The 144,179-nt window shown below is 36.7% G+C and overlaps 2 protein-coding genes and 1 pseudogene across 4 annotated transcripts in view; all 3 read left to right on the top strand.

Moving 5' to 3' along the window:
• The first annotated feature begins 37,507 nt into the window (after positions 1-37,507).
• Positions 37,508-46,609, top strand: LOC306869437 (protein CutA homolog). The gene is made up of 6 exons (XM_079416216.1): positions 37,508-37,786; positions 39,684-39,832; positions 44,546-44,605; positions 44,876-44,921; positions 45,086-45,135; positions 45,789-46,609. The coding sequence occupies exons 1-6, from the start codon at positions 37,694-37,696 to the stop codon at positions 45,889-45,891; spliced, it is 501 nt and encodes a 166-aa protein (XP_079272342.1). The 5' UTR covers positions 37,508-37,693; the 3' UTR covers positions 45,892-46,609.
• Positions 46,610-55,485: 8,876 nt separating this feature from the next.
• LOC306869527 (ras/Rap GTPase-activating protein SynGAP-like) lies at positions 55,486-86,030 on the top strand (annotated as a pseudogene). The gene is made up of 4 exons: positions 55,486-55,567; positions 70,013-70,134; positions 74,632-74,758; positions 85,643-86,030. The product of its transcript is annotated as a ras/Rap GTPase-activating protein SynGAP-like (transcript).
• A 28,481-nt stretch (positions 86,031-114,511) lies between these two features.
• The window catches only part of LOC306870537 (disabled homolog 2-interacting protein-like), a 77,093-nt gene continuing 47,425 nt past the window's right edge, over positions 114,512-144,179 (top strand). Inside the window, exons 1-3 of one of the 2 annotated variants that reach the window (XM_079417849.1) lie at positions 114,512-114,857; positions 129,060-129,172; positions 133,130-133,248. In XM_079417849.1, the coding sequence (XP_079273975.1) occupies positions 114,734-114,857; positions 129,060-129,172; positions 133,130-133,248 (356 nt within the window). In that variant the 5' untranslated portion in view covers positions 114,512-114,733. Of the gene's footprint in view, positions 114,858-129,059; positions 129,173-133,129; positions 133,249-140,377; positions 140,545-144,179 lie in introns of those variants that run through there. The other variant, XM_079417850.1, reaches the window with a different exon arrangement.

The following is a 144,179-nucleotide window of genomic DNA, read 5'->3' as shown; positions in this document are numbered from 1 at the left end:
ATTTATTTTCCTGCAATATTTTGGCAGTAGTTCTGATTTCCTGACTCACCTGTAATTTTTAAGGTATATTTGGGGGCTTTTATACTTTTATTTTGGCAGGCCAGTATGAGACGGACAGGACAGGAAGCAATGCAAGAGGAAAGAGGGAAATTGGATAATGAAAGGATCTCGAGCTGGGGCTTGGACGGAGGTTATCTGAGGCACTGACACACCGTATGTCAGAGCTCTGCCCACAAGACTATGGCTCTGACAGTTTACTGCTATTTTTCATTTATTTGTTTAAATCTTTACTTGGCTTTTCATTACAGAGAACCATTAATAACAATGAACGCAAGTACGTGTGTCAAAAATGAGTCATCAATCCAACCTCCTTAAGAATATCAAAAGTGCAAAAGTCATACAGTGGGGGGGATTATTTGATAACCTGCTGATTTTGTACGTTTGCAAAGAAATGTATAATTTTAATGGTAACTTTATTTGAACAGTTAGAGACAGAATAACAACAACAAAATCCAGAAATATGCATTTCAAAAAAGTTATAAATTGATTTGCATATTAATGAGTCAAAGAAGTATTTGATCCCCTAACAATCAGCAAGATTTCTGGCTCCCAGGTGTGTTTTATACAGGTAACGAGCTGAGATTAGGAGCAGTCACTTAAAGGGAGTTCTCCTAATCTCAGTTTGTTAGCTGTATAAAAGACACCTGTCCACAGAAGCAATAAATCAATCAGATTCCAAACTCTCCACCATGGTCAAGACCAAAGAGCTGTCCTAGGATATCAGGGACAAGATTGTAGACCTACACAAGGCTGGAATGGTCTACAAGACCATCGCCAAGCAGCTTGGTGAGAAGGTGACAACAGGTGTGATTATTCGCAAATGGAAGAAACACTAAATAACTGTCAATCTTCCTTGGTCTTGGGCTCCATGCAAGATCTCACCTCGTGGAGTTTCAGTGATCATGAGAACGGTGAGGAATCAGCCTAGAACTACACGGGAGGACCTTGTTGTGGTCAGATGAGACCAAAATCGAGCTCTTTGGCATCAACTCAACTCGCCGTGTTTGGAGGAGGAACAATGCTGCCGATGACCCCAAGAACACCATCCCCACCGTCAAACATGGAGGTGGAAACATTATGCTTTGGGGTTGTTTTTCTGCTAAGGGGACAGGACAAGTGCACCGCATCAAAGGAACGATGGAGGGAGCCATGTACCGCCAGGGCATTAAAAATGGGTCGTGGATTGGTATTCCAGCATGAACATTACCCAAAACACACAGCCAAGGTAACAAAAGAGTGGCTCAAGAAGAAGCACATTAAGGTCCTGGAGTAGCCTAGCCAGTCTCCAGACCTTAATCCCATAGAAAATCTGTGGAGGGAGCTGAAGGTTCGAGTTGCCAAATGTCAGCCTCGAAACTTTAATGACTTGGAGAGGATCTGCAAAGAGGAGTGGGACAAAATCCCTCCTGAGATGTGTGCAAACCTGGTGGCCAACTACAAGAAACGTCTGACCTCTGTGATTGCCAACAAGGATATTGCCATCAAGTACTAAGTCATGTTTTGCAAAGGGGTTAAATACATATTTGCAAATCAATTTATAACTTTTTTTAAATGCGTTTTTCTGGATTTTTTGTTGTTATTCTGTCTCTCACTGTTTAAATAAACCTACCATTAAAATTATAGACTGATCATTTCTTTGTCAGTGGGCAAACGTACAAAATCAGCAGGGTGTCAAATAATTTTCATTTTTTCCCCACTGTATGCTTTACATGAGAAATACATCCATAAGAGCATAATTAAAAATGAATAGCATTACACTAATAATAAAGTAGATCAGCTAGACATTGACTTAAAATTCATAAATAAATACAAAGTAAAAACATAAATGACAGCTATTTTCTAGGCTAACATTCATATTCCAGTTTTCCTCTATTTTTAAGAAATGTATAGTTTTGATCAAGTATTTTAAAATATTTGTATTCTATAAATATGCAACTCTACTCCAGATTTTCCACTTTTCAAGCAAATTCAAATTAATTGAAAGATATAAAACTGTGAGGGTTTCCGGTCATACAAGTGTGATCCTAATTAGATTTGAATATATTGTGTCCAAAATAATCCCTAAGGCTCTCAATAGGGTACGCAACTACAAAACTACAGCTACAAAAGCATTGGTCCTACCAATTCAAGGACTTGCCCTTAAACCATGCGTCAAAGTGTGGCAGATTAAATTGCCCAAATCAAACCTGAAATATTTTTGAATAATTTCTCTGAACACAAAGGCCACGGTTAGGCACATGTAGTGTTCAGTGAAGTCCTGAATCTGTCTGGCCGTGTGAGTGGAGATAAGAGGACACACCAGCCCTCTCCTTCATTTTAATGCTGCACTGGTTGCTAATTGATTGTGCCCAAAACGTTTGTGCTCTAGTTAAAAATGCAGCTCACGCAAACACATTCACACACACGTACATGTTGTTTATCCTCATCATCATTAGCATCATCTACCTTTTTCTTCATTTGACCCCTGCGGTGACCACAAGGCAGAGCAAACACACCACACGCTGCTAAGAAATGAAAACATTACTCCTTTTTCACATGCAAACACATGCACACAGTGTATATAACAGAAGGTTTACTTTAGCTCGAGAGGAGAATGTGTGGCGATCGTGTGACTTAGCTGAGGGTTTTTAATAAAGCTTGTCAGCCGGCAATACGCCACCGGAATTAAGAAAATGGGATTTGGGGTTTTCAGCCGCTTGACGCACCCTCGCACACACACCTCTCTTCACTAAGAGTGGGAAGCATTTGCCGGTCTGTTATTTGTAGTCCCCAAGCAGCATTTTGGAGGATAAAACTGGCATCCAGTGAGATTATTTAAACACAGATATACATGTTTTTTGCAGTGAAGTACATTTTTATTTACATGCAAGGAGACTTTGGAAATGAATTATTGCACTGAGAAAGAAAGACAACATCCATCAAAAGAGAAAGAAATGTGCAAAAAATAAAAAAGGAAGGCGATAAGAGGACAAAAGTGTGTGTTTGGTGTGCCTCTATGCTGTGCTTTAAACCTCCCACGACTCTCAATGAATCCATCAGCAAAGTCATTAACAATCATTACCGCAGTAATTAAATATACCAGTCGGAGATTTGATTGAGTCCCACATCTCATAATTACTTTTCAGCTTCAGAACTGTACTCATGCAGGAGCAGCTGAGATGTATGGAGACACAGCTAATTGAACTAATTATGCAATTATGCAAGGAGACTGAACTTCCACTGGAACTGGACTGTAGTGTTGAGAGGGAGAGGAGAAGTGAGGACACTTACTAAGACAGTGGACAGAGATTGGCAGGAACAAGATTGAGTGAAGAATGTGCTCAGTTTTTCTTCCTCAACGTTCATGTAGCTTTATACTGTTCTAAACAGGCACATATGCCTTCAGTTTGGGGATAATGATCTACAAATTTGGCATTTTAAAAGAATAGTTCACCTAAAAAAGAAAATGTGCTTACTCTCAGGACATCTGAGGTATAAATGAATTTGTTTCTTCATCAGAACAGATTTTGAGAAATTTGTAATAATCCACAAGTCATCCACACAAATCCAGTCCATCAGTTGTGAAGTGAAAAGCAGTTTTTGTCATAAACAAATACATCATGTTAAGTTTTAACTTAACTTTAACCATTGCTTCTAGTCAAAATATTCCATAATCCATAATAATGCTTTCCCCACTGTCAAAGCTCACCAAAGGGATCCGTGGTGAGCAAATTATGTTATGCTCTCCAAATCTGTTCTGATGAAGAAACAAACTCATTTACATCTTGTAGCATGAGGGTGAGTTCATTTTCAGCTAATTTTAATTTCAGGGGCTATTTCTTTAATTACAAAAATGTGATTCCAGCGTTAAAACATAGTATGGTAAAGCCTATGACCACACTGATACTAAAATATGTTTTAAATACATTTATTTAATTCTAAGTATACTATAAATACATTTACATATTTATGTACTTTATAAAAAATTATAGAAACACATGGCAATTGTACTTTTATTACTGTACTGGAATATTAAATTGCACTCAAAGTCTGCTGAATTGGAACAACTAATTTTGTATTTAATGCACTTTAATTGTGATGTGATGTGTGATGTGAAGTGACATACGGCCAAGTATGGTGACCCATACTCGGAATTCGTGCTCTGCATTTAACCCATCCAATGTGCACACACACAGCAGTGAACACACACACACCGTGAACACACACCCGGAGCAGTGGGCAGCCATTTATGCTGCAGCGCCCGGGGAGCAGTTGGGGGTTCGGTGTCTTGCTCAAGGGCACCTCAGTCGTGGTATTGAGGGTGGAGAGAGCGTGGGACATTCACTCCCCCCACCTACAATCCCTGCCGGCCGGGGACTCGAACCCGCAACCTTTGGATTACGAGTCCGACTCTCTAACCATTAGGCCACGACTTCCCCACAATTGTGCATTAGTAATGCTGAAGTCCAACTAAAAATATACTGAATTATATTTTATTGTGCTACAGTGGAACTATTGCAAGTGTACTTCAGGTACACTTTTTAAATAACTCGCATTTAAAAACTGATATTATTCAAAGATCATACAATCCTCATCAATAGTGACATTAAAACACATTTTAGGCATAATATTAATAAATGTGCATTGTGCACAAGTAGTACCACAAATAAAGTTTAATTATAATATTTATATCAGTAAGTCTTAAGCAATAGGAAATATGTTAATAGATTTGAACTATACTTAGTATGACATAAATGTATTTTAAATATATTACTTTTTTTACTAGGGGATCAACACTATATGTATTTATTTATTTAAAAATTATTTAAATTGTAGTTATGGAGAAAATGTAAAATAAGATTCTATATTCTTTGTAGGCCACTAAAATTAATAAATAAAACTAAAATGATTGCATATATCCGTAACTATTCTAATGCAACTTATTGATATTAACACCGTTATGTAGCACATTCTGATTAAAAGCAGCATTTCACAACACTGCTGAAATAAAGATTCAGGAATGCAAATAAAGGTATAAAATCTATGCCAGCAGCTAAAAGAAAATGTAGAGAAGGAAACAAACAGCACTAAAACAAATTAAACCAAAAATAAAGAAGCAGAAAATGGGGAAGAGAAAATCAATATTACCCTTCCTCACCAGAAACGGTTGTGGTCTTGATCCAATTTGTCCAGTGCTGAGCTTAACCAGCTGATGTGTGTTTGCTTCCGTCCCCTTTCACAAACAAACAGCTGTTTTAGCTCTGTATCTCTTATTGATCAGTTTTCTCTGGATAAATATCCTTGAACAAAGCAGCTCCTTAAGTTGCATAAAGAGTTTAGGACATGTGACCTCACCGATTTTTATTTATTTATTTATTGCATATGAGTTTTGTTGTGTACTAACAAGATAATGTAAGAGAATTATAATCATCATGTTTTGGATTAGATCTATTTGAAATCATTTAGATATGTGGGCGTGTTATATGCATGCATTTTATAGATTCTCTGTTCTTTTCAGGAATGTGATTAAGATTATATTGTAACATTTTCACACTAACTGACTCGATAACGGTAGGGAATGTCAAACCAGCTGAAATCTTGCCCTCCTCTCTCTGTGGATCTGTCACACTCTCCGATTAAGCATTGAAGAAGGGTGACAAATTAAACGACTGCCTCTGAAATTTCCCTGTCAAGTATTGCACCACCCGATTTTGGCAGCAAATCAACTTGAAGATCGCTGAAATAAGAGCAGGAGCACTGTGTAAACGAAAACAGTTGTCATAGACTGAATTAGGACAGTTTGTGGAATGATTTTGCCCTGTGAATGTGTGTGATGTGTATTTGTCCCTTCAGGGCTTGCCGTAGAAAATATATGTACATGTCAGCTTCTATGAGAAAAAACATACTTTCAGTAAACACAGTCTGTTATTTTTTTATTATTTTTATTAGTCATTAAGTTTAGGTAAACTCTTGGTTTCATAATCGCAGTGCATTGCGTCATGACTTGCTGTTGTGATTGCAGTATGTGCCTTTGGGCTTGCAGAAGAAAAATGGCTTGTCAGTGCTTCAGTGCAAATCAGAGGTGAGAAGGAGCTCACTGGTCAGTGCTAAAAGGGTGTGAGAGCATGGACCACCGACTGCCACTAATAAATTCCAGCCTGTGGGATGTTCTAAGAGGCCATGAAGACAGTCAGTAGGAGACTATTAACAGTTATAGAGTCGCTGCTATTAACCTTTATCTGTTCTTTTTCCTCATACAGTAGAACAGTTTTATTTAGTATGATATCAATTAGAAAAAAATTTGAATAATACATAAAAAAAAATATACCGGTTTATATAGTTATGCCAGTAGGTGGCAGTAAGTGATTGTCTTTTTATTAGTGAGTCAGTGAATAATTTGTTCAACTGATTCATTCAGAACCACTGATTTATTCAAGAAAGAACCAAGTTGTCTTTATGGCTGCAACCTGAGTTGCTACTTCTTTTGAATAAGCAATTACATTGTGACTGTTAAAGAAGTGCATTCTATGCATTAATGTGTTCCAGACATGCTAGATTTGTCATGTGACGTATACCAGCATTAGATTTCACTGGCATTCACTCCCGTGGCCTGATGGGATAGTAAAGTGTCCATTAGTTGCATACTGAGATCAGAATCTCACAGGGAATAATAAGTCATCCAAGTGCTTTTCATCTACTGTTTTATGAATACTACTCTTTTCACATACAGTTTTTTACCAAGTATACAATAGGCAGAAATGAGACTTTGGATGCAGCCTATAAGCCTTTTCATTCAAAAATAGGAATGAAACTTCTCTATCTGTGTTATTATATCCCTTGTGAAAAAGACGTGTGCTTAATTGGAGTAAAAGTGCACTTTTTGTGCACTTCAATTATTAAAAGTATACTTTTTAAAAAGTGCACTTGCAGATAACATAATATAATCTAAATTAAAGGCCACTTAAGTGTACTTCAAGTGAGTACACTTTAATGACAATAGGCCTTAACATACTTAAGTGCACTTTTTAAAAATGCACTTTATAATAATGTCTAATTAAGTATTACTTAAACATACATTTTACATAATTATGATTTTATTGTGTTTTAAATAAGTACACTTATTTTGATATGTTTATCAATATATTAAAGCACATGTAAAATAATTAATTTTAATTTCAACTTTAGTGTGTTTTTCAAAACTACATTTGTTAAATGTATTTAGTCTATAATATATACTATGTGCATTAATGCATTTTAAATGCATTTTTCTTCTAAACTTAAATACACTTTCTTATACAGTATACTCTAATAAAACGTATTGTTGAATTTTTTATCACCAGCTCTTGCGCTATGAACTCTATGAAGTTTAATTTTTGACACAACATTTGATACAGTGTCGTTTATGAGAGTACTGTATTTGTATGTAATAGTACTGTACTTTACATCTTTGTACAGAATACTTTCAATATCATTATGTTGTTCTCACTTAAACAAACATTTAATTGCATTAATTGCAAGCAAATGTTCAACAGATCTAAACAAAATAAAAAAAAAATGATTTTAATTAGACTAGGCTACACTGCACTGTAAAAAAAAAAAACTTTTAGTTAGGTGAATGAGTCATGAATGAGTCTAACAATAGTCTTTGGTCTAACTATACAATGAATTAGAACAACTTGAACTTGAACAGAAATGAAAAGCCTGAAATAACATGTAACCACGCCAAAAATACTACGTCATGATAGGTGCGCTACTTCAGCAGAGTTTGAAAAATGCATTCGATAAAAAGAAAAAAAGAAAAAAGAAAAAAAAAGTTTGAAAAATGCACTGTGCGCCCTGTTCATTCACACCCGGCAGTTCTTGCTATATGGACTCGGGAGGGGAATTAATCGTGTCATAATTTATCTATGAATGCATTCTGATATCGGTACAGATTATCGCGTGTGTGGACCAAGAAATTTGACTGCTGAAAATACAATATTGCATTTTTAACTAAACTATTTAAAATTCAATGTAAGGCTACAAAACAAAATTCAAAGATCTGGTCTTGTTATATTTAATATATATAATCGATATTAACCACCAGTAATATTCAATATATGAGCCACCTCTAGAAAGAATGTTGTTGTGTTTATTTTTGCATTTGAAGAGCAAGATGTTCCATTACTGGTTGTAATATGTAATATTTTTGTACTTATCTGGAGTGATTCATTTTGCAGGATCAGTGCAGATTTGTTACTGGAGATACAGTATGGAAACACGTGATGTTAGAAGTACGTCAGCTCACCCTGATCACGCATGACAAGATAAAAGTGCTATATTAAGTCACTATCCCTATGGATTTTAAATGCTTTGAATGTGTTCCATTTGCAAGTAATATATTCCCACCTGTGCATTTACAGATCCCCTCTAATCATCATATATTTTACAGGTAACAAACCAAAGGAAGAGGACAGCACCTTTGCTGTGTCAGTCGTGGTAAATACAGGAACATTCGTCATGAAGATGTGCGAGAGAAGCTTGCAAGGCAAGATGAGGGAAAACTATTTAAGGTACCTTTCTTCATGTTCATAGATTTTGGGATATTTATCTATATTTGGGTAATTGATAAAGTTATGTTTTATTCCCTGTAAAGTAGGAATAAAATGTTTTATTTATTTTTAAAGCCCAGTGTCAGTGAAGATGGTGTGGTCTGGAAATCTGGTGTTTGTAGGAAATCTGAAGGAACATCTCCCAGCATTCTATTACGATGTTGCCCAGATGATTGAGGTAATTCACCTCTTAGGTGATGCAGATGTGGTCAAAAGTTTGCATACACCTTGCAGAATAAACTGCTTCATCAGAGCAGAAATTGCCATTTTTTAATGATTCTAACCCTCTACCCTTTTACTGCTTAAATAATTAACATTTTGCATATACTGCAAGGTGTATATAAACTTTGGACCTCAACTGTCTATTGCTTTCACTCAACTGAACCATTTATAATGACTGGATATGTTTTATAACAATTGTTCTTCTTTCTTTCCTCAAGGAATGTTTTTCTGACTTTCCTGCCTCTTTGGAACATTTCCAGTCACAGAGACCTTGGAGAGATTGTGTGCAGCTTCATGACATTTGAAATTTACTGCCGATGAAGAGCTTCTGGGACACTGACAAACAGCACTTCCCAGCAAGTTCATTTGGAACTTTATTTATTTAGTCAAACTTGCATTCACTAATGCTGGAGTAAGATTTTAGAAGAAACATTTTGGTCCTGTTTAATGTTAGTGCTAGTAAAGGTTTGAGAATTTATGGCCTGGTTTCACAGACAGGGCTTAGACTAAACCAAGATTAGGCCATAGTTCAATTAGGACACTTAATTCATTTTCATTAACATGCCTTAGAAAAAACATTGAGCGTAGCGTTAGTTCTGGCAGGTCATGTTAGTCAAGCTCGCATCAGCTGACTCTCAGCTGATCCCCATTTACCTATAGGAATACGACAAATATCTAAGCATCCATATATAAGGTCGTCAGTATTATCAGCAGTTTTCGCATTGCTCAATAGCAAATTACCCTCCTCCATCCCCAACTCCTCCTCTGTCAGTCAGGATCCAGCCTTCTGATTCTCTTTTGAATCAGGCAAATTCAAAAATGTGTACATAAAATGGCTGAACATTTTAACAAATCTGCAATACTTTTGTTGGTTCTGTTCTGTTTACCCTGGGGGGTTATCGCTGCTCTCCCTGCTCTCATCCATGCTAGGCTGCATGGATGCGCAGGGAGTTCTTGCCCAGAACAGAACCATTCCGCCAATCCAAACTATATGCTAACTGTCAATCATCTTTGACGATAGTGGTCCTGACAGAAATTAGACAAAACAAAGGCACTGATATTTTTAAAGATCAGTCAGTGCAAGTTTCTTCCAGTTGAAACAGCTCAGAATTACACTTTAGTCTGGGGCTGGTCTGTGAAACGGGTACCATTAACACAGTTTGGTAATGTTTTACATTAAGGTCTCATTTGTTGTACGAATGATGATTTTCTTGATTTTTTATTTTTTTTGTATTAAGTGTGTGTGTTTGTGTGTTAGTAATCCTATACGTTATGGAGACCAAATGACTCTACAAGGATAGTAATACCAGTAAATTTTGACCTTGTGGACATTTTTAGGTCCCCAATGAGGAAACAGACTTATACATCATACAGATTGATGTTTTCTATGATGGCGAGATTAGGTACTTTTGTATGCATGTATGTGATTTTGCATTGTTCTCCAGACTCTTTCTAATAAGTGAGTTAAAGTGTTGCAGCTGTGTGTATAGCGTTGGGTTTTTCTTGTGCATAAGCAAAAATAATTTTTGTGTATTTGTTTTAGAGATTGTTTTGTCAATAAATGTAGTGTGTTTTCATTTTGTGTTTGTGTTGATTGTAACTAGGTAATTAAGAGATTATTTTAAATAGCCTATGCTAAATTTCAACTTCATTTCCATATGTAACGGGGCGAACGAGACGTGAGACGTGCGGATCCAAGTGCAAGCTTTTATTTATGAACATAGTCAATAAACAGGCAGGGTCAAACAATGGCAAAAGATATGGTACGGGCAAGACACAGAGCAATCCTAGGGCTAGCGAGAGTCGACGATCGGCGAACAATATCCAACAGGGCAAGGCAGAGAGATAGTCCAGGTATACGAGCAGTAGTCCAAGAGAGGTGCAAACAGAGTCTAAACGGCAAGGCAAAGGGGTAAATCCAGGAAACGCGGGCAAGAATCAAAACACTAGAAAAACACACAAGGCAAGACTATGACAAGAAAGTGGGTTCCGTATCGCAGCTAAAACTAGGAGAGTTATAAATGCAGAACAATACTGGAACTAAACAGAAAAACACAGAATGGCTCAGTAAAGCAGCTAACACTAGGGGAGCGATAAACGCAATACAATACTCGGCAGAGAGGAAGAGGAAGTCCATGGTTTATGTAGGGTGTGTGATCAGTGCAATCAGCTGTGTGTCGGCCCAATGGATGATGGGAATTGTAGTCTGAGGTGGCGTGCAACAGTTAGTGTGGTGCAAGAGTCCATGTGGTGTGCGAGTGACCTCTGGTGGTGAGTTAACGGAAGTTCATAGATCAGATTCATGACAATATATAACATTGAAGTACATTGAAATGACATTGAAGTATATTTCAGTTCACATTAATTGCTTAGAAGTTCAGAAGTACATATTTACCATATTTCAAAGTACATATAAAATACACTAAAGTCCACTAAAAAGTGGTTCAAAAATATCACTCAAAAGTTAAACTAATTGCATTTAATGTCATTTTAAACTTTAATATATTTGCAATCAATTACAAATAACATGAATTTAGGTGGTCGAATATATTACATTTAATTCATGCTTAAGTGCATTATTAACTGACATTAAAGTATATTTTAGTTAACATTAATTGCTTGTTAGTACATTAGTAGTACACTTTAACCATATTTTAAAGACACTAGAAACAATTATGAAAGTACATATAAAGATATACTAAAAAGTCCCACTTAAGTGGTTTAAAAAAATTACTCAAAAGTTCAACTTATTGCATTTAATATCACTTTAAAATGTGATGCATTTGAAGTTAATTACAATAACAATGGATTTAAGCGTCGAAAATAACATATTTAATTTGCACTTATGTGTGTTCTTTTAAAGTATATTATTTCTGCAACAAGTACACTTTATAAAAGTACACTTAAGTGCACTTATTTTTCACAAGGGATTTGCTGCTGCAGTGGTTCTGCTGTGGTTAATTTGGAACAATTTTCGATGACAGATCTAAAAATGAACTGGCAATATTGTGTCTAAAGTGTAATGTCAACTGCTGCATAAAAGCATCCTCAAAATAAGGCATCCTAATCCAATTACTTCTCAGAAATATCTCCCAGACACATCTTTTGAACTTGCAACAGAAGATCCAGACTTTGCCTTTTATATACATTTATATTGTCTTTCCCTCTATCTGTGGAATGAGCATCCATCTTTCACATATCACTTTATTCTAAAAATTTCTATAGAAACATTTTTTAAACACTTGGAGCTGATAAACATCACTAACATACACAAACATATGAACTCTTGGAACTGTGTATAGAGGCACTGCTTTTATTCAAAGCCCATTTTTATACAATAACTTGATATTAGTAAAAGAGTGGTTTTATAGTCCATCTACAGAGGTGAGGCAGGTTGCAGTTGTGTTTGAGTGAAATAAGGTAGATTAATTACAACAGTTAACAGAGGCAGTAATTAAGGAAACAGCAGGATGTGTGTTCGTTGATTTATGACCTATGCATGAGGGGTTGCTCTCCAGTGACAGCAGGCATGCGTGTGTGTGTGTGTGTGTGTGTGTGTGTGTTTCTGTTTCTATGTGTGTCACTATATCAGGTTTATGACTCATACATCAGATTCTATCCTTCCTTTTGTTGGTGTCATAAAACAGCTTATATTGTCAGAGTGAGGTTGATCCATAACTCACTGCTCCTCCTCTGTGGATATCTGGGTCTAGAGAGAGACGAGTGTATACTGTTGCTGTTTTTAGTTTTGTGTGTGTGTTGTGTGTGTGTGTGTGTGTGTGTGTGTGTGTGCATCTGAGAGCCAGAAATAAAGTTTTCCAAGAGAAGTTTACATTTATCACTGCATGGTAAAATTGTTATTTGCATGGGTCTTCCACAGAGGATGTGACCTGACAGGTGTGTTTTACTCTAGTTTACGCTAGTTCTAGAGTTGTTATACTCTGTGTGCCAACAAAAGAAGACAATAATGGCTGTATAAAGCATCTGGTTTCTGGTCTAATTAAAGTGATGAATATTTTTAAATATTGGTTGATTTGCTTGTATTTGTTGCTTTATAAGCTTCTCTCAGTACCCAACGTTTATGTATTATGAATAATTCCTCACTCTTGCTTTCTCTCCCTCATTAGCTCAGCAACATCTGTGTGTTTTTAGAACACAGAGGATCTCTTGAGAAAAACTCTGAGGAGGACACACCAGGCTAATCGGCCCACAGATGCCATCGTATTTCTGTACATCACAAAGACCACAGCAGGGCTCCAGACAACGACTAAAATATGCAACAAAAATAACAATGTATGCCAAAAATTTTAAATCAGGAGAGATTTGAGTGCGTCCGTATGCAGTTTTGTCTCGTTGTCTGGTAAGCACTCGCAGCGTAGAACAACAAACGAGTGCGATCCATTTCTGATTCGCAAAAAAATGACTCTATTTGTTTTTAACAGATCAGTCAAAAGATATCCAAAGAACAGTCAAACTCATGAGTTAGTGATTTCAGTGTCAGTGAATCATCTACAGTATATTGGATTTTTGACTCACATGAGATACATGAATAATTCACAATACAGTTTTGTTGTGATAAATAAATAATGTTTTTTAAATATACAAAAAAGTTACAAAAAAATATTTAGTTTATTATAGTTTTATATGTGAGAAATTCTGTAATTTGTCAGCTAAAAAAATTGTATGCATCTGATTCCTTTTAATAACTTAGTGTTAACCATGTACACCATGAATGTTTGTGTGCAGAACTTACCTCTCTCTCTAAAGTGTCACTTCATTAATGTGGAGGAGTGAGACAAATTCACAGTGCATGACTGTGTCTGTATTACCTTCATTAATGAATGCTCACAAAGCATTATTGTGCCTAATTGTGTTTTCTGACACATCCATCCTCAGCATGTTCTTACAGGTACCCTTACGAAAATGAAGTTTATTCAAGTGTGCTATTAGTATACTCCTTTTAAACTACAACCCGAATTGCGGAAATGTTTTTATTTGAATAAAATGAAAACTAAAAGACTTTCAAATCACATGAGCCAAGATTTTATTCACAATAGAACATAGATAACACAACAAATGTTTAAACTGAGAAATTAAAATATTTTTGAATGAATGAATGAATGAATGATACATTTATATAGCGCTTTATTTTATGCACAAAATGAGCTACAGGTCTAAAAATAGTTAGGGCGGGGGCATGTTTACCATGGTGTAGCATCTCCTCTTCTGTTCAAAACAGTTTGAAGACATCTGGGCATCGAGGTTATACGTTTCTGGAGTTTAGGTGTTGGAATTTGGTCCCATTCTTGCCTGATATATGTTATATTATCCCTTTAAGGTGTTTAATCCATCCACTGATCTGATGTACACTACTGTAAAGAAGATAAAGAAAACTCATTCACACTTTTAAACAAATCACTGTTTGTTTGTGTAAGAATGTACAGGGAAACTTCAGATATAAAATCCTAACTTGTTAGGTAATGTTAATTCATGGAAATAAGATCCAGTCTGTTCTTCCATCCCCATAGTGAGAGGTGTTGATGTAGTGTCTTTCCTACATGGGAATGGATCTTAATGGTATCACAAGAACAGCATCTGATGGTGAGCAAACCAGACACTGCTGGTCGGAAACTGCTGTCACATATGGCTCCATGGCTCTGCAGATAAACATATATCAGTCTGTTTACATTACAATTTTATTGCTAGAGATCGCCAGGTCACTTTACTGTGTCGTTGCTGGATGCCCCAACAATGGTAGGCTGCAGAACTTAGCATAGCTTTGGAAAATCTAATCACAAATTAGATATATTGTCGTCAAAAATAAGACATCGTTATATCTTGACAAAATGAATCATTTTTATTGCTGCTAAAGTCTGATATTCTGCAGGGGAAAGCCGTTGTATATAAGTTTCAGTAGTGCATGATACATCATATCATGAACAACATTAGCGATTACAAATGCATGAATCAAACTCACTCAGAAGTTCTGACACTGTTTTCCATGCATAATTTTTTTAATTGCTCTATGTAGGCTGAGGCACATCACAGAGATCATTGAAATTACTCATAGTAACATTACCTTATCTTCCATCTTGCCCACACTTTAGTGTGTGTAGGCTCCTTAATGCACCACAGAGAGTCAATGAAAAGGCACACACATCTGCAGCATTTTTAACACATTTGATATTAGATATAATGAGACACTATTAGCAGGAAATTGACTCTCCAGCCCACCTTTACTTACCACCGATTGAGCTATTACAGTCCATAATCACCTCAGTTTCAATAAATGTTGAACATGAGCAGCATTTGTTCTTATCAGCATTTGTAATGTTTAGTAGTGAATGTTACATTCTAAGCTACCATCCAATTCTTCATTTCTGAAATTGAAATTTAAATACTATTATAGGCTATGTCAGTCTTATAAGGAAGTATATATGAAACGTGATGCTTCAGCTATATGTCAACTCAGAAGATTTCTTGATCAATGCCTGGACTAAACACAAACAAGAATATTTGAGAAGAAATGGCCAGTGATTATGCACAAGGCAGGCAAAAGCATGTGAGGTACAGTATTGTGAAAAAGTATTCACTCCCCCCAACCAGCATTATTTCATATTTGCTACACTACATGCTTTTTGAGCTTGACATTAAGGAGACTTGTGTACTGAGTAATAAGAACTCTGAAGTTATTCATTCTCGCAGGTGATATTCTCAGGTCAAATTTAAATTCCCTTGTTAAATCAACCTTATTGAAAGGACAATTAAAGCCATCTGACTGAACACTGCAATGTTTGATTAGAACTAGTCATGCAAAATATAGACCTCAGTCACCAATCTGTCTGTCATTCCAAATAACCTTTTCTGCTAATGATTAAGGACAAGGAGAAACAATCCTTATGACTGGACTAATTGACAATACAAGACTTCTGAAGTCGAGATTTAGATACCAGATATTTTATGTTCCAACACCAAAGGTGTTTAGTTGCTATCTCTAGTGTCTAATAAATGCAGAATACTTTGAAGCAGTTACAGCCCTTTGCAGTTTGCACTTTCTCCTTTCCTATACAAATGACAATCACATTTCTTTTATCTGAAATGTTGATTAAACTTGGCTTTTCACCAAATGGAAAATCCTAGGAAAAGCCCGCTAGTTGGCAAACATGGGCATATTTAGGTCACCAACTAATCCAAGAAAAGATTTTGTCAGATTTCACAGCTAATCCTGTTGCAATGAAAGGTGCACCTTTATCTGGCTTTACAGGCAATAATGAATGACATGAATTATATATAACCTTTGGCATGAAATTATATCTCTGGGGCTCCTAATACACCCAGAAAAGCGGCTAAATTTGCCATTTTCAATTTTCACTTGATCACTAATTCTGATAGCAGCTCAGTTATCTCACATAAAAATTTAATTAGAGCCTATTTGAGTTAAGCTTCGACTATATTGCAGAACAAGATGTGGATAGATGTGCTTTTAAGGACAGTTTGAGTAAGTTCTCCAAGAATCACAGTACAGCAGTTCTAATGGCAAAATAAAAAAAAATAGCAAAACTCACACTAAAATGTGTAAATTACATTCAAATGTGTTTATTTTATTTTCAGAAATCTCAGCAGATTTTCCTTGATATGAATATGATATGTGAGATTCTTTGGCTAATGACCAGGATGATGCACCCCCCCCCCCCCCCCCCCAAACCCCCTATAATCTATTTACTTGCATCATATTGCACTCAATTACATTAGCTGCTTTTTTACGTTTTCAATCTATACAGAAGATAAGACAGTTATTTCATAATTTTTCCATCACTAAGCTGTGAATGCTAATACATGCTCTTCTAAATAGTCAGTTGTTCTCTTGATATGATTCTACGGTGGCCGAGAGAGCTCAATGAGCTGCAAATAGAAAAAAGCACCAGCAAATCAAGAAAACATCATCAATTTGAAAGCAGGTGGTGCAAATGCTCACAACACAACCAAATAAAGAAACACACTGCAAATACTCACAACACAACCAAATAAAGAATCGTATTTGTAGCGTGTTTCTTTGTTTGGTTGTGTTTGACAACACACAGCTACAAATGCTCACAACACAACCAAATAAAGAAACGCACTGCAAATACTCACAACACAACCAAATAAAGAAACACACTGCAAATACTCACAACACAACCAAATAAAGAAACGCACTGCAAATACTCACAACACAACCAAATAAAGAATTGTATTTGTAGCGTGTTTCTTTATTTGGTTGAGTTGTGAGTTTTTGCAGTGTGTTTCTTTATTTGGTTGTGTTGTGAGCATTTGTAGCTGTGTGTTGTCAAATTGAGAAGTTGTTTTCTTAATTTGCAGGTATTTGCAGCATGTTGAGCTCTCTCGGCCACCGTATGATTCAAACTTCTTGGTCTGTGATCAGAAAGAGTTTGTTTTCCATTGCTATGTTTTGTAAAATGTGCTATAGTAATACAACCTGCTCATTTTGTATAGTTATTAATAGAGATTGTGTGAATATGTGTGAGCATATGTGGTTAGAACTGTTTGACAGATGTCATGAAATTGTGTAATTTCTCACTGCAGATGTGGAGACCTTGCAAATGGCATATTAAGGCTTTCTGTGTACATAGACATACTCACGTACAGAAAATATGGTCAGGTTTTTTTTTTTTTGTGCATAATAAAAATAATACAAGGTCACCTGAGGCTAATTGTGAGTCTACCTCACATTTCTCTCACCTTCATGTTAGCTAAAAGTGGTGACGTCTGAAGGAGAGAGAAAAGAGAGAAAAAGAGTGTTTGATAGCATGAAAGCAGTGCTACAGATGGAGCCTAAATAAAGCCCTATTAGTCTAAATTAGTCCATCACACATCTGCACAACAGGGAGGCTGTTTTTTTTTTGTTTTTTTTGACAGTGCTGGGTTTCTCTCAGTGTCAAGCTGATGCTGACTGTACGTTTATTAGATGATAACCTTTATCTAACCAGGAGGTATGTTAGCCCGAGTTGAAAACCCGTTTTTAAAAAGATGGCTGGATATGACAGACGGATCAAATGACTGATCAAATTTTACACCGCCATCATTGAGACTATTCTCACCTAATCAATCACTGTCTGGTTTGGGGCCACCTCTGCCCACACCAAGGACAAGCCACAGCACATGATTAAATCCGTAGAGCGCATTATGAGTTCACCTGCCTTCTCTCAACAACCTCGGGGCAAGGAAGAGTGTGAGGAGGTCCAAAGCCCACCCGTCCTCCCCCAGACCAACCGTCTCCTTTTCCAACCCATTCCCTCAGGTCAGTCAGAAAAAAGGCAAGAAAAACTGCTGCTTTCACACGAACAGTGACTCATATGTACTCCTTTGCTGTTGACATTACCTACCCTTACATACGTGAAGCTAATGTGTTCAAATGAATATTCTTATATAACTTTGAATGAGTGTTTTATTAATGGAAGAATGTTTTTCAGGTTGAGAAGCTTACCAAAGGTTCTGAGAATGTTCCCTGTTAGCTGGGTTGTGTGTTTGTTTCACCACCATCACAACTAATTCCTGCAGGTAAACATAGCTGATATTAAGATTGAGATTACTGTGAAGTGGAATGATGGATGGATGAAGGTCAGAGAGTCCTCCAATCAGCCAGACAACCGAGATGATCAAAGAGATGAAAAGACCAAATAGTTTATGGGACATTACAGCACAGGGAAGGTGCATTAGTTTCACCAGTGCTGCAGCACAGCTGCTTCAGCTTTTATGTGGCTTTTTCGTAGTACTTTGATCAAATTTAGTGTTATTTATTTCTATTACTTACCTGTTTTCCTGCTCCATCTAGTGGTGGCCTCTGTTTATTTGGATCAAGGAGATCTATAATAGCCTATCAGGAGACAGCTATCTGTTAACCTTCACACACATCTCCATGGCCGGAAATATGCAACCTGCCTTTCCATTTTTGCTCTTGGACAGTTTTTTGTTTTAAGCTAATTTTCCTTAGCCCTAAATGCAACTAATAACTCTAGAGATGCAGGGGAACTATGCAACCACTACACTGATTGGATGACAGCACCACAATTATGTGCACAGTCTCAAACCTTTCACTAGCGACTTTTCTGACCATGAGTAACGTCAAAACGTCAAAACAGAAAGGCAAAAAATCTTAAAGTACATGTCACGGTTTTAAGAGCTCTCCAAAACTGCCCACAGGTAAAGTATCTACTATAATGTTGAAAAATGAAATTTAATATTTAAATGTTGTGTGCAAAAAGATGTTACTTTTGAATACCCATAATTCAAGAAAGTCTTTTTAATGCATTTATGATGCTAAAAATATCTACATTTTAATTTGTCATTTTCAGATATTTGTAATTTTACTAGGCCTGTTGAATGAATTACATGATATGTTTATAACTGAAATTAATTGCATGAATAAATATTTACTGAGGAAATTGCAGTGTAATCATGGTGAGAAGATTGCAGTAGATAGTCTGGGGCATGAATACAGTACTCTCATGCTACTCTCATTTTCTATGACTTTTCAATTCAGACTATAAATGGCAATTAGAAAATTGAATCAGACCTGGTTTTTATTTCTGAGAATTTAATAAACCACTGTGCTAAATATGCAGATGAAGGAGAATACAACTAGACAACATAAAAACCATTTAATGCTTGTGTCCAGCTGTAGAATATTACATCCTTTGCCAAAATGCTTTGCAATTTGCAGACTACTCATATGTAGGTATAATCCTGATGTATTTAAACACTATGGTTGTATTTGATTTGAAGATCAATGAGGTTTCAAAAAGCCTGTTAAACTGTGAAATGCCTTTATTTTAGCTTCTCTGGTCTTGCTTCTGCTGTTTGGTAGGCCTAAATGAAAGTGAACCGAGAGGACATGCTCAATAAGTGGCCACATAAATCACAATTAACCTACATGTGCTGTGTTCACATACCAGCACTCTCATACTCTCCATTAAGACCCAGTTAGCACAGTCCATCAGATTTGCCATCACTGTGCTTTTCACTTAAACTTGTGATAAGAGAATATGCCAAAAGATCCATCAGTATAACATAATTCACATGATCTACCATCATTTTTTTTTTTGCTTTTTTTACAGGAGAAACAAACATTAAGGACACATACTATAAATTTAAAAGAACATTCTGTCAATGCTATATACTGCCCATGTCAAATAACTTACTGGTGTATTTAATGGCTACCCTGGACTCATCCTTTTCTTCTTAAATACCTAAAAAATGTATTCAAACTCTACACAGTAAATAATAAGCAAGCAGGGGAGGTGGTTCGTGTTATACAGGCGCATGTTGAGACAAGCATTCATGCCCTCTCCTACTGTCTCCACAGTGAATTTTGGGTAACTCCCACGATGAGTCTATATGAGAGGGCAGCTGCTTCTAGTAGTTGGGAGCAAGCAGATGGTTGCGATTGTCTCTGTCAGTTATGCTCGGGTGGAAAAGTTAAAGCAGACGCTCAGTGAGTGAACAACAATGTGCTGAACTTTTGTTCGAATACACACTTTACGCCTCCACATATTTACTCCCTACTGTTCACTAGACTCATGCAGAGAGTCTTCTATGTTTTGCAAACATGTCAAACAAAAACTTCCCGTTTTTCTGTTGTTGATCACATCACAAGGACCTGATGGTCCTCTCAGAGTGATACCACACATGCTGTTCCAGTATATTACCATATTAGCAGTCTACAACATTCTTCATTGTGCTAATCTAGTTGGACTGTGATACACAGAATGTATATGGTCTGGACCAACATCAAAGGAATCCGATTTATTCTCATTTATTCAAAATTTCTATTTGCATTTTATCCAACACTTATTTCCGGTTCTTTGATTGGCTGAGTGGCATTTCAGGAGTTCTGGAGTGTGCATTGCATCTCTGACATTTATATTATTAAAATGTATGTGTACTTGAAACCCAAATTTATAATTCACTTTCACATATAAAAGCTGTTAAATTACAGTAAAATTGCCAGATTACCTTTCCCGGGAAATGACACAAAGTGACAGTAGGCTTGTTTATATGGAGCATTGTAATCGGTTTAAAAGTCCAATCCGAACGAAAATGCTCCATATAAACACCTCAATCGGAATAAAAATGTCCAAACCGAATGAAATTGCAATCGGTTTGAGAGTGGTGGGATAAACCTTTCTATAAACCGAACAAAATTAAAATTCTACCAAATGCGTTAAACTGATTACTTTGCTTCTGTGTCATCACGTCAAGAGGTCGGGTCGGCAGAACTTGGACATGATGTCGGCGACGCAGTACATTCTGTGATCTAGGGACACCGACACTACCGTAGAGACTGAGTAATAGTGAAGGTATAAAGTTAAATTTTGAATTATACAGTTAAAAACACATTAGAATGGAGACCGCTTGCTGTGTTATGGACTATCTGCTCTCATGTCTGGAGTGAAAAACGGATCAGAAATTAAGCTGAAAAGCAGAAAATTGCGCTTCGAGACAACACAATGATGATAGTGAAAGTATACCTCAATGAAAATAAACAACTTGACCAAAAGTCGCCTTTGTCATTTGTATTAAATATATTACAGATTCATAATTTCCGATCTGCTTGAATTTATACGTGCTCACGCCATGAATATTGTACAAGAATACATTTGTTATGTGTGATATAGCTCATTGCGATCACTCCCTGTGTTCATAAAGCAACGCTCCTTTGATTCATTGTTCAGCAACTCTTGGTAAGAAATCGTGTATTTGTTCCATTTAAGTACAGTAAAACTTTGTTGTATCAGAGTACTACGGTGGCCGAGAAGTGCAAAACAAATCACGATTCTGAAAACAAAATAACAAATTACAAACGCAAATGCAAATCTAAAAAACAAAATAACAATTCAGAAAACATTATAACAAGTCAGAAAACACAATGACAAATCCGAAAACAAATTAACAAATCAGAAAACAAATCCGAAAACAAATTAACAAATCAGAAAACAAATCCGAAAACAAATTAACAAATCAGAAAACAAATCAGAAAACAAATTAACAAATCAGAAAACAAATCCGAAAACAAATGAACAAATCAGAAAACAAATCAGAAAACAAATGAACAAATCAGAAAACAAATCCGAAAACAAATGAACAAATCAGAAAACAAATTCGAAAACAAATTAACAAGTCAGAAAACACAACGACAATGATACGCTCTATCATTTGCACCACTGGAGCTGACACTTTCAGTATTTGACTCTGCTGTTCTTCTTTTGGTCAAAGACTATAGAATACCCAAGACATGTCACTCGTATTGTTTTGAATGGGGAAAAATGCAACGCTCAATATGGCCGCTCAATCGCAGGAAGCCCCGCCTTCTGAATGAAAGAACCAATCGTTAATCAGTAAAGTCAGCGCGTCACTGCAGCTGCCGTTAGAAGTCTCGGTTGCTATAGAAACAGTCAGCGATCTGAGACGCGCGCTCAGGACTGCGCATGCGCACTGGCTGATCTAGCCTGAGAAATACGCTTTTTATAACGCTATTTGAGCAAAAGAAACAACATTTATGACACATTTGTTGTCGGATTTCATTGGTGATTTCAAATATTAAATTTAATCGTAAGCTTAGTGAACGGTTTTGGAGAATTTGATGGTTCCCCATACAAAGAGATAGGAGCTGCACTTGGATGCCCGAGAGGCATTTCAAAGATGGCCGCCGAGTGACAGGACTTGTCTTAAAGAGACTTTGTTTTGGTTCTTCCTGTACACCTTGATTGACAGATGTCTCGTCCAATCAGCGATGAGTACTCTATTCCCAAACCAATGGCGCTGTCTCAAACTATACCTACCTCTTCCGGTTTGTCTGATTTGTCGTTGTGTTTTCTGACCTGTTAATTTGTTTTCGGATTTGTTAATTTCAGAGGTGGAAAGTAATGAATTACATTTACTCGCGTTACTGTAATTGAGTAGCTTTTTTGTGTACTTCTATTTTTTAAAGTAATTTTTAAAATATGTAATTTTACTTTTACTTAAGTACATTTTGTTTGAAGTATTGTACTTCGCTACATTTTAAAACGCATTAATTACTGAGAAAAAATAAAAAATAAAAAATCGCTCCCTGGAAACTGCTGCAGTAAATAATGGGCAGGAGAACAAACTGGTGCTAAAATCAGAAGAAAGATGCAGACGGACAGGACAGGCGTTAATGATGCAGACCCATCTGAAAACCAAACCCCATCGTATTCTGCTGAAGTTGAACTCGAAGGAAATGAAGGGAACCCTTGGCCATATTTATGCTCTATTATTCAGTCTAAGCTGTGTTTGTCTAGGGTTTGTCTAAAAAGGTTTTACACAAATTAGCCAAAAAGACAGTGGTGCACGGTGTGCGATATATATCGTCTGCGATAATATCGTAATTGTTGTTTTAACAATGTGCGATTTGACATTATCAGTATTTAGCCAAAAACCAAACAAAACACTCCTACAGAGTGCCGTGAAGTCTAGATTAGACTAGTGTGCGCGCGCATTTAAAGTGTGTTCTTTCGTGATTCAGTCTGTTAAAATGCATTCAAAATGATCACAAAACTGAAGATATAGGGGCAGAAAATGTATATTTATATAATTTCATATAGTAAATCAATATCACACGAAAAGTGTAGTTTTTCTCCTAAAATCAGCATGATTACACACATATATATATATATATATATATATATATATATATATATATATATATATATATATATATATATATTTAACAACAGTTCAATAAACAAGGAGTTAATTAAGAGACTTGCCTGTTTCACCATATTGCCTGTTTTTGCTCTATTTCGACAACAAAATTAATCCCAAACACAGCCACTGCACTATTTTGCGTCTCTGAGCAGCCTCATGGGTGTTTCATTCTTGAATTAATCAACTGTTTAAATGATTCGGTTCAGTCGCAATGACTCACTTATTAACAGTGACTTGATGCCACCTACTGGCGGTTTTAATTTCACATTTAAAGTATATTTAGATTTTTATATATATATATATATATATATATATATTATACATTTTTTTTTTTTTTTTAAATGAGTATTCAACATTTTATATCTTATATATCAAAACATTATTTCTGCATTTGTTACTGCAGGTTAAATGCATTCATGTCCTGTATTGAACAGTGTGTATCTACATCTAAATGCCACTTCAGATGAAGCTTCTGTGTTTCCTCTGCATTGCAAAGATGAATTTTGTTGATATTGATTTAATTTGCCTGGTAACAGCCCAAATGTCTTATTATTCCAAATAACTGATTCCTTTAATTAAAAACAACTAGTCTGAGATTTATAGGCCTATCCCAGGGGTGTCAAACTCAGTTCCTGGAGAGCTGCAGCCCTGCAGAGTTTAGTTCCAACCCTGCTCCAACACACATACCATGTAGTTTTCAAATAAGCCTAAATGATTAGATTAGTATAGATATAAACCTAATTAAACACAGCTGATATCTATACTGTGTAGGGCTGTGGCCCTCCAGGAACTGAGTTTGCCACCCTTGGCTTATCCCATTTTTGCGTCCCTCCCACTGTTAAAAAGTAAAGTAATTTTTACTCTGAGTAAAATTGAAATTAGCTACTTTTTACTTTTACTTGAGTAGATTTTTAGACTGGTACTTTTACTTGTACTTAAGCAAAATTTCATTAAGGTAATGGTACTTTTACTTGAGTAGAATATTTTCGTACTCTTTCCACCTCTGGTTAATTTGTTTTCTGACTTGTTATAATGTTTTCGGATTTGTCGTTGTGTTTTCTGACTTATTGTGTTTTTTAGATTTGCATTTGCGTTTGTAATTTGTTATTTTGTTTTCAGAATCGTGATTTGTTTTGCACTTCTCGGCCACCGTAGCGTACATATCATTTCAGAGCTGCATTACAGAGGGGCATATGATTTCTATGATCGCGTTCTGGCCATATGACTGAGCGCTCGAATGAACGCAAGGAATTCAAGTATTAACTGTTTATTCTAAGCAAGTGCATGCAGCTATTAGAAATATTCACATAAATATGGGCGTTTTTTTCCTCTGGTGACTTGGTTTTGTTGTCACTGTAGGCTATTAGCGTATCCTAAAATCGAAAGGCACATGTAAACACCATATCGGATTAGATACCGTCTCATGTAAACAGTCCACCGAATCTTTCAATCGGAATGAGAAAAAAGTGTAGGCTACATGTAAATGTGGCTAGTGTATATCAGGTTTCCTCAAATCTTACCCTGGAGGGCCAATCCACTGCAGAGTTTAGCTCCAACCCTGATCAAACTCACCTGTCTGTGATTTTCTAATGATCCTGAAGACATTGATTAGCATGTTCAGGTGTGTTTGATTAGGGTTACAGCTAAACTCTTCAGGAAAGTGGATCTCGTGGGCCAGATTTGAGGATCCCTGGTGTATATCTTCTGTTCACACATGCAACTGCTTTTTCTCTCTCTCAAATACAGAGGAGCTTTTTCATCTAATTTGACAACATTTGTCTCCACAATGTAGAAAATCCTGATTTTCAATTCCCGTGTCACAGGTTTACAGCTACTAAATGGCATCAGTAATTGCATCAGCTCTTCAGAACTTGATTGGCTCAATCTCTTTGACAGTAGAACTCTTACGTCAAAGCATCCAATCATACGTGCTCAAAATGTAAATCTTTGATCACACATAGCAACAATACAGAACAATACAATTAATATTCATTTACTTAACTATTAGAATTGCGATGGTATGTTAAAGTGCCCTCATTAAGCCAATTTTTTGAGGTTCCTCATATCATTTTGGGAGTCTTCTACAATAGGTTTACATGTATGCAAGATCAAGCAATGCTTTCGTTTTCTCAAAATATGCTATTCATTTCCAACAATTCTCAAATGATTCATTCAAAGCAGTTCTAAAATTTAGTCTCTCTAAACCCCTCCTTTCCATGAGCCTACTCTGCTCTGATTGGTCAGATAGCCCAGTCTGTTGTGATTTGTCTACCGTGTACAACACGTGTTGAAAGCATACGGCCATTGCCATAGTTCCATATTTTCAACGCTCGATAGAAATAAACATCTATTATTTATCATTGTTGTGATTCAGTGGAGCCAGCTGGTCCAAATAAACTGGGTACTGAGCAATCTTTCAAGAGCAAGCGTTTTATGAATCCTGCCATGAACTCCCCAAGATTAGAGAAGCAGTCGTTAGTAAAATGACGAGTTTGACAGCGTTCGCAGCCGGCCAACAAACATTTGTGAGCATTATACAAATGTATTTCCACGTGATGTGTAGCTGTCACTGAAGTGGGATTCATATTACTAATGGCTCATGTATACTGTTCAGAGTCAATTAGGGGGGCAATAACTTTATTTTTCGAGCACTTTCAGCTTTGCAACTTTCCAGACCGTTTGCATTTACATACAGCTATGTTACACAGTGCATGAAAGGCACTATTCAAAATGGCATACTAGAGGAGCTTTTTACATACTGAGTTTATGCCTTGCAATTCTGACTCTATTGTTTCTCAAGTCCAAATTTTGAGATAAAAGTCACAATTGCCTTATTTTAAACTTCCATATTTATTCTTTGGAGAACACCAAAATTAGATATTTAAACTGTTTCTCTGTTTTTGTCTATAGTGAATGCAGTTTTGGATGCCACTGACTTTCATTGTATGGACAAAAAAGCGGTTGAAACAGTCTTCAAAATACCTTGTGTGTGTGTGTGTGTGTGTGTGTGTAGTTCATAGATGAAAGAAAGTCCTACAGGTTTTTTATGACACGAGTAAATTACAATTCAAATGATTCATTTGTGGGTGAACTATCCCTTTAAGGAAAATGCTGTATGTGTGAAAGCATTTTGTTTGTCAAGGTTTAAAATCTACCAACTCCAAAACTCGCCTGCGGTGCTACCTGTTATAGCTGTTTGTACTTTGTTTGGACATGAGAATGTCTCAAAGGGAATTATTTATTACCTTCTGCACTGTTTTTTGGATTACTTCGCTGTTTTTGTCTTTCATTTAGAGCCTAGAGGCTAACGGCTGCCTTGCTGTAATGTAATTTGTCCCTGAGGCATTTTAACCCCACAAAAAGATTGTTCTGGAAGTCCATCAGGGGAGAAAGACACTGGAGACATACAGCTCCATTGCCCCCATTTTGCCCATCAGTAGAGCAAAGACACCCTCCTGGGAGAAAGTGTGGGAAATGAAGGCTTTGATGTAGAAGGTGTATTTGTGTCTGAGAGAATGTGAGGGTTTGTTTTAATAGAAAAGTAAAAAGAGGAGTGCACATTTAGGAAATAATATACAATCATTTTGTGAACATTTCTCGGTCTGCTGGTAGACTAAACAGTTTATGGCAAATATATTGGTGTGCAACCATTCGTTTAAAATTACATGAAGAGACGAGTATTTGATATAAACATATGGATATTTCACACATGTATGGCATATAAGAATATGAATATCACACCTGTAGGTGCCATAAAAAAAACATTGTCCTAATGCATTCACATTTGTCCAAAAGAAAAAAAAGGAAACGCCAAACTAAACTCCCTTCCTATACGTAGTTGAGCTCATCAGCTCTCTCTAGATAGTTGTGTGTGTGTGTGTGTGTGTAAGGGTGTTGAAGATTTTAGTACTGGATAAATATTTAACATGATGGGGAAAGGAGGTAAAGATAGTGAGAGAGAGACAGAGAGCAATGAGGAGAAAAGAAACCTGTGATACAGCAGCAGTGAATACACACTTGTTTGATCTGCTTCTCTCCTTTTATTTCCCTGTATTCTCTTTGTTTCATTCTGTTTGTCTTTTTTCAGAAGTGAGAGAGGAAACTCAAAGCAAGACTGAAGAAAACGAGCAAGGGATGTGAGATGGGTAGATGGAACTGCACACAAATATTAGCATGAGCAAACAGACAATCTCAGACTTGCTTTGAGACCAGGCACGAGACGTGGAGTGCTAACAGGGTCTAAACATACACTCATTCAGTATGAACCACTACAGTGCTAATACTCTGAGGGCATTTTTCATTTTTAAAGTACTTTCTCAAAATGTGTTTGTAGAAACAACTTTGAAGGAGTTTTGATATTGACTTCTCTCATGTCAGTCGTCTTATGACAGCTGTTTGGCTCATATGAGTCAATTAAACATGCCTGGCTAATAAAAATGGACACATTTACAATGAATATCCAAAGTCATTACACACTGAATTCCATTAAAATATCTTAATTGTGAAAGCAAAACCAGTCATAAGTAGCATGAGTATATTTGAAGTGAAGTGACATTCAGCCAAGTATGGTGACCCATACTCGGAATTCGTGCTCCGCATTTAACCCATCCAACGTGCACACACACAGCAGTGAACACACACACACACCGTGAACACACACCCGGAGCAGTGGGCAGCCATTTATGCTGCGGCGCCCGGGGAGCAGTTGGGGGTTCGGTGCCTTGCTCAAGGGCACCTCAGTCGTGGTATTGAGGGTGGACAGAGCGCTGGACATTCACTCCCCCCACCTACAATTCCTGCCGGCCGGGGACTCGAACCCGCAACCTTTGGATTACAAGGCCGACTCTCTAACCATTAGGCCACGACTTCCCCCACAAATATTACATATTTGTAGCAATAGCCAACAATTGAATGGGTCAAAATTATTGATTTTTCTTTTATGCCAAAAATTCATTAGGATATTAAGATCATGTTCCATGAAGATATTTTGTAAATTTCCTACCATAAATATATCAAAACTAATTTTGTTATCAGTAATATGTATTGCTAAGGACTTCATTTGGACAACTTTAAAGGCAATTTACTCAATATTTAGATTTTTTTGCACCCTCAGATTCCAGATTTTCAAATAGTTGTATCTCCTATGCTAACAAACCATATATCAATGGACAGCTTATTTTTAGCTTTCAGCTGAAGTATAAATCTAAATTTCAAAAAAATTGACTCTTATGACTGGTTTTATTGTCCAGGGTCACAATTTGTTATCTGAATTTCCAGCATACTTGCGTTGTCCTCTGCGTTTGTGTGACTATGTGCATTCATGAAACATCTCTGGAAGCCATGCAAGACTTCACTCTCTCATCACTGATGTTCTCGAATCCAATTTTCTATGGTCCTTTGCACCCCGCTATTTTATCAAACTCCTCTTCAGGAGTGTGGTTACCTGGGCCTGTCATTATTCCATTAACCATTAACCGCTTTCGTGTTATCAGCTTCCACTGCCATGCTTGTCTCCCTCATTAACATTGATTTCTCTCCGAAACACGGAAGGAGCGAGGTCCGGCTCACAACACCGCACATCCATCTCTTTCTCACAAACACACTCTCATTTGTCATTTATCTCCTGCTCTTTTTCGCCTGTGTGTCTCTTATGATGCAAATATGCAAATATGTGCCTTGACGCAAACCTGGCCACCATTTACCTTGAATTTCTTCACTCACACACATCGCTGGATTCCAATGTGTGTAAACACACGCACACACACACAGCTTTCTTTAATCACCCGTCTCATTCTCGCCCCTGTTCATGTTGAGATCCATACGCTCTGCACATACTAATAATGTCTCTTTGTTCATTTCAACCCTTGCAGAATTCTTGCGGCTTCCTAATTTTTGGATTCGACCCTTCTGTTGTTTTCTTCTCCCTCTGTATTCGTTCATTCATTTATTCCTCCTTCTGCTTTGGCTCTCTCTCTTTCTTCCTTCTCTCTGTACTGATGTAAAGGTTATCAGTTCCTGGCAAAACCTCTCTGCATTATAAATGAACAGCTGAAAACCCACTCCAGGGACAATTAAACCTGAGGCTGTTTAGCATGCAGAAAGAAAAAGAGGGAGGGATTGACGAGGCCGAGGCTGGGTGAAGAAGAGAAGGCTGGCACTTGAGCAGAGGATTTAGTTTGTTTGTTAGCCCTGAGTCTGCTTTGAGCACAGACACCTACATTCCCCTGAACTCACCATCCATGTGAATCATGCCGCCTTTCAGTATGTTTACTGGAGTATTTGTGCACTGTGATGTGCAACAATGCCAATAGTAATGATTGCATCAGTCTTGATTATATTCATTCTACGTCTCCATCACACCATCCTCCTCTCTGCTCCAGCACCCTAATTTTTCTTTCTCTTGTTCTTCTCCTTAGTGCTTCTCCTACTCTATCCACAGTACATTCTGGGTAACTCCCACAATGCACCTATCTACGTCTAGTAGTTTGAAAGCACCAGATGGTTGTGATTGTCTCTGTCAGTTATGCTCAGGAGGAAAAGATAAACCTGACTTCACCCTTCTCCAAAGTTTTGTATTTGTATTTGTAAATTTTGAGCTCTCGGAAGTGATGATAGCCATGGAGGCTGTAAGAGACTATGTAATATTATTCATTATTTTTCATTGTTGTTTTCTTGGGATTATGACTTAATGTTCTTGTGATCTCAACATAAAAGCTTTCGTCCAGGTGAATAAAGCACTTATTTTTATTTTTTTCTTCATATTACTTTAAGACATGATAGTCTAGTAGCATCATTTTTGTTTAGTATACAATGGGACAAGATAGACCAATATAGTTAATCGCAGCAACTGAAATTGTCATTGCATTTCAAATGTATAATGCTTATTTCATATAAAAAAAGATGTTACCCAATCACAGCATTTTCATTTCCATTTTAAATCAGAGGGCATTTTATTTCTAAATTATGACCGTTTTGCTATACGAGCTGCACATTGACTACTCTAAAATATATCCAAGTTTCATTTCTATAGTATTGTCCCTTGAGGAGATATAATAAAATGGTTGCTGAAATGTGAGGGGTGTACTCACTTTTGTGAGATAGTGTATACAACACATAACACGTCATGTCATGAAGGATGTTGTAATGGTACACTGGTATGCATGTATGCAAACATCAGACATTATGTTTGTATGATAATGCATCAGTAAGTTGTGTGCAGAGTTTGGAGTTTTGTACTGCATTCATAGTTTTTCTGGTAACACAGCAATGTAATGTTACATTTTTAAATTTATGTAATTTGATTACCGTTACTAATGTCAATAAAATTATGTTACTTAAGTTACAAACGCAATATATTGTTGTTTGACTTGTTTATAATAGCTCACTTTTTCCACAAGGTGTACAGAATTGTCTGGTCACTGTAATTTTGGCCATTTAGTTGGATCCTTGACCTACAGACACGACAGTGTGTATGGGTCAGTAAACCTCAACCAATTGCTAAGGGTTAGCTTATTAGTGTAAGACAACCTGTCTTTTCTGCAGGCAAATCATTAAAATAACTGCAGATGGTTATTTGCAAAATCATTGAGAGATGGCTGCAGAAAACACACACAAAAATGACATAAAGTGCATATTTTGAATTATAAATAGCAAATATAAATTCCTTTTGTTGTTTTTTGAAAGGTCAAAATAAGTCAAGATCATGATAAAGTTAAGTGGATCACGCCACAACAAGACAGAAAAATGAATAATGCATTTCCTTTTCTATAGATAGCATTATTCGCTTGGCATAATTAAAACCATAATGTCCAGCTCCACTCAATTCTGTTGGATAAGCTCATTTGGCTAGACGTGCAGGTTTGTGTTTGTGAGTGGAATCAACAAGAAGAACCAAGAAAAGCTGCACTGGCTGCCAGGTGGAGAGAGTGTGGATTGGACTTCAAAGCCCAGGAGTGAGCTGGGATTGCTTCAGTTGGAAAAAGATGGAAATGAGAAGATCAGCTCTGAATGAGATGGACATTTCTGTTTTCTTTTTTTCATTTGACAGATGCAGCCCACACTGTGTGTCATGTTCCTGAGGTTATGCAGCATGAAAATACCCAGCGCAATCACTTTTAGTCAAACAATTAATAACTGACTGTGATGATATTTTCATCTTCTCATTCCATTGGCTGTAGTATATCTGACCGATCTACACCGTCGTATTCTCTCTTTTTTTTTCACCTCTCTCTGGTCTGTCTTCCAGTACTCAACTATCCTGTAAATGGGTAAAGATGTGGGCACTTTGATCTGGAATTCCCAGCATGGATTCCCACTGAACCGCAGGACTGTCTGCCACTGTATGCATCCAGGGAACAGTGCACTCAACTGGGGCTGGAGATGATGGATGTGGCCCTCGCACCACTGGAGGAAGCCTCCATGTGTTTCAAGCTCCATAACACACCTACTCATTCATCTCTCTCCCTCCCATCCAGCACAACATTCCCATATGCTCTCAGTAATTACGGCCTGTATGTTCTCTCTGATGCACAGTGGAGGGAGGAACACTCTGTGGATGCATCTGTGAAGGTGCGTATAAACGGTCTCCTCAAGCTCCTCTTCCTCTTGAGCGAATAGCAGCAGTGCTCTTCCCTCTCATTTCTTTTCTTTATCTGTCTTATTTTAGACCTGCGATCTCATTACAAGGCTGTTGGTGAATTTTAAAGGCTCGATTAGACGAGTTTAAAAAGGAATGACTAAAACTGAAAGTCAAACCATTTTTCTTCTTCGTATTCCTCCCCGCAAACACGCCTCAGGAGTGGCCACGGAGCCCGGTTAAGTCTCTTAGCATCTCACCCTCCTGCTGAGAGACAAGACAGATCAAAAAACCTTCTCTCTGCGCTCTCCTTCCCTCATCCCCTCCCTTTATCCATGTCTTTTTCTTTCTCATGTCATTTCTTTTCCACTCATTCCAATTCTTTCTTTTAATTTTTTCCCATCCCTCTTCAGTCCTATCCTATTTTGGTCATCTGCTTTCATGTGGCAATTTGAGAGACTGACTCGAAGAGTCTTTTTTGGGGTGTGTGGAGGGAGGGAAGGTGTAAACGAAAAAAGGATGATGGATTGGTTTGTTTTGCAAACCCAAGCATGCTGCATCCCTCCACCCTAGATATGCAGTGTTCCTTTCTGCAGTTTCTTGAGTAGACTAATTATTGAAAAAATATGCAAAACCATTAAAATTTAGATATAGTGTTTGTGTAATTAATTTAACCCTTTCTTCTGTGATTTCTCCTTTTTCAATTTAGTGTAAATCCATTTGCTGCCATCAAGCTTGTTTTCCAGAGTAAGTCCACTTTTTTGTGGACCCATTGTGCCATCTAGTGGTTGAGACATAGTAGGCCTACCAGTCTACAAAATAATATTGATTTATTGTTTTTAAGTCATATATATTCCAGTTAAATCCTGTATATTAGACACGTTGTTAAACAATTAATGTACAGCATTACATTCACTTATTTAGACAATTCTTTGAAAAAAACTTTTCAAGAAAAGAAAATGAAGGGTATTATTAGATTTAGGTATTATTAGATTCAAACGCTATCATGCTAGTATGGAATTTTCCAATATTATTTACACGAGTAAATGCTGGTTATTTAAAGAAACACAGCACAGTTACACCAAGTCAGGGGGATAGAAATATCACATCTAATAAATTTACTAGTTCTTATTCAGGAGTTGAGGAATTAAAGGCAGTCAAAATATTAGCATATATCTATGCATATTGTTGAGCAATAAGGACAACAGAAGAGCTGGAAAACAATTCAGGTTTAAGATGCAGCTCATACAGAGGATCTTTATCTGGTCGGTACATTTACGTTTATCATCTTACTAAATGAGCTAGTATGAATTAATCTTTATATTTAATATGTGTTAATATAGAAAATATCCATGTCCACTATAGTTAAGAAGACTAAATGAATCTTTGGTGGTGTTATAGGATGGAAAGTAGGATTTTGAGTCAGATTATGGATGATAAAACCTTCTATAACTGAGATTTACATTCATTCATTCTTTGTTGTGTGTTTGTTCTTTATTGTGTCTGTTCTTTCAGATAATATATTTGAATGTAATGAACTTTGGATATAAAATACTGTAATTATCTTGAAGATGTTTCATTATATATAGAATTGTTTTGTCACAAAACTGCTTCTACATTCATTGACCCCTCAACAGCATTTGAATGGAAACATCTGATGAAGGAAGTCAGCAGTTGAAATGGGGTCAGTGAAGTGGGATCTGAAAGTCACCGCACGCATCTGAGGTTCCATTTGTAAAACAAATGTGACATTTTTTCCACTTTATTTCCCATGTAATGCACAGAAGAAAACAAATCGAATTAACAAATCAATTACAAAACGAAACACTTGACTTGTGTATAACTGAAATACTGTTTTCAAAAGCACTTCTGAAAAATATGAAAAGTCAAATAACTGTTTAAATTACAATATTTAATAAAAAAATGCCTTGGGACTGAAGTTAGCTGTGTGTTTGAGATATTCTAACACAGATGCCAGTCACCAGATCATATATTATGTATAAACAAAATTTGTATTTATGCATAAACGTTGTCTTTTTAATTTGAACCCCAGTTTATATACAACAAATAAAGTGATAGATAGATATATACACACTCAGTGCAGAGGGTTTGCTGTCACAGAATGACCTCCATTTGCCATTCTAGCTTCAAGCAATCAACGTATATTTGTGACTGACATGTTGGATGGGTGAGTAAGGTGGAGGGGGTTGAAAAAACAATATTTCTAAAACGGAGAGTGCTATTTAGACAGGTAAAAATGATTTTAAAAGTATGAATAAATAAAGAAACATGGATTTATGTTCATCTCTGTAACTGTTGCACTATGAATTGCTATGTTATATATTGCTTGTCACAGTAAATGCTAATAAAAATGTCTTAAATGATCACACAAAACCTTGATGTGTTATGCTTATGGATATTTCAGTTTTTCTAGTGATAAATTAGTTATATGAGCTGTTTAAGCCTTAAAATTGAATTAAAACAAAACTAAAATTAAATCCAAAGAATGATCCCATGATGGGAACCCCTAAAGGATTCTATATAGAAACTTTTTCCTGGTTACGAAGAACCCTAACTGGTTCTTTTGATTGAACCCTTAAAAGGGGTTCTATATAGAACCTTTTAGGGGTTCCAAATATGTAGTGCCTGATAGAACCTTTTCTTCTAAGAGTGTATTTACGTGCATATAACTGTGTGCACCTTTTATATATTAGTATTTACCACAGTCCTTATATTGAGTGATTAAGAAATGCACATCTACAGTTATTCAGAAAACCATATTTACACTACAGATGAAATATACATATTTAAAACAGAAATATGAGAAGAAATCACTTACTGAGTGAAGTGATAGAAACCTTCATGCTGGCCACAGCTGAATATGTGGTGGTGCTTGTGGGTGAGGCATATGTAACTGTCAATGTGATTTACGCCCTTTGAATTGTTGTGCATAGATAAAACCTCAGTTTAATTTTAGCAATTTTAAAGTATTCAAATTCTTTTTTATTATCACACACTTATACACGCCACGCAAACATATACTATATGTGACCTTGGACCACAAAATCGGTCTTAAGTCGCTGGGGTATACTGTATTTGTAGCAATAGCCAAAAATACATTGTATGGGTCAAAATTATCCATTTTTCTTTTATGCCAAAAATCATTAGGACATTAAGTAAAGATCATGTTCCATGAAGATATTTTGTAAATTACCTACTGTAAATATATTAAAACTTAATTTTTGATTAGTAATATGCATTGCTTAAGACTTCGTTTGGACAAATTTAAGGCGATTTTCTCAATTCCAGATTTTCAAATAGTTGTATCTCAACCAAATATTGTCTTATCATACATCAATGGAAAGCTTATTTATTCAGCTTTCAGATGGTGTATAAATCAAATTTTCAAAAAATTGACACACATGACTGGTTTTGTGGTCCAGGGTCATATATGTTTGTGTATGCGTATCTCTTAAAGCTAATTGCACAACAAATATAAAATAATAATAATAATAATCTTTCAATGTTTGTATTGAACACCATGTTTTTTTACGTTTTTTTTTTTTTAAGGATAACCCTTTTGTCCTCAACATCCATCAGATTTCGATGTAAATTTGTTTCTTATTTAATTGAGTAATTAGTTTAATTAGTTGATTGTTGTATCTAATACAATGGTGTGAAAAGACAATAAGGCAAAACTATTACAACATTCTACCTCTAAGGGTTTTAATGTATGTACATGAGGCCGTAAACCTAGTTAATTTGAAGATGGAGAGAGACCGAGGCTGAATTTGGGTCAGTGGTTTGAGTGGCATGCAAGCATATGTGGACCTCAAAGACCACTCAGCAGATACACAGGCGTCAAATATTTTCCATGTTTGTGTCTGACGTACAAAGAAACCTAACTGCTGATATGAAGAATTATAAAATAAAGCAGGCATCAGCAATTGAAAGGGAGAAATTAAACATTGACACATAAAGGTGTTACATTTTTAAATCATTATATTTTAGTCCATGAGGTCCATTCGTTTCAGTTAAAGTTTCTTGAAATAAAACAGTTGCACTTTATTTGTGCTGTACCTGTACTGTATATTATTTTATAGCAACAGGCTGTTATGCTTGATTTATATGTCTGAAAATGTAACAAGGTTTGACTGGCTTAGTATAATAGCCCTAGCCTATAAATGACCTAATTTGAAAAGAGAGAACTGGATTTATATTTCCCACCTTTCTGCTTAATATGCTGAATAAAATACTTTTAACCACTAACAGTTGATCAATTCATTGGTAATTGTTTTGTGAATAATTAAGTAAAATAGATAACTAATAAAAAACAAAAGTAGGTAATTTAACAGTACTTCACTACACGTTCCTCCCGTATAGAGATGGTCCTCACTGCAGAACACACGATCCAGGGGGTGTGGTTGGATCTAGATCCAACTCCTCCCACCTTACATTTACCTAAACCTACCCGTCTCCACCCCCTGATCCCTAAACCCACCCATCTTCACCCCTAAACCTACCCGTCTCCACCCCCTGATCCCTAAACCTACCAATCTCCACCCCCTATATGTAGATCCAACCCCGCCCCCTGGATCTTTGTTCTGCAGTGAGCGGCTACTGCCCGTATAGGCTATATAAAACGCATAACATAGCGACCAGCGACATCTAGAGGTAGTTGAAGGAAGTTCACCGTCAGATAATTAGTGTTACATTTTTTCCCCAAACGTATCCGTATGACTTCCGCCACCCATGATTATGATTTTTATATATGTGACCCTAAAAAAGCAGTCATAAGTAGCATGGGTTTATTTGAAGCAATAGCCAACAATAGGCTACATTGTAGGTTATGGGTTAAAATTACTGATTTTGTTTTATGCCAAAAAGAAGTAAAGATCATGTTCCAAAAATAAATTTTGTAAATTGGAAATTTTGACAACTTGAAAGGCAATTTTCTTAATATTTAGATTTTTTTTTTTTTTTTTACACTCTCAGATTGCAGATTTTCAGGGTTTCTTTTTTTCATATTTTACCTCTTTAAGGCTATTTTTGAGTTACTTATTTTTAAAAAAATGAAAGTGTTGTTTTATATTTCTTGGAAAAGGCTTAAATTACTGAGTGCATTACAGGTTTTAGCCTACATGCAGGACGGTTTCGAGGTTTATGATTTTTTTAATTCTTTCGTAGATGAATTTAAACAATCGAAAAAACCACCGTCATATTTTCTTGTATGTCTGTAGTCCATAACAAACTACCAACAGCCAGGAGCAGTACTTAAAGTAGGTTTCCAATCCTCTTATGATGAGACCGGTTGACCGCTCTTGATTGGAAGCCCCGGTATCCGGATATCAGCGTCACTCAATCAGCTTCAAGCGCAACACGCAGCCGCTTTGGGAAATGGCCAGATTATCCAAACTGTCCGGCAGACTTTGATGCGAGTGAGATGAACCTGCTGGAAACCTGACGAGATGATCCTCCTATAAAACGCGTACAGTAACCCGCACTTCACCGGTCATGTAACTTCTAGTGTTGTGAAGTAATTATGCAAGAGAACAAACCGGATTGCTTGTACCAGCGGTATCCCAAGGACATGACTTCGGCTGTTCCTCGATCGGGATTTGTTGTCTTTTGCGTGGTAAACCCAGTTTTATTCCTCTCGATACGTGACATTTATACTGAGAGACTTAAACGGCACGTGCCTAGCAAGTTGAACACTACACCGTTGACATGCTTAAACTTGCTGTTACTGCGCAAACTTGTTGAACTGTTTTGGAACACCAAAATTTTGTTAATAATTAGCTGACAAGCTATTAAAATATCAGTAAGAAAAAAGCTCTTAAAAGAAAAACCCATGATGTGAACTAGTAGGCTTCTATTTAAACGCAATTGCAGCTTCTGAACTAAATGGCAAACCTTGTGTCTCAAAGAGCTGAACAAGCACACTGCATTCTTGTGCTATACGGGGAGGCTGCAGACCTGGAGCAGGCAGTTTTACGCCCCTGTTGTTCCTGATGCGTCCAGTAGGGGAAGGAGGACATACAGCAACATTATTAAACCACGACGCTCGAAATGTCATTAACCGTCCTGTCCATAAACATTGTCTGCAGCCTCCCCCTACTCTTCTTGTGGCAAATGCAATCAGGTTATCAGGTCATTGCAGGTTAATCCCTCACTGTTCTTTTCACATCGAGCACAATAATGCATGTTTAAGTCCCTCTGTGATTCTGAAAGATGTGGTTGTGCATTAAGCAGTAATTCATCCTCAAGATCAGCTGCTGAGTTTCAGGCAGTACTTGTATCAAAAGGAAAGTTAACTCAAATTCTGTCAGCCGCAAATTGTTCCAAACATGTATGAGTTTCTGTTAAGCAAAGATATTTTTAAGACTGTTTGTAACCAAACAGTTGAAGGTAGCCATTGACTTCCACAGTATGGGAATAAAATAACATGCTGCAATGTGTACCATTACTGTGATCTGACTCTTTAATCACTGAAGTTGAGGATTGTGTCTGGTGCAAGGATTCAAAAATCACTGACCACGTTTATTTTCATGTAATTTTCATATTCAGATCTATGTTTTGGTTAAGCATTTATTCTGAAAAAGACATTTACATGATCAATGGCTATTTGCATATTCATATGATAGGAATAAACAAAGACATGAACGTTATTTACCTTACATTTCTAATGAAAGTACCAAAAATTATCACTCCTGCCAGTTATTAGGGTGCATTTTAGTAATAATGGACAGTAATTTAATTTTTGCATTATTTATCATTCATGTCCATAATTTAGATGTATTTTAATTTTACTTTACCCCCCATCCCCCAAATAAAAATAATTAAATAAATATATTTCTGTCATTTACACACCCAGATGTAATTTAAAACCTGGATCAATGTCATTCTTCTGCTAAACACAAACACAGTTATTTTGATCTTCCAAATATCTTTGTGTTCCACAGAAGAAAGTTAGTCATGCAGGTCTGAGGTATGACTGAAATGGCATAAATAATGACTGAATTTCCATTTCGGGGGAAACTATCCATATTTAGTTAAGAAAGAAAAATAAAGTTTTAGTCTCTTCCACACTTAAAAAAAATGTTTCTTTAATAGCTGGGCATTTCACAAATATCTGTATGTAACATAAAAATGTGATAATTAATGTCAGTGGATGTTCTGAATAGGGTATATGCGTGACCTAAAAATCTCCTTAATACTGTACATGCATGAATGGGAATTAAATTAAATTACTATCCAGAAATGACTAAAAAGCATACTATTGGCAGATGTGTCTCCAGTATTTACATCAGTTCATTGCAGTTACACTAATTACAGGTATTCAGGAAAATTTTACAGTATATTCATATATTTATCCTCACTTGGAAAATATCCTGAAAAGAAACATACATTCTAGGAATTCAGGTATTTTAGTGCATCATACTTCACTGTATTAATGTTCTCTCTTTTGTCCCCCTATTTTGTGTGTGTGTGTGTGTGTGTCTTTGTCTCTGTCTCTGTCTGTTCATGTGTAGATTTTAGTTCTGACTTGTGCCCTCTATCCTGTGCTGAAGACGCTGTGTGTTCAGATTCACTCTGCTTTCACAGGAAGCTATGTGGCCGGATATCACTCTGTGCTGCTTGTCAACTGTCCCACAGAACAAACTGCTAGAGACATTGGCAGGTATTGTACACACAAATTCACACAAGGAAATAAATATAGAGGATTAGAAATAAGAATAAGTAAAGTTCATTGTAGCTAATAAGTGACATACTTTGCCTTCAGCCAACAGGTGACAAGGGTGTTTAATGTTTAAAGGTGCTGTATGTAGGATTTTGACTCTACTAAAGCATAAAAATACCATAATATGTTTGCAGATATTTAAGAAACATGCTAAGTTAACATACTTGTTTAACTGAAAAACAATGCTACAGTCAGTTATTCTCCTTTGAAAATGTACATTGTCTGTGTTTGTCATGGTTTGTGAAACCCACCCACTGCCAGTTTACCCAAATGTATTTCGGCACCCCGGGTTGCCAGTTGGTGGAAAACACAGCGTTCCTGGTGGTGTCGTTAATCTGGCAACCTGCTGTGTGCTTCAAGGCTGAGGAGGAGTGGCCGGGTGAAAAAAAAACTCACTCCAATATTTTAAATTGGGACTGCAATACCTAGTTCAACTGTCAATCCTACATACAGCACCTTTAATAAATGTAATAAAGGCCTAAGTATACTTCGTTTTTTGTAGGCTACACAAACTTATGTGTACATTTGAACGCGTAGCCTTTCAAAGTAACTTATAATCCATTTGATGTTGTGTGCGAATACGGGCGATCGACACCTGTACTCTAGAAAGCTTTATCCTTGTTCAGTGTCTGCTTTATTTTTCCCATTAAGTCATGACTGATAACAAATATTTTTGAACTCTTTTAAACCAAAACTGAGCTGTCTCATGTCCTGTCGCTCACAGGCGCTTGTCAATGTGATCATCTGTTGCAGTCTCCACTATTTTGTTGTCGTTGTCCGTCTTTAATTTCGTTTTCTACTGTGAAACAATGGACCGTGTTGCTACCATGTGGAAAAAACTGATTACTGCAAAATAACTATAGTGTGCATGTGCGACCTGAGCATACAAAGTATGCGCGGTTACAAAAACCGGGTGGTGCGCGTACTGTTCTGATGATACAATTAGCGTCAGGTGCACTGTACGCTGTCCCTCGTGTATGTGTACAAAAAGGGAAGTATACTTTGGGCTTAAGGGTATTCTGTTACATGTAAATATTATTTTATTTTGAACTAAAGTTGATTTACAATGGCAAAAAAAAAAAACCCCAGGACAGAACCTGAGAACGCAAACCTATAAATATAGGTTTTTTCATTTCCTGCTTCTGAATGTGGGAAGCATCTAGACCACAAAATGTGAAAAAAACAGATGTGCTTCCTAGTAATAAAGTAAGCAAATACTTCACTGTTTATGATTGTTACACATAGTATAGTGGTGTCTTAAACTATTTAGCGATCAACTGGAACTTTTTCTTAATCATAAAAAAATGCATTAACAAACAAGGGTTAAACAAACGAGGCATCTCTTCTTTTATTGGATGCCTGGATGTGTAAGACAAAACTTGTGCACAAATGGGTCATGAACTGAGAAATCAAAATTCCCTTGATATTTTGATATATAAGAGGTCATTGTCGTATAAAACATTCTGTAAGTTTCAGAACTCAAAACTCTCATATTAATCTAAAAACAGCTTGTATTGAAGCCAATCTGTCAAAACGTCAAAATGCCCCACTTTATGATGTAATAGTGTGGCAAAGCCCCGCCTCTCCAGAAGATGATCAATGCCTGCTTCTACAGCACTGCCTGTTTAGCCACACCCACTGATTAGCGCACATAGTAGGTAAAGGACAAGAGCGGCCGGCAAACACAGGTCTAGGCAGAAACCAAACGATTAACTTAATGTTTAATTAATTGTTAACTTTTATTTTTAATGAAGTGCCAGCCTTTGTCAGTAAGAAATTGGTCCTTTTGTTCACTTCATTTACTGCGGATTTGTTTACAAACAAAGCACAATTTGAAGCAGGATTTTCGGAAAGATTGAATCTAAAAGACGATGCTGTGCTGACTATATGTGACCCTGGACAACAAAACCAGTCTTAAGTGTCAATTTTTATGCATCAATGGAAAGTTTATTTATTCATCTTTCAGATGATGTATGGTTTGTTAGGATAGGACAATATTTGGCCGAGATGCATCTATTTGAAAATCTGGAATCTAAAAATCTAAATATTGAGCAAATCGCCTTTAAAGTTGTCCAAATGAAGTTCTTAGCAATGCATATTGCTAATCAAAAATTAAGTTTTGATATATTTACAAAAGGAAATTTATAAAATATCTTCATGGAACATGATCTTTACTTAATATCCTAATGATTTTTGGCATAAAAGAAAAATCTATAATTAATTTTGACCCATACAATGTATTTTTGGCTATTGCTACAAATATACCCCAGCGACTTAAGACTGGTTTTGTGGTGCAGGGTCACATATTGGAAATGACAGTAATGTCACAACACATAAGTGTGAGTACCTTTTCATTATCTGATCACTATTGTTGTGATAATTAGCTCTGTCCTCAATGACATAAAGAGAACTAGACCTACTGCAGTTCTGTGGACTATAATTGGTTCACATGTAAAACTATCAGAACTCAAAATTTTGTGAGATGTTGTACATCTTGGCATGTTTAGTGACAACTGCACATAGTTGCAGAAACATTACTGGAATTGAGTAACGCATTTCTTACTGTAAATAGCTTTTCCATTTTGATAGCTTCCTTTAAATGGCCAGCAGCAGGAAAAAAAATAGTCAACAGCACATATTTTTTCCATTGAAGCACAGTGTTTGTTTTTGTGGACACCATGTGGTTTGTGTCAACAGACAAATAATTGCAATATTAAGACAAATATCAGATGCAAAGTTTCTATGTCCCCGCTGGTTGTTTTTATTACCAAAATAAAACTGTATGTAGTTATAAAATATAGTACTCTGCAATATTAAATACTGTTCAGCCTTGTTTCCATGGGCTCATAAATTATTACAGCAAGCTGTTTATTGCATTGACGTTAATATTTTCTTTAATTGCTATGCTGTCCATAACATTTCACAATATTTTTTTATAGAACTTGCAAAACCTCACAATGATTCATATAATAGAGCATCTCTACCTGAGCTTCAGATTCCCTCAGTTGCATTAGGATTAATTCTCCCATTATACTCTCGTTAAAGAGCACTTTACAGTGGTAAAGTCATTAGAGTGCTCTCCAGACTAGTAAGCTTATCAAAGTGCAGCGGTTCATAAGGTTCAGAAACACAAGTGTGAGGGTGCATTTGCGTATTTCTGATCCAGGAGTAATAATCCATACAGTTTTTTTAATAAAGCATGAATCGGGAACGTAGGAAAACAATAATGAGATCTTTTGAGCGTGCACTCTTTAGGTCTTGAGTATAATAATATCTTGCCAAGGTCAGAAGAATCCTGCATACAGTAGGTCTGTTGATTGAGTGAGAAAATATAAAGGGAAGGGAGGATAATCAGCACGGTGTAGTATGGTAAGTAGTACAGTATGAGGTAATGGCAGCAGGTACATTTTCAGTTGACTAGGCCATGGCAGCACAACTAAGGGATGTAGCCAAAGTGCTGCAAGCCAAACAATGAGCTGGAAAACACAAATCAACCATAGTCCACACAATTTAGTCCGCATTCCTGAGCCAACCACCATACCATCTGTAGATACAGTTACTGTATCTTATGGAAAATATAATTAGTTTTTGGCTCAAGGGTATGGAATCTTATTTCTGCCACAGAATAGATAATTGTGACACTTCTTGTGACACTTCTCTCACTTTTCTGAGTTTATCTCTCACAATTCTGACTTTTTTCTCTCACTTTTCTGAGTTTATCTCTCACAATTCTGACTTTTTTCTCTCACTTTTCTGAGTTTATCTCTCACAATTTTGTTTCTCACAATTCTGAGAATTGAGATATAAACGCAGGACTGCAAGATATAAACTCAGCATGGTGAAATACTGTATAAGCTCAGAATTCAGACTTTTCTCACAGTTTATATATGGCCATTTTTCCCCCCTCAGAATTTATCTATTTTTTTTCGCTATGGAATAAAAAGAAAAAAAGATAACTGCAACTTTTTGTCCCACAATTGTTTTTTTTGTTTTTTTTTTTCACAAATTGCTATAGTTTATATTTCACTAGTCAGGCTTTTCTTAATACTATTATAAATGCAATATAATTGTTAGCAAGTTTATATCTCACAACAATTCAAACTTTTTTTGAGCCGTTTCTAAATGAGACAAAACTCCAAGTCCAGGTAAGCTCAGAATTGTGACGAAAAAAGTCATATATATATATATATATATATATATAATTTTTATTTTTTTTTTCTTCCCCTATTTCTTGTGGCGGAAACAAGCTTCCATTCAAAGGTGTGTGTGTTGTTATTATGCAAGTCTGATTACATTCTAAGTGAGATATCAAAATCTGGTAATCAGCCTGTCAGTAATGGATGCAGGGAATGAGGCAAATGTATATTGCTGCATAGGATCCTGTTCAGCAAATTTAAAGTTGAGTAGATAGTATTTAATTTTTTTTAAATGTATTATTTGGTATATGCTGCATTTCTGATGAATTGAATTGAAATCCACTGTTAAAATTATATTTTGCCTCTAGGGTATTGCACTTGCATTCAGATGAGCTGTGTGTGTGTGTGTGTGTGTGTGTATACATTTGAAAGAGCACAGAGTGCCTTTGACTTGTGATGCAGTCATATGCAAATACAGAGAAGCTAAATTCTCTCTTTCTCTTTCTCTTTCTGTTAGGAGCATCATGGAGAAAAGGCTGGCAGCATGCGTGAATATATTTCCTCGCACTACCACCATGTAAGACCAGCGAGTTTAACCTTTCACCCATTATGAGCTCTGAATCCAAAACACTGCAGCCTGAAGTGTGACTTTAGCAACAACATAAAGATAACCTGTAGAACTGGAGTGTTGTGTCAGGACAGCATGTACAGCTGAACAACCTTAACCGTCTTTTAATTTTCTGGAAAATGTAAAAAAAAAAAAAAAAATGTTGCAATAAGGATTAAATGCATGTATGCATTTACAAAATGTAATTTACCTAAAATGTCAATTGTGTATTGATTTCAGGTACTACTGGAAAGGAGAAATACGGGATACCTCAGAAATACTGTTGGTGTGTTGATATTTATTCAAACCTCAGCTTTCCCATTCAAATCATATGTTCTTATTTTTAAAGATGTTTATAATGCTTTAATGAGAAGTTATAAATTGTCTTATTGTATATAACGTCTTATTGCGCTTATGCTACGTACACTAAATTAACGATTTCCTTAACAGCTTGTGAGGACAAGAACATCTCTGGTGCAAAGACTTGTGACTTATATAAAGTAAGTGCATTTCTTATCATAATTGCTTGCTACATATTCACCATGCACAGTTATTATTAACATTCCTACATATTTATGCTTAAATATTTCATTATAGACCATGCATAGTGCATGTAGTGTTATTCACAGCATACTGATGCATTACTAATCCAGGGTTCAAAATCAAATTGGCTCTTACAAGAAACTAATTTAGTAATGTTGTATAAGACTTTCTTGACTGGTATAATAGTTTCCATGACGACAAAGCATTCCAGTCTAAAGCAAATTGTGTGGATCTAACAAAATGCTCCCTTTGTGGCACCTGTAACATGGTCAACAAGTATGTACCACTTACCTCACATACTTTGAGAGACACGTTCTTTTATTTCCTGGATTGTCTCACCCTGGCTGCATTTATTTGAACAAAAATGCAGTTAAAACATGAATATTATGAAATATCAATATACAGAGAATAGAAGGTTCAAAAACAGCATTGATTTGAAAAAAAAAGCTTTGTTTAAAAAAAAAAAAAAAAAAAAAATCCTACTGACCCCATACTTTTGAATGATAGCTTACATTCCAGATCACTATAGGTGTTTCATTTGCATTTATTTCCTTATTGTTATAATGTTCAAATCCGTTATTTTAATTGGGACTTATTTGTGTTCCCTCAGAGCTGTGCATCCATATGACATTCCAGAAATCATCAGTTTTCCTATTGACGACGGAAGTCAGCATTACTTGAAGTGGATGGAAGATGCCGTCACTGATATTTGACGCATCATTCTGCAATCCAGTGGAAAAGCTCTCTTGTTGGAAGCTCACTATACAGAAACATTGATGGATATGGGAACATGAACACAAATTCTCAGGTTAATGGGAACCCTGGCCCACACAATGAGTGTCTGTTAATATAAAGATCAGTGTATACATTTACCGGATGGATGTGTGGAAAGAGATTTGTCTGATGCGTTTTTACCAGTCCTATTATTTTTATGCATTTAGCAGATGCTTTTATGCAAAGTAACCTACAATAGAAAAACAAAAGCAATTTGTCACCGAGCCAACAATACTTATAGTATGCCAGGGTTATTAGACAGCTAGATTTGGAAGCAAGCAGAGGAGAAATGCAGAGAAGAAAAAGATTTATTTTAGTTTTTAAAGCTAAAAATGCATTTTCAAGATGCCTTTCATACTTAACCGGATGAGACCGTTATTGTGGTCCGTTTCAGTGACCCGAGGCATTGTTGTATAAACTGTTATACTACATACTGAAGAGCCTCTGTTCGAGCATATTTATTGAATTTATTATTATAATGAAGATTATAACTTAAACCTAATATAAATTCATTTTGTGAAAACATGCTCATTTGTGCAACTTATTTATCATGGGTGGTTTAGTGTGAATGTAGTGTTTGAGCATAATTTGAGTGTTTGTTCCTCCAAATAATGCATTAATTTCAAAATAAATGGGATCTCTTAAATTTTTGACTTCAACAACATCACTTTTTTATTATTAAATGTAGTACAATATGACACCTTAAGTTCATTATTTTGCAATATTGGAATAGAATGTAAATTTGAATGTTCCTGACACTGCATAAGAGCAAACAAAACATAAATATAAAAGGTCAGTTACTATGTTCAAACATCTTATTAGACTCCTGAAGGTGTATTCAGGCTTACACACACACACCTAAACAAAAACAACAATATAAGGAAGTTTAAGTATTTAGCTCTGGGAGCAATTGTAATATGTCAACACATTTGTTGTAAATATCATAAAAAAACATAACTGAGATTTTTAGCTGTTGCTAAACCTCTTTCAAGCCTCTTAATTAAACGGTTCTTAAATGGATTATAAATATTACAGTTTACATTACATGAGCAAATGGGTGTGATAAACATCAAACAAGATTTTAAAAAAAGGGTTTTACAGTAGATGCTGTAAATGTATTTTTAAATATAAACATGCTTTCTAAATAGTTTAGATTTGGTTGTATGGCCCGTGTATATCTTAGACAACAGACTTTTTATTCTACACATCTACACAAAATAATATTTTGTCCAGTTGGTTTTGCAATCATGAGCAAAATCTGAATCTTTCTGTTCCCTCAAAGAATTGAACACTCAGAATTGTCAAACTTTCTCTTTGTGTAGCTGAATGAGAAATGTAGTTTTGCTGAATAGGTTTATGTCCGCACTCGTCTGGATTTTGAAGTGGTATTTCCGGAACTGTGAAAGTGCAGATGTGAGGAAGTGCTTTTGTGTGTCATGATGAAGTCATTAATCTCATCTAGTAATCTACAATGACACACTGATTTTAAAGTACAGACAGCTTCTTTTCTTTAATAACGTGTGCAGTATGTTTCATAAATGTCATTAAATTCAGCACATATTACTTCTGTTTTAAAAGATCTTCATGTCTGTAATCTCAAGGATAGATATCGATATTGTTTTTAAAGCTGCTTATGTCTTTATAACATTTTACATTTTTATATATTGCTTGATCGTCAAACCATTCATCAAAGACAACATCCATTACAGTACCTGTGCTCAAACATATGCTGACAGAGAGTATCTCTGTACAAGGTCACTCGTTATTTATACATACTCGACTTGAAGATCAACATTACCATATTTTAGCACCAGCTAAATCCATAACATGTGAGGCTCGGCACAAATAGCTTGTAATTTAACTTCACCGGTACGTAAACAATAAAATTATTTAATCATTGAGGATGCTCCATAAACATCTAAATAAGAAGCTGGTTGTCCAGGAAACAAAAAAGGGATTATAATAACACCACTTTAAGTATAAAGCTCTGCCAGTTATAAATACATTTGCAAGCTCTGCTTTGAGATGGAAGACACTGATTTATTACTTCAGCAGTGTAACACTCCCAGGAAAACTATTCTGCCTTTAAACCTCTTTTCTAACGTAACCTTGAAAGCCTGTGATGAAATTTAATTTAATGTGATATTTTTATATTTCTAGATAAATTTGGGAGAGGACATAAAATTATATTTGAAATACATGAATGTTTCTGCAGGCTCTGTTGGTTAAGTTTTAGAATGTGGAAGCAAGAAGAAGCTTTTACCCAGAAGAATGATGTGCAGATTGTTAAAACAGAAGGCATAATCTGAAGAGACTAATAATGACTGATGACTCCAAATAACAGTCCAAGTGGCAGGCTGCATGCATTCAGAGGCCAGTTTCTCAAAGGAAAATCGGACAGGATGTTCCCAAAAGTGCTGTTGATGAACAGGGTGTGAATGCAAAAGTACCATGCACTGTCCATGCCATTACCATCTGTGTCAACAACACCACTGAGACCTCTAGACAGTAATTCAATAGCAGTGATCAGTTATTGTTCAATGCATTTATTCCCATGCAACAGCAAAATGAAGCATGAAACCGTGTGTGACCATGGATCATGCATAATAACAAATAATAATATTCTCTACAGAAAAAAAAAAATGAGTTGCATGGTACAAGGTGAATATTTTAACTCAGGTTACCATAAGCTGCGTAATGCAGCTCCGTCTACTTGAGGCTGTTCCATGTCCTCGGACTCAGAAGTAGGGCCTAAATCAGCGGTTGGGAACCTATGGCTTGGAAGCCACACCTGGATATCATGAGGCTCGCCAGTTCTCTCATCCTTTACCAAGAAATGATGATTTAAAAGAAAAAGACATCACCACACACATTCAGCTTTCTGCAGAAAGAAAAAAAGTTTAAACTAATAATTTTACAGTAGTATTTATAACCTGTGCAGCTTTCAGTGGGCGGAACAGTTTTTAATAAAGGAACATGGAAGAATGAGAATGTAAAAAGCAGGATGTGTTTGATATGAAGTCTCATCAGTTGACTTTTTTCTCAAGCTCAGTCTGTAACTGCAGGAGGGAAAGGTGAGCTCAATACAGAGTAAAGTTTCTTCTTGAAACTTCATGCTTAGGACTTAAGCCAAAGGGTTCTGTTCAGAACTACAAACACAAATAAAATTGTTTTAAAAAACTACAAATATGGCGGATGTGTGCGAACAACGGCTAAGTAGAGAGGTTCCCATAAAAGGGTTGAAGTTATTAATAATCAACATTTAACCTGGTTACAAATATTTATTTAATATTATCCGTGTTATGTTTCAACTGCAACAACAATGCGAACTTTTAAATGTGTCATCAAGCATAAAATATTAATTATTTCTCCTCATGAACGACCCACAGCTGGCAAATCAACGTGCTACGTCTCAGTTCGGTAAAGTTGGCAAGATATTGACAGATTCGACTTTTCCGGAACAATAACTCGCGAGCAAATCGTTTTTAATACACAAATGACGCCTCGTTTCTTTTTTAGTGATGTAGAAAACGAGCTACAAGCGAGGTTTCCTCAAAACAAGGTTTCCTCCGCTCTGTATAAAATACATTGATCTAAATGCGCTGGCGTCTGCCTAAGGGACCGTCTGCAAAGTGCCAAACACGATTTTTTTTTACTAAAAACATACTCAATAACTTTACACTAACGCACTGTAGTGTCACCAAATTCAATTTACACATAACTGCTCTCCTGCTGGTTATACTAAAACACTCATTTGGAAAATAATTGTTTTTGCACATTTTTTATTAATATTTATTATGAACATAGTTAATAACTTTACTGTAACACACTGTACTTCCACAAAACTCAGTCCACACATCACTGCTCTCCTGCTAGTTATACTACAACACTCATTTGGGAAGTAATGGCTTTGGCACATTTTTTTTATAATTTTGATTATGAAATGTTTGCAATAACTTTACTGTAGCACACTGTACTTTCACCAAATTCAGTCCACACATCACTGCTCTCCTGCTGGTTATACTACAACACTCATTTTGAAATAAATTGCTATGACACAATTTTTATGAATTTTCATTATGAAAAATTGTTGATAACTTTACTGTAACACACTGTACTTTCACCATATTCAGTCCACACATCACTGCCTTCCTGCTGGTTATACTACAAGATTTATTTAGAAAAGAAATGTTTTTGCATATTTTCTATAATTGTTCATTAAGAAAAAATGGTAATAACTGTAGGATGTAATAGCACATAATGAAAATAAGAATTGTTTACCCAAATGATGTTCTTACCCACCTAACATATTAGAAAATGTCACAGTGTCATTAAGCTTGGACTTTGTCTTGTGTTTGCACCTTTCCCTGCCTGTGCTCATTGCCATGGTCACTGATTTGATGTCATTTCATTTAGCTGTGGTGACTTTCATGAGCTGTAAGCTCTAATCATCAAAATTTAAAAAAATTAAAAAACTTTTTAAGTGTTTTACTTTACATGTAATGAATCTAAAATATGAAAGTTTTACTTTTTGAAATAAGTTACAATAAAAAATGAACTTTTTCACCATATTCTAATTTTCTGAGATGTACCTGCATATATATATATATATATATATATATATATATATATATATATATATACACTCACCTAAAGGATTATTAGGAACACCTGTTCAATTTCTCATTAATGCAATTATCTAATCAACCAATCACATGGCAGTTGCTTCAATGCATTTAGGGGTGTGGTCCTGGTCAAGACAATCTCCTGAACTCCAAACTGAATGTCAGAATGGGAAAGAAAGGTGATTTAAGCAATTTTGAGCGTGGCATGGTTGTTGGTGCCAGACGGGCCGGTCTGAGTATTTCACAATCTGCTCAGTTACTGGGATTTTCACGCGCAACCATTTCTAGGGTTTACAAAGAATGGTGTGAAAAGGGAAAAACATCCAGTATGCGGCAGTCCTGTGGGCGAAAATGCCTTGTTGATGCTAGAGGTCAGAGGAGAATGGGCCGACTGATTCAAGCTGATAGAAGAGCAACTTTGACTGAAATAACCACTCGTTACAACCGAGGTATGCAGCAAAGCATTTGTGAAGCCACAACACGCACAACCTTGAGGTGGATGGGCTACAACAGCAGAAGACCCCACCGGGTACCATTCATCTCCACTACAAATAGGAAAAAGAGGCTACAATTTGCACGAGCTCACCAAAATTGGACGGTTGAAGACTGGAAAAATGTTGCCTGGTCTGATGAGTCTCGATTTCTGTTGAGACATTCAGATGGTAGAGTCAGAATTTGGCGTAAACAGAATGAGAACATGGATCCATCATGCCTTGTTACCACTGTGCAGGCTGGTGGTGGTGGTGTAATGGTGTGGGGGATGTTTTCTTGGCACACTTTAGGCCCCTTAGTGCCAATTGGGCATCGTTTAAATTCCACGGCCTACCTGAGCATTGTTTCTGACCATGTCCATCCCTTTATGACCACCATGTACCCATCCTCTGATGGCTACTTCCAGCAGGATAATGCACCATGTCACAAAGCTCGAATCATTTCAAATTGGTTTCTTGAACATGACAATGAGTTCACTGTACTAAAATGGCCCCCACAGTCACCAGATCTCAACCCAATAGAGCATCTTTGGGATGTGGTGGCACGGGAGCTTCGTGCCCTGGATGTGCATCCCACAAATCTCCATCAACTGCAAGATGCTATCCTATCAATATGGGCCAACATTTCTAAAGAATGCTTTCAGCACCTTGTTGAATCAATGCCACGTAGAATTAAGGCAATTCTGAAGGCGAAAGGGGGTCAAACACAGTATTAGTATGGTGTTCCTAATAATCCTTTAGGTGAGTGTATATATATATGTATTAGTAGTCAACATTTGAAGTGGATCCAAAAAAGTTAATCAAAGTTGTCCAAAGACAAGAATGGGTATTGTTTTGGTTTTCAGACAACTTTTGATGAAATGTGTTGATCCACTTCAAATGTTGACTACTGTATATATACAGTATGTTATCCTGTCTATGTCTGTAGTATTGTATTAAGTTTTATTTATTGCTTACATTTAGTCCTGTTGTGTGAAATTCCATTTTGCATTGCCTATAGGTATGTCTCTACTTTTTCAACACTGGAAGCACCTGTCACCAACATAAATTTATTGTGTGTGCATTGTAAACATTCTTGGCAATAAAGCTCTTTTTGATTTTGCACAAGATGCAAAATTAATTAATTACATTTGAAACAAGGGCAATTAATTACATTTGAATCGAAATTTGTTGGTGTCCATGGTTGCTTTTTTTAAGACAGTGTTCATTTTTACCAAATGTCTGTATTCATGTTTTTGTCTGTCAAGATGATATTTAGACAACTTAAGTTTTTTATTAAAATAATGTTAATTGATTTGTTTATTCATTAATTTATTCTTCAATGTATTTTTTTTATTTGTTTATTGTTATTGTAATTGTATGCACTCAAATAATTTCAGGGGAAATATGTATTATTGTTTGCAGAGAAAGATGCAGTCACTGCCACACTTTTCCAGAAAACATAACTAGAATGCTGTTACATAATGAAATAAGCCTATCTTAATTTTTTATTAATGTAATGTCGATTCAGAGCAAACTCATTTTTTTTTATTAAATTTCAATATATAAATACAAAACTTAATTTTTATGTATTTAAAATAGACTTTATCTGTGACTATAGTAGTAGCCAATCAGGAGCAACTTTCAATTAATCTCTACCTGCATCATTGCATGTAGAGACGAATGTTGCTTCTGATTGGCTACTACTATAGTAGTATATATATATATATATGCAGGTACATCTCAGTAAATTAGAATATGGTGAAAAAGTTAATTTTTTTCTTGTAACTTATTTCAAAAAGTAAAACTTTCATATATTTTAGATCCATTACATGTAAAGTAAAACACAAAGTTTTTTTTTTTTAATTTTGATGACTAGAGCTTACAGCTCATGAAAGTCACCACAGCTAAATGAAATGGCATCAAATCAGTGGCCATGGCAATGAGCACAGGCAGGGAAAGGTGCAAACACAAGACAAAGCCATATCACCCTGCAGCCCAAGACCGGTTGCCCACTGAAGCTAAGAAGGGTTGAGCCTGGTCAGTACCTGGATGGGAGACCTCCGGTGAAAACTAGGTTGCTGTTGGTAGAGGTGTTAGTGAGGCCAGCAGGGGGTGCTCACCCTGTGGTCTGTGTGGGTCCTAACGCTCCCGTATAGTGACGGGGACACTATACTGTCAAAAAGCACCGTCTTTCGGATGAGACGTTAAACCGAGGTCCTGACTCTCTGTGGTCATTAAAAATCCCATGGCACTTCTCGTAAAAGAGTAGGGGTGTAACCCCGGTGTCCTGGCCAAATTCCCTCCACTGTCCAATGTCTATCATGGCCTCCTAATAATCCCCATACACTTGATTGGCTCTATGACTCTCTCTCCTCTCCACCTGTAGCTGGTGTGTGGTGAGCGCACTGGCGCCGTTGTCCTGTGGCTGCTGTCGCATCATCCAGGTGGATGCTGCACACTGGTGGTGGTTGAGGAGAGACCCCCCCACATGATTGTAAAGCAATACACAATAAAGCGCTATATAAATGCATAATTCATTCAAAGTCCAAGCTTAATGACACTGTGAAATTTTCTAATATGTTAGGTGGGTAAGAACATCATTTGGGTAAACAATTCTTATTTTTATTATGTGCTATTACATCCTACAGTTAACTGAAAAGTAAATTAATTCAAAGTAGTTATATTTAAATTTAGTTGAGTTGACTCAATTCAGTTATGTACATCCTGCATTAGGTATCTGAGTTGAAATAACATGTTTCTACTGTGTGGAACCAAAGCTAATAATTTAAGTAATTTTATTAAATCATGAAGTTATGTTATTACGAAGTTATTACCATGTTTTTCTTAATGAACAATTATAGAAAATATGCAAAAACATTTATGTTCTAAATAAATCTTGAAGTACAACCAGCAGGAGAGCAGTGATGTGTGGACTGAATTGGTTGAAAGTACAGTGTGTTACAGTAAAGTTATTAACAATATTTCATAATAAAAATCATAAAAAATATGCCAAAGCAATTACTTCCAAAATGAGTGTTGTAGTATAACCAGCAGGACGGCAATGATGCATGGACTGAATATGGTGAAAGTACAGTGTGTTACAGTAAAGTTATCAACAATTTTTCATAATGAAAATTCATAAAAATTGTGTCATAGCAATTCATTTCAAAATGAGTGTTATAGTATAACCACCAGGAAGGCAGTGATGTGTGGACTGAATTTGGTGAAAGTACAGTGTGCTACAGTAAAGTTATTAAAAACATTTCATAATAAGAATTAATAAAACGTGTGCCAAAGCAATTACTTTCAAAATGAGTGTTGTAGTATAACTAGCAGGAGAGCAGTGATGTGTGAACTGAGTTTGGTGAAAGTACAGTGTGTTAGTGTAAAGTTATTGAGTATGTTTTTAGTAAAAAAAAATCGCGTTTGGCACTTTGCAGACGGTCCCTTAGGACCTGTCTCTCAGACGCCAGCGCATTTAGATCAATGTATTTTATACAGAGCGGAGGAAACCTTGTTTTGAGGAAACCTCGCTTGTAGCTCGTTTTCTACATCACTAAAAAAAAGAAAAGAGGCGTCATTTGTGTATTAAAAACGATTTGCTCGCGAGTTATTGATCCGGAAAAGTCGAATCTGTCAATATCTTGCCAACTTTACCGATACGGTAATTTGTAACGTTAGTTATTTAGAAGTAACACTAGTTTAGACAATGTTTTGACACTATGTGCCTCAGCCTTTGATATTATTGCATTATTTAATGTCTGCTAAAAATTAAAGTAGTTTTGAAATCTACAACGTGTCCTTAAATTGTAAATGTTTGTTCAGAAATCGTTGTTGTTGTTAATCTCGTTTAGGGGTGAGCTGTAACACCAACTGAATGCACCGTTTTAAATTCTCTACATAAATTGACTTGTTAAATGTATGAATTAATGACGAAATAATTACATTGATTTAAAATAATTATGCTTTACCCCATAACATCCCTATTTCATTTTATAAATTGAATTCCGTTTGTAAATAAATAGAAAATAACATGTTGTTAGCGTATTATGTTAAACTTTAAAAATAAAAAGTGCATGTGTGTATTCATCACTGTAACAATGTAGTATGTAGTATGTGTAAACACTGTTGTGTTTATTTCTATTTAACATAATAGGCACTAATTTTTTGGATGAAAACGTAGTGGAGATGTTAAATCAAATTTAACAAGAAATCCTGCAGCTTCAGATGATACAAGTTTTGGCATTTAACATTGATCTGCATCCTCTCAAATTAAATTCTGAATCTGACTCTCTCTCTTTCTCTCTCTCTCTCTCTGAAGCATACACACGCTGCAGCTGAGAGGACCAACATCGGTCAGTAGCACATAGAGGGATGCACGCCTCTCTCAGAAGATTATCCTCCCACATATTGGTTCAGATTACCAATCACAATGATGCAAAGGAGAAGAAACACAATGGAGAACCCTTTATTCTATTCGTCTCACAGCCAGCATCACGGATGGATTCAAGTCTCAGGTAGGACAGTCCCATAAGAGGAGTGGAGAGTCAGTGTTTACAGTGAGAACAAGGGGACAAAAAATCTGCAATATTTTAGTTTAAGCTTTTAGCTTACTTTCTCTAATGCAACAAGATCTGATTGCTTATTTGCACTTTTTGCCCTGAAATACCTTTTTAATAATAATAATAATAAAAAAAATAAAAAATCTGAAAATCTACTCTGAAACAAGCACGCTAGATTAGTGTGTATATCATGAGAAACCTCCACATGCAAATAAAACTGCTGTTTTCTAAATGAGAGAAATGAGCTTGGAAATCTGTGCCATGGCAACACAGTCATTTACTTTATTTTAAGCATATGTGTTAATTGAGGCATGGCTCTACATTTTGTGCGGATCTTTAGTCAAAATCAGTTAAGAACACAGTTCAAAGAATTCTGAGGATTTGTCTCAGAGGAATTTGATTTAATCCAAAAAAGAAAAAAGAAAACAGCTTGACAGTAAGTCCTTGTAGGAAAGTAACTTGCTAGTAGGTCTGTTTAATACTGAGCCAATTGAAAATACTTCCACTTCAGAACAAGTCTGCTGGGTAGTAGAGTAGTTGTTTGATTTGTTTTTTCACTGTATCTAGTACAGCGAGTATAACGATGTTGAGTGTGCATAACCTATTCCTTTTACAGATAGTATGTACTTCTTCTTTCAGATCAATGTCATTTATAGTTAGTGGGTATTTCCCATCCAGACAGACACTGAGTCTGACACACTGCTGTATCATCTGCTGTAAATGATCACAATGACGAAAAAAGTATGAGGAACAAGTCACATGATTACATAGTAACAGTGGCACATGATTAACTCATGTTTGATTAAAAAAAGTATTAATTAGCAAATCATATTTAATGCACTGCTGGCTGCATCTATAGGTCTGATACCAGGCAAAAACGCATTTATGGGAAATGATACACCACAGTTCTGTAATTAACGTATTTAATGTTGTTGGACGTATATGATTGCATTGAATAATTGTGGTAGATGCCATCATGTTTTAACACAGGCACGCCTGTTTGAGGGGCCATTCACATAAAATGTATTTAAAATGTATAAATAAAATAAAAAAAAACACTCCTATTTTGTTCTGGGTCAGTTTGACCCACATTTGATATTTAATCCGGTTAAGCTAATTATGTTCTTGAAATTTGACTTGACTTTCTCATTTAGTGTCATGCATGCAAAGTTTTGATGACACAGAAGTGTTTTGGAAAGGCTGTACAAATTTTGGTGCCTATGATGGTATTAAATGGACATGGGAGGAACTTTTTTTAAAACATAATAGGAATTCAACATTTCTCATATTTAATATTGGAAAATAGGATACCCGTATTTTCACCATAAAAAGCTTTAATAAAGTGGAATAAATAATATGGATAATTATCAATAATATCGATTGCTGTACATTATAATGTTGTAATGCTTTTAAAACTATTTAAATGATTTTTGCTGTATTCAGCGTTTAGCATTTTATTTTACATAACAGTCTAGTTCTTTGTGAATATGGCTGGTTGGCAGTATTATTTAGTAGAATCTCAACTATTCAGGCTTCAAATCATTAGTACTCCTTTATTACCCAGTCCTGCTCCCCTAGATCTCATTGGGTTTTTTCTAACAGCAGAAAAATAAGGCATAAGAGTTTGCCGTGCCAGGATGTGTTTTATTAGTGGAAGCTGTGTTTTTCTTCTTCATGCTCTATCTAGAGTGTGTCTGATCGTGTTTTTGTTGTGATGTGTGTGTGCTTGTGCATGCATTCTGCAGTGCTTTCTCAGTTACTGTTTAAGAGCCTGGGGACTCAGTCACACACGGCCTCTCTTTAATACCCTGCTAATTGATTTGTCCTCTGGAAAATGTCAGTGGGTGTGAATGAAGCTCTCATGCTCCCCTTGGGCTCCTTCAGGTTCTTTCCTAAAGCTGCCTTCCCTTCTCTTTAAACTAAACGACCCATCGTAAATATCCCATCATTCCGTTCTTCGCTCAGGTGAACATGCTCATGAATTCCACTTCTGGTTAAATGTCACTGCCACCAAAGATTAAAGGCAGGGGTTGTAATTCCAAAGCAGACATCCTCTCTTTTTTTGTAAGAGGAGGAGATGTGTGTACTTCAGTATTACAATGGGCTCATATTGTAAACTCAGATTAAACCTGAGCACAGATGAGGGATTATTTTCTATGTAGAAAAACTAGGTAGAATTCTGGGGCCGGTTACGAAAACAACCCATCTTAAAGTAAATTGATAGTTCACCCAAAAGTGAAAATGCTGTCATCATTTACTAACCCTCATCTTATTTCTTTTGTAGAAAACAAAAAATGATGTTTTAAAAACACCTTCAAAACGGCTTCTTTTGTGCTCCACAAAAGATTTAGGAAAGTTCTTGAGCATTCATGTAAATTGGAGAAGTCAGGCTTTACCGGCTTGCTGTAAATATGTATATTGAATTACAGTAAGTATTAGAAATTAGTTGTGTACTTTGTGAACCAAGTAACATATAATCATATTTGTAACTTTCACTTATGTCATTTGGAAGAGGACATAGATGATTAAATGTAGGGTCATCAATCAGATGTGTAGTAATTGAGATATTAGACGCACATGGGTGATTATTACTCCACTTGTTTACCAGAGCCTTGTTGTTCAAGGACGTTAGTATGTGTGTGTATGTTTGCATGCTTCATTGCGCATGTATCTGAAGTATCATTGATCCATAATTCATAATTGCGCTGTTGAATTAGTGTCATGGTAAAATGTGTGTGTGTGTGTGTGTGCACGCACTTAACTGCATGATAAATAAATGTTCATTCTATCAGCCATCTACTGTATTCTCAGAATATGCATGCAGAAATTTACCGTTTTGACAACCCTACAGCAAACAGTTCCTTTCCTCATTGAGCTGTCAGGATGTGAAATAAAGCTTTACGTAAGCGAATACTCCTTAATGATTGTATACATAACATAACAGCTGCAACTGGCAGGTTATTTGATGGTTATATTGTACATGCATTGTGACTTCATTCATGTATGTTGATTTTGAATTATAGATATTTACAGTGATACAATATAGCACATCAAGTACTATATATGGAAAAACTACAGTACATGAATCATGAAAAGTGTTATGCAAACTTGATAGCACACCCAACAAAATGTCCAAACCAATGATGGTGATTAAAGGATGACAGAAGTGTTTGGGTTGAACTATCTCATTAATTGTGTGCAAATATCACTTTTGTTCTTTGTGAATTTGTACATTTTAATCAATATTATGTCTGGTGAGATATGCCGGACTTCTCCAGCCACTTAGTCCACTTAACCCTGCCCCTCCACATCTCAAAATCCAATCAGCAACCAATGAATAGAACCAAGTTCCCATGCTGCTTTTTTTATTCTTTTTCGATAATTTGTTACATTTGGATGCACGTCACAACATGGAAGAAGAAAAATCTCTTGCTACTTCTATCTTAATGCGACTCTAATACATATAGCCATATGCTGCGCAAGAAAATGTGTACACTTCACTCTGTCCTGATCTAGGAGAGAGTAAATGATGATAATTCTTTTATTTTTGGTTGAACTGTTCTTCTTTTTTCAACCATCATGGCTTTTTCACTTTGAGCATGCTCTCTTGCATAACCTGGCTTCAGAGCTAATCCTCTAAGCCACCAAATCTTTGAAACCTCTCCAATTCTCTGACAGCATTTGTGTTCATGTACATTTATATTTACATTAATGCATTTGGCAGACACTTTTATCCAAAGCGACATACATCAAGGTAGTAGAACCCATGACCATGGCATTGTTAGTGTCGTGCTTAACTGTTTAAGTTACATGAATGTTACTCATGTTGTCATTGTTACTATAGTAAAGTGAGATGTGTCTTTCTCAGACACTTATCACACTTGAGCACAGCTGTCAGTGGAAGAGTAATATTCCTTCTGCTTTGGTCCTCACATATAACCTATGGTGATGGGAGCTATGCACATTCTCTCTTTCTTAACTTCTAGAGCTGTCAGAGAAGAAGTCTTGATCAATGTGGAGTGTCACGGTTGTCACAAACTCTGCAAAGACAAAGTAGAGGCAAGCAAACTTGTGCTCACTCATACATGGCCTGCTGTATATCTTAGACATCATGGTCACACCAAATGGACAGCGACTTAATTTAAATCTTGGATAATAAAATCCAAAAAAGGAGTGAGATGCCATGAAATTCACGAGGAATCGATCATGTCATGTTGTCATTGCACTATGAAATGAGTGGGGCAGGAGCGCACATCTCATCATCATGCATATTATTCACTTTTAGCAGAAATAAACCACCATCTTCTAATATACTGAAGTCACATATAATATTTGCTTTTTCATCAGAGCTGCTGCACAAATGCTGACCATTGTTGTGTGTTCCTTGAATAATATAGCAGTTTGCTATCAGGGTTTTGTAGCTTTAGGCAAAAAAAATTGTTTTCATTGTGACTCGATAAATAGGAAAGCTGTAGAGGTGCTTTGAAAAGAACAATTAATCGGTATTGACTGCCAAAGATAACAAATATAGTCCTCATCACACCGGTCATTTTTGTTAGCTAGGACTATTGTGTAATCTTCTTGGCTCCAGTTCAAGTATATAACAGAACAAAAGCAATTCAGATGTAGGCTATGATTGCTATTTTATTTAGGCTTTCATTGCTTAATTAAGGTAAATGGCTTTTACTAAATCGTCAATGCGGTCTGGAAGAAAAACCACCATAATTTTAGAACACAATACAGATAAACTGAAAACACGCATGAATGAATAATTTTGGTGTTTCCTAGCTTTCATTTTTGCCAAATAGGTGTGGGCTATGGATAATTTCACTGACATTTAAACTGAAATTGTGCAACTAGTACAAAATTAAATATCTCCAGAAATGCAATCAATTTGAAATAGTTGACTAATTGAAAAATTGGTCACATACGATGTGCTTGCCTTAAGATAACGATCTTTGAACATTAGGCTGTACATTAACAAAATGCAAGCTGTTTCTTAATCAGTGTCAACTAATCAATGTAGCCTTTTATAAACAAATTCCTGAAATAAGCTAGCCAACATATTGCAAGTCAACACATTTTGAATTGTTATTGTTGTTCATTACCTCCTGTACAGATGAGAGAGACTGCAAAATGCCACATTTAATAGGATATTGATATAGGAACTGTTAATGCTAAATTAACAATAGGATAAGAAAAATAAACTTCATTTAATAAAAATCATTAAAGTCTTATGATTTTACAAAAATTGAGCAAAATGATATAGAGGAAATGAATGTCAGGTATGTTGATTTGAAAACAGGTATTTAGAATAAAAGTAAATTGTAAAATTTGGTGTGCAGATTTTTTTTCTTAATCTGGATATTTTAACTGGAAAAAATGATTTTTATTATTATTATTTTATTTTTGCCATGCCAGTGCCTGGGCAAGGTGCAATGAAGAAAGATGGATGCCCAATAGAGGCACATGATCTCATGGGTGCAATTTATTGTTGGCATTGGAGCGGTCTTGTCATAATGTTGTGATTTTATGTGTAAAATGGCACGTGACAATTTTGTTGTGTACAACAGAATATTTAATCTCGGACTGAAGATGTGTGTTTGTGAGGGGCTGTGTATGCTTGTTAGTTCATTTCTGAAGTGTGAGCTTCAGTGCTGTGGAAGAGATGAGCACACACAGAGAAACGCGTCTGTGCAGCCATACTGATTGGCTAATGGAGGAGACCAATGGCGATTCTCTAGAGGCAGAGATTGTACAGCTTGCACAGATCTCAGGGACAGATGTAATGAATGCATGTACACACGCGTATGAACACTTCCACGTCTCACAATCTCTAGGATGACCGTGATGCTCACAGATTTTCCTCTCTTCCTCCACTGCCCTCACTTCATCTTTCAAAATGTGCTTGCTCTTTTATTTTATTTTTTTTGCATTGCATTGAAAGACTCTCTCTCACACACACACAGCAAACCACTAACATTTTCAGATTTATGGAAGGTGAAGATGCATGTATATAAAAACATCCTCCTACTCTGCTTTCTCTATAAGATTAATCAACTCTTGCTGCGGTCTGTGAACTGTCATTTGAAATGTATAACGAACGATGCACCTAATGACCAGCTTGACTGCCTTTCTACAAAACAAAAAGGAAAAGAGAGCGAGTAAATGTGTGATAGTTAAATTGCCAGAGAACAAAACTCTGCCTCAGTTGACTGCTAATAGTCTTCAGAAAGCACATCGCGCCCAACGCACGCTTGCTCTCATGCACATGGTAACGGCATGTTCTCGCACACACTCTTAGCATATGCTGCTCACGCACTGACGGACTAACTACAGAAACTGGCCATGAACAGGCAAGAAAGCACGTCCACCGATTTCTTCTCAGGTAAACGCCTCTGAGCGCTCCCTCAGTCTGCTTTTTTTCCTCTCTCTGTATGCTTCTTTTTCTGTCTTTGCTGGCTCACCTTGTCTTTGTCTGTAATGGACTATCATTTTGTAGAACTGGCTAGTCTTTGCGGGTGTATTTTAGTGTGGGAGTTCAATGTTTATACAGTATTGATGCAAGACGCAGTTTCTTCTCAGTGTTGTTGCTGCACATTTTCAACAGGTGTGTGTTCTTATCGCCATGCATTTATAATGCTGAGATAAAAAAAAAAAAAATTGCTCACAGAAAAAACTGTACATATACTGTATGGTAAAAGTGCAAATGGTTAATATTTCCAGAAGTCCCTGTGTGACACTTCACATTAGGTTATATTTAATTTAAATGGTTTTGTTTCTTCTTATTTTTGTTATCAGTAATGTGCATTAGGAATTTATGTTCCGTGTTACCTTTTTTTATCTAGTTCATGTTTATTGCATTATATTAGTGTCATGTTTTGTGTGTATGACCCTGTGCACTGTCTATATGAGTGTGGCCATGTTTTATGGACAGCCAATCTGATTCATCATACAGCTTTTTATCTACTTCCTGTATTATCAGTATATTTCAATTATATATTATAATATATTACAATGTATATTTTACATGATATGAAAATCCAGTAAAATATATAGGCATCAATATGCTGTCCCATAATAGATATAACATTGTCACTGTAATTGTTACAGGGAATTTCTGGCAACCACAGCTGCTGTATTTTTACAGCAAATTTAGCAGGATATATATATATATATTTTTTTTTTATAGTGTTTAGTAATTAGTGTTATTTGTGCTGAAATTAAATAAGCAAGGAACATTAGGGTACCTCTACAGTGATTGATTGGATAATTGGATTTGATCGCATGTGTGTGTGTGTGTGTGTGTGTGTGTGTGTGTGTGTGTGAAGGAAGAAGAGACCGCGAGCTGATGTCTTCTCAAAGAAACATACATTATGAATATCAGTAATCAAATAATAATGGATGTAGAGCAATTTGAGTGTGTGCACATGAAGTCTCGGTCCTCACATTCTGTAGACAAATATCCCTGATCTTTGGAGCCTGCAATACAGTAGAGCAGAACACATGCAGACCTGAGCAGCTGGATGAAAAGATAGAGAGAAAACAGATCAGCTGCTGTATTACTCTCTGACCATCATAGATTTCTTTCCGGGCTTTTGTTTAGTAATTGGTTACATACAATCATATAATGAAGCGATTAATCTACGGCTCTCTTGTGCTCAAGTTTCACTTGGATGGTAGTAGAATGGAAAGCTTTTTTTTTATAGCTTCTGTGTAGTTTTTCTGTGAGTGATCATGCAATATTCTTCATAATTTTGATAAAAATTAAATGAAAATGGCACATTTGTGTAAAGAACATTTCTAGTGATTGCCTTTGGTTTGATTAAAAGATTTTAGTGTTTAGAGTTTTAGTGTTTAGAAACTATGGCAGGTAAAGTTTTGTCCCATATATGATAAATCAGTGCTTGTCTGTATTTCTATAAATAGGTGTGACTTTTTACTTTTATGTATTTACTATGTGTGTGTGTTTTTTTTTTTCATGCAGTAACACATTATTTAGAGCTTAGGTTATTCGTTTTTCAGTCGCCTGCACTGTGTTATCAGGCTTGGTTTTGTTATTAGATAAAGGAACATTTGCAGGCAAATGCAAACATGATTTGTTCGATTATAGTGTTTTATATTCATTCCTGACCTCATGAGGTTTGTGTAATGCCCAGTTACTTCTCTTTGTCCAAGTGCATCAGTACAGAAGATCCAGTGCTGGTCTCCTTGAATGCATTTTCCTACTGTTGCTAATTATCTTTTTTTTTTCCAGTAGCAAACTAAATGGATTAGTAAGATAACAGCTGTGCAGTGTTGAAGTGGTAGCGTGTGGATTTACTTCAGCAGGTTCTGGGCCACTAGGAAAGATTTTGGTTTTCTTTGTTAAACATTATAAAAATGACATCCTAAACTTCAGTATATATATATAAAGAGCAAAAATATCTGTAAAGTTTTTTTTTTTTTTTTAATAGCTTAATAATAATTAATAATAAAATAATTTTTTAAATATGCATTGTCTTGTGGATGAAATTACATGCTTGTTGAGCCTCTGTAAAAAGAACGCAGATTACTTTAGGCAAGTGTCACAAATTTAAGCTTAGGTGCCTTATTAAACAGAGGAAGCTACCTGGATAGACTGGTTTTTTCCACAGTATAGTTTTGTTTTCATTTAAAAGTGAATGGTTTAACACTTTTTATTAAAATGAATGACGATTCCAAATGATAACCACTGTAATATGGGGTAAAATGAACAAATTTCAAATTTTCTGTTTATAAAGAGGAGGGGGGGTTAAACTCATGCAATAAATCTCTCGTTTTCTCCCTCTCTCTCTTGTGCCATTTGTATTTTGCTCCCTCTCTCCTCCCCTCCCTTGTGTGCATGTTATTGCGCTGATAAGGGCTTTGCTTTGGCAGTGGCATTAAGTAATCTCCTTTTTGATGTGACCACATCGTGAATGGATTCATTAACGTCTTTTAACAGAAAATGCTATAAATGATTTGATAAAATCAAAGCAGTGGTCATTACGAAGTACTTATTTAGAGAAGCAGAAAACTGCCTGCTAAGATTAAGAGACCAGTTGCCCTTCCGATAATTGCATGAAGCCGTAAGCCATTAAATGACACTTTGAAGTAACTGAGAATAAAATCAGGCCCTAATTTCTTAACAGGAGAAGGAATGAACTAGCAGATCACATTTAATTACCCACCTTGTGCACTGTGCTTAGTTTGAGTAACAGCATCCTGTCAGGGATCCAGGACCTGATATACTGAGGATTTACAGGAGCTAAAATGCTTTTATTTTTCTGGACAGTGTTTTGCTGATTTTGCTGAATTTCCCCTCCCAGAAACATTAACCCTGTCCAAAACCTAATGAGCTACCTACATAGATAACGTTATAGGCACAAATCTGCCTTTCAATGTTAATTTTTTTTTGTTTGAGAAAGACAGATGGGGGGTGGGAATAGGAAAGGTCCACGAGGCAGGATTCGATCTCGGGACACCCGAAGCGCAACTGCGCCATATTGAGAAAATGCGCCATTGAGAATTTTTTTCTTGTAAACTCAGAGATGTGGATTCGAACGACAATTAAATTACCACACGAACTTGGTGTTTGTCAAAAAACAGTAAGTAATTCGGCCGGGGATTTTTACGGGGGTGGTGAGAGAAAAACACTGACATCTTGGATTCGAACGGCATTATAATCACCAACTACCCCCAGTAAATGGTGAAAATCACTTACGTCCCCCTGATAAACAATTACTGTCCGAATAGGGCTTAAGTCTGAAATTGGTGTGTCAGAGAAAGGAGACATGCAAAATAGCTACCACTATCTTGGGAGAAAAGTCACTGCTTCTAGCAATTTTTAGTGTAGCTATATGTTCATCTTTCTAAAGTAGTATGTGGGTTTGTGTACAGTGTACATGATAGGCTTGTAATGGTTGCCTTATATGTTCAAATATCTGAGCTGTGTGTGTGTCCCTTTGAGGAGGCTATTAAGTGTATTGCTCATTATCTAGCAGGCATTGATTGTGCAGTGTCCGGCATTCAGAATGCTTCTGCGCTGCTAATTGCATCTGCACAATCACATTGAATTGAAAGATAAGACTTCTCTCATCACAAGATTGCAGGATTTCATTGTGCACAGAGTCTCACATACTCTTTCAGAATCTGCTTATGGTTACAATAATGAAGATTGTAATGGACTTGACTAAGATGTGAGAGATGAAGCAAAATATAGATCTTTTTTACACAAGCACTCACTCACTCACTCACTCACTCACTCACACACACACACTTCTGTTCTGTATGCTTACTTGTGCAAGAGTTAAATACATTCAGATGAGTCTGAAGCAGGATTTGTCTTTGCATTCCATGTTTTCACTAAACTCTGTTTAATCTCTCTCTGTATTACTGCAGCCATGTAGATTCTGGACGATCCAGTCATTATGCCAGTTGACAAAGAAATTCAAGTGGATGATTGTGCTTTCCAAGCCACGTGAAGTGCGTGCTTCTGCATCTTCATACAAAGAAAATGGAGATTGAAACTTTTTCTGACAGAATGAGTGTTCTTGAATAGGTTCTTCGAGCATCTCAGGAGGTCAGATGGAGAAGCTCTCTCCAGATGGCGATGTTCTGGTGCTCAGATATTGCTGTTTCATAGTTCATAGTTTAAGTATCACCTTTGTCTCTGATGTTTTACCTAGACTATTATTGGCACATTATTACATTGTAATTGGCACATTATTATTGTCCTGAGGCTTGAACCTGTGCTCACGTTTGGATGGTGTGAAAGTTGCTGTTACAGGCTAGTGTGTTTTGATCTTTTCATATTCACTGTTACACTAGTTAAGATGTTATTAAATAATACATTAATCTGTAATGTTTCATAGAGCACCCATAGACACAGTTTCCAATCGTAAAGCACACAGAGTGTAACAGCTAACTTCATCTCATTAATTATTTGGCTGTAGAAGTCACGTGACGTGCTCATGAAACTAGTTGCACTTGAGTAGAGCTCCGTACGTTTGGCCTCTTTTTGTCGATTTTTTTTTTTCCGTTTTGTTTTAAGTTTTATTCATTGGTGGTGCTTTACCTGATGGCATGCAGTCGTAAACAGCAGGAGTTGTCTCCGCCGGCTTCTCGGATTTAGAAGAAATCCAAGTCACCGAACTCAAGCGATATGGTGTTCAAGATGGTGAACACTTTGAGGACATTCTAAGAACCGAGTTGACGGCGATGCGGAACGAATTCGCTTCTCACATGTCAGTTGTTCAGTCGCTATGCTCTAAACTGGATCTTCTTACTGTGGAGATGAGAGAACAAAAGAAAGTTGTTGCAGATCACGTTAGGCGCGTTGCCACGCTCGAGCAACAGGTTGTGGACTTACAGGATAGCGATAGGCGCAGCAATCTGCATCTGGTTGGATTGCCTGAAGGTTCCGAAAAGGACGACCCTATGGGCTTTTTAAAAAGATTGCTACCGACATGGCTCCTGTCTCTGACAGGCAAAGAGATTGAAGTGGAGCGAGCACATCGCGTGTACACAAGGCTGTCCTCAGCGCTAAACCACAAGTTTTCATCTTTAAACTGCTGCGGTACATGGACAGGGAGCTCATTCTACGGACTGCCAGACTTCATGCTCCGGTGAAAACTTCCGACGGACCAACGCTGTCTTTCTCTATATCTATTCCTTATCTTTGTCTGATTATGATGGAAATTTGTGCAGATTATCTTTGATCCCTCGGCCATCCCGTGCCACTAGATGGCGATCTAATCCTAAATTGTTACAGGATGAAAATTTTTGCAGTTATTTCAGAAATAAATTTGCTGAGTTTGTTGAAATTAACCAAGGTTCAGTGGATGATCCTCGAACACTTTGGAATGCAGTTAAAGGATTTATAAGGAATAACTCCATTTCATATGCCTCTTTCCTTCAGAAAAACCGACGCAAAAAGATAGTTGAACTTGAATCACTGCTCCAGAATCTGACTAGAGATAATCAGCGTTAGGTCCGAACTCAATTCATTACTGAGATCCAGGGCATAATTCCTGATCCAAAGATCCAGGCAGAATTATTATTTTCAAGGGAGTAGACCAAGCCACCTTTTAGCCCTAAGATTACACAACAGTGAAAAGTTTGCTAATATTTCAGCAGTGAAATCCCAATCTGGGCTCATTATGACAGACCCAAAAGACATTAATATCGCTATTCACTATTTTTACTCTAACCTCTATACTTCTTCTGCTGATGGTGACCCTGATTCTTTTGCATCTTTTCTGTCCAACCTTGACTTACCTAGGCTGTCAGATTCAGATTCGGAATACCTGGCTGAACCGATCTCTCTTCAGGAGCTGGAGTCAGCAATTCGATCTATGAACAAGGGGAAATCCCCAGGCATAGATGGCAATCCTATCGAATTGTATACTACTTTTTGGTCGGATTTAGGCTAGGTTACTCAAGGCTCATTTCACCCATCTATTAATATAGCTGTTATTTCTCTCTTGTTAAAAAAAGAAAGATCCAACTTCCTGTTCTAGTTCACTTTCTTTGATAGGGACTGATGTTAAATTATATGCTAAAGTACTATCTCGTCGTCTAGAGAAATTTATGAATAGGCTAGTTCATCGTGACCAAACAGGATTCATTAAATCTCGCTCAGCTTCGGATAATTTACGCAGGTTATATCATATTATTAATTCAAATAATAGTTTGTCTCATGTGTTGAATTTATTTGACCATTTTGGATCTCTCTCTGGGTTTAAAATTAATTGGAGTAAGTCGTTTACTTCCCCTCAATTCTAAAATTGATTCCATGTCCCTTTCTATGTCTATTCCATTGGTTCAAAACTTTAAGTACTCGGGGATAGATGCTTTTCCTTTCCTGCAGGAAATCATCTCAAAAAACTATAATGGTATTCTAGCCAAAGTATCCTCAGATTTTGAAAATTGGTCTCGTCTTCCTACTTCTTGTCAGGCCTGTATATCGGTGATTAAAATGAATGTTCTCCCACGTATTAATTTCTTTCCTTCCATGATTCCTCTTGCTGCACCGGTTGGCTACTGGAACAAACTAGATGCATGTGTTTCACGGTGTATATATGGGATGGGAAACGTCCTCGTATTAAACTGACTATTTTACAACGATGTAGATTACATGGAGGTCTTTCTTTCCCTAATTTTAGACTGTATGCTCAAGCCTTTTCCCTCCACGCTTTAACAGTTTGGTTTGATCCTGGCGCTTCTGTCTTGGAGAGCAATTGAGGAATCTATTGTTTATCTGTATAAATTGAAACATCTTGTTTTTTTCGGGAGTTCCGCTTAGGCAGTGTAAATCTCGATTTGGTCCCATTGTAACCCATCTCTTCTCCACATGGAGGGATGTTGAAAGACGTTCACAAATAGTTACAAAATGGCATAGGCAGTCGCCTATTTTTGGGACTTCACCTTGTCCGTCCAACAAAGATCTTTACTGTTAGCTGCTCTCACAGCAGCAAAAAAATTGCTAGTCAACCATTGGAATCCTCCTCACACAATGGACAGACGAGCCTGGACTGTGTATTTGTTGGACATTATCTCAATGGAACTCTCTACTTCTCGTGTACATGGATCTAGCATGAAAACTGTAAATTCAAGGCATTCAACTTTTAATGTTGTGTCTTCTTTTCTAAAATATTTCTAAAAATTTTGTTGTTATTTATCTATTGATATTAATTAATGTGTGTATTATTTTATTTATTTATTTATTTTTTAAGTCTACCAAGGGGTGGGTTTTAAATTTGTACAGCTCCTTTTTGTTTTGTATTACTGTTCCACAAAATAAAACTCAATAAATAGATGTTAAATTATTTGGCTGTAAAATACTTTTTGCCTTCATTCATTCAGCATGAGAAGCAGAGGTTTGCCATGAATGAGAATGAGAACAGAGTCCAGGCTTGTTCAATGTTCTGAAACAAGATGAGATCGTTAACGTTCCATGCGGCATGTCAATGTCTCCATATGAGATGCAAAAAAGCAACACTATGACTCTGTTGTAATTCACTTTACTTGCATTCTCTATATCATACTCAAATTAACATGGCAATATTTCTTGCTCACTTGGTGAAATATTTGGAAATCTCATTGTCGTGAACAGGGGGCTCATTACCATATAAATGTGTTCCAGGAGCTCTTGTTTCATTCCGAAGACATATGCTACAGGTTCAGGAGCTGTTTTCTTTGCAGATCTTTCAGGATTTTGTTTGACCTTTTTAAAGAGGAGGAGTAAATGGAAAGGCACAGGCCAGTCTTTAAATACATGATCCAAACAGAGAGTTTGGGAGAAATCCCTTTACCTCTCTTGTCTTCTGATTTTCCAGGTGCTTTTTTTGTTGTCATTCTCATCATTCTCTATTTCTGATCTTCCTTCCGTCTTGTCAGATATGAGGGGTCCTGCAGGCCACTGGATGTCATGTGGTCACCCGTGTGCTGAACGTGCCGTCTGGAACCCCAAATTCTGTGTGGTCACCGACTATCAAATGCTGCTGCTGGACAAAGAGGAGGTATAATACACAATGACATAGAAAGAGCCTTTCCTCATGTTTCCCACATGCCCTTACAGTTTTTCTTAAGTGGTTACAGTTTTTATTAAGTTTTCCTTCAGGTGATCTGATCAAGTGGATAGTGCTAAATATAGGTGTAAAGAGGGTTCAGTTGGGTCATTGAAATCAAATTAGGTTGTGGTTAGAGTACATACACACGTGGTCAGAATCGTTTGTACCCTTGGTAAATATGATCAAAGAAGGCTGTGGCAATAAATCTGCATTGTTAATCCTTTTGATCTATTGTTTGAAAAATTCACAAAAATCTAACCTTTCGTTGGATAATAAGAATTTAAAATGAGGGGAAATATCATTAAGAAATAAATGTTTTTCTCTAATACACGTTGGACAAAATTGACGGTACCCTTTTATTCAATACTTTTTGAAACCTCCATTTGCCAAAATAGTATATAATGCCTGATGAGGTAAGTGAACACCTGACAAGAGATCAGAGACCATTCCTTCATCCAGAATCACTCCAGATCCTTCAGATTCCCAGATCCTTGACGGTGCTTCTTCTTTTCAGTTCACCCCACTCATTTTCTACAGGGTGCAGTTCAGGGAACTGAAATGGCCATAGCAGAAGCTTGGTTTTGTGCCCAGTGACCCATTTTTGTGTTTGTGTTTGTATTACTGTACAGTTTGAAGATCCAAATCTGGCCCATTATAAGATTTCAGTCAGTCACTTGTTGATTTTATATCTGTTGGTATTTGATAGAATCCATGATGTCATGTGTCTAAACAAGATGTCCAGGACCTCCAGCAGAAATATAGGCCCACAACATCACAAATACAGCATTAAATTTAATTGTACACATGGGGTACTTTTTATCCCTGTGTTCACCAAACCCATCTTGAGTGTTTGCTGCTAAAAAGCTAAATTTTTTGTTACATCTGACCATAGAAGCCAGTCCCATTTGAAGTTCCAGTTGTGTCTGACAACTGAATATGCTGGATTAGTTTTTTGGTGAAAGCATTTTCTTTTCTTCTTTTTTTTTTTTTTTTTTTTGAAACCCTGGTGAAACATGTGGTGACGTAGGTGCTGTTGATTTATTTATTTTTTTTAAGGTTTTCTGACCCTGAAACTCAACCTTTTTCTGCAATTCTCCAGCTGTGATCCTTGAAGAGTCTTTGGCCACTCAAACTCTCCTCCTCACCGTGCATTAGGACGATATAGACACATGTCCTCTTCCAGGCAGATTCATAACATTTTCTGTTGATTGGAAATTCTTAATTATTGCCCTGATGGTGGAAATGGGAATTTTCACTGTTCTAGCTCTTTTCTTTAAGCCACTTTCTAATTTGTGAAGCTCAATTATCTTTTGCTGCACATCAGAAATATATGCTTTGGTTTTTCTCATTGTGATGGGTGAATAATTTGGAATTTGGCCTTTGTTTTGTCCCCCCCCCCTATTTATATTTCTGTGAAACAGGAAGACATGGCTCGATAATTTCATGTTCATAATCACCCCGGTGTGCTCAAATAGTGATACCCTGTTGTGTATGTATATTTATATGTATGTATGTATATGTGTATGTGTGTATATATATACTGTATATATATATATATAGAGAGAGAGAGAGAGAGAGTATATCGTGTTTATGCTAAGATTTAACTAGGCCTATGTTTGGGAGTAAAAGTGGCTATTTATTTGTACTTTTTTCACTCATTTTGTAAAAATGAAATTAATCACTCATAATCTTTTTTTTTTCTTTGAGTCAGCAAAATCTGTTTTTCTGACTTGAATACTTATAGTAACTGCCCCCAAACTTATATAATTTAATATAAAAATATATATTTTTATATGATATCTCTATATTATATTACTATTATTATTATTATTATTATTTTATGAATATATCTTTATATGCACTGCAATTAAAAATTTGGGATGAGTAAGATTTTTTTATTTATTATTTATTAAAATAAATATTTTATTTTTATACTCATTTTATACTTATTTAGCATTAAATTCAAAAATCAAAGTGACAGTAAAGATATTTATAATGTTTCAATATATTTCTATTTTAAAAAATTTGCATTTTGTATTGAATGTATTTTAAATTTGAATGCTATTGTTATTTTGAACTTTCTATTTAAAGAATCATGAAATAAAAGTAAGCAGCACAACAAAATCAGCATATTAGACTGATTTCTGAAAGATCATGTGGCACAGTGACTGGAGTAATGACTTCTGAAAATTCAGCTTTTCCATCACAGGAATAAATTACACATTTACTTTGCTTTTTTTGCACAGTAACAAATACTAAAAAGAAAAAACAAAAATCTAGTGTTAAGAAAAAAGAAGGGCAAAGTATTTTGTGCTGGTTGTGACTGAACTAGTCCAAGCACATGAGAGCGAGTAGTGTGTTAGCTGTGTGTAGTTTGTCATTGTGACATGTGCAGAAGTGCGGTACATCAGCAGGCTTCCTGAGCTCACTTTTCGGCCTGGCAGTCAAGACACACGGTGTTCCACAGGGACAATCAATAGATGGCTCACACTTGCAAAGAATATATGCTGTGTACTGTGGTCGATAAAGAATTTTCCGCTCGCCCATAGCTCACGCTGTATGTCGAATCCTCTGTTATCAGCCAGAGAGCAGCGCTGTAATAAATCTCCACTCCTCTATTACTGGCCAGGCAGAGCAGTGGTGAATGATTCTCTGCTGGAGGCGGACCAAAAGACAGATTCTCTCCTGGCAATACCAGATCTTTAATGCTTAGAGAAATTTGTTTATGTACTTACTGTACTTATAGGATGAGTTTTTTTCCCATTCATTTACCGGTATTTATAAAATCATCCTGGATGTTGCCGCATGAGCCCAACTAACGCACACTTGGCTAGAGCTCTCTTTAATTTTATTACTATGCATGTTAGCCAAAAGTAGCATGATAAAGGTGCCTTTGATAAAGTAAATGAAGTAATAAACAGTGTTGCCTTTATCCACAAATAAAAAATTACTCTTGTGCTGGAAATGTATGTGTTCAGACACAACAATTTTATATAAAGTACAATGTTGTCTTTTAATTAAATTTACTCTATGAGGGGAAGTATAGAGGTCAAAATATGAAACAGGTAAATATTTAGGTATTGTGTGTGTATTTAACCATTATTTGGGAACAAATTTGTAGACATAGCTAAATCTGACAATGGCTTTTGTGAGTGTTCTCATTTGTAGAAACGGTTTAAAAATTAAGAAAATTAAAGCCTTTTTGCAATTTTTTTTTATTGTATTAAAATAATAAAAGCTTATGGCATGCTCCCATATAGCTGTGAGGTATCTGGAGTTTAGCTGTATTAAATATGCATACCACAATGTGTTTTACAGTGTTGGGAGTAACACGTTACAAAAGTAATGCATTACAATAATGGATTACTTTCTTGGCACAAAGTTTTCTTTAGTGTTCTCGTTATTTATTTACTTATTTGGTAACACTTTAAGGACCAATTCTCACTATTACCTAGTTGCTTTATTAGCATGCATATTACTAGCACATTGGTAATTTATTACTTAATTAATTACAAAGCACATATTATTCTGATCATATTTTAGACCCCTTAATCCTGCCCTATACCTAAACTTAATAGCTACCTTAAACTATTAAGAAGCAGCAAATTATGAGTTTATTGAGGGGGAAAATGTGTGTTTCCTTTTTTTAATTAACTGTTTTTAGCTTTTGTATTACTTTTTCCAAGCCCTTTAGCACTGTATGTGGTTTCATTTAATTCAGATCACTCTCCCAAGTAAGAAAAGAATCAGCTTAAAGGCAGGTTCTAATATGAAAAGTAATAATATGAATCAAATTTTACTCCACATTGACTTAAACTATTTTTAGTATTTGGCAAATACCATGGTTATGAAACCAAAATGTCAGTGCCATTAAATTGATTTGGACTGTCAGTAAACCAGATTGCTGTGGCTGAAATTGAATGTGGACCATTTCTTGAGGGCAAATTCACAGTTGGTAATAACAACAAAAGCACATTAGCACAGTCTCAAGAGAATGGGCGGTCTGAAAGTTTGGTTATAACACCATGAGTGCTGGAAACATGATTCTGGGAAGGAACGCAAGGTAATTTTGGCAGTCAGAGCTGCCCAGATCTGATGCTGAATTCCCCAGAGTTAAGTTGGTCTCTCTTCCTCTTTCTCCTTCTGTATTCCTTTCAGTAGAATGTTTTGTTTTGCCATAACTACCAATAGTGAGTAAATTAAGAAAAAATAGACTGGCCATAAATATTTATTGCTATCTATTAAAAAAAATTAAGCTTTTAGCTATTTTATTTAGCTATGAAATAGCATAGCCATGCTCAATAAGTAATTTAAGTCGCTAGAAACCCTTTAATATATTCATGCTCTGTCCATCTGTGTGCTTGTTTTATTGAATTCTTTATGTCTTTATGGCAGGCAAATGTGTGCTCAATGTCTTTCTTTCTCTTTCTTGTGTTCCGCTGTCAGGTACATCCTCTGCTCCTACAGGAGAGGAGGCCTGACACCTGCAAATCCAGACTGCTGCGTCGCACCATCAGTGTTCCTGTGGAGGCACAGTTCCCGGAACTCCAGTGTCATCTGTCAGTGGACAACAGTGCGTATACTACTGTTACTCCTCATGTTTACAACACGGCTAGAGGCCAGGGTCTCTCATGGTCATAGAAAACCTGGGAATATAAGGGGATTTAAAGCTTTTTATTAGTTTTGTAGTTATGCTCGACACTTAATATATTTAATCTGCTTGAATGAACTCTTTGTGCGTGAAAAAAAGTTTATAAAGTCTTAGTCAAAATGTGAAGTTCTCCAAAATATCCTATAATATAAAACCACCATTACTTTGTATTATTTTTTTTAATATTTTAAATATGAAGTATCGGTCAATTGTTTTGACACTTTTGTATATTTGCAGACATTTGTTGTGATTTCACAAAAAAGAGCAAATATATATGTAGGAGTTGTACTTGTCTCAGACCGTGCTTGTGGCTAAAACGTTTTTATTTTTTTGAAGAAGTAGTTATTTATGCTACCTTATACTCAGATATTTATGCCATGTCATTTTTGTTGAGGCCAGCAGGGGAGGATGTTGGCTGCAATATTCTTTTCTTCTGTCAAAAAAACTTGGGAAAGTGCTTTTCCCATTTTCAAAAAGTCACCACTGTTATATAATGCAACAAAGATAGCTAGTCAACAGATTTTACTAATATGCATACCAATATCTGTGTAAAAATAATATAATGATACTGTCATCCTTCTGAAGCAATTTTTACCCCCCTGTAATGTTGCTCTGAATCTCTGGTGAAAATTGCCATTTTGAACCCCCCTCCCCCCAACTACAAAAAAGTGGATTACTCACTTAATATACATCCATGGCATTTGATATTTTTGATTTCATCACCATATTGACCTTTCTTCAAAAATATTGACAAATGGAAAAATTTGAGCTGGGGAAGTTTCTGAAATTTGGTTGGTTTAACAAGGAATGTCCCAGAACAAATTTCAAGAACTGGATTTAAAAGCATCTTTTTCCTGATCAGTTCCTGTTTTCAGTAGTGATCAGGTTTGTTTTCAGTAGTGAATATAGACAAGCCTGATCTAGGATCATTGGTGATTTAATGTAATATTCTGGGTTAAATACTATTTAAACATTTCTGACATGCTCTTGGGTACCTGAAAGTCTGGTTCTACCAAAATATTTTTTGTGATAGTGTGAGTTGACTGGTGTCTCTTTGTGACTGACTATTTAGAAATGCTTTTAACTCTGCCTTATGCAGAATGAAGGTTATACAGGTGCATCTCAGAAAATTAGAATATGGTGAAAAAGTTCATTTTTTCTTGTGACATTTCAAAAAGTGATACTGTCATATATTTTAGATTCATTACATGATAAGTAAAACACTTCAAAAGTTTTTTTTTATTTTCATTTTGATGATTAGAGCTTACAGCTCATGAAATTCAAAAATCAGTATCTCAAAATATTAGAATATTTTGTAAGTTATTTTTCTCCACAGCCCAGGTAAGACGCTTCTGACGTTGTCTCTGGTTCAGAAGTGGCTTGGTAGCCCTTTTCCTGAAGACGTCTGAGCGTGGTGACTCTTGATGCACTGACTCCAGCTTCAGTCCACTCCTTGTGAAGCTCTCCCAAGTGTTTGAATCAGCTTTGCTTGACAGTATTCTCAAGCTTGTAGTCATCCCTGTTGCTTGTGCACCTTCTCCTACCCCATGTTCTCCCTTCAGTCAACTTTGCATTTAATATGCTTTGATACAGCACTCTGTAAACAGCCACTCCTTTCAGTAATAACCCTCTGTGACTTACCCTCTTTGTGGAGCGTCAATGATCTTCTTCTGGATCATTGCCAAGTCAGCAGTGTTCCCCATTATTGTGGTTTCAAAGAACAAGAGATACCTGGAATTTACACTGTATGGATGGTCATTTATTGAAACTCAAATGTAAATATTCTAATATTTTGACATACTGATTTTTGACTTTCATTAGCTGTAAGATCTAATCATCAAAATTAAAACAAAAAAACTTTTGAAGGGTTTTACTTTTACATGTAATGAATCTAAAATATGAAAATTTCACTTTTTGAAATAAGTTAAAAGAAAAAAAATATTTTTTTCACCATATTCTTATTTTCTGCGATGCACCTGTACAGTTATACAGTATATTAGTTTATGTGTATGTGTACAGGTTTGACTAAACATGTGAGGTCCAAAATGTCCTCACTATTCAAAAATGTCCTCACATATTCTAATATATATAAGTCAGATCTCACTATGCATGCAAATGGACTAAATCATGTTTCTATTTAGATTTAGTGTTTCGTGAGGGTTACATTTAGTGGTAGGGGTCAGGCCAGGTGAGAGAAAATATTAATATTAATTGTTGTAAAAACAATGGAAGTTTATTAGGTGTCCTTATTAAATGTGACATATCATGAAAATCTGACTTTTTCCATGTTTAAGTGCTATAATCAGGTCCCCGGTGCATCTACTAAGCCAGAAAATGTGATGTTGAAAGGGGAACTTATTATAATATTACCACCCTCATTCTGCAAGTTTCCACCCACTGCGCCGCCATTCTGTTTTTGCAAGTAAAAACGGTGGAGCAGTTCTAACGCCATGGCAAACGTTTGAGCAAAGCATGCTCACTATTCTGTCATTGGCTGCACTGACGAGCACAGAACACTGTTTAGAGTCTCAGCCTCAGAGGAAATAAGAGAGCGGTGGATTGATTGATTTACTGAACGTTACTCTGCTGCCACACAGATCTAATATACACATGTGATTTCTTTCCCAGCAGTTTACCTTAACAGGCATAACTGACTGTTTTTTAACTTATGTGTTTTTAACAAACTGTATATTTGTGTATTTGATGGTTTAAGCGCAATAAGACATGAAAGAGAACTTAGTTTAGTATTCACATGTCACATGACAGCCACTTTCTGAGTGCGTGCTTCTCAGAAAGGGGCATAATAGGTCTCCTTAAATATAGTGAACTAAATGTGTGTGTATATGTTTGTTATGTAAGTTTCCAGATTTATATATAATGTATATCTGTGCTGGACAACTGAATTTAGCTAGTGCCTGTTATGAGGCAATACTACTCATTTGACTCCTGATTTCATCACATGATAGATAAATGATCATTTTAAACCTTGATAACCAGGTTTTTAAAGGCTCACAAACACTTGCAGTAGTGTTGATACAATATTTTTGGGTACCTGATACACTGCTATTCTAAAGTTCACTGCTATTAACCAAACTGAAGTGAAATTGGCAAATGTGACAACAGAGGAACAAGCTGGATCAAACAGATAAATCTCACTCTATATGATAACTGTGCTGATGATATAAGCTTGATATAATGTTAATGTTAACATTAACTGTCAGATGTGTTTAAGTTAGTCTGAGTCCACTCAACACTGCTGAAACCGCTGGAGTTTGTTTAGTATCGCTTCTGTTTTACTGAGTACAGGAGAGTGCTGAGAAGTATTTATTTTAAACGAGCAACACATTTGTTACTGCAGAGTTTCATGCATGCAGTGCTCTGTTTTTAATTTGGATATCTTTTGAGGCTGCTTATTTGTCACCTATATGGTATTGATTTAGTACGACACTGAGTTAAGTCTAGTAGATTCTGGTACGGTACCAAAGTCAAAATTGTGCTGAGCCTAAAATACAGCTAAAGGCTGGAATGCACTACACGACTTTTAAAATCTGAACAGATTTTTAAAACTAGGCATCATACTCTTACTCTCATCTTATTTTGTAAGCGGTCATAAAAATTGGTCTTCTGCTGACCAATCAGAATCGAGGAATGGAACTAACCAAGATTCAAGATTTTTATTTGTCACATACACAATTATACAGGGTATAACCAGCAGTGAAATGTAGGTCAGGTCCGCTCCAAGGACAGTGCAATTATAAAAAACGTTTTATAAAGTTAATTATAAACTCAGTATACAGTAGTTATACTATTGTATAATAGTATAGTTTGTATATTGAGTTACATTGTATATTCAGATTTATAATTTTATATATATTACAGTAAAGTCGTGGGGAAGTCATGGGCTAATGGTTAGAGAGTCGGACTCGTAATCCAAAGGTTGCGGGTTCGAGTCTCAGGCCGGCAGGGATTGTAGGTGGGGGGAGTGAATGTCCAGCGCTCTCTCCACCCTCAATACCACGACTGAGGTGCCCTTGAGCAAGGCACCGAACCCCCAACTGCTCCCCGGGCGCCGCAGCATAAATGGCTGCCCACTGCTCCGGGTGTGTGTTCACGGTGTGTGTGTGTTCACTGCTGTGTGTGTGTGTGCAGTTTGGATGGGTTAAATGCAGAGCACGAATTCTGAGTATGGGTCACCATACTTGGCCATATGTCACATCACTTTTTCACTTTAAAGGCTACTCGATTTCATAACACATAACGTATTCAATTTTATTAATGTCTGGTCATTGATCAGATTTCTAACTGTGTTTTCAGAATTGTTTTCAAAGTGTTTCTTGTTTGCCCACACCCCATACTGAATAACTGATAGAAGACAAAAGAGAAACTGAAGTAAATCTGTCTCCCTTTGAGAACTGGAGCACCTTCTGTTTGATGTTTCGAACTAGAGGGCAAAAGCAGGAACAACCTCACTACTTTGATCCATAAACATCAAAACTTTTTAATTGGGGGGTTGAAGAGCAGAAAACATGTATTGTGCCTCAATACTGCAAATTAAAAGCTTAAATAATCAAATCAATAGGGTACTAATCAGAGACCCCTTTTAACATATTTGTCAAATACTTAATAATAGTATTGTTGACTTCTGTGCATTCTGTTCTCTGTTGGCTAACCCAGCTTCTGCACATCACTGTAGTGCTGAATGCTGGGTACTGACATGTCAAAATGCCTTCAAATCACCATTAGTACATGTAGCTCACAGACAAACATCAAAGTGAGACATAGATTGTAAAGCTGTTGCCCTATTACTCATTCATGTTTATCAAGGATGCATTGCAAGACTGATGGTATGCTGGTAGCTCATTATCACTCATACACACTAATGTCCTAGTGTGCAGTTTGATACTTTATAGTATATGTCATTGAGAATTTCAAAGTGAAATGTGAATGAGAGCACATGCATGATTGTGGTTACCTTTAACAATATAGTGTTTGTTACTTGGCTCAACTTCATTAATGGCATAAGGTTTCCATAAATATTGGCCGTTTTATTTGTTCGTCTGTAAAGAGACTGAAGAGAGAGTGAGTAAAATCTGCCAAAGTATTGCCACTGATACTGTGTCCTTAAGAAGCATGTGAGAAGTAGGAGCTAAAGAGAGACTGCAACTTACAGGAATAGTCAATCTGCATGCACGCCACATGCGTCCATTCTGGCTCTGTTTTTCTCTCTCTGTCTCTCTCTGGAGCAGTAGACAAACACAGAACAACAGTTGGAGCTCAGAGCAGTTCTCTATGGATCGGGTGAAGGGAGAACCTCTTCTCTCTCTCTCTCTCTCTCTTCCTTTCTCCTCCCATCTGTCTCCTTTCAGCACTGTTTTTCCGTTGTTGGACAGCAGTTCAGCACTCTGTGACACTATGGAGTCTGAGACGAGCCCTGAGTCGGAGGGTCAGTCCGGTAAGTGCCTGTGGAGGAAGTATGCTCTCAGCCCTTGCCTCAATATTGGTGAACTGGAGATGAATTGCTGGCATAGTGTTTAAAATGCTTTAAGAGTACACGCATGAGTTTGTTGAAAACTATAGTCTCCGCCTCAGACGGCATGCCTACAGACCACCCGCAGTCTATTCTCTTAACGCCCGATGCATATTGTAGAGAAACTAGAAAACACTTGCAAATAATCACTGAATGTGCCAAAGTTCACAGTATTAGTGGCTTCACAATCATTGAAACTGTGGCAAAGAGTTTTGCAGAGTTGTGTTTAAAGCATTTCATAGTATGTAAATTAGATATCCTGGAGCAGAACTATATCTTTTGCTGTGTTTCTGAGTTTATGTGAAATTATACTTTTGGTCAGAAATTCTAGCTACATTTTTTTCAGCTTTTTTTTTTTTTATTGCTGCCATTCTCTCTCTGTCTTTGTCTCTCTCTTTTTTATTCATCTGTGTCTGTCTGGCTGTCTGTTCTTTTTTTCTGTCTATTATTATTAAAGGTGTTATAATACATTTTATGTTAACCCAGTGTTAAATGGCCCATATATATATATATATATATATATATATATATATATAAACTGGTTGATGGCTGTATTTACATGTCTATCAGCTAGTCTATTCCTGTCTAAGTGGGTGTTTTCTGACCAAAATAAGCTGCAATGTGAAGAAGACTAAAGGAGAAAGTCTCCCTATGACAACACTTAAGAACTACATGGATTTCTGTCTTTAGAATGAACATAGTGCATCCAAAGATTTACTGTTAGGTGAAGTTCAAGCAGGTAGTGTAATACTGTTATTTTACTATTTTATTATTTTTTTGGTTTTCTTTCTCTGTCAATCTCTAGTATATAGGCACTTATATTTTCTGATTTGACTATTGTATTTCTTGAAGGAGTTTGTGTGACTTGTGGGTTGTGGGTGACTGGAGTGTGCTGTGCAGACTTGATTATGTTTGAGGGAGTTTCACATTTTAAAGGAATTGTGTTTCTCTAAATTGTGTCTCTCTTGTGGCTTTAGTTTGAGAGGAGGAGAGAGTAGATATCTGTGTGAGTGTGGGAGAAAGAGAGAGAGACAGAGAGAAAGTGTGAGTGAGCAGCACGGGACGGTAGGTCGACTTATGTACACAAATAAATCTTTCTTTCTCCTCTCCTTCACATTCTCCCTCTTCTTTTCCGCTCGCATATTTCAATCTCCCCTGTCAGAGCGCTCTAAAAACCTAATGATTAAATTACTATTTGACTATTTTTTCCATTGTCTGTATGCACAGAGATTACGGCGCAGGTCTAGGGAAGGAGCTCTGGAAGAATGCGGTTAGCTGAATGAGCTAATTGCTAAAGTATTTCAGGGAAACAGGACATTCAGGGTCCAACTGGGTCGATATGCTGGACAGAGAGAGATGGAGAGCTTGCAAAGAAAGCTAGCAAGAAAGAAAATGTAAGTTCTGCCAAGGGAATCCAAATCCATGACACAGTAGTTGAGTCCAACATCTGGCTTAAACGCAGGCCAAACCTCAAAATATCCCAGAATAGCCCTAAATAACACAGTACAACCGTCCTGCCCTGGCAGAGTAGGTGCCCTCCCATATACTGTATGTAAAAATGTATCACCATGTGATTCAAGGCAGTTAAACCCTTATACAAGACCAATTCATAGACAGGACTCTTGATGTACCCATAATCAGTTACAGTCAGGGCTCGAATTGAGGGGGGGATGCGGGGGGATGGCATCCCCCTGGTCGAAAAAATGACAAAAAGTATACCCTCTGTAAAACCACCATCCCCTTTGGATAATTAATTTTGAGTATTACGTAAAACTTATCATGCACATGAAATGTTAAAATTCTCTCCTTATGATAATTTACAAACTAAATAACAGCGATTGGCCAGTCAGACCTCGGTACTGTAACAAGCTGCACACAAGCAGAAGCAATTTCATCATTTTTCACACAAAATGGTTCAAGCGCAACTTTTGAAGTTCTTTATAAAGAAGACAACAGAAGGTAGGATTTTTCCTTGATTAGAATTTAAAGGCATTCTCCTGACATAATGTATATGTGACTGTAGGAGAGCTGACATTATCCAACTTTGAGAAGAAAACAAAACACGTCTAGCACAAATGTGCTATTAGTTTTATACAACAATGCATAGCGACACGGTGTTTCATTCCGTGAATGAATCAGTTTTAGAACGAATCAAGTGAGCCAGTGATTCAACGGTCCATTCAGATGGTCTCACTTGTTTCGTTTCTATTGAATCAGCCGTTTTGAACGAATCGTTTGATATGAATGATTCAGTAAGTCATTTATTAAAACAGAGACTTGCTGCCACCTACTGGCGGTTTTATTGCCAAATTTATTTATCCACGACAGACCTAAATCAGGCAAGGTGCCAGCACAAAAACACATTCAGCAAAATATTGTTTAATTATCAATTTTGACCAAAATTCCTCTATTTCAGGCCCCAGAAGGGAAAAAAACAACTACTTATAAATAGTAGTTCACCCCCCCATAGGACCACACCACCCCCCCTGAAATTTTTTAACAATTCGATCATTGGTTACAGTGTTTCTTTTGAGTATGCAATTTAACAGCCGAATGAAGGAATTAAAAGCTTTAGGATCCAATGAAGCATTTTACGTCATAATGGGATGAGAGATGCACTTATCCTTAAAGATAAATCCATTTACATCAGTGGAGCAAAAACAGCTCTGAATGTTCATATCTGTGTATCTAAACCAATTACAGGAGTTGAAGAAAGAAAACATTTTATGAAAACAGGGCTGGACCCTTTCTTGGCATTTGGTGTATCTTGTGTCATCTGCTGCAGTGATGAAGTGGAGGACTATCTCCAATGTAGTGAGCATTCAGACGAGAGTAATTAAAGATAAGAGAGAGCAAGCAACCAGGGCAATGAAAAGGATAGACATCATTTGGATACTTCTCTCCCCTGCCACTCAGGGAATCACATCTTCTTTCTGTTATTATTACGAGTGTATGTCAGCAGGGTGCTAATTCCACTCTTTACCATCTGATTCTTTACCTAAAGGGGCTTATTTAATCCTTTGTGCTGTTTTAAAGTTGAGAGATTCCTGTGTTCCATTGACTAATGCATGATGAAATGCCTTTAATCGCCTATAGATTTGGTAAAATTACTGTAATGATAGGCCTCGAGTGGCTTTTTTTTTTTTTAAATGGCAATGGAAATCCCAGTGATCAGGATTAAAGAACTGTTTCTGCATGACCTGGGAAACATATTTTTGTTGGTGTGACCCTAATGTTTTCAGTTTGATTCAGTCATTAACTACTGATTCAGTGAATTTAGATGTTACCACAAGAAGAACATAAATGTATTTGATTTATTCAAGGCAAAAGTGTTATAGCTAAATAATTCTAATTAGTTCAGGGGTTTTCAAAGTCAAAGACAGTGGGCTTTTGACACAGCATACACAATGGCACCACCCCACACCACTTTACTAATTTTCTTTAGTATAAAAAATACTTTTTAAATGTGATAATTCACAAAGTATTTAATTATATAGTGTAAAAACAAAAACCGCAAAAGAAAAAAATATATACAGTACATTTGTTTAAAGCATGTTTAATGCAAAAAGCCCAAGTGAAGCTTGGACAGGAAGACAGGGAGATGGCAAAAGACCACTAAACCAGCTAAACCAACCTTGCCTTGAATTGCATACGTTATTATACGGATCCATTCAGAATCACTAAACCCTTGCATACTCGCTTATTAAACCAGTAGCCATTATAAAAAACATTTGCAGGACATGAATTTTGATGACTACACGAATATATAAAAAAATTATGATGTTTGTTTATATGGTTTGTAAACGCATCAGTAATAACGGACTTGCACGTGCCTAGTGTATGACTCCTTTATGTCACTGTAATCACTTTTATTTAGATTGTAGTCATCATCTGTCAAAACTTTACTAGTGTGACACTGGTTTACTTTATCCAACCAAGCGATAGGTTTGCATATTATATGCTCATGAAGTGGTTGCTGCCTAAACATTTTTTTGTGGAAAACATGATGCCTTTTTTTCAGGATTTTTGGATAAAGTTCAAAAGATCAGCATTAATTTGCCATAAAAATCTTTTGATGTCATTTTAAATGTATTTATCTTTACTTCGTTATGTTAAAATGCATGAAATATGTTAAAACCTTGCTTGGGCTAAGAAATAGCAGGCCTTATGCAATCTGATTTAACGGCCTAGATAATTGGGAAGGGAAGATTTTGCAATTAGAAATCTCCTGACTGTCCAAATCTCAGTAGTTCATCTTGATTTACAGTACCTGGTTGTGTCTCCTACAGATACAGTATTGACTTAGCATTAATGTTTGTGTTGCATGTATTTGCGTGAGAATTTTACTGTGTAATAGTCCTTATCAAAGCCAGGTTCTTGGTTCATATTTTGTTGTGTTCAGCAGGCAAAACGTCTGAAATAAAGCAGTCTTGGCCCTACAGTGGTTGTCAGGAAGTTGCTGAGCAAGTGCCATAGTGAAATTCCCTGCGTAGGACTGTAATTAAACAATTAGATCTAATTAGCTACTCTATGCAAAATTAGCTCAGGGAGTATTTGGTCTCAATGCCGAGAATGTACACTCTTAAAAATAAAGGTGCTTCACGATGCCATAGAAGAATCTTTTTGACTAAATGGTTCCATAAAGAACTTTTAACATCTGAAGATGTTAAACAAAAAGGTTCTTCAGATTATAAAAAGGTAAGGAAGAGATGGTTCTTTAAAGAACCTTTGACTGAATGGTTCTTTGTAGAACCAAAAATGGTTCTTCTATGGCATCGCTTGAAGAACCTTTTGAAGCACCTTTATTTTTAAGAGTGTATGTATCAGTTCTAGAGACCAAGAAATCACTTAATGATGGCAGTTTGCTTTCTTTTGTTGATGCATTTCCTATTGAAAACAGGAAGTTTATGCCATGATCTAAAATGTTCTACTTTCTAGTCAACTGTGGGTGTTATTAGTGGGAGGGACATTCTGTAGAAGGCATTTGATTGGATGAACACCTGTGTAGTGCAGGATGAGTCCACAATATTTCATGTCTGTTTTCCTGGAAGACTAAGACACATTTTTAAATGGAAATATTTTTTTTGCTACACTTCTGTGCTAAAAGCAACAAAACTCCAACCTCATGGGGTCTTTAAATCATTTTGGGGTGAGAGTAGAGAGCGAAAGTAATTTCTTATGAGGTAGAACACAATCCCTGGCCCTCATTGAGATGGAAATAGGTCTGGATGTTTGTCGTCCTACTTCACTCTTCCTTTTCTTTGAGCAGAGTAGAGGAGAAGAGCGAGCAAGTGGAGCAGGAGAGGGAGGAAGGGAGGGCGGGAGGATTACTACAGTTTTTCCCGAAGTTATAAACAAGAGAATCTCTCAGTCATTCTCTCTGAGTCACTTCTGGCCTATGGGAACTGCATACATGTCTGTGTTGTCTGGAGGGGACTCTAATTATTAGACCAAAGACAAAAGAGTATGTGTATGCGCGTTCCCATCTAACTGAATATCTTGAGGGAAGAATGTCTTTATATTATCTTTAGTCTTTTGGGTGTTTGTACGCGAGAAAGTTTCATGCTTCGTCTCCAGAGTTGCTCAAAGGGGGGTTCGTTACAGAAGCCCATGAGAACACTAAGGGAACAGATCAAGTTTGATGTTCTATCCTTCAGCTTTTGCTAGCATCTTATTAAGGCTCTTGGGGATCCTTTGCCACCATCTGCTTGTCCAGCAGCAATGTCTTTGTATGTGTGCCAAGTATGCTGGTATTTGAAACGTTTATTTTAGTTATATTTTAGTGCCCATATGTCTGTCTTTGTGTGTTGTGTGTGTGCATATAGGCATATGCTGCGCTGCTCACATTTGTATTCTGAGCGTTTGAAGATCGACCTCAAAAAACTGTGTGGAACAAAAAACTTTTTGCAATGTTGCTTAGTAATAAGCTGAGAGAGTGAATGAAAGGGTGAGAAAAAGAATGGTTTAATCAACACTTCTCTGCTTGAATGTGTCAGTGCTATCTCATTCCTCTTCAGAAACGAATCTAATCTCCTTCTGGGCAACCTTCCATTTATGCAAAGCAGTTTTCATTTCTGGAGAATAACAAACTCAAATACGTGGATCAGATTGCGTAGAATATTGATGCCGGAGCTCCGAAATAATCAAAATGCATTTTTAATAGGTGCAGGATTTATTCAGTAAAAGGTGCACTTTTCAAATCAATGAGAATTCGTATTAAATATCTCAGTTTAGGATGATAATTTTGGATGCTTAATGGATAATTGAAAGGGTATTTTTCAATAGTAATTTAGCAAGTTTTTTATTTACAACCCGAATTCCGGAAATGTTGGGACTAGGGATGTAACGATTAACGGCGAGCCGGTTGAAAATCGATTCAAATGTGCGACGATTCAAATCGGTTGCGATGCTAAACAAATCGCAATTCAATTAGGGGTAGGAGTTTATATGAATGTATGTCTGAGGGGAACTTACTGTCTTTAGAAAAGTTTAGATGGTATTTTTATTTTCATCTTGCCTCTGTATAATGCATAATAAAGTTGATAAGTGCAGCGCTGCTTTGTTTACAGGGGAAATCAAGGAAACGCTTAAAGGGCCACCTGCTGGCAGAGACTGAATCTGCGTCTCATTCAGCTCATTTGCTGTTTCTATTTCATGCAGATATTTTTATGTATAGTTTCACAAAACTGAAGCCAGACCATTTTGTTTTTGCTTCACATTTCGAAATGATACAATCTAATTTAGATTAAAAGCTACTCATGTTGCATGTATGCGGCATCTTTGTTTGGATCATGATTAAAATGCAGTGGCTGCCTCTAATTTTAAATGTAAAGAGCACAGACAAAGCCTTATTTTGTTTATATGAAGAGATTTCTTTTATTTGTTATTTATTTGATTTGGGGTTTGTTTTTTGTTTGATTTTTAAATTATACATTATATTTACATTTTGTTATTTAGCAGACGCTTTTATCCACAGCGACTTACAATTGAGGACAATAGAAGCAATCAAAACAAACAAAAGAACAATAATATGTAAGTGCTATATTAATATATTATTATAGTATTATATTTCAATTTCACAAACGTGCAGCATTTTGTCCAAGCAATAATATAAGGACACATTTAATTTATAATTTTCTGCTTTTAGAGTCAATATGGCACTTCTGCAATGGCATAGGTCATGAATTCTGGAACTTTGAACCGTTTTGACATCTATAGACTCTTCTCAGACCCCACTCGCATAAATGAAAGTATGCCATAATAAGATTGGTCTCTCCACATTTATTTCTACAGCATCCTTTACATAAATATTTTGTAATAAACCTTTCATATGTCATATGGTGAACTCATATAGTCAGTATTTTTATATTGTATCATAGCTGTCGATGTTTGTCGATGAAATTATTGAAGATATAACCTTCATTTATATTCTGTTGAATATAGATTGTAAAAGTTGAGTCCCAGCGTAATAGTTTGAAATAACTTAAGAATGAGCGGTGGAAGCAAACAAGTTTGTCGCAGAGAAATTTAGTTACAGAACAATGGAGGATTGTGTCTGTTACAGGCTTTTAAATGTCTTGAGGGTTTCGGCATAGAGCTAGTCTGTTTTCTGAAGACGCTCTCTGATCTGAGCACTTATGTAGCGTTTCAGTTTGTTTGTTGGCGATGGGAGCCCTGCTGCGTGAGTGTGTGTTTCTGTGTGTGAAGGAGAAGAGAGACTGAGAGTTCATAGGAGATGTGGCTGTCAGATGTTTCCTGCCTTGTATAAAGTAACATTGAGAAGAAAATATTGGGAAGAAAAAATAATTCATATTGTTTTCTTTCACTTAAATCTCTGTTAAAGTGGTAACTAAATTAAATCCAAAACTTTATTGCCTGAAACTCATTAAAATGACAAGCTGCAGCATTTACAGTATAAATTAAGCGTATCGTTAGTTCTGACAGGTCATGTGAGTCAAGCTTGCACCAGCTGACTCTCAGCTGATCACATCTACCTATAGGAATACGACACCTATCGCAACATTCCTATATAAGAGCTATTCAGTATTATTCAGCAGCTTGCTTGCTTGGGAGCAAATTACCCTTCTCCATCCCCAACTCCTCCTTTCGTCACAGTCAGGACTTGGCTTCTGACATTCCTGTTGAAGCAGACTCCCTAATCTTGGAATAATGTGTTACACTAAATGTAGTTAAGTACATTAATGATATCTGCTTGGTTCTGTTCTGTTAACCCTTGGGGGGTTATTATTGCTGCTCTCCCTGCTCATTCATGACAGGCTGCATGGATGGGCAGGGAGTTTTTGCCCAGAACAGAACCATACTGCCAAACCAAACTGTATGCTATTGTCTATCATTGACGATAGTGGTCCTGATAGAACCACCTGTGTCTCAGGATGATTTGGTCTGTGTTATACTCTGGCTGTTTCACGTATTCTTATAAGGAAAGTTCATCCAAAAAATGTTGTTTTGACTCCATTGACTAAGACTGGCTTCAGCAACCCGCGCCGCTCCCGAGCTGCATGCGGCTCTTTCATCCCTTTGCGGTGGCTCCCTGTAACGTGGGTGTAAAAGTGCTACGCGAGGGAGATGTCCCCCCGACTTTTAATACCGTACAACCTAAACCTGCACTTTTTCTCGGTCAAGTGTGTTAAAGTAGAGGTTTTCAAGGGCCAATGTGAATAAATGTGTGTATATTGATTGTACAATCATAACCATTAAATTGACATTAGTAAAATATTTATCAAAAATAATATAGAAGACAAATTATTGGTTATTGTCCAGCAGTGTATTTTATTTCTTAGCCAATTAAAAGAGATTTTTTTTGCCAATTATACATACTTAAATATTATTATTATTATTACTACATTTTACATTTCTGTCCCTCTCACTTCCGAAATAATTGCTACTTCCCTGCATGCCCTGTCACATAACTGAATATAAAACGTTAGCTATATGCCATGTTGCCAAATATTTTATGGCTCCACATGAATTTTATTTGGTGGGAAAGGGGCCAAAATGGCTCTTTTGACGTTGAAGTATTGCAGACCATGTGGACAAAAAATGTTGTGTTCCATACAAGAATACAAGAAAGAAAGTCATAAAGGGTTGGAACAATATGAGGGTGAGCGTTTAGGGCCAATAAGTTTTATTATTAATATTGAAGAAATTAATACTTCATCAAGAATGCATTAAATTAATCAAAAGTGACAGTGAAGACATTTATAATGTCATAAAATATCTCTGTTTTAAATAAATGCTGTTCATTTCTGTTCTTTGCTCTTTGTTTGTATTCATCAAAGAATCCTAAAAATGTATCATGGTTTCCTCAAAAATAATATTATTTTAATATTGGTAATAATAGTTACTTGAGCACTAAACCAGCATATTAAAGTGATTTCTGAAGGAGACACTGAAGACTGGAGTAATGGCTGCTGAAAATTCAGCTTTCCCGTAACAGGAAAAAAAAATTATCGATTTGGTAAAGAAAACGGTAATACCGTGAAATATTGCTACAATAAAAATAAATTAAATTAAATTAATTAAATATATATTTATATATTATACATATATACTGTGTGTGTCTGTGTGTGTGTGTGTGTGTGTGTGTATATATATATATATATATATATAAAATATAATTTTTTTTTTTTTTTTTTTTAATTGTAATAATATTTCACAGTATTACTGTTTTCTTTATTAGATTAGATTAGATTAGATTCAACTTTATTGTCATTTATGCAGAGTAGAAGTACAGAGATAATGAAATGCAGTTAGCATCTAACCAGAAGTGCAAGAATATAGTGTTCTATATACATATAAGTGCAGAGTAAGTGAAGATGATTTACAGAATGTACAGTGGAATTGCTATATACAGTATTGAGCAGTATATACAGAATATAAATAGGAAAATCAATACAGCCTTTGTGAGCATGAGAGATTTCTTTCAAAAACATTCAAAATAATGAGCACCAAACTTTTGAAAGCTTGATTTAGTTGCAGTATATGATCAAAGGTTGAATTAAATTAGGATAATAGAAAAGGTACTGTGGTTACAGGCTTCTCTGAAGAACCCAGAGTCGGCGAAAAACAGTACAAAAAAGTACTCTAATTTTTCTGAGGTTGTGTGCAGAAACAAAGGGTTCAATTCGGGTGATTAAAAAGACAAAGTATATAATGAAACACAAATTTACCTAACCTCCTCCAGGAAAGCTAGTCCCGTTAAAACAAGGCTTTACACATTGAGCTCTGTAGCTTTGTGTGCATGCGTTTAGAAATAGCATCGCTGCGAGGGACTCTACAAATTCCAATCCGTTGAACATGTTGAGAACAAAAGGCCTGAGAAGACACTTTTGTTGAGCAGTCTAAGCACTGTTGAAAGGAGCAAGCGTTGATTTGGATGCTGGTGAAAAGAACATGTATGACTGCTAAACGCTTCCCAGATGAGAAGCTAATCACTTTTGGTAACAGCAAGCACACAGAGTCTAATCCATCTTTCATCTGGCCTGTTTTCCTTTCTTGTTTAGTTGATGAAAATGCAGAGCTGAGGTGAGAGCGGAGTTATAGAAGTGATACACCATTGTGTATTCACAATTGCAATGTTTGTTTTGTTATTAATGTTTATATATTTATTGATTAAAGTATGTATTTATTTATGTGAAGAAGAGTTTATTGTGCACACAGTCATCTATCAGTTATCACCACTAAAGTCTGAGTTTGAATCGATACAGTTCTAGCCACCAGAGAAAGGACGCGCTATGGGTTAAAACCTCAGACGCTACGCTACCAAGTTGCGCCTGCAGAAAGATACTGAAGTTTGCGTGTGCTTTTGTTTCTCCTGATAATTCAGGTATGTTCTCATAAAAAAGGTGAAAATGTGTTATAATGAATGTACAAGCATGCGAGTACACATTTCCTATGTGTTTGCTTTTGTTTCTCTTGATAATATAGGTATTTTTAATCTGCTTGCGTGTTCCGCGCCTGGGACCCGTAACAGAAGCTCACTACTGAAGTCCTTTCATAGATCCAGTGTGGAAATGCCATTCTGCTACTAAATTTTTTGACCGTGTCAAGCATGTATCATAAGCCTGGCTGGAAAAGGCTAGATCTATTTTGAGAGTGTTTTAAGCCAGAATTCCTCCTCTTGGAGGGCTTTTCTGTCTCTCAGGTGGTAAAGTGAGGCGGCCTTTTCAGACTCTGGAATGTTGCACTTGTTCATTTCAAGGCAGGAATTCAGGTGCTCTGTCATTTTTCAGCTTTCAGAACAGGCACTCATGGGAACCACTGGCCTTTCTCACACAAGCTCATCCCAGACCTCCCATGGGTCATTCACAGGGAGGGCTTTGTCTCTGTGGTGACAGCTGTTAAAATTCTTCCTCGGTGCTGTGGAAGTTTTCTCCAAAACCTGTATTCTGGCAATTGTGAGATTTTAGCTATTTTAAAATATCTTTTTATTACTAAAAGGAGAGGGCAATATTCAGCAGATTGCAATAAACAATCTTGACAATTGTCTCTGAACTGTAAACTGCTTAATTAGCACTTGGTCTAAATGTGGCACTTCGATCTAGAAATAGCTTTTACCCCATCAAAGTAAGTGATTGTGCAGTGACTGTATACTTATAAAGGTCTGTTTTAAAAGGTCTGCCACCTTATTAAGTTAGTGTTAACTCTGTCTGCTGCAGTTGGCAATCATTAGATGTTAATTAGTTTCGGTTCCATTACCTTAATGTCATTAGGGGCATCGTTACAGGTTTATATAGTGTTTACTCAGCGTGTAATATCAAAACATGAAAAACTAAAGCTAGAGTGAAAAGAGTGCAGAGCTTCTTGAATGAGAGTATGCCGTGTATAATAACTGTCCTCTGAGGCTGTTGGAAACATAGTTGTCAAAGTGAATGTAAAATTTATCTCATGTCTTGTTCCTTTCTCTTTGTAAGACTAGCTCTTTGTTTTTATTGTACAGAGAACAAAATATTTTGAGAAATGCAGTAACTGAGATACAAAGTTGTAAATTAAACCGGTATGTTCGTCAAAATATACAAAATTTAGAGCAGTATTTAAAAATTGAATTGCTGTGATTGTGAGTTTTATACGTAAATATTAATGCGTTTATATAAAGTTCCTTCCTGTCAATGAGAGACGGGGGGAGTACTGTATAAGACAAAACAAAATATATGCATTTTCCATAACATAGTCATAACCACCACCATCGTGGGTGATTGATTTATATTTTTCAGTTTCTGACCTTTCATTTTTTAACAGTATCTACTTGGCCTCAAGGATGATGCTATTTTTTCCTAATACATTTTATTTAGATAATTAATTGAATTTATTTTGAATTTAGTCATTTTGGAAGATACTGTTTTAGATGTTCCATATGTCTGAATTATTGGGTTAATTTTGAGCAACAAACAAAAGTAAGAAAGACCCTATGAAATCATATATATATTTTTTTTTTATGTTTATTATTTAATTAAATGTTAACAATCAAAAAGCATGTCTAATCCATTTAAATAGTTATTAATCATTATCATTATTTAAATCATGAATATTAATAATATGCTTAACTTTGTACTATTTAATGAACCTTTTTAAATATAATCAAATAAAAATGTAACAATTCCTTTTATTTTTGGCATAAATGTATTGTACTATAGAGGTTTACTGTTTTAATTAAAACATTGGGTAACACTTTAGAATAGGGAACACTTATTCACTATTAACTACGACTTTTCCCTCAATAAATTCCTAATTTGCTGCTTATTAATAGTAAGGTAGTTGTTAAGTTTAGGTATTGGGTAGGATTAGGGATGTAGAATAAGGGCATGTAGAATAAGGCATTATTACTTAATTAGTACTTATAAATGGCTAATATTCTAGAAATATGCATGCTAATAAGCAACTAGTTAAGAGACCCTAAATAAAGTGTTACCAAACATTGATACAATTTTGTGAGATTACTTCATATATAATGTTGCAGTGAATTGTGATATTATTCGTATTACTTTAAATACAGTTTACTTCACAAATGTACTACTGTGCATGTCTTAAATTTAAACCAAACTTTCATTTTGGTGGGTTGTAGTGAAAACCTTTGAGTTTTTGTGTGTATACTTTTATCAAATGAAATGGTGAAATGCTGGTGAAGTGACTCTCAGAGAAGCTCTGGAGATGAAGTTCATGTGGACTGTCCTCATATAGTGAGACGGCAGACACTGAAATCACCATGAGAATCATACGTTTTGCAGTATAATATTCACAAACACTGGTCCCATATCGCATTTGATTACAGAGCTTCTTTCGATTTCTTTATGCAAAATTTCCAAATTCTGTGACATTGCATGTTGTGCTGAAAATACTATTTTTATGACTGGACTCTGCAGTCCCGTCTGCTATATAAATAAGAAGAACCTACAAATGGGTAAAACAAAACCAAAAAAAATCTAATGGGTATATTAGAACCTGCATGTCTTCTCATTGCTCTGATTTCTCACTCTCTCAAACTAAAATCTAAACGGAACCAGAGTGGACTTTAATTTTTTTATTTGCATAGAATTTAAGTCAGTCATATTAGATCAGCATTCAATACAAAATATGAGACAGGTAGACTTTTTTTTTAGCCAACCTTGACCAAAAAAGATCTTATTTCGATAGATTTTTCACCCGTTGTTAGATTATAAAATACATAATAGAAGAAAAAAAAATTGAGGGGCTTTAAAAAGTTTTATTGGGGCAGACCCCTCTAAAAGAAGTTTATCTCCCCTGTCCATGAATCTCTAGTGGCGTCCCTGCTTCAACTTAGAGTCCTCCACACATTGGTTTCTTCTAAGTTGTGTGAGCGTGTAATGATTTTTTAATGAGAGGTTGGCTTCTGTTCTGTTCTTTGTGTAGCGCTGCTGATTCTAGGATAGTAGAACCCAATCCTGATGTCTTTGCCTTCTCGACCACAGCCTGACGTCTGATTGGTCCAGTATCCGTCTGGAATTTTGCTTTCTCTGCTCTTGACCCCACCCTCCCTCTGCCCTGAGGGCGTCAATGAACAACGACATTCCCTTACACAGCCGCGTGTGCATATGTGTGCGTTGTCTATAGTGCTAGAAGGGAAAGGGAAAAAATAAGAGTGCTTTTCTTCCTTTTAAACATAAATTTACATAGTTACACCTACTGACAAAAGTTTTTTTCTGGATATGTCTGCATGTCCTGTTTGTGTGTATATTAGTTGGGCTTCTATTATTGTTTTCCATGAAGGAAAGACAATCCTTTTCCTCTTGTTCTCTCATAACGTACCTACACGTTCTCTCTCTCTTGCTCCCTCTCTCTCTCTCTCTTACATTTCACTGCTGGTTATACTCTGTATAATTGTGTATGTGACGAATAAAAAATCTCTCTCTCTCTCTCTCTATGCTCACATGGCTTAGATCTTGTGTAAAGGGGAGGGTCTGAACTATGTTTGCAGTGAATGCCCCTGCCGGAGTCTAGTGCTAGCATACACTCACTCTCACACACAAAGCTGCTATTCCTGCTAGAAAGAGAGTGTGTGAATGAAGAAACAGGAAAGAGAGAGAGTTTGGATGTAGCTGGACTGTTACTGGACAGTAGGACGTCTTAACTGTTGGCTCTCCATGGTCTGATGAAGTGATGGTGTGAGGTGTTTCTGCACTGTTGAAGTGATTGAGGTAAGGATTACTTTTCATTCTCCCGCCGCTGTTTGTGGATCACTGACAGTGTGTGCGTGTATATGTATATGTGGACAGGTGAAAACTTACCAGAACTTAGCAGAAACTAGATTAAGTGCTTTACCATTGTGGGGTACCATTCTATTGTTTTGTTACTGTAAAAGTTATCATTCTCATTTTGAATGAAACTCTCCTTTTGAAAGTTTTGTATCTGATAAAGAGTTCATCCAAAACTATAACTGATTTTTTTTTTCTAAACTTCTCTATTCAGTGTAGAAGGTCTGCCTCCACTAGCACCAGCAGAGAGCAGTTAAAAAAATTTAGATCCTGTATCAAATACATTATAATTTATAATCAATGAGGTCAATTTATTAATTTATAAAAAAAAATCAGTTTTATTAAAGATTGAGTTTGGAAATAATTGAATTCAGAGAGATTTGGCAGAAAAGTAAATTTTTAAATAGTGTTTGAAAAGTGTATTTGAAAGACAATTAATGATAGAAATCTGATATAAAGTTTATTTTATATCAGGGCCTGATATTTATTTTACGCATCCTGTTATACATTTTAAATAATCACACTAATAGGAATGCACAACATATCTGTAACGGGGCGAACGAGACGTGAGACATGTGGATCCAAGTGCAAGCTTTTATTTACAGGCATGGTCAATAACAGGCAGGATCGAATAAACAGCAAACAGGTATAGAGAGGGCAAGACAGAAGAGTACTCAAGTAAACAGGCGTGGTCGGCGATCGGCGTACAATATCAAAAGGGCTTGACAGAAGGGGTAATCCAGGTATATGAGCAGTAGTCCAAGAGAGGTGTAAACAGAGTCCAAACGGCAAGGCAAAGGGTAAATCCAGGAAACACGGGCAAGAATCAAAACTAGAAAAACACACAAGGCAAGACTATGACAACAAAGAGGGTTTCGTATAGCAGCTAAAACTAGGAGAGTTATAAATGCAGAACAACACTGGAACTAAACAGAAAAACACAGAATGGCTCGGTAAGGCAGCTAACACTAGGGGAGTGATAAACGCAATACAATACTCGGCAGAGAGGAAGAGGAAGTCCATGGTTTAAGTAGGGTGTGTGATTGTGTGATAATTCTCAGGTGTGAGCGTGATTAGTGCAATCAGCTGTATGTATCTTCAGTGCAATGGATGATGGGAATTGTAGTTCGTGGGTGAAGTGCAACAGTAGTGTGGTGCAAGAGTCCCTGTGGTGAGTGAGTGACCCTTGGTGGTGAGCAAATGGAAGTTCATGGCCAGGATTCGTGATAGAGTCCCCCCCCCCAGCCAGGAATGGTGAACGAGAATGTTCTGGAGAGTGATTTTGAGCCTCTCTGTGATGGTACCACAAGGCGTCGCTCACTAGCAGATCTCAGACTTCTGGAGGGGATGTAGGTTCGTAATAGTGAGTGGAAGTAGGAGGGTGCTGAGCTTGTGTGATAAGGTTAACGGGACAGATATGGGGTGCACTTATAGTTTCTGAGTTCATGACAGGCAGGGTTAAGAGTTCACAAATGGCCCCTAGAGGCGCAACGCAACAGTCATGAAGTTCACCCATAACCCCCTTGGTTGTGACTAATGGGACTGGTAATTCACAACCAGCCTCCTCGACTGACTCAGGGCAGGACAACAGTTTATAGGCTGTGACATGGGCAATAGAAGGTTCATTAATGGCCTCCGTGGCCAGTTCAAAGGAAGGCAAGATTTCACAGATGGTCTCTATAGCCCTGACAGGGCAAGACGAGGATTCATAGACAGCCTCCATAGTCGTGACAGGGCAGAACAAGGATTCATAGACAGCCTCCATAGCCGTGACAGGGCAGGACAAGTATTCATAGACGGCCTCCATATCAGTGACAGGGCAGGACAATGATTCATAGGCGGCCTCCATAGCCGTGACAGGACAGGATGAGGATTCATAAACGGCCTCCATAGCCGTGGCAGGGCAGGACGAGGATTCATAGGTGGTTACCACTGACACCTCTGAAGGTTCTGCAGCAGATGCCGCCACTTCTGGAGGTTCTACAATCAGGGAACAGGTAGAGTTCATTAACAGGATAGGTACAGTGCTCATCTACAGTTCCTCTGACCGTGATATGATGGACTGGACATGAATTTCTGGGTGCCACCACCGTGCAAGGAACTGAAGAGAGTACCGCCGCTTCAGGAGGTTCTACAGCATCAGCTGCCACCTTAGGAGAGACTGCAGCAGGTACTATCACTTTGGGGAACACGGCAACGAGCGCCACTACCTCAGGAGGTTCTGCAGCATCAGCCGCCACTTCTGAAGACATAATAGTGGCCACCGTTACCTCTGGGAGTTCTATGGTGGTGTACGCAGCCCAAACACAACATAAAGTGATCCCCATCATGGAAAGCGCTTGGGACAGGGGCATTAGTGCAGAAACAGGAGGCGTGAAGTGAGCTGGTTTGGGCATACCAGCTGCACGTGCAGACACCAGTGGTGCATCACTCACACTGGATACCAGACTGGGAAATCGAAGAACTGACCCTGAATATCTAGGTGTGACAGATAGAACGTGACAAGACTCTGGCTGCTCAGCTGTGACGTGAAGAGACTCTGGCGGAGACGTGGTGAGACTCTGGCAGATCCGCGGAGACGTGGTGAGACTCTGGCAGATCCGCGGAGACGTGGTGAGACTCTGGCAGATCCGCGGAGAGACTTTGATTTATGAATGGCAGTAATGACGTGACCGGTGGTTGTGACCACCATTTTGTGAGTGTGCTCTGGTGCCGTCACCATTTCAGTCATAGATGCGGTGTCGTGATCCTCATCCGTGACACCCACAGTGAATAGTGAGCCAACAGGCAACAAAGCAAAATCCAAAAAAACACTCAGTGATGAACGCGGACCCTCGCGTCTAAGCTGAGATTGCAATGGCTGATTAATGCCATCACAAAAAATCTCAATCAAGACAATGTCAGGTAAATCAGAATAATGAGCGATGGCTAAAAACTCTCTAATATGGTTCTCCAGTGATCGTGGGCCTTGTTTAAGGGCAAACAATAGTCTTGTAGTGTCCATACCTGACAAATGTCCATCTGAAAAGTTGCTGGATCCTTGTGTGGCCGAGTATTCTGTAACGGGGCGAACAAGACATGAGACGTGCGGATCCAAGTGCAAGCTTTTATTTACAGGCATGTTCAATAACAGGCAGGGTCGAATAAACAGCAAACCGGTATAGAGAGGCCAAGACAGAAGAGTACTCAAGTAAACAGGCGTGATCGGCGTACAATATCCAAAGGGCTTGACAGAAGGGATAATCCAGGTATATGAGCAGTAGTCCAAGAGAGGTGTAAACAGAGCCCAAAGGCAAGGCAAAGGGTAAATCCAGGAAGCACGGGCAATAATCAAAACTAGAAAAACACACAAGGCAAGACTATGACAACAAAGAGGGTTCCGTATAGCAGCTAAAACTAGGAGAGTTATAAATGCAGAACAATACTGGAACTAAACAGAAAAACACAGAATGGCTCGGTAAGGCAGCTAACACTAGGGGAGTGATCAATACAATACTCGGCAGAGAGGAAGAGGAAGTCCATGGTTTAAGTAGGGTGTGTGATTGTGTGATAATTCTCAGGTCTGAGCGGGATTAGTGCAATCAGCTGTATATGTGTCGTCAGTGCAATGGATGATGGGAATTGCAGTTCGTGAGTGAAGTGCAACAGTAGTGTGGTGCAAGAGTCCCTGTGGTGAGTGAGTGACCTCTGGTGGTGAGCAAATGGAAGTTCATGGCCAGAATTCATGACAATATGTAACATATTAGGCTTAGATATTCCAATTGTTAAATATTTATTCATATCGATCTATGTTGGATATATAGTTAATGTAAATTTCTCCTATATTTTTACATTTAGATAATCTATCATTTAACACTCACAGCAAAGGTTGATTTTTAGACTTTAGTGTTATTTTTTTATTATTATTGTTATTTTACCAAATAGTACAGAATTTTAATGTTGACCATTAATCAATATTACCATAGCCCTGTATACCAGGATGTGCACATGCAAGTCTGTGTCAAACTTGAGTGACATGGTTTCAACATGTTCCTACGAATGCATCTAAAATGCAAACCAGTTTGTCGACCATTGCAAGGCACTCCATGCAGGACTGTATTCACGGATCATTGTTGCTCTATTAATAGCCTGAGACAGGGCAGGGAGTGAGGCTGCAGCTGAAGGGAAGGAAGTGGGCCTGGAGAGCACAGGGATTACCAGGGGTCTCTGCACTAGAGGCCCCACACCGGCCATTCCCTGGAACCGGGCTTTTTGGTAATGCTAGAGTGATTGGTAGCAGCCATGCTGCAAAAATGAATCCCACTGCAATACTCCTTTTCGTTGCACAACTACATGTCTTCAGCTAGGTTCTGTGCCCTTATTGTTGTCTAACAGCTGATCCCTAATCTTTGCCTGTTGTACCAGAATAAAACAAGAGACAGACAGGAAGCCAGGGAGAAAGAACAACAGTCTCTATGGCACAATGCAATATTGTCACAGCTGTGACAATATATATGGTCAATCACAGTCTGAATAAGGGAATGAAAATTAATAACTAGATCCTCAGAAAGAGAGACTAGATAAGACGGTCTCATTCCACTTGCAAAACACAGCAAGACAGACTCTCTGGGTTTATTCAGAAGGGGACTTTACCTGTGGAATGTTAACTGCCTTCATTTCTCTCCTATCACACACTCTTTCTCCTCCCGCCGGCAAAACCTTCATCCCTTTCTCCACGTGTCTGTTTCCAGCAGCGCTTCTGTCAGTCACAACTCAACCCGGCACCCGGCGCTTTGGCCCACACCTCTCCTGAAACTTTACTGTGGCTCTGAAGCCTTTGATTGGTCACGTATACTGCTCCACCTAGACCCCCTTTACACCTGGTATTAATATGTGTTTCCAATGACTGCATTACATTTTTACTTTTATCCAAAGTGGCTGACACAACCGTTCAAAATTTTGGGGTCAGTAAAAGAAATGAATACTTCAGCAAGACTGCATTAAATTAATCAAAAGTGAAATTAACTACTTTTTATGGTTTTTACAAATGAATGCTGTTTCTAATAAATGCTGTTCTTTTGAACTTTATTCGTCAAGAAATCCAACTGTAGCACAACTGTTTTCAATATTGATAATATGAAATGTTTCTTGAGTCAGCATATTAGAGTTATTTCTGACTGGAGTAATGGCTGCTGAAAATTCAGTTTTGCCATCACAGGAATAATACATATGAAAATTGATTTCACAGTATTATAGTTTTCACTGCATTTGTGATCAAATCAATGTAGCCTTGGTGAACACAAGACACATCTTTCAAAAAAAATCTTACTGACCCCAACATTTTTAATTGGAAGTGTACATTACATCAAAATATATTGCATTGCTATTAGAAGAACTTAGTCTTTATTGCAACAACTTTAATCTGTACTCTTTGTTGCAATTTTCAACAACTTTAATCTGTACTCTTTGTTTGCAATTGGCTTTTCTTTGTATTCTGCTTTCCTAATGGGAGAACAGACACTGCATGCTGTTTTGTGATGTGGTCACTCCATTTAATGAACAGTATCCATTAATGATTTTACTGGATGGCATTTCAAATATCTCATTTCACTCCCCATATCCTCCCCCACATCCCTCGCTCAGTGTATTTTTTCAAGGACGCTTAAACTTTATTTTCTCCTCTTAATTCACTTCTAGTCCTTGTTAGCATCCTTTAATGTGGAAATGTTTTTGCGATGTAATATACATGTTTTTACTCTGAAATAAAGAATTTTGAGTTGGATATCACTTTTGTTTTATTTTTTTTGTTTTATTTGCTGGTTGACTAATGCAACCTAATGGAAGGTGTAAAAGCAATCCGCTTAAAAATATCAAGATACTATCCGGATTTGAAGCACATGTTAATCCTAGGTGTAAATGGAGCCATAGTTTTAGTAGTTTACAAGCTGTAATATGTGTTTACATTTTTATAGTGTGTTTAGACTTACATTGTTAATGTTGGTCGATGAAGAGAATGTGGAATTTGTCATTCTTCAAAATCACTTATTGAACTACTTATTTAAGACATGGCTGGAAAAGGCAGGGTGTGTGTAAAACAGGATGCTCATTGTTCTCTCCTCGTCGCAAACAATCAGTTGGTGATCTGATCCTTTCATGACTGGTCAAACGGAATCTGTTAATGAACTGCCACTAACAGGGCTAAGAGTTAGTCTCACATGCACACACACAGACGCTGATGATGACAGGCGTATCTGTTTGTATTTTAAAAATCACATGCTTTATGATGCGCTTTAAACAAATTTCTATCCAAAACAGTTTTTTTTGGTGGTTGATGAACCCCAATTTGGACCAAAAACCGAGGGACTTTTTACAAACTTTCCCCAGCAGCTGAAGTGCAGATTGTTTGTCATTGTCATGGTAGCAGCGTGTGAGGGAGGCAGAGGAAGCTCTGATCGCTGCTGTGATGTGTCATGCTGTGAGTGACGTGTGCTTGACACTTTGACCTGGGCACACACACAATGCCCAGTGTGTTTGTCCTTGAACAAAACAGGAAAATACATTCACGCTTGGTTCATTCTCCTCCGCAAATACATATAGCCTTCAGCACATATTTCTGACTCAGAGTGCAGACTGTGAATTTAGTCTGCTGTTCCTCAAGGAGTGTTTGTACCTAAAAAAAAATCAAGTACAGTAGCTTAGGTTTATTTAGGAAAACATACATCTTCTCGCCAAACACACACACACACACATTATTGTCACAAACATAGGTACTACTACAAGCACCAGGGACGAGCTCTGACACACGTGTGTTGACATACTTTACATTTTACTGAACACACACACACACAAAATATTGTGTGAAGTCACAACAGGAAAACTAAAGAATGTGCATCATTTCCACTGGTGCCCTGAGACTTCCTTCATCGTAGACATACAAACACCCAAACAGGGATTCAGTCATACACATAGAGGCATGCGGTATGCTATGAGCTGTGACAGTAACAATAGGCTGAGGAAAAAGCATGTTACTATAGTAAAACAAAGGGTATGTTCCAGTCGGCCAGTATTGGCCTCATGAAGTGGATTTCATGGGATGCTTGGCCTTTTCTAGTGAGATTCCAAAACATAGAGAGTATGTATGATTCCGAAGGTCACTATAGATGACATAGTATGAAGGGTGTATGATGTTTGTCTAAAATTTACATTAAAAAAAGTTTATTCATTCTACCTGAAATGTGCTTGCTAGGCAGTCAGTATGGAGGATGTGACCCCCTTTAAAGGTGCCATAGAATGGAAAACTGTATTTACCTTGGCATAGTTGAATAATAACTGTTCTGTACATGGAAATTGCATACTGTGAGCCTCAAACACCATTGTTAATTTATATTAATTTAAGCATATAAAAGCATAAAAAAAATCTATATTTTATTTTTATATGAAAGCAATTATATATGTGTGTGTGTGTGTGTGTGTATACATATATATATATATACGTATATATACAGGTACATCTAAAAAAAATTAGAATATCGTGAAAAACTTATTTCAAAAAGTGAAACTTTCATATATATTTTAGATTCATAACATGTAAAGTAAGATATTTAAAAAGTTTTTTTGTTTTAATTTTGATGATTAGATCTTACAGCTCATGAAAGTCAAAATCCAGTATCTCAATGTATTCAAATTTTTATATTTGAGTTTCATTAAACGACCATCTCTACAGTATAAATTCAGGGTATCTCTTGTTCTTTGAAACCACAATAATGGGGAAGACTGCTGACTTGGCAATGGTCCAGAAGACGATTACTGACACCCTCCACAAAGAGGGTAAGTCTCAGAGGGTCATTACTGAAAGGGGTGGCTGTTTACAGAGTGCTGTATCAAAGCATATTAAATGCAAAGTTGACTGGAAGGAAGAAATTGGGTAGGAAAAGGTACACAAACAACAGGGATGACCGTAAGCTTGAGAATACTGTCAAGCAAAGCTGATTCAAACACTTGGGAGAGCTTCACAAGGAGTGGACTGAAGCTGGAGTCAGTGCATGAAGAGTCACCACGCTCAGACGTCTTCAGGAAAAGGGCTACCAAGCCACTTCTGAAACAGAAACAATGTCAGAAGCATCTTACTTGGGCTAAGGAGAAAAAGAACTTGACTGTTGCTCAGTGGTCCAAAGTCCTCTTTTCGGATAAATTTTAATTTTGCATTTCATTTGGAAATCAATGTCTGGAGTCTGGAGGAAGACTGGAAGCTGCTTGAAGTCCAGTTTGAAGTTTCCACAGTCAGTGATGATTTGGGGTGCCGTGATGACTGCTGGTGTTGGTCCATTGTGTTTTATCAAGCCCAGAGTCAATGCAGCCGTCTACCAGGAGATTTGGAGCACTTTATGCTTCCATCTGCTGACAAGCTTTATGGACATGCTGATTTGATATTACTGTGCAACCAAACTGATTGGGAGATCCTTCATCATGCAGCAAGATAATGACTCAAAACATAGTGCCAAAACAACAAAGGAGTTCATCAGGGGCAAGAAGTGGAAGGTTTTAGACTGGCCAAGTCAATCTCCACACTTAAACCCTGTAGAGTATGCATTTTACCTGCTAAAGAATAGACTGAAGGGAGTAACCCCCAAAACTGAAAGAGGCTGCGGTGAAAGCCTGGAAAAGCATCACAAAAGAAGAATGCAAAGGTTTGGTGATGTCAATGGGTCACAGGCTTGATGCAGTTATTGAAAGCAAAGGATTTGCAACTAAATATTAAGTCTTTTTCACTTTAATCTGTTAATTCTATCTGTTCCAATACTTTTGGTAACATGAAAAATGGGTGGGTTCAAACAAAAGGTGCTATCTTCTAAGTTGTGTATCAGATCCAGATGAAAATACCTGTAAATAAAAGCTGAAAAGTTAATCTCTCATCTCATATTCATCTTTTGATGTCAAACCCAAATGTTTCAGTCTACAGCAAAAATAAAGGAATTGGCCTTACTGTTCCAATACTTTTGGAGGGCACTGTATAAATGGATTTATTTATTAGGGTTGGTTAAAAAAAAAAAAAAAGATCTCTTGATTTTAATCGATTCTCACTTTTACGAAACAATATTGTTTCTTAAAGTCAGCGTGAACCGGAAGTTGCTGCTGACTTTATTTCAGTGTAGAGACGTATATCCAACTAAAATGGAATATTGAATAGAGGGCGGGGTTTTATTTTTGTGCTTCTCCTCTCACCTCTTACTTGTAGCAAACTATGGTTGGAGGGGCGTGGTTAAGCATATTCTGCCCAAGCCGTCAAACTGGCGTCATCAGAGAAGGAATGCCATTCCAGAGCAGAAGCAAGTGATCAGATTTTGATGAAAAATTACCAAGACAAGCATTTTTTTTTCAGTGGATTAATTTGCACACGTTAATTGTTCACTTTAAGACTAGCAATGTGCGCTAACAAAATACATACTGTATATTCTGATTTCATGCGAACTTCAAATCTCAAGAATCGATTAGTCTAACATTAGCCTGTTTTCAGTTAATGGAGGGAACATTGTAGCGTGCCTCCCATCCAATAAATCGCAATAAGCTTAAGTATTTTGTTACTTTTGATATGAAACAATGCCTCAGATTTTAAAATCTGTCCATTTTATTACAATATTAAAACATAAATACCATTTTGGCGCTGTTTAATGTGGAGTGACAAATTGCTGTAGCACCTCAGTTCAAGAGAAACGGCAGTGCGCGTGAACTGATCATCTCTTCCACTTTAAAACCAGTTACAGCATGGAAATAAACATGAATGAACATCTGGAGGTACACTCTTTAAAATAAAGGTGCTTCATGACGCCATAGAAGAACCTTTTTGTCTAAATGGTTCCATAAAGAACCTTTAAAATCTGAAGAACCTTTCTGTTTCACAAAAGGTTCTTTGTGGCGAAAGAAGGTTCTTCAGATTATAAAAAGGAACCAAAAATGGTTGTTCTATGGCATCGCTGTGAAGAACCTTTTAAGCACCTTTACTTTTAAGAGTGTATGTTAAAAGAAAGAGTACAATTTACCAAAATCCATATCTTGTCTTATGTAATCGCTCAATCTGTGTTTAAACTGCGGAAAGATGTCAATATACAGTATACAGCTAGTAAACAATGTCACCTAACCTAAACATTTACCATATAGGAAAAAAAACATTTTCGGTGACCAAAAACTCGTTATTGAAATCTACAGAGGAACATTTTGTTAGATACATGCACCGTCTACCATATAACATATTCTTTATAATTTTTACTGTTCTACAATGTTTAATTTGTTTAATTAAATCTGTCAAGTTTTTATGACAGCTACTATTTAAATGTTTATATTACAAAAAAAAACTAATTGGAGTAGAAATATAATGATGTCATTGTAAAGTTGGTATTATTGTTTAGTGATGGTGCAGGTTTATCCGGGTGATCAGTAGAAATTTAGTGTTAAGCCTTGATCCAGTTGCACGTGTGTCTTTTTTGAGTGTCATTTCAGGCTTCTACCAAGCTGTTTTAGGTCTTCTTAACTTCCTCCCCCTGAAAATACATCAATGTGAAATATTTATGAGGCAGAACTTTTGCTTTTTACTTTAAATAATTTGCAAGACTTTGAAATTTCTTGCGATCTATCACTGGAGTGAGACTATATATGAATATTTATCCAAGATTCTGTATATGATAAACAAACATGGTTGAGATCTCTTTCTCTAATTTAGAGTTAAAATATGAAACTTACCCAAAGCTTGTGATTAAGATTTGTGTACAGAGTTCCAAAAAGCAAAGATCGTATGTGCTTATTTTTCAGAAAGTACCAGTAACTTACTTTCTGAGTACTCTTTCATTGCATGTTTGTGAATACTTTTAACACTGACATCAGAGATCGTATTGCCTTCATCCATGTGACCAGATCTCTCTTTCTGCCTGTGCTGCATCAGTGACTCCAGCATGTGACAGTGCTGGTCATGAGCGACTCAGTGCTTCTATTATTCAGTCTGTTATTGTGCACAGTTTACAGTTTCAACACAACTGTTTCAAGTGTAGTGCAACCTGTTCCTTTTAGAGCAAATGTCATTTTCAAGTTTAAATTATTTTACTGGCTTTTGAAACTTGCAGACAGACAGGAAAACGCCCTAAACATGTCTCTATAAATCTAATATTACATGATGTTAGAAACAATGCGGCAGCACTGTTGCCTGTGAAAAGCACCAAAGTTATAAACTACAGGTACCACATAGAAATGGCGTGAAATTTAAAACTAAACCTGCTTATATTTATATAAGCCCACAATAAAGTATATTTTATTCTATGTCTTTTACCAAGGATATAAAACTCAACACCTTTGCAACATGTTACTTTTTTCTCTTTTTCTGTATTGACAATAATTTAGACAATACATTGACAATACATCCTACTCAAGGATCTGTGTGGGTGTCTTTTTGCCTCTGACATGTTTGTATGAGTGTGTGCAGGTGCACGTGAGCGCATGTCTGTGAGCACATGTACAGGATTATTGCCGTATTGCAGAGCATTGCATAACAATCTGTCAGACATATTGATACATGACTCAGATTATCAAAGCTCTCTATCTCATCTGCATAAAGAAAAGACAGACAGATGAAAAAACTAAGATAAAAGAACGACTGATTTTGCTCTGGGTAGATGATAAGTAATTAAAATTACAAAGATACTGACAAGAGTGAGGGTTTTTGAATAGTGCATGTGCACAGTTCATAAATGTAGACTGCAGCTCAGTTTGTTTAATTAAAGATGAAATGTGTTTGCAACTTCTTTTCATCATTTTCTCTTAAAAGATTGTTTTCCCTTTAATATGTTCCTTTCATAACAGCTCTTTGAATATTGCACACATATACAGTAGTACTTCCGTGACCACACACAAAAGTGAAATTTTATAAATGATATGAATTTATATGAAATCAATTGTATGCAAATTTTAAATGTGAAGTGCATCATTCCAGAAAGATAATAATGGTCAATCCAACAAGAATAAATAAGAGCACAGTTGTTATTGGTATAACGTGAAGCTGTTTCTGCAAGAGTGTTGAAGTGCTTAGGATTTGGGCACCTAAAAAGGCTGTTAACGCCTCCTCAAAACATTGCAAAATCTTTGGGGAGACTGTGCAGGGAAAACTGGGTCAACTGCTTCTGTGAGTACGTCAGTAGATTTGGGGTTTATTGTCATTCTTTCTTTTTTTATAGAAACACACACATATACTATAAATGATTACGTCATGCTACAGGTTATTAACTCTCATCTGTTCCGATGCACGCATGCTGCATATACACACGCTCATCTTTTCCTTAGGTAATGGGGATTGATAAACAGATTTGTTTCCTGCTTGACAAAGAGACAACAACACAGAAACAAACAGGATTATCAAGCAAGGAAGCCCATAAATCTGTTGCAGATCCCATGTATGTTTTCAGTATTCTTAATGAGTAGGAGTTCATGAGCTCATCACATCACAAAATTGTCCAAATTTAGCCTTTAAAATCTTTTTTATTATTAGGCTAAAGGCCATATGCACTCACTTTAAGCAAGCTATTCGAAGCATGTCTAAGAAACGACAGGGGTTTAATTCATTTACCTTCCCTTTCCAAAGTCTTGTTTTTATTGAGTCAGGTTTTGGCTTATCAGGATTGTGCTGATCATGGGTCAAGTTTGGACTTTCTTTGTGAGAGATATACAGCATCATATGATGCAGGAGGAACCGGGATGAGTGTGAACTGATGAATGGCACAGGTCTAAAAATAAAAGCCTGAGAAAGGAAGGGTGGATTTAAGCTTTATATAAAGGTCAAGAGCAGAGATGAAGATGATTTTTACACTGATAAATGATTCACTATATCTGATTATAACAGACAGGCAGTCAAGAGTGTGAAAGGGTCACCTGTGTACTAGATCCTCGGAGAAACAGACCAAGCATGCATATTTATACATATACATGATGCAATTGTGTTGTAAAAAGTAAAAAAAAAAAAAAAAAATGCAAAACTACTACCAGAGTGGAACCAGTAATGTCTTAGCAGTTTTATTAAGAGAGCACCATAACATTTAACGTTTGAGTTGAGTTCCACAGGTCTCTTTTCATGGCTTTGAACTGTAGTGCTTGCCACATCAGTGTGAGTATCACTGTGGTGCTATTGGCAGCTGTTTACCACTGTAACTAGGTAACGACTCAGAAAGAGGAGACACTTGCTGCTGGTACCTTTGTTTTTCGTTCAACAGACCATAATATTATGCTCCATGTGAACACACATTTATAATATCTGGACAAAGCTATCCATTAACATTCCCATTCATCTCAATGGCAGTTGCTCAGCTGGCCATGTCCCCCTGGAACCATACTAACCAAACTCTTGAGTCCTTGGCACACACAGTCAGATGCGCACATTGTTCATAGTGTCCTCTAGTGGTAAAAGGAACCTTCAGATAGGTGCTTGTATCGCAAGTAAATTTGTTCTAGAGAAGCATTTCACCTTATTTTCTTTTTAGAGAAATTTGCCTTTTTTTAGTTGCTTGTTAATGGTAGATTATTAAAAGTTTAGGTATTAGGATCTGATGATACATTCTTGAGATGATCTGTTTCTGTAATGTATTTTTTACTCTACCGTTCAAAAGTTTAGGATCAGTAAGATTTTTTTTTTTTTTTTTTTTTTTTTAAGTCTCTTATGCTCACCAAGGCTGAATTTATTTGATAAAAAATGCAATAAAACTGTAACGTGAAATAATATTATTAATTTACCTGTTTTCTGTTTGAATTAATTTCTAAAATGTACTTTATTCCTGTTATGCAAAGCTGAATTTTCAGCAGCCATTACTCCAGTCTTCTGAGAGTCCTTCAGGGATCATTCAAATGGTTATTGTTGATTCCCTATTATTATCAATGTTGAAAACTGTTATGCTGCTGTTTGTGGAAACCATAATACAGTAGGCCTACATGTTTTTCAGGATAAATAGACAATTCAAAAGAACAGCATTCATCTTTTGTAACAGTATACATGCACATGTCTTTACTGTATGATTAATTGAATGCATCCTTGCTAAATTAATCATGTGTATGTGTATATAACGACAGTGCAGGTATAGTTGATCATCATACCTGCTCAGATATGCTTGTTCAGTGCCAGTCAGTTGTTGGATCAGCATCTGGATTGCTCTTGATCATCTTCAGCCTTATTCCAAATCACTGGGTGTGTGTATCTCTATATACCTGTATGCGTGCATGAGCTACATCTTTACATATTTGAGCCTATAATGTCTTGTTCTGTTACAATAAACAGAAAGAGTTGGTTTTAGGGCAATATAATGATGTGCATGTGTGTTTCTGAGTGTGCATATCTGCTGTGCGTGCGTTCCTTGGCTTAATCAAACAGTATTTTGTCTCCAGAAGATGGCACTGTGTGCACAGTGCAGAATTTTCCAAACTGTTCTCCAGTGATTTAATGTAAAAATTAGGACAAGAACACACAAATGCCTGTCTATTTAGTACACAAAGGAATGATTATACTTGTGAGGGCATCCTCGCTATTTGAAAGGCTAATTAATCATGTTTTGCTTTAGATCTAATAATGTCAGCAGATATGTTTGAGGATTAGTTAGTAATTGTGGTGTAGTGAGTTACAACCATCACCACCAGTTTGGACTAGCATGATTCTTCATGCTGGTGTAAGCTGGTCTTTCTCTGGAATGTACAGCCACACACTGCAGCACACACAGGAAGCCATTAGGAGTCGGTGTAAGTAGACACATACATCTATCTTCTTTCACCTCATTTTCCCAATTCTCTTTCTTTCATACTCTTTGAAGACCACGTGAGTTATATGTTATCCATACCTCTCCACCACCCCTTTTTCTACCTTTGTTCTTTCCTGTGCAGCAGTCAAATAACATGGTGTGTGGAAGCCCACAGTTTCAGGCTATTTGCAGTGTGTGTTAGTTAAACGAGAGCTCTTGAAGTTGTCAGTAGAGTGTGTGCAGTTTTTCATTATAGAGTGGGGTGAGCAGAGGAATGCTCTTATAGCACTCCCCACTCTTTCAACCTCTCACCCTCACATTGCCCGCTTGTTTCTCTCTTTAAACTTCCCCTCTTCTCATTTTGCGTCTTTCATGTGTTCTCCACCATCTCACATATCCGCCTGTCTCTGTTCCTCACATCTCGCTGTGTGTTTGTGTGCGCAGCTGTGATTTCTCAACAGTCATATCTGCACGTACATGAATGAATGATGCATTTTATATAGCACTTTACATGTGAGGGAACGTGTATGCCAAAAAAATGCCAAACAGCCTGTACATCAGTATAAGCACTGCCTTTACGGCAACAAGTTAAAGGGATAGCTCACCCAAAAATGAAAATTATCATACTTAACTCATCCTCAACTTTCTTTCTGCTATATTTTGAGAAATTTCAGTTTTGAGGGTGCTATCCCTTTTGTACAGATCAACAAAATTATAATTTTTTTTGTTTAGTCTATTTGTTCAACTTTTACTTAAACATTGAAAAGAGTGAATATGAACACTGAAGAAAGATTGTGTAAAATTGGTTAAATTGAGCCACTTGGTCACTCTAAAGTTTGAAGTTTTTATCTGTTCTTTTTTCTTCTTTATCCCAATATGTCCTACTTTGGATCTTTTGGTGATGTCATGCCCTTTTGTTCCTTCTGCAGATTTTGTTAGAGTGTGTGTGGCTGAAACAGACCGTCAATAGAAAGATAAATGGCAAATCTTTTTCAGCACAGATTTGTCTTCTCTCTGTCTGCTCTCATTCTGCTTGTCTTTTCTTTTTCTTTGGTGAGGTAGATCTTTTGATACTCTTCACATACAAGGTCAGATAGCTAAGTCACTAATCAAACTACTCAGAAACTTTATGCTTACTTTTCTGAACAAAATCCCCTCCCTCAAACACACACACACATTTAAGTCATTATTCACTGATAATCTTCAGCTCCATTAAGCAGTTAAGATTTGGGGTCAGGAAGATATTATTTTATTTATATATTTTTTTTATTATTCTGGAAGAAGTCTCTTATGCTCACCAAGACTTTCATTCATTTGATGAAAAATACATTAAAACAGCAATATTGTGAAGTATTATTACAGTTTAAAACAACTGTTTTCTATGTTAAAATATATTTAAAAATATAATTAATTCCTTTGATGGCAAAGCTGAATTTTCACCAGCCATTAATCCAGTCTACAGTTTCACATAATCCTTCAGAAATCATTCAAATATGCTGATTTGATGCTCAGGGTTTTCTTATTACAAGTGTTAAAAAACAGTTGTGCTACTGAATATTTTTGCAGAAACCCTGATGCATTTTTTTAGGGTTGTTTGGTATGTACAAAGTTTAAAAGAACAGCATTAATTTAAAATATAAATCTTTTGATATATTATAAATGTTGTTGTTTTTTTACTTAATGTGTGGTCACAATGACCTGTTGTTCTGTGAAAACCTGCATGAAAAATTCCTACTTGTATTTCACTAAAAAAATAATTGTTAATCACATAATTTTCCTTCTTGGCCAAACTGTTCCTTTAAGACTGTTCTCCAGGAGTCCGTAAGATAAATGCACATTCTAGACATGTTGTATCTATCTGTGTGTGTGTGTCTGTGTTTGTGTGTGTGTGTGTTGTTCCTATTATGGCATCTGGAAGGGCAAGATTGAGCATGCAAGAGATACAATCCTTTAGAAAGTACTTCAGTGTCCATCGCTTATCTCTCACACTCATACTCATGCACACAATCTTAAACTGTGGTGAATGAAATCCCAAGAGTCCCAAGTGTCTAAGTCTAGAAAAGTCATGAGAACAGGAAATGGCCTCGATTCTGAGTTTGCCCCCAAGTGTGACCTCAAGCAAACAGCTTGTGTTCACTGTTCAAGCAAAGAACATTGGACCAATGTGTGGTGTTGTAAGAGTGCTACATATTTTCAATAAGTCTACTACAGGGACACAAGGGGGGAATATCCGGCCATAATCTTGATGCTCGGGCTTAACAACGGCTGAATTGAAGTAATTTAGTGTGATTCTTAGTTTGACTGCTTTATGGCACTGGGCTTGTTGTCACCTGGGGAGTTACAACAGTCAAACAGAAGGGGGTTGGGTAGGGAATCGTTTCAAAGCAGGGAGATTGAATGGACAACAATAGGCACATTGAAGGGAGTTGAATTTCTGTGTATCCAGATTCCCTGAAAGAGGCTTGATACTCACACAGACGCCCCAACAGGTGGTGCGACGTGTGTTGCATTGTATTTGCAGAGACTGAGACCCTGATATTGTCTTTCCGCCTAAAAATTCACCTAAAATGAAAATATCACCATCACTTATTCACCCTCTTGTCTTTAAAAACCTGATTTTACAGGTTTGGGTTCAAGTTTGAGGGTGAGTACATGATGACAGGATTTAAATTTTTGGTGAACCACCTCTTGTGCATGCCTGCTGTGATGTCACTCCGTATGTAACCTCTCAAGAACTTGTTTAATTTGACAATTTTTTAGTCATAATCTCTAATTGTTGCTAGTAAATCATTTGCAAATGATTGTGCATGTGTGTCTTTGTGTCCATCTGTTCTGCTGTATTCCAGCTGCTTGACCCACACCCTCAGTCCTGGCTCCTGATTGGCTGATGAGAACCGTGTCTGGAGAAGCTTTTCTGGGCCCCTTATGAGGATTCACATCTAAAACATGGACTGGACTTTCTTTAAGACTGGAATAGATTGGGACTGCAGTGTTTTAATTGTGTCGGTCTTACATTGATCTTTGACACAAACTGTATCATGGAATCCATTCAGTCCATTCCAGCTTATAGTAGGACTCACTGTCCATATTTGTTAGAAGACAACACACAGATATTGGAACTGGGGATATCATCTGGACAGGTTTCAAACCTCTAGCCTCTGGCCAAGCCTTTTATCTCACAGACACATTGCTTTGCACCTGGACTGGTTTTTCAAAATTCCTCAGTTGAGGGATTGAACTGGATAGTTCATTGTGGTTACAAGGCAGTTGCGTTTGTAGAAAATTCTGGATTTTTTTATGTTTCATAATGTTCTCCATATGTTTTAGTAAGCTTTGATGTTATTTGTATGTTAAATTAATTCAATATGGTTCATCTCAAAATCTGTGGAATGATTCAAAGGTTAATTGTGCATTTCATTTAGAGGTAAAGTAGCTTTTTGTACCTCTAGTAGCACTCAAGGGTTCAAGGTTTGGCTGAATACCATTAGCCCCTGCTGGTAGACGCCATACTGTAGCTTTACCATCTAGCTGAAAAAATATACTAGATGGAATATATTTTTTCTCCCCAAGAAACTACTCTAATAGTAGCCATTTTACCAGTGGGTGTTTTAGGGCTCTTAAAATCATGACATTTCTGTGTATTTTCACTGCCTGCCTGCTGCCTGTGCCATCACAACTCATAAAAGAGATTTCAGATTGCATGCTTTTGTAGGCATGGTGCCATTGAGATGAATAGAATTATAATGGCAGGCTTTATGTTCACCTTTAAGCTTGTCATAGTAATGTGACTTGTGTCATCTAATTTGGATATAAATTCAAATTTGTAGGGAAATAGAATTGGTCCAGAAAGAAAAGAGAGAGGGAATTGTTTTAAAGCAGAAGTCTGATAAACGTCTCTATGTTTGAATCTCACATAAATACACCTATACAAGCGAAATGTGTAAAACCTTACAACATTTCTCATTTCCAAACAAAATGTATAATTGTATTTATGAAGTTTAAATGTATCATGGTTTCCTCAAAAATATTAAGCTGCTTGATAAAAGTTTCTTGAGCAGCAAATCAGCATATTCTAATCTTCTCTGATGGATCATGTGACACAGAAGACTGAAGTAATGATGAAAATTCAACATTGCCATCACAGGTGTAAATTATCTTACAGTTATTTTAAATGTAATAATATTTTAAAATCTACTGTATTTTTGATCAAATAAGTGCGGCCTTGGTAAGCAGAAAGTATTTATTTTTGAAACGGACCTCTATACTTCATGGTAGTATTTATTGTACTGCTTTACATTTGATGATTTAGATAAAAAATAATTGTATTACAGTATCAAGAATGATACTGAAAAATGCAAAACAAAATTTTAGTGGTACTAAAAGTATGCTTGTTGTCTTTATGCAATATTATTTTGTATTTATATTTAATTTTTATTTTTATTTTTTTTTTTTAGTAAAACCTAAACGTGACTGAGAAATGTTCTTGTCAAGTTCTTGACATCCGATTCACCCTATGTTCCACCTTCTACTGATCCAGCCCTGGTTTTCACGCAAACTCTTCGTACAAACTTTGTCTTCTGGCTCTCTCTCTCTGTCTTCAATGGCAACTTAGAGAAAGAGTGTGTTAGAGAGAGAGAGAGAGAGAGAGCATGTGGCACTGAAGAGCCTTTTAAGCTATTCCCCTCTCAGTGAGAAATCAAGCAAGAGAGAGAGAGAGAAAGCAAACTTTCCCTCCCACAGTTGGACTTTTCCCAGACTTGAGTGCTGGAATGGATTTCCTCTGATACTTTGGATGTCACTGCACAACTGTGGCGTTTATGCACAGAAGGGATCTTTAAAGTTTTGTTGACTGAGCATGTGTATGTGAGGCGCGTGTGTGTGTGTGTGTGACAGGAGTGTGCTAGGAGCTATGTCAGGTGTTACACGGAAAGGTTCTGGGAGACCAGGATATTACTACAGACTCCTGGGTCGAACGAGGCTACAGAGACAGCGCAGCCGCTCCAGGAGTAGAAGTAGAGCCACAAACAATAGGGGTAAACATCTTGTTCTAACTTTACTACATTGTTTCTCAAATATTTCCTCCCACCTTTTAAGATCCTTTTACCTGTTTTTAATGGTGTAGTATAAATATATTAATAATTCCCATAACAGTTACATTTCTCACACTTACCTGCAGTATGTTAAGTTTGTGTGTGAGCTTTCTGTTTTTGCCACAGTAGTAAAACATCATAACAGCCCGTCTATTAGAGTGCAACACAGTTATTACCACATTGTTTATGGCAGCACTCTTCTGAGTACTTTTTTTTTTTGCCTGAAAAAAGCTTTTTGTACTTTATTTTAATTCTGAATAAGAGCATCTTTCAATGAATGAACTCTAAGAAATATAACTCACTTTAATTTGCACTATTCTTTAGATCTAAAACACTGGATGCAAACACTTCCCTTTTTAACCACAAACTATTTTAGAGTTGCCATTAATGTTTTTCTGTTGGAATATTGTTTGGTTGCTTGTGTGTGTGTATTAATGGGGAAAAAATGTGAGTGATGCTCAGATATTGTTGTCTAATCACAGTTTTTCAGTTGTCAAAGTGTGAGTCTGTGCATTAGTAGTGGGATTTTTTTATTTTTTTTTAGATTAAATTATGGAAGTAGGTAACTGTTTTTGTGCATCTTTTAAAAGTAATTGACACATTCACTCAGCCAATTCATTCAAAAACATCTAATTAATACAGTAACCACATGCCACTACTTTATGTTGCTTGGCAATGCTGAAAGACTGAATCTTAGACTTTGGAAGTTTTTTCTTTTTTTTTTATATAATATCAAATTTGACAAATGTTTTTATTCATAACAGAGACATAGTACTGTGATGTCAAATAAAGTGTTTCATGAATTTTGTATAAAGCAACATCAACATTGAGAGATCATGGTGGCCTCTTGTCTATGGCCTGTGGCTGTTTTGACATTAAGTTCAAAAGCATATTGTATTTAATGCAAAATTTTGTTTTATATATCATTTCTGAATATTATGTTTGTTTCCATCTGATCTTGAATAAATAGTTCCTTGTATAAGAAACTTAGCCACTCTGTCAGTTTAGTGTTAGTTGTAACACCTAAGTATTGGCGGATAAAACGGCAGAAGCCGTAAAGTAAGTTAACGAGCCCTCACGCGAGCGGGTGGAGTGAGCGCCTGTTTGTGGAGAAGCTGTAATTTTGTGGTTAAACAACAAGACAGGTGACCAGCCACAAGTATTGAACCTGACACACCAAAGGCGCTCTTACTCACACAATGTTCCAAACCAGTCAAGCAGGAACTCCAGTACTTCAGTATGGCCCAACAAGCTCCAGCTCTCTCTTTCTCTCTCACACACACGCGCCGAGTAATTTCAGATGTGATGGCTGAGAATGGCTTCTTTAAACTCTCATCCAGGTTATGGCTATCTAGGCTCATTACTCAGGGGGTCGACTGAGATCCCTGAGTCATTCAAACTTAATTCAGTCACTGAGAGAATCGATTCATGTAGTAGATGAGGTGCTTTGTGATGGGGCTTTGTAATGGCACAGCTGTTTTGGGGACTTGGCAAGCTCAAGGTGACATCACTGTGGTAAACTTTTGAAGTAAAAGGTTTGACAAAACAAAAGCAGTGATTTATAAAGAGTTTCTAACATTTAGGATAGATGTCTTGAACTCTGTATGTTTGTTTATTTGCTTGAATGATAATCATATTTTCTGTTCAGTGTCACAAAATTTTAGTTTGACAGAGAGAGAATCAGGAAGTTTTCCAGCGGGATGATTGTCATTGAAGATTTTGCATGTTTTGTGGGTGTGGATCTATTCAACTGTCAAGCTGTATGTTAAAAGATCAGTTCCTGTTTACTCTTCAGCGCTTATTCATGTTAAGTAGGGATAATATTGCAATGTCTATTAGTGTTGGGCGATATGCTCCATTGTCATATTGTCCTATCATCAGCTTGTGAGATCACGGATACATGATATCATCATGCTAATTTATTTAATTATTTACTTAATTACTTTTGTAGCCGGAGGGTGAACTAACTCCAGTGTACAGCTAAAAGCAGCCTAATTTTAGTGTAATCAATTAACTATACATATCATCTTTTTAGTCAAGTAGCATATGGATGTCATATTTTTGTATTTAACATGATCACAATTTAATAAAAACATTGTAAGCTATTAGTTATAATTCTTACCCTAAGTTATTCAGCAGCTACAGAAAACAAGCAAAGAACATCACTCACTTCCGTCTAGTGCTAATTTATGCATTTTTAAAAATCACTCCCGTTATAATCAGTATACTATCTATCGCACATACATCTGCACTTTGTTGTTTATCTTGAGAGAATTCGCACGAGATCAGAATTCAATCAGAAGCGTGCACTCAACAACAAAACTCTAATAGCCTTTAACTGGCCAGTCCCTTCATAAACTCAACAGAATCACGTGTGACTGGTTATAACGCGCAACACTGTAAAAACGCGTAAAAAGAAATATGATGCAACAAATAAGCCCTAATATTAATTAGATAATAATACTAGCCTAATAATAATAATCACCATCTTGATATCATCAAGGGCATCAGCCACAAGCGATATTTCTGGCTATCGTTGATACATACAGTGGTGTGAAAAAGTGTTGGCCCCCTTCCATATTTTTTATTTTTTTGCATGTTTGTCACACTTTAATGTTTCAGATCATCAAACAAATTTAAATATGAATCAAAGATAACACAAGTAAACACAACATGCAGTTTTTGAATGAAGTTTTTTTTTATGAAGGGAAAACAAAATCCAAACCCACATGGCCCTGTGTGAAAAAGTGCTTGCCCCCTAAACCTAATAACTGGTTGGGACACCCTTAACAGCAACAACTGCAATCAAAGCGTTTGCGATAACTTGTATAACTTGCAATGAGTCTGTTACAGCGCTGTGGAAGAATTTTGGCCCACTCATCTTGGCAGAATTGTTGTAATTCAGCCACATTGGAGGGTTTTCGAGCATGAACCACCTTTTTAAGGTCATGCACAGCATCTCAATAGGATTCAGGTCAGGACTTTGACCGGGCCACTCCAAAGTCTTCATTTTGCTTTTCTTCAGCCATTCAGAGGTGGATTTGCTGGTGTGTTTTGGATCATTGTCCTGCTGCAGAACCCAAGTTCGCTTCAGCTTGAGGTCAGGAACAGATGGCCGGACATTGTCCTTCAGGATTTTTTGGTAGACAGCTGAAATCATGGTTCCATTTATCACAGCAAGTCTTCCAGGTCCTGAAGCAGCCAAACAGCCCCAGACCATCACACTCGCACCACCATATTTTGCTGTTGGTATGATGTTCTTTTTCTGAAATGCTGTGTTACTTTTACGCCACATCTTCCACACATCTTCCAAAAAGTTCAACTTTTGTCTCGTCAGTTCACAGAGTATTTTCCCAAAAGTCTTGGGGATCTTCAAGATGTTTGCTGGCAAAACTGAGACGAGCCTCTTTTTGCTCAGCAGTGGTTTTCATCTTGGAACTCTGCCGTGCAGGCCATTTTTGCCCAGTCTCTTTCTTATGGTGGAGTCATGAACACTGACCTTAACTGAGGTAAGTGAGGCCTGCAGTTCTTTAGATGTTGTTGTGGGGTCTTTTGTGACCTCTTGGATGAGTCGTCGCTGCGATTTTGGGGTAATTTTGGTCGGCCGGCCGGCCGGCCACTCCTGGGAAGGTTCATCACTGTTCCATGTTTTCGTCCATTTGTGGATAATGGCTCTCACTGTGGTTCGCTGGAGTCCCAAAGCTTTAGAAATGGCTTTATAACCTTTTCCAGACTGATAGATCTCAATTGCTTTCTTTCTCATTTGTTCCTGAATTTCTTTGGATCTCAACATGATGTGTAGCTTTTGAGGATCTTTTGGTCTACTTCATTTGTCAGGCAGGTCCTATTTAAGTGATTTCTTGATTGCAAACAGGTGTGGCAGTAATCAGGCCTGGGTGTGGCTAGAGAAACTGAAATGTTTTAACAGGGGGGCAAGCACTTTTTCACACAGGGCCATGTAGGTTTGGATTGTGTTTTCCCTTCATAATAAAAAACTTCATTTAAAAACTGCATGTTGTGTTTACTTGTGTTATCTTTGATTAATATTTAAATTTGTTTGATGATCTGAAACATTAAAGTGTGACAAACATGCAAAAAAATAAACAATCAGGAAGGGGGCCAACACTTTTTCACACCACTGTATACTATCGTTTATCAGCACAACCCTAATGTCTATGTGTGCATGGAACATGGAAAGCATGTTAATGTTACTATTATTATTGTTATTTCTTATTTATCTTGTCCTCCAGTAAGTAACCAGTATTTCAGAGTGTCGAATAATAAAAAGTAAAACATACACACTCATTATTTTTCGTGTGAAGGTGCACGTCACTTGTGGGATCATGCAAATTGAGTGTACACGGAACAGAATTATGAGCTTTGTTATCTGCGGTGCTTGTTTGGGTTCTGCTGACTGATAGCTTATCAGTTCATGCATGACAGAAGATGGCGCACTTTGGATCTGAATATTCAAATACTGCACCAGTATGAGGTAATGGCACCTCCATGAGCTCACCTGAGCTCAGCCCTATTAGATGACCAATTACGCACACACCTCACATGGGGTGGATAAACACACATACTGTAATAACCCTGTTTAAGCACGTTTAAGAACATGCATAGGACTGGAGAGAAAATCGTAGCCTATGTATTTTCCAGCACAGCCAGCTGCATGTGAGTGTTTGTGCAGTGTGTTCTCTGTCTAGCTCTCCCTTCCTTCCTCCCCTCTGTTCATTTTTGATAATACAGCATTACATCACCACTGTATCAGCTGCTAAACGGACAACCTGTTAAACACACACACACTGACACAGCTGTGTGAGCAATAACCTGTTCTGGGAAGAGTTCAACAACAGCTTTTCCCATAGTCAATGCGTTTTGCTATGCTATGGTTTTTAATATCTGATTAGGAAGCGCATGGGAACGTGATTAGTGGGCTTAGCGGTGACTGACAGTTGCGTGCATTATCTCACAGGAACGCGATGTCAGAAGATTATGGTGGAGAATGTGCTGTGCTGCTGATGTAGGACCATCATACTCTAGATACGACCAAGAATAAAACTGGGAAATTGGTGACATTGTTGGAGTCGTCAGTGAATAGTTTCTCTGTCAGAACAAATGATTGTGTCTGTGTTTGGAGCGTCTGATGCTCATATGTACAAAAACACCACTGATCCTCACAAACTTCTCCAAAACACGCTTCTTCAGCGAGCATCCGTTATAAAACACTCGTTGTACATTCATTTTGACAAATAAGTGAGTATACTGAACTGTGTTCAAGCCGAAATATTAGAGTGTGCACATACACGGATTGTTTGGGAATCAAAAATAACAGATACACACGAGCCTAATGTACGACTCCTGTACTGTGTCTCTAAAATCATCTACCTTGATTATAATCATCATCCATAAAAACTTTACTAGCGCAACACTGGCTTGCTTTATCCAGCCTAGAGCTGTAGTTTTCAGATTATGTGCTCATGCAGTGGTCGGGTGTTTTAAACCACTGTTCAATCTGTAATTCACACAGCACAATGAGAAAACGGCTTGAGCGGCTCTGAAACACAGAATACTACAGAATATGCACAGGTGGTGCTGGTATTTTTTTTATTGTTTGGTTTGAATTTATTTAAAGTCTGTGTAAAGTCAATATGTTCTGAGTTTTGTCACACCACAGAAAAATGTGTTATTAACCACCCAGCCAAATTTGAATGCTAAAAAAAACAGCCAAGTAAATAAAATAAGGTATCAAAATCTTGAAAAAATAAGCAGTATTCTCTGCTCTCAAACGCTAGGGTCGTGTCCACTGGCAGCGCTGAAACAATGCCCACTTGCGGGAAAGCTGCCGTCTCTCTCAACTGTCTTCCTCTAGCAGCTTATTTAATAAGGAGACCGAACTGTTTTGTAAATGATCGCAACCAGGTATTATGCATTTACGTGACGAAGGCATAGCTAGCTAACAAACTGTAGGCTGTAGTAATTAACAATAATGACAGTAACTCACGATTGAGCCGTGAACCACTGATGCTAATGCGCTCTAGTTATTAGGTGTGTTCGACTTGAAGCAGCGCTGCAGAACGATCAAAGTACGGCAAGAGCGATTCGAAAGCATCAGGAGCGTCTGCTTTCTGTAGCTCTCACTGTACTTTGATGTCACACACCGGTCGGTCTGCAGCGCTGCTTCAAGTCGAACACGTCTTATAGTGTTGGGAAAGGGGCCGTGCTCGGTGGCTCGATTGCATCATCGAGTCATGATTTAGACCCGCCCAAAAAATCCTGATCACGAAAATTGTGAAAAACTGTTTAACGGTCTAACTCCACAATTAAGTACTACATAGTTCACAGTCTTTGTAACATGTTTCAGCAATGCATTTCTAACATTTATAATGTGTTTACAAACAATTCTCAGAATTGACTTTACACAGACTTTAACATGTTAATCATAAAATTACATAAGACACCCCACTGGTCTAGTAGATATATTGAGCCTTGGTGCTCATGTGGGAAATATGAGGTTGAATCCAGCTCACATTACTTTGCAATTCACACCTCTTCTCATTGTCACTTCTGTCATCCGTGGCCTAATAATTGGCGCATGTGATTTGATACATTGCACCATGGTACTAATGTGAACAGTGTGATGTTAAATCTGGCTTGCAATATTTTTGGAGACCTTTCCCGTTTCTTCTCCAGTCTTTTTCAGACTTGTTGTCATACAAAACTGTAGCTTAGCAACTGGTGCATGTGATTTGATACATTTTGCTTTGGTGCTCTCATAGGCAACTTCCAGCTCCAGAATCCAGTTCCCAGCATTTTCCTATTCCCACCTCTTCACCCCATCATTTCCTGTAATCTCTATTATTCATAGAAAAAAAAAAATAAGTTAACGCATTCATAATCAGAGACAGGTGTTGTAGCACATCAAATGTGTTTTGTGATGTGGACACACAATCTGATATTATTCACTTTCTGCAGCTCAACACGGATGAATTCATCATACTCTGTGCCGAGAAGTGAGGAAATACAGTTGCTTTGCAGAATGCTGTAGGAAATGTTGATGGGTTTGAGCCGGAATTCTGCTGAAGTTTCCATTAAGCGTCACATCTCATCTGTTTATACAGGAAACTAGGGTAAATACCACTGCAAAAAAAAAAAAAACTTGTCAAGGTTTACAGTATGTCAAAGAGTAATCTGATAAAAAAAGTTTTCATAGGGTGTTTGCATGTCTGAGTTTTACAGTTACAAGCTATAGTGTAATCCAGAGAGTGTAAGCTTAACAACAGAAGATCTAGGTCAGTCTGGAAGGTCGAAACAGACAAAGGAAGAGAGTGAGAAAATGGGAAAAAGAGCTTGATGAAGACAAGAAAGACAGGAAATAAAGAGAACGAGAGAGGTGAAAGGACAACAGAGACCATGATTAAACAGGAGGGAAACTGAAAGCTTTGTCAGGATGGTCTGATAGCTGAATGTTGTGCAAGAGTCTGTAAGTCAGTCAAATATTTTTAACTAGTTCATAGTTGTGTTAGTGATTTGCTATTGTTGGGTCTCAGTGTGTGTGTGTTTTATGTCTTAGAATGTCTGTTTTCTTCAACCTTGTGTGCAAAAACCGCAACCTTTCATTTGCTGTGCTTCCCACACACATATCATATGTTCACATTCACACTCTCTATGTCTCTCATTCACATGAACATCTGACCAAAATAATAATAATAAAAAAATCAACTTCTCTTTTTGTTGTTCTTTTAGTAACTATTGGCTTGAAAGAGTTGTACTTTCAGTTGTATCCTTTCCTCTTTACCTTAGTGGAAGTGGTATTTCAAAAGACCGGGGCCACTAAAATAAAGGTTTGAAGTTCAGTCACTTTGTAGGGATGATCCAGGAACTGGGCGGATACTGAGATCACAATTCAGGCACTGTGCAAAGCCACTAAACCAGATTCTGCTCCAGATGGATTGGCCCTGTTATTAGTCTTCTGTAAGTTGTTTTGGGCAGAAAGCATGTGGTGAGTGGTTCGTTAATTGGATTCGCTTCAATCATGAGTAGTCTGACATACCACAGACCCCTGTAGAGAACAGATCGAGTTCATAATGTGCCACCTGGCTTCATCTCTGACTCTTTTACTCATTGTGCACTGCTACTGTTTACTCATTTAATGCACTTCACTGCATTGCATAACAAATGGTCATTAGACATACAACTAACCGGATGAGATGAAATCAAATACACGTGTCCGTGTATGCTAATGCTGCATTGTTAAATTGCACACACTGGACTTTTTGGATAGATTACAACATAGATGTTTGGAGAAAAAGAGAAAGAAAGGAAATTGGCCTCCTGTCAGACAGATGTACCGTCTCATATTATTTTCAAAGAGCTGACAGGTGGGCATCTCTTCTGCGTATGTGTGCACTCTTTGCATGGCTGTCAAGCACAGTGAGCTTTAGGAGCAGATGCAGAGAGTGTTTGATTAGAAAAAAAAGAACTACTGGACTGTAACCACACACTCTTTGCATACAAAAACCATCCCAATTGTTGTTGTTGTTTTTTTAATAAGGGTGGCACCCCTCAGATTTGCTGCCATGTTGAGATCGCATGATCATCTCAGTAATTCTACTGTTGTTGGACTTTTCCAGTTGCAGAGCAAACTAATTATTCTGTAGTAACCTTTGCTTTTCTGTGATGTAGCATCCACACCAACAGGTGTCAGTGTTTTGTCCAAGACTACTGTTGTAAAAGTTCATTAGGAAGATAAATAAGAAAAATCTAAATTATGTGACGGATAGATTATGGGTTATTATAAACTAAACATTAAATATAACAATTATGCTTTATACAATACAAGAAAAAAAATCATACTATGTGTTATACATAAAGTTGATACTGCAAAGTGAGTACAGCGATGTGTGAGTGTTCTTATGTTTGCTTATTTCTTATTCCTAATCATGTACAGACTCCCAATACACTACCTTTCCAAAGTTTGGGATGAGTGCGATTGTTGTTTTAATATAAATTAATACTTTTAATTAGCAAGAATACATTAAATTGATCAAAAGTGGCAATAAAGACATTTATAAAGTGACTATTTCATTATAAAATAGATATAATTCATTAGTTTTTCCAAATTATATTTCACAATATTACTTGTTTTACTGTATTTTTGATCAAATAAATAATTATTCAAGAGAGAGAGAGAACATAAAATGACTTAAAATGGTGCAGCTCACATCATAAGAATCTTACAACTCATATTTACACGTGTCAATACATTTGTGAGGACATTTTCCAAGGTTTGGACTTTACAATTAAATGTACAATAATCCAGTTTGTCGGCACGTAACAGTGTGTTTCAGAGTTATGTGCGTTTGATCATGAGGCATGTCCTGTAACTTCATTCTCACTCAGGAATGTCCTCTACAGGAAAACCTGGAAACATTGTGTCCCAGCCCACAGCTCAGGAAGTGTGTTTTCTGACCTGTGTGTGTGTGTACGCGCGCGTGCGTGCGTTGATAGTTTGTCTTGTTTCTGTAAGAGAGTATTGTAAAACTGGCTGAATTCTCAGCAGGTCTGAGATGTGGTTTCTATGGGAACAGCAGAGCAAGGCGATTGTCCTGTATGACCACTGGGAAGGTACCTGTCAATCATGTGTCGGCGAGGACAGCCGGGTCTAATGGAAACACATGTTCAGCTCAAGGAGAGAGACAGTTATGCAGGTGTTGGTGTGTGTGTGGGTGGGTGGTCACATCTTGCCTTATTGCACTGTTCTTCAGAGGTTACATCATGACACTGGTTGTAATTTTGTTTAGACATCAAAAGATATTCAACAGCAAACACCTTTTTATCAGCATCTAAGGCTAAATTCAATAAATTGCTGTTTGACATCTCTGACTGAAAAACACGACCTCTGGTGAAGGACTTTTATTTTTATTGAAGTAAAAGGAAAACGTTGTACATAAATAAAGCAGAAATGTATATGTTTTTTTTTTTTGACTAATTGGTCCCTCTGAAAATGACCATGGTACAGTTTTTCTTGACATGGCACCATGGCTAAAAATTTTCAAAAATGTATTTTAAATTTAGAATTTTTCTATTTAAATAGTGGAAAAATTTATATAATCAAATTTTCAATTCTAAAACGTGTATTTAAACATAATTTTGTGCCATGTTGTCAAATACTTCATGGTAAAATAAATAAATAAATATCATACATTCTAAAATGCATATTTAAATGTATATTTAAAAAAAATCAAACAATTTGTCAAATAATTTTAATGAAGTTTAATGAATTCATTTTCTCGATATGGCAACATGGTAAAATTAAAAATGTTTAATTCAATTTAAATATAGAATATTTCTATTTAAATGGTGAAAGAATAATATAATCATATTTTAAATTCTAAAATGTGTATTCAAAAATACTTTTGTGCCATATTTTGTCAAGTACTTTGTGGTAAACAAACAAAACAAAACAAACAAATAAATATGAATTATTATTATATCATAAATTCCAATATGCATATTAAAATTTGACAAAAATCATATTTTTGTCAAATATTTTTAATGAAATGTAATTGTTAATGAATTAATTTGACCTTTAACAATCCTTTATGATGATAATTAGCAGCCCTTGATGCACATATTCAGTTTAATCAGTCCTAAACCAAAAACATAATAAAAACAAATAAATAAATGTTATAGGTTACAGGTAAGTAAATGTTGTCTTATAACACCTGTGTGTGTGTGTGTGTGTGTGTGCGTGTGTGTTTTGTTGGTGTGTTTGTGCATCTTTTTAATTTATTTTTCTCTGCCTGAGCATACAGGTGGTTAACACTTGTAGCAGGACTAAATGAAACCTCAATGATCGTCACCCTAATCTAGAACCACACACTTGGACCGTTTTTTTATTTCAGTTCAAGCAGACGCTCACTCATTCTCTCACAGCTGCATTCCTTCAAATCTTCTATCTTTATCAAGCAGACACTCACACACTGAGAGAAAGTGAAAGCCATCTCTCCCAGATCAAACTACACAGCTCCTCTCTGTTGAATTCTCATTACACATCACCACCGGCTTGATGGAAACTGGTTGACTTGATTGAAGTTTAATAATCTGCTGTTGAAAGGGTTTTTAGAAGGATAATGAGACCTTTGTACTTCCACCTGCTTCTTTTTCTTTCAGTTTTGTGTTTAGCATTTTAAAATCTGTTTTAAAAGTGATCTGAGAAGATATATTAAGGCCTAACCAGACGTTTCCTGCAACATCCTCGTTTTTTTTGTGAAATAATACCAAGTAGCTATCAGGGCACTGCTCACTGTAGAGGTTTTGATAACACTTTTCCACTTTATTCGGTTGTAATTATGGCAACATATAATGTATTAAAATGCACATTATGAATAATTATAATGCATTATTCCCATCAATAATCCTTTATAATGCATTATACATAAAGGCTTTAAGTAAAGTGTTACCAAGGTTTATGTTGTTACCATTCATCCTTTGTCTATTAATTATTACATATTTGTTGCTAATAGTGTATTCATTATTACTAGTTCACCATTGAAAACTTGACTGAATGACTTTCAGGAGCAACCATCATCATCATCATCATCATCATTGTGCTATCATTTATGAGAGGAACAGTGTGTCTCAGATTCATCTCAACAAACTTTCCTGTTCATAAATGTGACCCTGGACCACAAAACCAGTCATATTTTATTATTGAAAGCTGAATAAAGAAGCTTTCCATTGATATTAGGATAGAACAATTTTTGGCAGAGATACAACTATTTGAAAACTGTAATCTGATGGTTCAAAGAAAAATCTAAATATTGAGAAAATTGCCTTTAAAATTGTTCAAATGAAGTTCTTAGCAATGCATATTAATATTCATAAATTAAGTTTTGATATACAGTGGGAAAAAATTATTTGATCCCCTGCTGATTTTGTATGTTTGCCCACTGACAAAGAAATTATCAGTCTATAATTTTAATGGTAGGTTTATTTGAAAAAAAAAAATACAGAAAAACACATTTCAAAAAAGTTATAAATTGATTTGCATTTTAATGAGTCAAATAAATGTTTGATCCCCTATCAATCAGCAAGATTTCTGGCTCCCAGGTGTCTTTTATACAGGTATACTCCTAATCTCAATTTGTTATCTGTATTTTATACACCTGTCCGCAGAAGCAATCAATCAATCATATTCCAAACTCTCCACCATGGTCAAGACCAAAGAGCTGTCCAAGGATGTCAGGGACAAGATTGTAGACCTACACAAGGCTGGAATGGTCTACAAGACCATCGCCAAACAGCTTGGTGAGAAGGTGACAACAGTTATTCACAAATGAAAGAAACACAAAATCTCCCTTGGTCTGGGGCTCCACGCAAGAACTCACCTCGTGGAGTTTCAGTGATCATGAGAACGGTGAGGAATCAGCCCAGAACTACACGGGAAGATCTTGTCAATGATCTCAAAGCAGCTGGGACCATAGTCACCAAGAAAACAATTGGTAACACTACGCCGTGAAGGACTGAAATCCTGCAGTGCCCGCAAGATCCCCCTGCTCAAGAAAGCACATGTACAGGCCCGTCTGAAGTTTGACAATGATTCAGAGGAGAACTGGGTGAAAGTGTTGTAGTCAGATGAGACCAAAATCAAGGCAAACAGCTCAACTCGCCGTGTTTGGAGGAGGAGCAATGCTGCCTATGACCCCAAGAACACCATCCCCACCGGAAACATTATCCTTTGGGGGTCTTTTTCTGCTAAGGGGACAGGACAACTGCACCGCATCATTGAAGGGCATTAGAAATGGGTCGTGGATGGGTATTCCAGCATGACAATGACCCAAAACACATGGCCAAGGCAACAAAAAAGTGGCTCAAGAAGAAGCATATTATAAGGTCCTGGAGTAGCCTAGCCAGTCTCCAGACCTTAATCCCATAGAAAATCTGTGGAGGGAGCTGAAGGTTCGAGTTGCCAAACGTCAGTCTGAAAACCTTAATGACTTGGAAAGGACCTGCAAAGAGGAGTGGGACAAAATCCCTCCTGAGATGTGTGCAAACCTGGTGGCCAACTACAAGAAACGTCTGACCTCTGTGATTGCCAACAAGGGTTTTGCCTTAAGTACTAAAAGTCATGTTTTGCGATAAATACTTATTTGACTCCTTAAAATGCAAATCAATTTATCACTTTTTAAAAATGTTTTTCTGGATTTTTTTGTTGTTTTTCTGTCTCTCACTGTTCAAATAAACCTACCATTAAAATTATAGACTGATCATTTCTTTGTTTGAAGCTGAAAATGAGTTAAAATGGTCTAATAAAACATGTAATGAATACTTTCCCTATAAATGTGAACTTGCAGTACAGTCTTGCACTTGAAGAAAGCTCATGTCCACGTTATTTCTCAGCCCACACAATATACCAGATGGTTGAAATTTGGGAAATTGGGTGAAACGATGCTTGAAAAGAATTCATACTCCTGTTCCCCCTGTGTGTGTGTGTGTGTGTGTGGTGGGATTGGAAATTGAGTTCTGACTGAAGACTTTGCTCAGGCAGTGTCTTGGAGGGGGATCAGTGTGTGATAGTGAGATCAGAGCGAAGCACTTAACATAATCTGTTTCTAGATCTATGTACCTATCCTGACACTTATTGAGTGAGGCAGTCAGTCAGGCTTCACTTTTTCCCAGCATGTGAATTCTGAAGGGCAGTGAGGAACAGTGGGAGGATTTAAGAGCTTTGTATACTGAGGAGGGCACAATAAGGTAGAGATTTGATGACTTTATGAATGGGCTATTAGGACATCTGTGACATACAAATCTTACATTTTGAGCGGAAGATCAGTCACTGAATGGATGTGTTGGCATGGTGATTGTTTATGTGGTATCTGCCAATTTGATTACATGCTGTGAGAGTCTCACAGTCTACATCCACACTTGGACAACATGCTGGGATTTGTGCATGTGGCTTTATTCTTGGCTATTATAAAGCTATCTTTAAAAAATAGGTCTTTATTCAGTTGCATTTTACAAAAAATGTCTGTAAATGTCTATACTCTGTGTGTGTTTGTATATAACGGTGCAGAAACTTCTGTATATGGAACAATCATTTTGTTAATAAGTAAATTTTTCCCTGTCCCTCTCGTCTCACAGACTCTCCACCTGAGAAAACAGGGCGGAGACGTAGCATGCCAGGCTCTGCCCCAGACAAAGCCCCACCCACAATGGAGTCCACTGCCACTGCTACTACACCCTTCAGGGTCACAGTGAGTATTATGTGTGTTTGTCATGTGTAAGAGTGTGTGTGTCTGATCAAACACACTCTGGAATCCAGATGTGATACAAACTGTGCCCACATGCATCGTATCTTTATTGCTGCTGCTACTTCAGATCTTTAGTATTACAATTCTGCAGTACTAATAAACGTTAGCTTTCAAGTCATTTTGTCAAATGCTAATTTCCTACTTGAGGCTATAAATGTGAGCTATGGTGGTGATTTAATGTGTTTTTTAAGTAGTTAAAAAGCAAAAATCCTGTGCACATTCAACCAACGTAATGTTCAGCCTAATAACCAAACAGCTGAAACTCAAGATGGTGATCCAGCCTAAAACCACATACCAAGCCTAATAGTTTAAGTAATAAGTTGAAGTCTGGATCAAGGCTATATTTATAGGCTAGATTATACATCAGGATATTACATACAAATGAATCCCGAACAAGCTCCATTTGAAGAGAATGTTTTATTGATGGGCATCAGGGAAGATTTAACAACGTTTGAATGCTCGCTGTAATTGGTATGAAGTTGTAATGATATGTTTATGAGCGTGAGCTCTATTAGCAAGGGTTGAAAAAACTTCTCATGATTGAAAAGCAGTCTGTTAGCAATCGTTTCAAATTGAGGCTCACATTATGTGCCGGTTGCGGAATTGAATCATTAGCAATCAACAGCAGGTGGTGTACAGTAGTTTCACCCTCTGTATAAAATGCAGTGCGTGTGGGCTTTTTATGTGTTTTTGCTGCTTAGCATTTACTGAATGCAGGTGTAATTACATTTAAATGAGATCTCTGAGGTGACTCGAGGGCCACTTGACCTCTGAGCTTCTTCAAATTCAGGCCCAATTACTCGACTAGCCTTGTGCATAGCTTGCAAATATCTCCTATGAAGTTAAAACATGATTTGTGAACACTGAATTTCCATCACAGTGCTGTACATGTATGAATAGGTTCAAGGCACAGAATGGAAGCCTTAGATATAGTTGTTTTGGGTAAATGATGGAAGATGCCACATAGCTTGATTGTTAATTAGGGAAGTAATGATAATCCCCCTGCACCCCCCGCTGGTAGGCAGTGGTACTGCACCTTTCAGAATAAGGAGCTCGTGAGATTTTCTCCCTCTCTATTCTCCTTTTATCCACCTTTCTGAACTCTTAATCACTGTGCATGAATAACACCATCAGTACCAGGTCTGGTTTTGACCATGAGGAATGGACAGATGTATTGAAAGACCTTGAAGATTCCTATATTAAAGAAATTGTGGTATAATTAATGTACATGTCAAGAAAGATGGATGAATATTTTTGTTTTGTGAATGCGATATATAACCCACTCTGTGTGTGAACTAATGGGTGCTGTGTGTGTGGTAAAGATAGAGTGTGGGAAAAGCTCAAGAACACTGTTTTCAGCAAAGTTTTCTGATGTTTTTTTTTTTATCGATTAGTTACTCAGTAGCCTCAGGTTTGTTTTGTGTTAAACTGTGTCTCACAATTTACTGGATGCCTGACATATACAGTTGACTGAACTGGCAAGGCATTGTGAAATGTATTTATTATTTATTATTTAGCTGGATCAGGGCCGGTGTCCTGCAGAGTTTAGCTCCAACCCTAATCAAACACACCTGAAGAAGCTAATCAATGTCTTCAAGATCAGTAGAAAGCTACAGGCAGGTGTGTTTGATTAGGGTTGGAGCTAAACTCTGCAGGACACCGGCCCTCCAGGACCGAAGTTGCCCATCCCTGAGCTAGATATAGTCATAAGTAAATATTTCAGGACATTTTCCATTGATTTGCTCCTGGCAGGTTTTTTATATATAGGCTTTATTTAATTTCTGCTGCTTGCACCTAACCCAGGCTTTCTCATCTGCTTTCACGTTATGAAAAGGTGAAATGCGTTTCGTAATTTGTTTAGCCAAAGCATCCTTGTGGTTTAACATAGAACTAAGGATGATGGAATCCTGCAAAAATGTGTACCCAAGGGCCTCATGGGACCACGATCCATGACCTTCGTCCACACCAAGGACGATAATGTTCTGTTTATTATAAGAGTGTGTTGCAGTTATTTCGTTTGCTGCTTTAAATGCTCAAGCTCATTAAGTCAGGTGGATTCTAATTGGCTAATATCATTCATCAGCTAGAAAAAAGTTCTGAAAGTGATTGCAACAATATTGTTGCTCTGTGTTGTGTTATGGACTTTACTATTCTCATAGAACTAGAACAATTATTTAAACTTATCCTTGGTGTGAATGGCCCTTTGCAATAAAAGAGCATGAGAGCAGTTTTTGTATAAATACTGAAAAGGGGAAGAATGTTTTGCAAGAATGCACACATTCTTTCCTCGTAGCAACACATCATATGACATTCTCCTGTAAAGTAATTGTGATTTCAGTTATGGTTCATTTAAAAGCATAATTTAATGTTTAACAAAGAATATTGTTTTGAATATTCTCCACATGATTGTGCTGTTGAGCTCCGTTTGATTGACATGGTCTGTGAAGCATTTTTTTTTTTTATAATGTTAAGAGACATTTTTAATCTGATGTTTGCAATCACAACATATGCATTATAAGAACATAACATAAGAACATACAATAATTTGCTACTTGTTAAGTTGAATGGATACTTTTATTCAGTAAGGATGCATTAAATTGATCAAAAGTGGCAGTAAAGAAATTTACATTGTTACAAAATATTTCTTTTTTAAATAAATGCAAAAGAATCCTAAAAAAAAGTTAGGGTTGCAAAAGTGTTTTCACCAAAAATAATAAGACATTTTGAGCAAATCAGATGTGTGACACTGAAGGCTAAATTAATGGCTGCCGAAAATTCTGCTTTGCTGTAACAGGAATAAATGACGTTTTAACATAGAAAACAGTTATTGTAAAAAGTAATGATATTTTACAGTATTATGGTTTTTGCTGTATTTTTGATCAAATAAATGCAGCCTTGGTGAGCATAAGAAACTTCTTTCAAGACGTTTACTGAGCCCAAACTTTCAATGGTAGTGTAAGATTATGTCCAAAAAGAAAAGAAAAAAAACGTCTAAACTGCTGTTCTTATTGCCATTTATTCTAGTCATTTAAAACTAATGCTAAGAAACTGAAAATCAATTAATTTAGGAAATACCAGTCAAACTGATTATCAGTTTACTCTCGACTCTATTCAGAGCACTCGACAACCTGGCGACATGAAATTACAAACCCATAACCTTCTTTGAAGCTTACTGCATCAATATTTTTGCAGTTCATGTTATGTTTGGACAGGGGAGCTTGTTTATTATTCAGATGTCTTCTTGTTATTGTCCTCTTCTGATTTAATTTATTTTTCTTTCAATGCTAACGAACAGTAGGCTGCAATACTCTGATTGCTCTGTGATTAAGACATGTCTGTGTGTAATAATTTGCATATATTGTGACTAGTAATCAGTAGGGTGCTTTAATTATGTAGAATATGCAGATGTGTTAATTGGTAGGTGGGAACGGCCTGCTTTTGGTTTATTTACTAACACTTTCTTTGCTGACTCGCTCGCCTCTCTTTTCCTCCAGAAAATCATTCCACACCTTTTCTTATTCTTTCACTGTTGCGTTTCTCACTTTCTCACATTCGCATTTTTTATCTCTATACAATAGAAGCCTTACAGTGAGGATGAGCGGATCGTATTTTGTCCTTGACTCTCATTCTTTTCTTATAATCCTTCACTCTTTCTTACTTTATGCCTCCCTTTCCTTTGCATGCCCTTGATGCCAACCTGCTGTCTCCATGGTAACTGGTGCCTAAAGGAAGTTGAGTCTTGAGATGGAAAAAATGTGACAGGTGCTTTCACAGAAAAAGAGTGTATAATGTGGGATAATTAACGAGTGAGTGAATGTATGAACTGGTGGTGAAAGATCAATATGAATCTGTCTGTTATTATTATAATATCTGTCCTATTCTCTGTCATTTCCTCATTAGGGGTTTTTGAGTCGCAGGTTAAAGGGCTCAATAAAGCGGACTAAGAGTCAGCCTAAACTGGACAGGAACAGCAGTTTCAGACACATCCTGCCAGGCTTCAGACCAATGGACAACGACAGGTAAACAACAACAATTTTCCATCTTATCCCAATCTTTATTAAAGCTGAAGTGTTTAATTTCTACATCATCACAGAATCTGTGTGTTTGGATAGTTTTAAACCAGTGGTTCTCAAGCTGTTTGACTGCAGTGAAAGCTATTTCTGTGCTTGCTTTCAAATATATAGGCTTATTACAGAAACTAGAAGTGACAATATGTTAAAGTAATTCAGAAATAATACAATTAAAATAATTATGTTCCATAATTACAGGAGTTTTACAAGTTGAATAGATTTGAGAATTTAAAAAAAACTAATTATGACTGAGTTTACTATGGAAGCCCGTTTCCGCCACCGAATAAAAAAATAAATAAAAGGTTATTGCAACATTTTATCTCACAATTCTGACTTTTTTTCACAGAATTGTGAGATATAAACTCGCAATTGTGAGTTAAAGTCCAGTTTTGAGGGGGAAAAAAAGACTGATATGTTCTCAGAATTGCGAGTTTATATCTCAGAATTCTGTGACGTCAGAATTGTGAGAAAAAAAGTCCGAATTGAGAGTTTATATCTCGCCGTTCTGAATTTATTTCTCAGAATTGCGAGTTTGTATCACGCAATTATGAAAAAAAATCAGAATTGTGAGATAAAAAGTCGCAATTACCTTTTTAATTTTTTTATTCAGTGGCATAAACGGCCTTCCATAATTTAAGACAAATAAAATAATTTAGAGCCCGAGAGAACTAGAAAAAAAAATCATATTTTAATAATTTAATTTAAAATTACATTTGTTGAAATCACAAATTAAAATAAGATGTCTTGATTTTTTTTCTTTTAACTTGTCTAATTTTTATGAATTTTAAGCGTTCTTGTAGCCCACTTGGAAATGGTTGTTTTAATCTAGTTAAAATTATCTTAAAAATGACATTCAAATGTCATCTTTAATCTTTCAGTCACTGTCCCGATTGGAGATCAGTTGTTTACGGTCATGGCACCATTTGTTATTGGAGACAATAAAAAGTTGGCAGTTGGTTCTGACCTATTTTAAAACTTTACTGGATATGAATGGATATGTACTGTATGAGCGGCTGAATATGACAGTTGAGTCTTAGTATAGATATTTTTGCATGTGTTTGCATTCTGTGTGCTAAATCCTATGGAATAACACCATATGTAAATGTGCGATTTTGCATTTCCTCATGTCCGTGCTGCATAATTTGCTGCACAGTGAACAATGACGTGTGAAGTATGTGTGTGTGTGTGGCCTGAAAGTATGTGTGTCTGTTTGGCAGACTGGTTATTGAGGTCACTTTTGACATGCCTCTCTTGTCAGTGAAAACCGACAGAGCTTTACAGTCCAATCTGTCATCTGCGTCTTTCTCGGAGATGCTCCTTCATGCATCTTCTCTTTCCTTTATCCCATAAATATCCCTCACTTTAAACAGACTGCAGCTCTGTGCTCTGCTCTTGAGTTTTTGCTCATTTCTATGCAAATTTCTGATTTGGAAAGTGTTTGCTGTATTTTATTTTACCATAAATGTAAATGTTATGCTCACAGTTTGCAGAACAATAACAGTTTGGTAGTGGTACTAGAAATAGACTGATGTGACAAATTTCTGGTCTAGCTGTTTATTCCCATTTTCTTTTCTAGTTTAAATCTTGAAAGTGGACATTAAATGAGGTATTGTGAGATGGGAGTCTGCTGTAGGACTAAATGTAAATCATATAGAGAAGTCAGGCTTCCAGGCAGGACAAGAATGCATCGATCGAAAGCCCACTGTCCAATAAACAAATAATAGCTTCTTTTTTTTCCAGTGCAAACAACAGTCATGATAGACTGCCAGTGAAGCACACTCTCCAAGCAGGGCTCAAAATGAAATGTTTGGAGCCTCTTGTCCAGTGAACATTTATCTTTGCTCCTATTAAACATTTATATTTGGTGCTTTTAAATCCTATGGATTCCATAAATGTCTACAGACAGATTCATGTGGCATTATAGTTGTTCTGTATGATATTATTTACACGTTTATTTGATAAAATATTACATTTATTAGTATATCAATAAATTACATTGTTGGGAAAGCTGGATTCCATTCAGATTTAAAGTAATCATCATTTATTTTACCTGGTTAAACTCAGCCCAACCAACCAGGTGATTAACCATATTGAACCATATTGTATAGAGAGAGCGAGGATATCTAGAGATACAGTATATAGAGAGAGATTTGTTTGGTGGATCTCAATCTGTACAACCCCAGTTTGTACTTTATCTGTGCTCAGTGTTTATTCCCTTGTTAAACTGGGCACTAGCTGGCAGCGTTTTCCCAGTTTAGCTTTAGCCATTAGCTTAGACCATAAGAATTCCCAGTCAGTCACAACCCTCGTTTTACCTTATATCAACAGCATTAACAGCGGCCGCTGCTCTAAACCCACGGCCTGAGCTGCTCATCCATTCTTTACACAAATGAGATTAAATGTGCGGATGCTGCTAATCCCAAAAGCATCTCATTTGATTGGATTAAGTGTAGTAATTGTCTGTGCTTTCAGCATGGCTTGGCTGGAGCAGACTATGGATGGCTGTGCTTGTACAGATAGGGGATGAGTACTCTGGACTTCTGTGGGGCCAAATGGATTTTTGTTGAGTTTGTGTGCCCGATGCCCCGGCTGATGTGAGTGCAATCTGTGCTTGAATGTTTGTGCGTGTATCTCTGCATTATTACATTAATTTGGCTGAAAATGACCCTGTGTTACAGAGCTGTTAATACAAATCCACTCTTCTTTTGAAAGCACTTACATTAAGGGATATGCGTATACAAAGGCAGTTGCATCTAAATGGACATTTATTATATGCAGCATATAGATATATAGCATATAGCAGTAGAAAGCCAATATGTAGGTGAGGTTTAGTTTTACTAATTTCTTTATAATATTTCTACCTACTGTCTGACCTTAGAAATCATTTATTTATTTATTTGCTACTGTACCATTTTAATTTTTTTATGTGTACATGGCATCTGAGTAACACTTTAGAATAGGGAACACTTATTCACTAACTATGACTTTTCCCTCAGTAAATTCCTAATGTGCTGCTTATTAATAGTTAGTAAGGTAGTTGTTAAATTTAGGTAGTGGGTAGGATTACGGATGTAGAATAAGGCATTAATATGTGCTTACTTACTACTAATAAATGGCTAATATTCTAGTAATATGCATACTAATAAGCAACTAGTTAAGAGACCCTAAAATAAAGTGTTACCGCCGTCTGTTATGATTGCTATTGACCTGCAGAATGCTGAATATCGAAGAGGCAATAATATGTAATTGTAAGCAGCCATGCTCAGGGTTGTGATGTCATAACCACAATGCTTTTTCAATAGTGTGCATTTGCAGTTCAGTTTTCAGAAATTATTTGTGGAGGATGGACTGAAGAATGAACTCTGTGTTGTCAGAGTTATCGTATATCTAAAGCCTATATCTGCAAATAGTAAACAAAATTATTTTTATTATTTTTATTTTCCATGATATGTTAACTTTAAAAGCCAAAATTACAACGATAACTTGGCTTACATTTAAATGATAAAGAGTGCCACAAATAGACATGTGGACAGAATTGGAACAATTTTCTTATCTTTAAATACACACACATTCACAGACACACAACTGGTGTCACTGACACAAACTTCAATAAAGACTTGAATAAAGTTCATAGACTGGCACAGCTTTTTATTTGATGTTCTCAGATGGCACTAATAGATTCTAATGACTTTACAGGGTCAGATCTAAATTAAAAGCATTTGAACATTTGAAGCAATTTTCCCTATGCTTGTTTTATTGTTCTCTCACGTATCCTTCGTTCTCTCCCTACTGAGCAGGAAAGAGGTGATGTTGTCAAGGAAACTGTCATATCGGGAAAAAAAAATCTCAGCGTTGCTTTATTGCTCAGTAAATTTCATTCGGTAAAAAAGGAACTAATTCCTAAGGAAAGACTGAAGTATGAAGATTGAACTAGAGCCACTTTTAATCAAACTGTCAAGCTCAATATGTATGTTTTGTGATGAGTGATTTTAATAAGGCCTCAAAGTCAGCCGTTGAGTCTGCTTGGACAAAACAAAATTGTCTGTCTTTATTCAATGTGCAGGCAATAATACTGTTTTAAATCACAGAAGATTTTTTTGAGATTGTCTCCTGTTTTCACACATTCATAATTCACTGACTAGATGAATTTTAATTGTTACAGTAATTTACAGTAGCATACTGAAATGGCTACAACAAATAGTTATTATAATTATTAAATTAGAATAACTATTTATTGAAGCCATTTGAGTGAACTAGGGATGCAACGATACCATTTTTTTTTAGATTTGATCTGATCCAGAAAATTCTGAGTATCGGTCAATTTCAATCCGATACCAGCGCCGTTTTTTTTTTTTTTTTTAATCAATGTAGAATTTGTATACCTCTGTGTGTTTACCTAATCATCACTCTTGTGTGTAAATCTACTAAATATAACTTAATTTTAATGAAAAATAACAAATGAAAAAAATATAATCTAATATAATAGGTTACAAGCTGTTTGTGCATAGATAAGACGCCTGAAGTTGCAAAGACTAAAGTCTCAAAACCAAAGATATATTCTTTATAAAAGTTAAGACTCGACCATGCCTCAATCAAACACGCCCCCACATGTCTATGTCATGTTGTGAGGAGATTTGCAAAACACCGCCCAAACGTATACGCAATGAAAGAAGGAGTAACTTTTATTCTCGCTGTAGTATTGTTGCTGCCGCCGGCGCCATGTCCTGGAGATGCTGTGTTTCATTGTGAAAGCGAAACTACTTTGTTTGGGCTTCCAAAAGAGGACACAACTAGAAATCAGTGTTTAAGTTGTATTTACAACACTGTTCCAGAACAGTTCAACCCAAATATTAGAGTGTGTGCAGCGCATTTTACAGAGGACTATTTCCTGATCCTGGGAGTAGCCTTCCAGCTGTGCTCAAAGGCTGTTTCTATAAAGTGGGGCAATTCCAACTTCGCAAGGACAGTCTGGTGCTTCTGACTCACAGCGTGTAAGTATGTTTTCTTATTTAAAGAATTTGCCACTGACTATTGAAACGCAAGTTTTGAGCAGTGTAGAGTAGCGCTTGTTGTTTGTCGTTTCTCTGATCACAAATGCAGACATGGTAATGTTTACATCGCGCCGCGTAAAAAGACAATATAAGTCATTATAATCAGTAATTATGTCCCCACAGGATGCGACAAATGCCTCGTTTATAATGCATTTTATTGTTTTAGTCTCCTTACGCCGAGACATGGCATCACATTACGGTAATAATGTGTTTTTCTCATAAACACATTGCATTACACCAAATACACAAAATAATGTTCTTTTTTAGCAACGTCATATGAGACCTTTAACAGTGTTAAATCTCGGTTATTGAGTGCTCTTGAAGAGAGTTTCATCGTTTTGAATGCCATAACCGAACGTGACACGCAGTTTGAATGCTGAATGGAGGATGACTAGTCTCGCGTAGCCAGACCTTCAGACTAACGGCTATACCCGATCCGCAGAAAATGCCAGTATCGGAGCCGATACCGACTCTGAGTATCGGATCGATGCATCCCTAGAGTGAACATTTTTTTTTAACACAGGTATATTACACAATAGTTAATTATTGTCCTTCAATTTGATTGGCTAGCAGCACTGGGACTTTTCATTGTGTATCACTCACCTTGTCTGTGTTTGCACGATTCAGACAGATTTAGGTCTGTTTAGCAGTGTTATGCCATAAGGAGTCATTCGCTGAAATCAACCAATATTCAAAACATAACAGATGCATTCAGAAATGAAGCAAGTGAATGTCTTTGAAGTTTTTGAACAAATCATTAGGGTAAATGATTCAATGACTTACTCAAAGGCAAAAATAGTTCTTACTGATTGGTTTTAACTTCAAACATAGCTCTTCAATTGATAAATTGTTATACCTATGTGTTTCAAATTACATTTTACAGTATTTTAAGTGTACATTGTAATTTTGTGTACTTCTGTACATATAGCCTATATATAGACTACACTACTGTTCAAAAGTTTGTGGTCAGTAGGAAATCAATACTTTAAGAAAAAATGCAAAATATTTATCAGTAAAGGCAGTTTAATGTTAAAGCTTTCTGTTTCAAATAATCCTTCTTTTTTTTTTTTACTTTCTATTTATTAAAAATCCTGAAATAAAATCTATAATGGTTTCCATTTAAAAAAATATGGCACCACAGCTGTTTTCAGTATTGATAGTAATGAGAAATGTTCCTTGAGCACTAAATTAGCATATTAGAAATATTTCAGAAGGATCATGTGACACTGAAAACTGAAGTAATGAAAATTCAGCTTTGCTATCAGGGAAAAAATACAAATATATTCATATATACAAATATATAAATATATTTGAAAATATATTCAAATATGGGAAAAAAAAGGTTAATGCTTTAAAGTATTTTTGAACAATAGACTTCTTTCAAAAACATTTATCCTATTAACATTAGCCCTTAAATGATAGATTATATGTAGTTTTCATTCTCCAGTTAGCTAAGAGTTAAAAAAAAGAAGAAAAAAAACTTTATCACATGCAGCCTCAGACCTGCTGTGAACATTTCAGACTGTTTACATGCTGATTTCTGAGCTTAAGTCTGGAAGATGACTGTTGACAAAGCCAGGGCTGCTTCTAAAATTGCTCGTTTTATTTTAGTATTGGAGAAAATTTTGTTTTGGTTGATTATATGCTGTGTACTCTGTCACTGCCATCTGTGAGTATTGATTTGGGATGAAAGGGAGTCATCTGACTAACAAAGACATGCATATGAGATTCACATTTTTGTGCATATCTGGTTTTGTCTGCGGGAGAGAGTAAAGCCATTTATACAAGCACACGCACATCCAAACTCACATCCAGACAGAGAGAGATACAGAGAGCACTGGAAGTAGGACAGTGGAAAAAATATGTAAGGAGAGGAAGGATGAGTAACAGAGAGAGCACAAGAGGGCAGTATAGAGAGAGAGGGGGTGAAAGAAAGGGCTGAACGGGGGAGAGAGAGTGGGAGAGAGATTTTTCTCCGCTCCGCCTTCCCCAGAAAACAACCGGCAGTGGTTGGGCTGTTCAGTGCTGAGCGAGCAAGAGAGAGAAGCAGTGAGAGGGAAGCGCTCAGTGCCGGAAAAGGGAAAAATGGAGCTTTGAGAGCTGCCCAACAGATCCCTTCCCTTCCAGAGTTATCTTCTGTCCTCTCTCGTTCTCTCCGGTGTCCAACCGCTGCACTGAATTTACAGGATGACTGGTGAGTGATCAGTCTGATTCCTGATCCTTCTTTGGCTCTGAATGTTTTCATGTGGTTCTCACAAATATAATGTGATTATGCAAACTAGAAGTCTCTCTCTCACACACACACACTTCTATATTCACATGCTGTGATCTGGGACTGTTCAGTAATGTATTAATTTGTAATTGTTCCTAACACTGTCTGTGATTAGGGATGTTGGTCACATTAGATGTTCTGGGTCACTGGACTCATGTGGTTAAATTCTGATGCCATTTTAGTGTGGAGTCACTGTGGCCAGCAGCAGCACATCTGCATTAAGATTTTTAAATGGCTGCATCTGATTAAATTAAACTTCAATTGAAAGTTTATTCTGTATGATGGAGGGTGTGTCATTCTTGTAGTAATTAAAATGATTAGTTCAGGATGACGCCTGTTCATCGCGGGCTGCCTGTCACTTGAGGTTGTTTTGTTTTTTTGATGACTTGAGGTTATGAACTTCTCTCAACCTGTCGGCTTGTGTATGTGTGTGTCTGTAATTATATTTCAGTTGAACAGCTGCTCGCATTCATGCCACTGAGGCTCACCGACCGTGTCTCACACTATCTAATCTCCCTCCCTGGATTTATAGATTTAAAGATCGATTAATGATTAATTACTTCTGCATGCCATGCAAGTGAGTTATATTGACACTCCATTATCTGGGGAAAGTGAAGGGGTGGTGTTGTTTCACCAAGGAGCTTTCTGATCTGACCCTTAAAATTACTGTCATTGGTGGAACCTAAATGAATGTCCTGTGGTCATTGAAAACCTACCTAATATAAGGGGTTTTTAAAGTTGTGTTTTGTATTTATTCTAAGTGAATTGGTTAAGTCAGATTTGTTTGCAAGGCTTTCTTGCATGTCCCTTTTTTGAGTAAATCACATTTCACTCGAGTCGGTTCTTTCCAATGAATTTGTCTCAATCGAAATCATTTTTGAACATCCTTATTCAGTTATCGCAAATGACTGGAAAGGTCATGGAAAAGCCCTGGTCATTCATTGGTTAAACTTGCAGATGATTCAGTCATGAATATTTGTACTTAAATTAAACTAGTTTTTATTATTCTATTCTAATTTCCCACATTTTGTGAATGTAAATATTTTACTGTTTACATTCAGTCATATTGAATTATATTAAATATATGAATTATATTATATTATACATTTACCACAATTTATGAATACATTATTTTGTGTTCTGCTTCAATTTTATAAACACATGGTTAAATTCAATCAAAAAGAAATGCATAAGAAATCAGATTGTTTATGGCAACGCACACATATGGAAAAAGTGAAAGCTCTTGTATTATAGCAGAGAATGTGTAAGGAAAGCCAAATTTATTTATTTGACAAACACCTTTAAACTGAGTAGAGAGCGAATGAGAGATGGTGTGAAAAATGAGAGGAGAGTGTCTCCTCAGTACCAGCTGTTGTTCGACGTCTCTTCAGCTGTGCTGGAACAGAAAATTAAAGACGGATAACGGATTTGATTGGAGGATAAAAAAAAAGACAAGAAAAAACAGTGTAGTGTGCAAAAATGTTTTCGAAACTTGCAATAGAGTCTGCAAATCAAGCCCATCTCTCTTTTCCCCCACTCTCTAATTGCACTGTCATGACCAGTCTCTCTCGTCTATTGATTTGTTGTGTGCCGCTGAGGCGTGACTACTGCTCTGCTCTCCTGGAACATAAGGAGGATGGTAGGGCATCTTCTCCTCAAGAGAGAGTCACCTCTGAATGCTCAACCTGACCAGTGTCTGGGTAAATATGTCTCAGAGGTGAATGCTTTCGAGACATTTGGGTCAGAACAGGGATATAAACTTTCAATGAACAGAAGGGCTCTGTGTTAGTTGCTGGCATTGGAAGCCTGTTTATTTTCTCTGATCTGTGTTGCATGTAGGACACACTCGGAATGGAATATTACCATATTTGTAAGTGGCATGCATCAAGATAAATATGGAGGAATCTTATCGAGACATTTTAAAGCACGAATGTGGCCAGGACAGACAAACCAAGTCCAGGGAACAAAGATGAGAAATGCACAGTTTAAAGTCATTCAGGATGCAGATGGTTTTTATTATTTTCTCTCTCTTTAAGAAACCACAGATTTTTTTTCCCGAAATGTCCGCTAGTTAAAACAATGAATAGTCATCTTATTAACTGTCCAGCTAGAGTCTGAGGTGAGTCAGATCTCTACACATGACGGCAGCGCTATCACAAAACCGCTCTTATTTCAGTGTATTCAGTGCAGCTTTTCCATAGGTACAGTACAAGAAACACATTTGCTGCTGTATACTTGTGTTGTGCTGACAGTAACTGGCAGATTGTCATAGTCCCTTCACATTGTGGCTTGTCCCTTTAAGTGGCAACATGAATAAAATATGTGTGTGCTTTGAGTTGAGAGCTTTTCTCTACAGCTGTGCTGCTTCTCCAGTGGTGTTGCTGAGACCCAGATTTGACAATGGACATCAAGTGGTGACCCAAAGCTGTACCTTCTCTACTTAAAAGAAAAAAATGACATTTAATAGCGAACTGCACAGGAACAGCAATATTTACAATCATTAACATTAGACAGACTGAATAGGAAATTAATCCAATAAAAAAATGTTTTTAATCATATATTTTTATTTTTTTGCTGAGGCAAAAACAAGCTTCCATGCTCAACAGCCAGAAATTCAAAGCACAAAACAAATTGTGGTTGGCACAAGCCTTGTTGCTGCAAGCTAACTTATATTCAGTATAGTCTTTAGTCTTTTTTTTTTTTACCTTGCATACGTTTCTTCATGGTTTTCGGGGATGAGGGCATGCGTCACAATCTGTCTTTTCGGTCTGCCCCAGCACACGTGTGTGTGTTTATGTGTGTGTGTGTGTGTGTGTGTGAACGTGTGTGTTCTCATGTTATTTTCTCCTTTGGCCTAGTGTGTGTAAGCGGCTTTTCCAGGCTGCTAGATAGACTGATGGATGGATGGAAAAGAGAGGAAGAGTGAGGGATGAGAGATGAATAGATGAACGGATGGCATAGTTAATGGCTTGGCTTGGGCAGGGTGGCCGACTACAGTTATGTAATTCTTAAATTGCGCACACAAAGGATAGAGAGAGAGAGTAGAGACAAATGCAGAGAAATAAAACATGCTGTACAATTATAACTCTTTTCATCTCATAATCAGTTTCAGTTTAATGTGTTTTATTGACATAAATCATTTATATTGGCAAAATGTGTAGAACATAGAGAGTTATAAGTTTAAATAGTGTGTTAGCATTCTCTTGGTCAATGCTGCAACTTCACACACACACACACACAAAGAAATTGATGCATAATCCGTGTGGGGAAATGTTTTACCGTTAGGTACATTCCTGATCATGCTGATTCCTATTGAAATGACTAGATTTCACAGAGTGCACCCTCCTTGCAAAAAATGAATGAATCTTACTTTCGTTGTATGTACATCTGCACTTTGATCTTTATGATGAGAGGAGAGTGATTCAGAAGAGTGCAGAATTCAGTCAGCAAGTGCACACACTGAACAAACTGTACACACTGTCTGTATCAGCTGATGGCCCTCACAAGCCAAGTATATAAATTTAGAAGCTTCTACAGACATCAGTCTCCTGTCTTCG

The sequence above is a fragment of the Barbus barbus genome (genome assembly GCF_936440315.1).
Source record: "Barbus barbus genome assembly, chromosome: 5".
NCBI lineage: Eukaryota > Metazoa > Chordata > Actinopteri > Cypriniformes > Cyprinidae > Barbus > Barbus barbus.
This window is presented reverse-complemented; position numbering and strand designations above follow the sequence as displayed.

Coding starts and splice junctions, on each gene's coding strand:
- LOC306869437 (XM_079416216.1), top strand. CDS start 37,694: ATGCAAGAGAACAAACCGGATTGCTTGTACCAGCGGTATCCCAAGGAC. Junction 44,606..44,875: donor TTTCCTCGCACTACCACCAT/GTAAGACCAGCG, acceptor TATTGATTTCAG/GTACTACTGGAAAGGAGAAA. Junction 45,136..45,788: donor AGACTTGTGACTTATATAAA/GTAAGTGCATTT, acceptor GTGTTCCCTCAG/AGCTGTGCATCCATATGACA.